The sequence below is a fragment of the Heterocephalus glaber genome, unplaced genomic scaffold (assembly GCF_053883595.1).
Source record: "Heterocephalus glaber isolate CG9 unplaced genomic scaffold, H.glaber_assembly_v1.0 deba00001446, whole genome shotgun sequence".
In the NCBI taxonomy this organism is placed as follows: domain Eukaryota; kingdom Metazoa; phylum Chordata; class Mammalia; order Rodentia; family Bathyergidae; genus Heterocephalus; species Heterocephalus glaber.
Window position 1 is genome coordinate 6400518 of NW_028258298.1, and position 123783 is coordinate 6524300.

Consider the following 123783-nt stretch of genomic DNA (forward strand, 5'->3'; position numbering starts at 1 on the left):
AAAAAAAAAAAAAAAAAAAGAAAAGGCTCAAATCCATGCAATTAAGAATGAAAAAGGTGAAGTCACAACAGACCCAGCAGAAATCCAGAGGATCATCAATACCTACTTTGATAACCTGTACTCTGATAAAATGGAAAGTACAGCAGAAATGGACAGATTCCTAGATAAATGCGAATTGCCAAAGTTAAATGAAGAAGATATAGAAATTCTAAACACTCCAATTTCAATGAGTGAAATTGAAAACATAATTAAAAATTTACCAACAAAGAAAAGCTCAGGTCCTGATGGCTTCACTGCTGAATTCTACAAAACATTTAGGGAAGAACTATTCTCACTACTCTTTAAACTTTTCAATGAAATTGAAAGGGAAGCAATACTTCCAAATTCATTCCTAGAAACAAGTGTTATTGTGATTCCAAAACCAGTGAAAGATCCAACTCAAAAAGAGAACTACATGCCAATCTCCCTAATAAACACAGATGCAAAAATCCTCAATAAGATGCTGGCAAACAGAATACAGAGGGTCATCAAGAAAATCATACACCCTGACCAAGTTAGATTTATCCCAGGGATTTAAGGATGGTTCAACCTACATAAGTCAATAAATGTAACACACTATGTTAACAGAGTCAAGGAAAAAAACCATATGATCATCTCAATAGATGAAGAGAAAGCATGTGATAAAGTTCAACACTCATTCATGATAAAAACTCTACAGAAAATTGGAATAGAGGATCTTTATCTGAACTTGATAAAGGCTATCTATAAAATACCAACAGCCAGCATCATACTAAATGGTCAAAAACTGAAAACCTTCACACTAAAATCAGGAACAAGACAAAGATGTCCACTATCACCATTCCTGTTCAATATAGTTTTGGAAATATTAGCCACAGCAAGTAGACAAGAGAAAGAAATAAAAGGAACAAAGACCGGAAAGGGAGAAGTTAAACTGTCATTATTTGCTGATGATATGATATTCTATATTGAAGATCCAAAAAACTCCACCAAAAGACTTCTAGACTTAATTGACAGATACAGTAGAGTAGCTGAATACAAGGTAAACACTCAAAGATCAATAGCCTTCTCATACACAAATAACAGTCTCACTGAGAGAGAAATTATGATTGAAGCAAAAGACCTCTACATTGAGAACTACAACACTCTGTAAAAAGAGATCAAAGAGAATATAAGAAAATGGAAAGACATCCCTTGCTCCTGGGTAGGAAGAACCAATATAGTGAAAATGGCCACCCCAGGCTCCTAGGGCCAAGAAGGTGAGCCAGTCCCAGCACCTGGAAGGAAGCTCTCAGCTTCCATCCCAGGCTCCTAGAGCCAAGAAGGGCAGAGAAGCTCAGCCAGTCCCAGCACCTGGAAGGAAGCTCCCCCGCCTCCATCCCAGGCTCCTAGGGCAGTGAAGCTCAGCCAGTCCCAGCACCCAGAAGGAAGCTCTCAGCTTCCATCCCAGGCTCCTAGAGCCAAGAAGGGCAGAGAAGCTCAGCCAGTCCCAGCACCTGGAAGGAAGCTCCCCCGCCTCCATCCCAGGCTCCTAGGGCAGTGAAGCTCAGCCAGTCCCAGCACCCGGAAGGAAGCTCCCCTGCTGCCATCCCAGGCTCCTAGGGCCAAGAAGGTGAGCCAGTCCCAGCACCTGGAAGGAAGCTCCCCGCCTCCATCCCAGGCTCCTGGGGCAGAGAAGCTCAGCCAGTCCCAGCACCTGGAAGGAAGCTCCCACACTGCCATCCCAAGCTCCTAGGGCAAAGAAGCTGAGCCGGTTCTAGAACCCAGAAGGAAGCTCCCCCACTGGCATCCCAAGCTCCTAGGGCAGAGAAGCTGAGCCTCGTGGGCGCCAGAAGCACCCCCCACCCTGTGGAAATGAGGAGACACATAAACAAGCCTCAAAAACAGACTTCCAGATCACCTACAGCAACCCCAAAGGGAAATGAGATGGAACAATCTGATACTCAACCACCTGGACTCCCTGAACTGTCAACAAAAGAAGATCTGGGAAAAATGAAATCAGAAAGAATTACTCAGATAACAGCAAAGATTTTGCTTATGGTGCAAGGCATGATTAATAAATCTAGAGAGAACACAGATAAAAAAATAGAGGATCTGAGGAACATGATGGAATCCCAACATAGGAAACAAATGGAATCCATAAAACAGATACAAACAGATTTCCAAGAGATTAAAAACGCCATCGAAAGTCTGCAGAGCAGAATGAATCAATGTGAGGATAGAATTTCACATATAGAAGATAAGATTGCAATTAGTGACCAGGAAAAGAAAAATTGCTTTAAAATTGTAAGGGAACATGAGAAATCAATCCAGCAGCTGCTAGATGATGCAAAGAATAACATAAGACTGATTGGAGTCAATGAAGAAAGAGGAGAGAGTGCAGATGACATAAAGAAACTCTTCACAGAAGTGATGGCAAAAAACTTCCTAAGCAGGGGAAAAGAACTTGACATACAGATAAGTGAGGCATATAGGACTCCAGCTAGCTTCAATCAAAAAAAAATCTACACATAGGCATATAATAGTTAGGATTCCAGAAATCCAACAGAGTAATAAAATTCTACAAGCAGTGAGAAAAAAGAAACAAATCACATACAAAGGAAAGCCCATCAGAATCACAGCAGACTTCCCAGTGCAAGCCCTCAAGACAAGAAGAGCTTGGAGTGGTGTATTTCAAGCCCTAAAGGAAAACAGCCTCCAACCCAGATTGATGTACCCTGCAAAACTGTCTTTCAAAATTGATGGAGAAATAAGATACTTTCATGATAAAGAGCACCTCAGGAACTTCATGAATACCAAACCAGCACTCCAAAAAATTTTAGACAATACCCTAGGAAAAGACAATGAGGATCACAGCCCCAGGAAACCCAGAAGAATGACTCCATTGAGCGTGACAAATTAAGTGCAAAGGGGGAGAATCCAACAAAAAGAAAAAGTCATGACAAGGCTTTTAAAACTTTTAACTTCATCTCCCTAATGAGTGTATAATTCAATCTTATTATTGTACTGAGTAGTATTTTTCTGATTCTAGAATTGCACACCATTCCTTGTGCTATACTGGCTATTTAGAATCTTCTTTTGTCTACGTTTTAATTGGGTTGTCTATTAATGAGCTCTAAGAATTCTTTATATATTCTGGTCATAGGTTATATGTATTGTAAATATGGTCTGTTTAAGGACAACTTTTCATTTTAATGATGTCATTTAAAGTTCTAAATTTTGATGGAATCTCATTTATCAATTTTTTTCTTTTAGACATCATGTTTTTTGTATCCTAGTTAGTTCTTGTCTACCCTGAATTCCAAAAATATTTTCCCTTATAATTTCTTCTTAAAGTTTTATACTTTTAGGCTTTCTTATTTAGGTTCATAGATCCCTTCAAGTTATTTTAATGTATGGAAAAAAAGGGTTGGGGTTACATTTTTATATACGGATACCAGGTATTCTAGTGCTGTTTGCTGAAAACACTATCTCTTCCTCGGCTCTTGAATAGAGTTTATATTCTATAAAATGCTAATGTTAAATAATCTTTCAAAACTCAGTGGACCATATATGTGTGGTTCTATTTCTAGATTCTGTTTTATTCCAATGATCTATATGTCTTTCCTTACACCAACACTGCCTTGATTACTGTAGCTTTAGAAGAAGTCTTGTGCTAAATGTCTTCCAACACTGCTTTTGTTTTTGTTTTTGGCTTTTCTAGGTCCTTTGTACTCCTACATAACTTTTAAAGTTCAATATTCAGTTCTTCATTTATAGCAAGTATACACAGACCTGAATTTTTATATATACCTTGTGTTTTCTAATTCTGCTAAATTGAAGTACAAGTTCTAGGGGCTCCTAGAGATTTCTTAGTATTTTCTCTGTAGATGATCATTTCACCTACATATAAAGATTTTGCTTCTGCTGTGGCAATCCTATCCTAGTTGTGTCATTTTATTGCCAGACTATTTTGGTTTAGACCTATGTTTCAAAGTCTAATGGATAGATGAAGAGTAGGCATATATGCCCTTGTTCCCCACTTTAGAGAGAAAGCATTGTTTCATCTCCATTCATAGAAGGAGTTTTTGTTGGAAGTATGGAGTACATGTCTTTGATCTGCTGAGAAGGTTCTGTTGTACTTCCAGTCTCCTGATAGCTTTTACCATGAACAGCTGTAGAATTTAGTCCAATACTCTTTCTCCAACTAGTGACAGCATCATATGGCTTTCTCCTTTCCTCTGTTAAAATGATTACTTTTGGGGGTGGATCTTCCAATGCTGAACCAACATTGCCATCCGTATAATAAAACCACTTCCTACATACTGCTAGATCTGACTTCTAAGAGTTTGTTTTGTTAAACAAATTTCTATCTATGTTCATACTTTTTTCCTTTTTTTTTTTTGGTACTGGGGATTAAACTCAGGACCTTGGGCTTTCGAGGCAGGTGCTGGAACCACTGAGCTAAATCCCCGGCCCTGTTCATATTTTTTTCTTCTATTATCTTTATCCAATTTTAGGATTAGCACAATGTTGATTTCCTAAAATGAAGGGAGAAGTGTTTCTTTTTTCTGCTTTAAATGTTTGATATAATTTATCAGTTAAAATGTTTATGAGCCTGCTGTTGTCCTATAGGTCGGTTTTCAAGCTAGGAATATACTTTCTTTAATAGGTGCTATTCAAATTTTATATTTCCTCCAGAGTTAATTTCATTAATTTGTCTTCCAAGTTATTTCTTAGAAGTTGTCAAATTTATTTCAAAAAAAGATTTTTGTAATATGCTTTCTACATCCTTTTAAATTCTGTAAAATCTGTGGTAATGTCTCCTAGATCTTAATATTGTAATTTTAAAAATGTATAACTGATACTGTGTAACAGGAAGAAAAGGTCTAAAAGAGCAGGGGAATTGGGAGGGGTAGGAGAAGGGAAAAAATGGGAAAGGGAAAAATATGAGAAGAGGAAAAAAATGGAAACAAGGTCTTTGCAAATAGGGAAGGGTGGAGGGGGTGAAGGGAGGTCAAGGGAAGGGGGAAAACATAACCAAGAGACTCATGTAATGGTACAAGATCCCAATGATGAATGTAACTGTGTTTTATACCTAAAATGTACCAATAAAGTTAATGGGGAAAAATAAAAATTAAAAAATAAATTAAAAAAAAAAAAGAAAATGGCCATACTTCCAAAGCTGCAATACAGATTCAACACAATCCTGATTGAAATCACAATAGTATATTTCACAGATCTAGAGAAAACAATCCAAAAATTCATTTGGAACAAGAAGAGACCTAGAATAACAAAAGCAATTCTAAGCAACAGAGACATGGCAGGGGGTATCACAATCCCCAACTTGAAACTATACTACAAAGCAACTGTGATGAAAACACCATGGTATTGGCAAAGAACAAACCTGAGGATCAGTGGAATAGACTAGAAGATACAGAAACAACTCGAGATATGCTCAGCTACCTCATCTTTAACAAGGTGCCAACCATCCTCACTGGAGGAAAGATGGCCTCTTTAATAAATGGTTTTGGAAAAACTGGATTTCCACTTGCCAAAGATTAAAACTAGACCCCTATCTTTCACCAGGCACTAAACTAAAATCCAAGTGGATTAAAGATCTAAATACTAAAACAGAAACACTAAACTTGCTGGATGATAAGTTAGGTAGAACTCTTGATGACATTGGCATAGGACAAAACTTTATGAACAAAACCTCAGTAGCACGGGAACTAGCACAAAGAATCAACAACTGGGATCTCATCTTATTAAAAAGCTTCTGCACTACAAGAGAAACCCAACAGAGCTGAGAGACAACCTACAATTTGGGAAAAAATTTTTACCAGCTATTCCTCAGACAAAGGTCTACTATCTAGAATATATAAAGAACTAAAAAAAATCAGACCCTCCAAATTCAAAGACCCAATTCAAAAATGGGCATCTGAAATGAAGACATTTCTTAGGCAATGAAATAAAAGCAGCAAATAAGCATTTGAAGAAATGTTCAACATTACTGGTCATTCGAGAGATGCAGATGAAAACAACACTGACATTCCATCTCACCCCAGTAAGAATGGCCGCTATCAAGAAATCATCCAATAACAAGTGCTGACAGGGTTGTAGGGAGAAAGGAACCCTTCTTCATTGTTGGTGGAAGTGCAGACTGGTGCAACCATTGTGGAAATCAATATGAAGATACCTCAAACAACTAGGATTAGAGGTCTCATTTGACCCAGCTATTCCTCTGCTAGGTATCTTCCCAAAAGAATTAAAAGAATCATACCACAGTAATATATTCTCACTCATGTTTATAGTGGCACATTTTGTAATAGCTGAAACTTGGAAACCACCCAAATGCCCATCAACTGAAGACTGGATAAAGAAGATGTGGTTTTTCTAAAAGATGGAGTACTACTCTGCCTTAAAGAATGAGAAACTAGAAACATTTATAGCTAAGTGGATGCACATTGAGGCCATACTCTTAAGTGAAATCAATAAGACAGACGCATAAATACCGAATAGTTTCTCTGGTTTGAAAAACTAAAAGTGTAAATAAGGATCAAAATGTATAATTGATATTGTGAAATAGGAAGAAAAGATCTAAAGTTGTAGGTGAAGTGGGAGGGGTAGGGAAAAGGAAAGAAGAGAAAAGAAAAAATATGAGAAAAGGAAAAAAATGGAAAGAAAGTCTTTCTAAATAGGGAAGGGAGGAGGGAGTGAAGGGAAGGCAAGGGAATGGGGAAAAAATAAGAACCAAGATACATCAGGTAAAGGTAAAATTTCCCAATGATGAATGTAACTGTACTGTATATCTAAAATGTACCAATAAACTTAATTTTATTAAAAAAACCACAACAACTATGTCTGAAAATTGGGTAAGAGGTTGTGATACCTTGTGTGTTTGTTCCTCAAAATGGGAGAGTTGATATTTAAATATTTGTGAGATGGATTTCTGCTTCTACCCAAGATAGAGTAAAACCTGACTTACTCTCCTGCCTGAAACAAAAATACCAACAATCAAATAAAATACATATAAGACCCTGACTTACGAACATTGGAGTTGTGAACTTTTACAGATTTGGTTTTTTATGCTTTACACTGTATATTTGTGTCAAAGTTGTATAGGACTCACTTTGTCAGATTTAGAAATGAATTCAACTTACAAATGTTCTCCCAGCAGAGAATTTCTTTGTAAGTCGAGGATTTACTGTGTTGAGTATCCTTTTTCTGCAGTACTTGAGACCAGAAGTGTTTCACATTTTGAAGAGGTTTGTTGTTTTTTGATTTCTGAGTATTTGCATGTACATAATAAGCTATATTGGAGATGGGATTCAAAGCCATTTCTGATCACATAATTGATATACATAACCTAAAGGTAATTTTATACAGTGTTTTTAGTGTGCCTGTGTTTTGACTGTGACCTGACACATGAGGTCAAGAATATAATTTTCCATTTGTAGTCTCATGTTGGTGTTCAAAATTTTATACATGGGAACATTTTAGATTTTGGATTTCACATAAGTGTTGCTCAAGTTGTATATGAAACAATGGTTTTCCACATATTGGACATCAGGTAACAAAAGACCGAGACCCCTGAGAGATAAGAAATAAATGTCATGAGTCATGGACTGCTCCAGTTTACTACCTTGAGAGGTTTCCAGACTGTGTAAGGTGGAGAATTCAGGCAATATATTGTAGATTTCCTAAATTAGAGAGGCAATGCCAAGAATCCAAGGAGACCAACAAAATAAAGTTTGCAGGACAGAGCACCAATAAGGACAAAGCCATCCAGAGGAAGAACCCCAGAAATCTGCAAAATTCCGCCCTCAATATTCAGCAGAACATTGATAATATCAGGACTATGAGATGCTTAGGGATAAACCTGGCAAAAGATATAAAATACCTGTACACTAAAAATTATATAACATTTCTGAAAGAAATTGCAGAAGACCTAAATTAATGGAAAGATATACATTGTTCTATAGATAGGGATAGTCAATATTAAAATGCCAGTTTTACTCAAATTGATCTGTATTAAATGCAATTTCAGTGATAATCTTAGCAGGTGTTTCTATAAAAATTGTCAAAGTGATTCTAAAATTCATATAGAAATGCAAGGAACCTAAAATAGCAAAATAAATTTTGCAAAAGTTAAAGGTGAATGCTATTTGATTTTAAGACATTATAAAGCTATAACAACTTAAATAATGTAGTATTGGCCCAATGCAAAATAAAAGGTCAGTGAAACAGTGAGTCAGAAATAGAGTCTAGACCTATATGGACAACTGACTTGTGACAAATATCAAAAAAGGCACTTCATGGAATGAGGATAAGGTTTTTACCAAATGCTTATGGAAGAATTGGTTATCAACATACAAACAGAAACTAAAGACATTTTTGATCCACTCCTTGTGTTCCCAGTCACCCTCGGGTTCTTTTCCTCAATTCAGATCAAAATCATGGATTGGCAAAGTTCAGCTCTGATATTGGTCCTGACGTCAAAAGATGACATTGGATAATGCTGGAGGCCAACAGTTGACACAGCCAGCTGCTGATCACTGCTGCTGCCAGCCACCTAGGTACTATAGGTCAACTCTGCCAGGTGCTGATTTCTGGTTTTTGTTTTTTTTTTTCATTGCCTGCTGACCTCTGGAGCTCTTCAGTGCTAACAGCCCCTAGTGTTTATTGCTCTTTCTTTTTAGCATAAAAATTCTAGATAGATTTACAGGACTTTTAGATCCTACACTACCTGAGAAATACATCACAAGCATGTTTACAGTGAGTCTTTATTTTAACAGGGTCTGTGCTGTAGCACAAAGGGATCAGAACTATGGAGAGAGCCTTCCTAAACTAACACGAGAAATAGGTGGGCAGTGCTGCTTATATAGCAGCTGCAGGCCTGTGATTGGTTCACCTACAAACCTATGATTGGTGCAGAGCTCTAGGACAGTCTCAGCTGTCCAGCTGAGGGCCCAGATCCCTCCCTCCCTGGTCTTAGCCAAAACAGGGCACCTCCTGACCTTCTTCAAAAAGGCAACAATAGCATCTGAAGTGGGGGATGTGGGGAGGGGTGCTGCACTGACAGTGGAGCTATAGTCTTGGTGGGGTGGAGTGGAGGAGAGTGGCTGCTTGATAGCTAGGGAGGACCCTGAAGCAAGTTGTCCCAGTCCATGGAGGAGGGGCAAAGAGAAGCAAGGGAAAGGGGCATGGCATCCACTGCCCAAGCCACATCCCTAGAAACCTGGGAAAACAAGACAGACACTTCCATGTCTCACTTCCACTTAAAAAAACTTCTAAAATAGATCAGAGACCAAACATGAAATCTAAAATTATAAAACATATAGAAGAAAACAGAAAATCAAACAATGCCATTCACAATAACATCAAAATTTAAGTGACTTGGAATTAACCTAATCAAGGAAGTGTAATAAAATCTTTACTCCTCTGAAAAAAAGTTTGAAGAGGATATTAGAAATTGGAAAGACATGCCCTGTTCTTGGATAAGCAGAACTAACATTAGCAAATGGGCCATATAACAAAAGATGATCTGTAGATTTAATGCTGATTTTAATCAGCTTTTATCACAGAACTAGAAAAAAAAATTCTAAAATTTAGTTGGAGCCAGAAAAGACCCAGAATACAAAAGCAATCCTGGGCAACAAGAGCAAAGCAAGAGCAATTATAATCCCAGAGTTCAAGTTATTCTGGAAAGACACACAAGTAAAAACAGCATGGTACCAGCTCAAAAACAGGCATGCAGATCAGTGTAATCCAACAGAGGATGCAGAAACAACCCTAAGCACCTTCAGCCATCTGACTTTTGACAAAGGGGCTGAAAACATGCTGTAGAAAAGATAGCCCCTTTAATAAATGGTGCTGGGAAAACTGGTTCTCCACATGCAGAAGCACAAAACCTGATGTGTATCTCTCACCTGTACTAAGTTAGAATAAAAGTGGATCAAAGACCTATAAAAATTGAAACACTGAATCTACTGGGAAAAAATAGTAAAACTCTTGAAGACTTAGGCACAGGCAAAGACTTCCTGAACAGAACCCCAGTGGCATAAGAAATAATACCAAAAATCAATAAATGGAATTATATCAAATTTTAAAACTTCTGCACAGCAAAGGAAACAAACAATAGAGTGAAGGATGGCAAAAAAAATTTTGCCATCCACTCCTCAGACAGAGGGCTAATATCTAGGATATATAAATACCTCAAAAAATTTAGATCCCCTAAAGCGAAAGACATAATCAAAAAATGGACAGCTGGAATGAATAAACACTTCACAGAAATAGAAATATAAATGTATATTGAATATATCTTTGGCCATTAGAGAAACGCAAATCAAAACAACATGAAATTTCACCTTACTCCAGTAAGAGTGGCCATTATCAAAAACCAACTCAAAAAACAAAAAATGCTGGCAGTGTTGTGGCACAAAAGAAATCCTTATACAATATTGATGGGAATGTAAACTAGTGCAACCACCTTGGAAATCAGTAGGAGCTTTCTAAAAAAAACTAAAGGTGGAAATTTCATTTGACAAGCGATACCTCTCCAGAGTATCTTCCTGAAAGAGCTAAAATTATCCTACTATAGTGACACATAGCAGCATGACTCACAATAGCTAAATCATGGAAGTGATCTATATATTTATCAATTAATGAATGGATGAAAGAAAATATGGTATACACAATGGAGTACTACTCAATCATTAAGAAGAATAAATTTGGGTTATATGTCGGAAAATGGATGGATCTTGAGACAATAATGTTAAGTAAAATAAGTCAGTCACTAAAGGTTAAATGTCACATGACCACTAATATGAGAGACCTGACATCTCCATTTGTAATGACACAAACTAAACAATCTCAATGTTCATTAACTGGTGAATGGATAAGTATATTTAGTTTTTACACACATTAAAATACTACTTAGCAATAAAAAATGAAATATTTATATGAAAAACATAAGTGAATCTCAAAATAAATACACAGTGAAAAAAGACGACAAAAACAGAACACATAGTTCATGACTCATTTATAAAAATCTTTAGAAAACAACTAATCTGAATAACAGAAGGCAGGTCAGTGGTTGCTAGGGAGTGAGGAGCAGAGGGAGGCTGGAGGAAAGGATTAGAAAAGGACATGAAGAGATCTTTGGGGGTGATGGAAATGTTCACTGTCTTGCTTATGGTGATGGTTTTTTAATGTACATACATAGGCCAAAGCTTGTCAAATTATACACCTTAAATATTTAAAGTCTTTTGTATGTCAATTATATCTCAATAAAGCTATTTAAAATAATACTTATGACATAAACACATAGATTAAAGAGGAGGAAATTAGAGGGTATAATGTATATGGTAAGTTTCTAAAAGTCAGGGAAGGGGCAGCCAAAACATAAGGTGAGAAGAAGTTTTGCACAGAGTTGAGAACAGCTCTTCAGTAGCAGGTGTACAGGTTCCTAGGTTTGATAGCAGGAAGGTCAGAGAGTCCTCATCTGTGGCTTCTTCTTTTTTTAATTGGAAGTTGGAAGCAAAAGCCTCTGCTGAGAGTGAGGTGGCAAAGGTTTGGGGTGATTCCTGCAGATGGAACGTTGTGGGTTTAGAAAGAGAAGAGTGGTTTCCAGTATGAACAGAGAATGGCACTCCTGGGCCTGCAGTGTGATTTCCTCCAGAGTAAGCAGAAGCTTTTTTATATATAATGGGAATTGAACCCAGGATGTTCCCACTAAGGTACATCCCCAGCCTTTTTTAAGTTTTAATTTTCAATTTTTAATTTTGAGACAGGATGTCACTAAGTCTCTAAATTGGCTAGGGTGGGCTCAAAATTGCAATCCCCCTACCTCAGCCTCCCAGAGTGCTAGGGTTACAGGCATGCACCACCACTCCAGGCTAAGTGGATGCCTTTTGCAGACACTTCGGAGTAGGCAGTTAGGTTCACCCAGGATTAGAGATGTTGCTATACTGTAATGACAAAAAGATTAAAAGGATTTAATTCCAGGGTACTAATGGAGTGTGAAATCTAAGGTGAATAACATAAAAAAAAAAAAAGAAAGCCAATATTTTGTGAGAAAATAAACTTTCAGAATGGAGGTTCTGGTCATATTTGTAGGGTAAATATATAAATTAAGAATGAGAAGAATTAAAGTTGGGATAAGAGAGTATGTTTGAGAAAGTAATTTTCAAGGTAAATAAGCTTCTCATATGGACAAGGTTCCAAGGGTGACTGCTAAAGCAGGAGCATTGCTATGCCTTTGACATGGCATAAATGTGTCCCAGGGGGATGCAGGTATTGGCAGCTTTGTCCCCAGTTTTGTGGTATGGAGGTGGTGAGGACATTTTAAGAGGTACCGGCTGGGTCAAGGATTTAGCTCAGTGATTCTGCTGCCTGCCTCACAAGTGTAAGGTCCCAAGTTTGACCCCTGGGACTAAAAAGAAAAAAACAAAAACAAACAAACAAAAAAGCGGTACCAGCTAGTGGGAGGTCCTTGGGTGAATCAGGGTCATTCCATGGAATGGATTATAGAAGCCTGGTTGCTCTCTGGTGATGTGAACCTCTTGTTTCTGCCACTGTAATCCTCCATAAGGTGACCCACCAAGAGAGACCCTTTCAGCATCCCAAACTGAATGGGATAAATCTCTTTTCTTCATAAGCAGCCCACCTCAAGTATTTTGTTATAGTGATAGAAAATGGACTAATATAGATATCAAACGTGTCTTTCCTTAAGAGAAGGGAGTTCAGATGACCCATGTATATGTGTCACTGGCAGATTGTTTGGAAAGTGCAGATTGTGTGTGTGCAGGGGGCATCATTTAGCATGTTCTCTGTTCCTTTATATCCTATAAATTAATATTTTGATCTAAAAATTTGATCAGGTTCTGTTTTTTGAGGGTTTTTTGGGGAAGATCTCTTCATGAGTAGTGTTGTGTACTTTTATTGGGACATATATAATGTCTGGTCTATCTGTCATGCTAACATATTGCCAGTCAGCATCCAGATTCACTAATTCAGTGAGGTTCTGCATGATGACATTCTAAATCAGTTAATTCTTCACTTATCTTCTTTAACAAGAAACTTTCCTCCATCAATTATTTAGTCAACTGGAAGCAAATTTCATGTGGGTAAATGCCTGATGGTTTCCCTTCAATGATTAGTTCCCAAAATCATGAATTGGCTTCCTACTATGCTTCCAAAGGATTTAAAATTCTGAGCACAGGGATTTATATATATTTGATGTGCTTCAACCCATTGCAAATTATCATCCTTACTGGTGCTTTCATTGTCCACTATTTTTTTTATTCATTAAGTTTATTGGTACATTTTAGGTATACAATATGATGACATTCATTCTTGGGAATTTGTACCTTTACATGACATATCTTGGTTCTTATTTTTTCCCTATTCCCCTGCCCTCCCTTCAACCCTTCCTATTTACAGAGACTTTGTTTTCATTTTTTCCTTTTCTCATAGTTATTCCTTTCCCTTCTTTTCTTTCCCCTGCCACACTGACTTTCCCTTCTCCTTTGGACCTTTACTTCCTATTTCATATTATCTATTATACATTTTGATCCTTATTTACACTTTCAGTTTCTCACACCAGAGAAACTATTCAGTATTTACACGTGTTTCCTTTTTATTTCACTTAAGAGTATCGCTACATGGAGGCACATTGAGGCATTTTCCACTCTTAGTCAGTGGAAGTCTATTCAAGCCAGCTTCTAGGTCCCAAACACCCTTCTGACATGGACTAGTAGTGTATTATAGGATCATCTTTTCTAGTGTGATAAGGCATTCTAAGCTAAACTTCTACAAATTATGCTTCAGACCTGGAATGAGCCATTTCTCCAAGACTTCTGGTTCCTTTTAGTGGGAATTAGATTTTCGGGGTTTTCATGTAGGTGCCAGCTTTCATTGATAATGAATTAACCAGTTTTTCTTGGGTACTTTCAAAAGGCAAATCTAGGAAACAAATATTAGTGACTTTAAGATGCATAAAAATAATGCATCCAATTTACAAATGAATTGCAAAGGGGAAAGAGCTGGAAGAGAAATTTACAGATAAAAAGAGACTCAAGGGTCATAGCAGCTCATAATCCCAGGCCAAGCCCTTGACTCAGGCCAAAAGCAACTGCACTTTCCTCGCCCATCTTCCAAGATTGAGATGGCCGCTTCTGAAAACCCAAAAGTCAATGAAAAAAATAAAAAGAATCAAAATATCTTTACCAGACTTACTAAATACCCCTTGTTAACTTTGGTATAGGGGCCGGGGATTTAGCTCAGTGGTTCCGCCGCCTGCCTCACAAACTCAAGGACTCGAGTTCAATCCCCGGTACCAAAAAAAGCCCCTAAAAAACCCGAAAAAAACCCCTCAAAAACTTTGGTATAAATATAATTCAGAAAATACTGAGAACACCAAGTATGACTAGTTTGAACAGCATCCAGGAGTTTAACTAGATGATGAGGCTACCACTACATCTGTCAAATGGGCTTTTTCATACAAGACTGAAGAGAAATGTAAATGTATCAAACATGGCCCAAGAAATAAGGACACCTGAAAACTCTCCTTGAAATAAAAAGAAATTGTTTCTTCTTGATCTAGAGTAAAAGAATAGGATATGGAACATTTAGTTTTCACTTTGGGTCATGAAATCTGTAAAGCTATAAAATTGTTACATAATATAAAAATCTTCCATATTTCTATGTATGTGTACAGTAGAAGGAACCTTCACGTTCAACTGGAAATCCATTGTGTATTGTTTCAGTAACTCTAATTTAGTGCTGATGGACTCTAAAGTTTCTATTGCCTAGCACTCACTGTCCTCTTAGAAACAAAATTATCTTTTCTTGTACTTAACATACTGTATTAATTGACATGTGCCAAGGCAAAAATGAATTGGAAACTACCCCAAATTCAAGGATAATCATTAAATATTGCTCATATGCTAAAAAAAATTTTTTTAAACTGGGTATTTCCATTCACACATTCCCATTCACCAGGGGGTCAGATTCTTTTAGCTATGGAAATACGACTGTCAAACAACTTTACTCCTTTTTATTTCAACATATGTAAAATACCTGTAAATTTGTAGAAGGTCCATTTTGAGCACACATTCACAAGTCTTGAAACAATTAAAAAATAAAGTATATGGAACACTGAAAATTTACTTGAACTGAATGCAAAAAGTTATGCTATTTCTTTTTAATTATTAGTGCATGTTTGCAACACATGCAGTTTATAGTCATCTTGGGGAGTAGGTATATGTACACAATACAGCTTGATTCTTTTTTAAATTAAATTTATTGGTACATTTTATGTATACAATATAATGACATTCATCATTGGAAATTTGTACCTTTACATGATATACCTTGATTCTTATTTTCCCCCATTCCCCTGCCCTCCCTTAAACCCCCCCAATTCTCTCTATTTATAAAGACTTTGTTTCTGTTTTTTCCTTTTCTCATATTTTTTCTTTCCCTTCTTTCCTTTCCCTGTTGCTATTGATTTTTGTGTGTTGATTTTATGTCCTGCTACATTGCTAAAGTTGGCTACTAATTCTCAAAGGTTTTTTGTGGAATTATTTGGATCTTTTATGTAGAGTGTCATGTCATCTGCAAAGAATAATAATTTGAGTTCTTCCTTTCCTATATGTATCCCTTTTATTTCTTTCTCTTGCCTGATTCCTCTGGCTAATGTTTCAAGTACTGTGTTGAATAAAAGTGAGAGTGGGCATCCTTGTCTTGTTCATTAAAGGAATGCTTTTAGTTTTTCCCATTTAATAGCATGTTGGCCATTTGTTTGTGATAAATAGTTTTTATCAAATTCAGGTGTGGTACTTCTATACCTATTTTCTTCAGGGTTCTTATCATGAAGGGGTGTTAGATTTTGTCAAAAGCCTTTTCTTCATTTATAGATATGATCAGGTGGTTTTTGACCTTGCTTCTGTTTATGTGATGTATTACATTTCTTGCTTTGCATAAATTGAACCATCCTTGCATCTCTGGGATGAAACTTACTTGATCATGATGTATGATCTTTTTGATGATGAGCTGCATTCTATTTGCTAATATCGTGTTGAGGATTTTTACATCTATATTCATTGAGAAGATTGGGCTGTAGTTTTCTTTTTTAGTTGGGTCTTTATCTAATTTTGGAATCAGAGTGATACTGGCTTCCATAAATGAATTTGGAAGCACTTTGTCCCTATTTCTTTAAAGAGATTGAGAAGTATAGATGATATAAGATCCTTAAAGGTTTTGTAGAGTTCAGTAGTGAATTCATCAGGTCCTGGGCTTTTTCTTAGTTGGTAAATTATTTTTCACTGTCAATTTCATTGCTTCTTATTGAGTTGTTCAGTATATTTATGTCTTCTTGGGTTAGCTTCGGAAATTTGTATGAGTCTAGAAATTTGTCCAATTCTTCAAAATTTTCCAATTTGTTAGGATATAATTTTTCATCATAGTTACTATCTTCTGGATTTTAGGGGTGTCTGGTGTCATTTTGTTTTTTTCACTTCTAGTTGGATTGATGTGAATTTTTTCTCCTTTCTCTTGGTAAGTTTGGCTAAGAGTTTATCTGTTATGTTTATTCTTTTTAAGAATCAGCTCTTAAATTCTTTGATTCTTTTTTTAGTCCCATTTTAATTGATTTCTGCTCTAATCTTTATGATTTCCTCCTTAATTTTGGTTTGAGCCCAGACTGGTGTTGTTTCTCAAGCATCTTAAAGTTCTTCATAAGGCTTTTTTTGTTTTTGTTTTTGTTTTCTTGGTACTGGGGATCATATAAGGTTGTTTATTTGTGTCCAGTGTGTTTTTCTAATGTGAGCATTGATTGCAATGAACTTCCTTCTTTGGATTGTTTTTACAGTGTCCCAGTGGCTCCCTTGAGTTGTATAAGCATTGTTGTTAACTTCTAGAAATTTTTAAATTTCCTTCTTGATTTCTTATTGTATCTGTTGGTTGTTTAGGACTGTGTTTATTTTCTAGGTGTTTCTATATTTTTCATGATTTTTTTTTCTGTTGTTGATTTCCATTTTCATTGCACAGTGGTCTGATAGTACACATGAGGTGATTTCAATTCTTTTATATTTATTTAAGCATGCTTTATGGACTAGTATATGATCTATTTTAGAAAAAGTAGTGCATGCTGCAGGAAAAAAAAAGCATGTATATTCTGTTGTGGTGAAGTGGAATACTCTGTAGATATCTATTAAGTCATATGTCCAAGTGTGTGGTTCAGCTCTGATATTTCTTTATTTTTTTTTTTGTTTAGTTGATCTATCTCTTTGTGAAAGTGGAGTGTTAAGATTCCCCACTATGATTATGTTAGCATTATTTGATATTTTATGTTTAGCAGCATTTGCTTTATGAAGATAGGTGCTCCAATATTAGGTGCACAAATATTTATGAGCTTTATCTCTTCTTATTGGACAGTTCTGTGGATTAGTATGTAGTGACCTTCTTTATCTTTTCCAATCAGTTTTATCTTGAAGTTAACCATGTCTGAGATGAAGATTGTTAGCCTGCTTGGTTTGGGGGCCCTGGTACATGAAATATTGTTTTATATCCTTTGATTTTTTAGTCTATGAATATATTTTTGCATTACATGCATTTCTTAAATGGAGCAGACTGTTGGATTCTGTTTTTTATCCATTCTGCCATCTGTCTTTTAATTGGAGAGTTGAGGCCATTAACACTGAGAGATATTTCTGAGGTATGTTGATTATTTACTATCATTGTACTCTTTTACTGTTGGTAATGCCTTTTTCTTTTTCTTTTCCCGTCTTTTTTGTTGTTTATCCATTGACCTTGCTTGGTGTTTTCATTTCAGCTGGTTTTTTTAGCATTACTGGTTTCATCATTTCTGTGTAGGATATTCTTGATTATGTAAGGAGTTCTGGTTTAGTATTCATATATCTGTTGAGATGGTCTTTTTCATGGAATGTTCTTGTTTCTCCATCTATTTTGAAGGAAAGTTTTGTTGGATATGTTAATCTGGTTGGAAGTTGTTTGTGCTTAGGGCTTGATATACTTCATTCCAAGCCTAAAAGTTTTGTGTTGAGAAGTGCTGTAATTCTAATGGGTTTACCTTTATATGTAAGTTTTTGTTTTTCTCTGGCTACTTTTAAGATTTGGTTTTTTGTTGGCTATCTGGCAAATTAATATGGATATGTCTTGGTGAACTTCCTTTTTCATTATAATTGGTGTACTGGAAGCCTTGCATCCTTATATGTTCATATTTGGGAAATTCTTTGCTATTATTTCTGTAAACATATTAATAATTTCATTTGTGTTATCTTCTAGCTTTTCTCTAATTTCAGTTAGCCTTAGGTTGGCCTTTTCAGTGTTGTCTCCTTTTTTGTGGCTTCTTTGAGTACTTCATAATTTACCATTTTGTCCTCAACTTCAGATACTCCATCTTCACTTTGGTCATTTCTATAATTTATGAGTTCTATACAATTTTATTTTAGTTATTTCTATCTGATATCTTTTCAAGGATTCTACATCTTTGGTGAATTTTTCATTCATGTTATAAATCATTTTGGTCAGCTCTTCCAATTTTTTACTTATTTAATTCTATGAAATTTTGGTTCATTTTCTCTTTGAACTCATCTAGTTTCTTAATCTCGTCTATAACCTTTTGTAGTTCTTCTACCTTGTACTTTATTTTCTCTCCATTTGTGCCCCCTTGATCTGCCTTAGAAGAGCTGGGAGAACTTGGGGGCCTTCTGTTGCCTTCCTTCCCCAGGATCCTGTGTGCATGTATATCTATTTTTTATTATTTATGACCCCCAGGCAATCCAGATATTGGCAGAGAGAAAACCAATTGTCAGGCACTACTATGTTACTTTGGCTATAGCAGCAAATTCAGTAACAACAATGGTATCAAATATCAATAGGATATTGACAAACCTTAGGAACCACTCATGAGCATCCCCTAACCAGAGCAAAGATGACTATGGTTTTAGTGAAGACAATTAGGTCACTCTTATATTGACCTATAGGTTTTCAGACCCCTTAATTTCTGCTAGATAGATGTGCCAGAGTAGGGAGCAGCAGTGCCAGAGCTCTAGATAAAAACATACCACTAGACTAAATTCTTTCTTTTTCATTGACAATTACACCCTCCGAACCTGGCCTCTCATGACAGAATACATGCCCTGTGATCTGAGTCTGATCCGGTGCTTTGCAGAGGGCCCCAGGAAATCTTTGTTTAGCTCTCATCCTTTCCAAGCCTGTCTCCCAAGGCTGTCTCTCACCTGGCCTCTGTGATAGGGTAACACTTCAGTCTGAAAGGGAAACTCTCCTTGTGGGTGGTGGTGTCTTCTTCGATCAAGTCAGTCTGTTGGTTGTCACTTCTATTGTCCTGTGCCGTGGAGACCTCGGAAGTGGGATAGCATCAGTTGGTGTCAGGATACATGGTTACAGGGTCCTCCTGGCTTTGCACAGGGCACCTTATTCACCATTTTAACTCTCCATTATGAATACAGCTAGCTACCTTTGAGCCTCTGTAAATGGTGTTTTAAATAATTAGAACCTGACACTAAGTCTATAGCTGGCTTTGTTCTGGAAAGTAAGTTTTTCACTGCTACCTTTGTGTGTAGAAGCTTTTTTTTTTTTTTTAGAAATATGCATTCACTGAAGTCTCCAATTCCTATGTCCACACATTGCTATGCCAGGATCCAGACAGGAACAGTAGCCTTGATAGCAAAAGCTAGTGTTTGCCATTCTTAGAAAGCAACACAGAACAACCAGCCCCAACATATCCCAAGCTTTGTATATGTCAATGAACACCCCTTCTCACTTTATACTTGCATGTGGAATATCTGTTTTGATTGAACATTGTGTTATGCAGTTGTGCTTTATTTGTAGAAAGTTTTTCATATTACAGACTTAATTTGCTTTGAACACAAAGTAAAACAAAGAGCAAAGAAAGTGAAATAAATAAATAAATAAATAAACAAATAAATAAAGAGGAACCTGGAGAGGAAGACTAGCTACAGGCCCAGTAAGAGGGAAGAAGCAAGGTGATGGGCCAGGATCAGGAGAGTAAGGCTGTTTAGACTCCAGAAATGACTCCAAAAAATTCTGAGAAGCAATAGCATCTGGGTCTGTGGCTAGAATGCAGCATTCCAGCAGGACAGCATCTACCAAGGTTCGACAGCTTCCCCTCGTGTTCCTCCCATCCTAATGTGGACAACCTCATACCCTGATCCAGGGGAGGATACCGCCCAATTACTGTGCTTCTGCATGAATCCCTCTGTCCATGTTCCTCCAGATGCTAACATCTTCTTATAAGGTCGTACATCACTCAAACACCCTCAAATATTCCAGAGCTTCTGGAAACGTATCAGAAGAGATAGGAGGGGACCTGGACTTGTTGCTGGTGCTGGTGGGTGGATGGGGGGCTTGATCATTTGCACTCAAGGGGAAGACTCTAAGCTCTAAGGGTGTGCTGAGAAGGATGGCTCAGCTGTGTGGAAGCAAAGGTAAAGGATCCCTGCCAGAGAGGGTGAAGGAAATGCATCTGCCTGCATTCATGCTTTGAAGTGAGATCAGGCTCTGTCAGCTCAGCCTCTTTGTAAGTAAGAAGAGGCCCAGTGAGGGGAAGAGATAGTAAATAGTGGTGCAAGCTACCAGAGACACCTCTGATATGGAAGTGGTCCTAACACTGACTTCATTGCTCTGCTAAGTGAATTAATGTGATGATGGAAAGAATCGCCTGGTGTATAGTCAGGATGCATTAAAAAGACACTGATCCTGTAAATTGCTACTTTCGGTTGAGCAGTTTGCATGTTTAAGGAACCAGGTGCTGGGAAGAAAAGGCCACCTGAAGAAGTGAAGCTCTGAAGAATTGGGATGGTTTGGATTTGGATCAAGGAAGTTCATTTTGAATCCCAAGGGGGCAAGGACTCGGCCTGACATGCCTTGAGGTTCTTGGCAACCGTTTTGAACAGGTGCACAGCAGCCACTCAGCCTGCCCCAAACTGTGTGTGCTCCAGCAGCTGAGACAAAGGAATGAACTCTAGACCCCAGATCCTGCAGGAGAGATGACACATGTCTTGATGAACAGGGTAAATCCAAGGCAACTCTGAGGGCCCTTGTTACATTCTTGAGCCTCGGGAGCGGCTGCCGCTTGGGTTTCAGTTGTTCTTGGCCTCCTCACTGACCTGGGGCACTGTTTCCTTCTCCTTGCCTCTTCTCTCCCCCATGCCTCCCCCACCTTCTTTTTCAAAAATGTTTAAAGGGTTTTGTCAGTGAATGATCTTATTCATGGAGCAGGCATGATGACAGTTCACAGAAATGAATGGGCACTTAACTGTGTGTCTAATAAATCCACAACAAAAATAAACAGAAAGGAAGAGGGCTTGGGAAAGAAAGGAGGCAGCCTGGTGAGCATGAAAGGAGCCTGACATGGTGATTTACACAGCCCCTCAGCAGGCAGTGTCCGCCTGGCCCCTCCTGGACATGGGTGACCTGCAGATGCAAGAAGAGGACATGACCATGCACAGCAGCCAGGTAGAGGCCAGCTCCAGGATGGGGTGCTTCTGGTGAGTAGAAAAGGAGTCAGGAAGGCCACTGAGTCTGCTGTCCATTGGTGAGGTAAGGGCAAAATGCAAGGAAGCAAAACCACACCGAGGCTGGGCTACCTTCCCTTCAGGATCCACACCCAGATTATAAATGGTATTACCAGGATCTTTCTGCCCACCTCTAACTACCCTCCACCCAGGAATTGGGAGACAATCTGGCATTAGAGGCATATTGAGTTGAATTTAACAAACACCTGTTGTTCCAGTGCTAATCACCTTTCCAGGTGCTCCAGGGGCTTACCTAAGACATTAACCTTCTCTTAGTGGGCCTGGCCTGGTGATTCCATGAATCACCTTCCATGCCCAGAAAGAATGCTATCTCATAGAGTCAGGGAAGATGCAAATATCACAAAAACCTGGCTGGAATCCCTGGTTCCACCTCCACACTCTCTAGATTATAAATTTCTCTAAAGAGATTTTAGCTTATTTGAGGGCTGAGAAATATTGCTTTGCTCCCTTCTTTCTCTCTCCCTCTACACTACCAGTATTAGCATAGGACCAGGCACAAAATAGATGTTGAGAAAATACTTGCTGACTTTACTGTGGCCAAGGCTGCTCATGGCTATCCAGGAAACTCCAAGCACTCTGGCTTCTGACCCTGGCAGGCCTGGGGGACCTGGAGGTTTCAAGTCACTAATCTCTTCCAGTTTCCCCTTCTGCAAAATGGAAAGGATGTCTCTGGCTGCTGCCCACCCCAGCTTGTAGATTTGGCTCTAGTCCTCAAAACTGAGCCTCAGGCTCATCTCAAACCTCTTGCCCTGGCCCTCCCAGCCATTCCACACCCTCCAGGAGGAACTCACCTTCCCTAAACCACTTCCTAGTATTACAGGTCAAACTGGCATCACCATCCATTACTGGATGCCCATATCACTTTGATCTAGACAAGACTTTTATTTTTGTTTTAGCCAAATCCCTCAGTAGATATTACCTTCCTACTGTCCTGTCTACTGCAACACTGCTCAAGACTTCCTTCAGGAAAAATCTTAGGAGGGTATTTTCTTCAGGGCCCTGTGAATGCCTTTTCTGAAAGGCGTTAGCAAATTGCCCCTTTCCCAGAGGGCTTTCCAGTGGGGACTCTCTAGTCATGCATCTTCCCTTGGGAAAACTGGCCCAGGATTATTTCCCCTGGACACTGAGAACATATTAGGAGACAGCAAAGCTGCTTTGGTCTGCCTTCCTTCTTGTCTCTGGTAAGAAGTGCTGGCTACCCCATGCCCTGAGGACAATGAATGCTGCTCTAGTGGTGTCCAAGAGTCAGGAGAGGTACTTTATGACTGGGGGTCCCAAGGCTCACGACAGTGGGCTGTACCCCCTCACACTGAAAAAAGCACAAAACCTCTGGCCGTTCAAGACATAAGTTGGCAAAAAACCAGGAGAATATATGGGCCTTTGGAGACCTCAGTAGAGAAAAAAGAACTGAGAACATATGAACTGAAAAACAGCCTCAAGGAATTTACACTCTTATCAGGAAACGAAAAGAATCTGTGTCCTCTTTGGAAAAATGGCAGAACCAGAATGGTAGTTACAAAAGGTGCATTAAGAGGAAGAGGTGAGAGAGGAGTGAATATGTTGGACTGGAGAAGAGATGAAGTTAATTATGGAAGAGGTGACTTCAGACTATAATGTTGAGAAGTGTGAAAAAGAGGAGAGGCAAAGTGGGTAGAGAAAAGGATTTTGTCTCTTGTTTACAGAGCACACCAGATTCAAAGGATCCAAAGAGGCAGAATAGATACTTCTAAGCATTTGAGAAGGGAGCAATGTGGGACCAGAAAGGAGATACTTACATAAAGTTGACACTCAGGGCTTCAGGCAACACAGGCACAAACTGCCTAGAAATCCTGAAAAGCAAGTTTTTGTGCAAAGCAGATTTCAGTTGGGATAACAATACTTAATGCTCATCCATGATTCCTTTCACATAGAATGGGGAGTAAGATTGAGCGAGCACCCTTAGAAAATTGCCAGAGGACAAGAAAATGGCCTAGCAATTGACATGGGCAGGGAAGAGAGTAGGGGAGAGCCCCAGGATAGTATTTAAGATAGCTGAAAGGGATGGAGCAATTGATACATCTTGTGCTGAGTGGACACCCCAGAGCAGCTGACAAAGAACTATTTCTGTTAAGGACAGAGCCCAGCCCCTCCATTTCAGTTCTAGGGGCATGGAACAAGGCTGAGTGGAAGGAAGTTGAAAGGTCATGAAGTGACAGTCAACTCTAAGTACTCTGTGAAGGGGAAGAAAGGCTTATGGTGCTCTCAGACCTCCACTTGAAGGCAGTTCTAGAAAAACTCAAAACTGGGCTGTTTAAGGTTGGCTTCTCATCTATTCAGATTAGTTTGAAAGCTCATGACTCATACCATAACCCTCATTTGGTTACTGAAGGCTGAGAATTGTGTCTTAGCAAACCCCTGTAGATGACATATAAGCAATCTGGACTGCACAGTGCCCCAAAACATAAACTCACGATTATATGGGTGAGCTGGGATGCTTATTGACAGTCTGGGACCTACATTAGGATTTTTTTTGCCCTCTAGCAGAACAGATGCATGGTGTGGGAGCTGAGCCAGGGAACCCCCTCAAAATTCCTATAATGAGATTAACTGTGGACCCATCACAAGGCATGAGAACATGCTAATGATGAGGACTGTAAGGAATAGTGAATAAGCCCCTGGGCTTGGTTCTCAGCATGAAAAAACATTAACCTCTCTTCGTTGCTGAATTTGTAGGGTTTCCTACTCAATATTATATACCAAATTTGCAGATCTTCTCATACTCAGTACCACATGCAAATAAGGAAACAGTTCTGGGAGTGGAGAGGACATTTTATTCAATGGTCAATGAATGCAGAAGAGGAGCTCTTGCTTTATAGACACTTTCTCCCCAAATAAGTATGTTGTCTGGGTTTTTACTAGGACTGGGTTATTAGGGGTGTTGTATGCATGGGAATAGGAGATTTCAAAGGATCAGAGTGTCACTTATTTTTTCCCTAATTTGGGCAAAGTCAGATGCAGCATGGCACCTGTGGTTGTGATTTTAATCATTATGAGAGTATAGTTAGCTCAAGGTCTTCTAGTATCATTATAGCATCAGAACCATATTGAGCTGGTCTGGACCAGCCTCAGTGACAGGGAATATGCAATGACTCTATGGTAGGCAACTGGGATAAGTGGTTATCAGTAACTAGGCTTTAACTTTTGCAAGCAAGCAGCATCTCTGTGACAGGATAACAGGCTATTGGTAATCTTAGGGTGCAGGTGGGTGGCATGACTAATGGATTCTTTAAAAAATGGAAAAAAACAACCTTCCAAGTTGCTGTACCATGGCCCATAGTGCCAAGGAGCAGAGTTGCCCCCAGCGCCAAGGAGGTGAGCTGCTCCAGTGCCAGCAGCACATATCCCCCCACCATTGAAGTGAGAAGACACTTAAACAAGTCTCAAAACCAGACTCCCAGATCACCTAAAGCAAACCCAAAGGGAAACGAGATGGAACAATGGCCTGGACTCCCTGAACTGGCAGCAAAAGAAGATCTGGAAAAAATGAAATCAGAAATAATTTTTCAGATAACAGCAGAGATCATGCCCATAGTGCAAGACAGGATTAATAGATCTAGGGAGAACACAGATTTAAAAAAAATAGAGAAGCTGAGGAACATAATGGAATCCCAACATAGGAAACAAATGGAATCCATAAAACAAATGCAAATGGATTTCCAGGAGATTAAAAACTCCACTGAAAGTCAACACAGCAGAATGAACCAATGTGAGGGCAGAATTTCAGATATAGAAGATAAGATTGCAATTAGTGACCAGGAAAAGAAAAATTGCTTTAAAATAGTAAGGGAGCATCAGAAATCAATCCCATAGTGGCTAGATGATGCAAAGAAGAATAACATGAAACTGATCAGAGTCAGTGAAGAAACAGGAGAGAGTGCAGACAAAATAAAAAAAGAAAAAACTGTTCACAGAAGTGATGGCAGAAAACTTCCAAGAAGGGGAAAAGAATTCGATATATAGATAAGGGAGACATATAGGACTCCAACTAGCCTTGATCAAAAAAAATCTACACATAGGCATATAATTGTTAAGATTCCAGAAACCCAACAGAAGAACAAAATTCTACAAGCATTTAGAGAAAAGAAACAAATCACATACAAAGGAAAGTCCATCAGACTCACAGCAGACTTCTCAATGCAAACCCTCAAGGCAAGAAGAGCTTGGAGTGACATATTCCAAGCCCTAAAGGAAAACAGCCTCCAACACAGATTGATTTAACCTGCAGAACTATCTTTCAAAATTGGTGGAGAAATAAGATACTTTTATGACAAAGAGCACCTTAGGAACTTCATGAATACCAAATCACCACTTCAAAAAATTTTAGACAATATCCTAGGAAAAGACAAGGATCACAACCCCAGGAAACACAGCAGAATGAATCCACTGGGCATGACAAGAAACTAAAACAAAGGGAGAGAATCCAACAAAAAGAAAAAGTCATGACAATGATAAATCAATGTGTATCAGTTATAACCATCAATGTTAATGGTCTCAATTCACCAATCAAAAGAAATAGATTGGCAGAATGGGTCAAGAAACAAGATCCAACAATATGCTGCATACAAGAAACACACTTAATTCAAAAAGAAACATGCAGACTGAAAGTGAAAGGGTGGAAAACAATACTCCAAGTGACAGGAACCCCCCCAAAAAGCAGAAGTAACTATCCTCTTTGCAGATCAAGTGGATTTCAAATTAACACTGATAAAGAAAGACAAAGAAGGACATTATGTTCTTGTAAAGGGAACAATCCAAGATGAACAGATGACAATCATAAATAGCTATGCACCAAACACTAATGCACCCAACTATATAAAAGAAATACTAATGGACATGAAAAATCAAATAAGCACTAATACAATAGTAGTGGGGGACCTCAATACCCCACAATCAAAAATAGATAGACCAACTAGACAAAAAATAAGCAAAGAAATGCTAGAACTCAATCAAACTCTTGAAAAAATGAATTTAACAGATGTTTACAGAGTGTTCTACCCCACAAAATCAGAATATACATTCTTTTCAGTTGCACATGGGTTGTTCTCCAAAATAGACCAGATACTCCCTCACAGAACAAGTTTAAGTAAGTACTAAGGAATTGAAGTTATCCCCTGTATATTATCAGACCATAGTGCGATGAAATTGGAGATCAGTAGCAAAAGAAACCACAAGAATTTCATAAGCACATGGAAATTGAGCAACACACTTCTGAATAACCAACAGGTCACAGAGGAAACTAAAGAAGAAATCAGACAGTTCCTACAATTAAATGACAATTACAATAAAACATATCAGAATCTATGGGACACAATGAAAGCAGTCTTACAAGGGAAATTCATAGCAGTGAACACTCATATTAGGAAAACAGAGGGAGCCCAATTAAACAACCTCATGCTGAACATCAAGCTTCTAGGAAAAGAAGACCAGGACAAACCCAATGCTCATATAAGAGAGGAAATTATAAAGATCAGAGCAGAAATCAATGTAATGGAGACTAAGAGAATGATACAAAAAATCAATGAAACCAAAAGTTGGTTTTTTGAAAGAATGAACAAAATTGACAAACCCTTAGCCAAACTTATCAGAAAAAGGAAAGAAAAGGCCCAAATCCATGCAACTAGGAATGAAAAGGATGAAACTACAGTGGACCCAGAAGGAATCCAGAGGATCATCAATACCTACTTTGAGAACCTATACGCCAATAAGATGGAAAACACAGATGAAATGGGCAGATTCCTAAATACATATGAATTACCAAAGTTGAATGAAGAAGACCTAAAAATTCTGAACAACCCAATATCAACCAATGAAATAGAAAACATAATTAAAAACTTACCAACTGGGAAAAGCCTGGGTCCTCATGGCTTCACCACTGAATTCTACAAGACATTTAGAGAGGAACTACTGCCATTACTGTTTAAACTCTTCAATGAGATTGAAAAGGAAGCAATACTCCCAAATACATTCCTGGAAGCAAGCATCACCTTGATCCCCAAAGCAGAGAAAGACCCAACTGAAAAAGAGAACTATAGGCCAGTCTCACTAATGAACATAGATGCAAAAATCCTCAGTGAGATACTGGCAAATAGAATGCAGAAGATCATCAAGAAGATCATACACCCTGACCAAGTGGGATTCATCCCAGACATGCAGGTGTGGTTCAACATACACAAATCAATAAATGTAATACACTATATCAATAGAGCCAAGGACAAAAATCTATGATCATCTCAATAGATGCAGAAAAAGTATTTGACAAAATCCAACTGCATTTATGATAAAAACCCTTCAAAAAATTGGAATAGACGGTCTCTACCTAAATCTGATAAAAGCTATCTATGAAGAACCGACAGCCGATATCATACTAACTGGTCAAAAAGTGAAATCCTTCACACTAAAATCAGGAACAAGACAAGGATGTCCACTATAACCACTCTTGTTCAATATAGTTTTGGAAACATTAGCCATGACAGTTAGACAAGAGAAAGAAATAAAAGGAGTAAGATAGGAAATGAAGAAGTCAAATTGTCATTATTTGCAGAGAACATGATACTCTATATAGAAGACCCCAAGAACACCACCAAAGGTCTTCTAGGCTTAATAACCACATTCAGTAAAGTTGCTGGATACCAGGTCAACACACAAAAATCAATAGCTTTCCTCTACAGGAACAACAGACTCGCTGAGAGAGAAATAGGGCAAACAATTCCTTTCACAATAGCATCTACAAAACTGAAATACCTAGGAATCAACCTAACAAAACAAATCAAAGACCTCTTCTCTGAAAAGTATAGCACTCTGAAAAGAGAGACTGAAGGCAATATCAGAAAATGGAAAGACATCCCTTGCTCCTGGATAGGAAGAACCAATATAGTGAAAAGAGCCATACTTCCAAAGCTGCTATACAGATTGAATGCAATCCCAGATTCAATGCAATCCCAATTGAAATCCCAACAGTGTATTTCAAGGATCTAGAGAAAACAATTCAAAAATTCATTTGGAACAGGAAGAGACCTAGAATAGCAAAAGCAATTTTAAGCAACAGAGACATGGCAGGGGGTATCACAACCCCCAACTTGAAACTATACTACAAAATGACTGTGATTAAAAACACCATGGTACTGGCAAAGAAACAGACTTGAGGACCAGTGGAACAGATTAGAAGATGCAGAAACAACTCCAGACACACTCAGCCATCTCATCTTTGACAAAGGAGCCAAACACCCTCACTGGAGGAAAGATAGCCTCTTTAATAAATGATGCTAGAAAAATTGGATTTCAGCTTGCCAAAGATTCAAACTAGACCTGTATCTCTCACCATGAACTGAACTAAAATCAAAATGGATGAAAGATCTAAAGATTAAAACAGAAACGCTGAACCAGCTGGAACAGAGGTTCGGTAGAACACCTGAAGACATTGGTGTAGGAAAAGATTTTATGAATACAACCTCAGTTGCCGGTGAACTAGCACAAACAATCAGCAAGTGGAATCTCTTCTTACTAAAAAGTTTCTGCATAGCAAGAGAAACCACCAAGAGAGTGAAGAGGCAACCCACAAAATGGGAAAAAAAATCTTCATCCGCTGTTCCTCAGACAAAGGTCTACTATCTAGAATCTATAAAGAACTTAAAAAAATCAGACCTCGCAAGTTTAAAGACTCATTTCAAAAGTGGGCATCTGAAATGAACACACATTTCTGAGACAAAGAAGTAGAAATAGCAAATGAACATATGAAAAACTGTTCAACATCACTGGTCATTCGAGAGATGCAAATAAAAACAATGCTGAGATTCCTCCTCACCTCAAGAAGAATGGCTGCTATCATGAAATCAACCAATAACAAATGCTGGCAGGGCTGTGGGGAAAGAGGAACCCTGCTCCATTGCTGGTGGGAGTGTAGACTTGTGCAACCACTGTGGAAATCACTATGGAGACACCTCAAAGAACTAGGACTGGAAGTCCCATTTGACCCAGCTATTCCTCTGCTGGGGATCTTCCCCAAAGAATTAAAAGAATCATACCACAGTGATATATGTACACCCATGTTCAGAGCAGCACAATTTGTAATAGCTAAAACTTGGAAGCAGCCCGAATGCCCATCACCTGGAGACTGGATAAAGAAAATGTAGTTTTTTAAATAAAATGGAGTACTACTCAGCCATAAAAAATGAGAAATTGGAGACATTTATAGCTCAATGGATGCACATTGGGGCGATACTCTTAAGTGAAATAAACAGTACACACATGTGTAAATACCACATAGTTTCTCTGGTGTGAGAAACTGAAAGTATAAATAAAGACTAAAAGGTATAATAGATAGCGTGAAATAGGAAGAAAAGGTACAAAGGGGAAGGGGAAGTGGGAGGGGTAGGGGAAAGAAAAGAAGGGAATGGAATTAATATAAGAAAATGAAAAAATGGAAACAAAATCTTTGTAAATAGGGAGGGACGGAGGGGTTGAAGAGAGGGCAGGGGATTGGGGAAAAATTAAGAACCAAGAGAGATTATGCAAAGGTGCAAATTTTCAGTGATGAATGTCATTATAGTGTATACCTAAAATGTACCAATGATATTAATTTTTAAAAAGTAGAAGAACCATATGTTTCGCAGCCTGAGGGCAAATTATGTGTACAGTGTTTTTTCTCCAAGTCTCCTAAAGCAGATACCTTCCGAAAGAGAGGAGGCCAAGGCTTCTATGCATCAGCTTCTTGAAATATAGATTCTAGAGGACTAGAATCAGTTGTCTCCCTTTCTCTAGAAAACTTCAAGAATCAGCCAGTGACCAGATCCTCAAAGTAAAACCCTTAACTCTCAGAGATCACTATCTGGCAACCCAGAGAAGGGACATAAGTCCTACAGAAGTAGGTGCCCACGGGAGAATGAAAGTCAAGTGGCCCCCAAGAAAGACAGTGAGGGAAAAGGGAGAGCTGTCCATGCAGGAGACCATTGGATACCCTATTGCCAATGCCATTGAGAACAACCTCCCAGTCACATGTCAGAAAAGCTTGTGAAGCTGGCTTCTAGACACAGATTATAGGTCTTGGGAACTAGAGACATATGGGAAAGATGGAGCTTAAGGGAAAGCCTGGCATGGTTTCCACAACCAGGCACAGCCAGCAATGAGCATACGTGCAGGAGGTCCAGCCCTTTCTTTAGAAAATTGAAAGCAGAACTTCTCATATGATCCAGCAATCCCACTACCAGGATATGTTCAGAGGAAATGAAATCAGTCTATCAAAAAGACATCAGCATTCCCTGTTCATTGAAGCATTATCCACAATAGCCAAGATATGGATTCAATCTAACTGTCCACAAATGATGCATAAGAAAATGTGCTACATAGACTCAATGGAATAGTGTTCAGCCATAGAAAAGAACAAAATCCTGTCATCTAACACCATGGATGAACCTGAAGGACATTACGTGGAATAAGATAGTCACAGAAAGACAAATACCATAAGTTCTGGCTCATGTGGAATCTAAAAGAGTAGACCGCCCAGAAGTAGAGTGCAGAATGTTGTTACCAGAGGCTGTGATGAGCCCAGCGGTGGGAGTGTATAGATTGCCAGACAAGGATAGAGATGTCAGTTGAAGGACACAAAATTTAGATTCGAAAGAGGAATATGCTCAAGAGATCAACAGGGGAAAGGAAAGAAGGGAAAGGAAAAATGATAAGAAATGGAAAAAATGGAAATAAAGTCTTTGTAAATAGGGAAGGGTGGAGGGGGTGAAGGGAGGGCTAGGAATGGGGGAAAAAATAAGAACCAAGATGCATTATGTAAAGGTACAATTCCCAATGAGAAATGTAATTGTGTTGTATACCTACAATGTACCGATAAAAGAATAATAAAAAAAAAGAGATCCATTGCACACAAGGGAATTATAGTTTAAAGATACATACATATATATAAAATATATATAATATATATATACTTAAAAATTGCTAAGAGTAGATTCTGAGTGTTCTTACCACAAAAAAATGGTTAAGTATATGATGCATAAGTTAATTTGTCTGATAAAGCCATTCCATTATGTATGCACATTTTAAGACATGTGAAGACATTTCAAGACACTATAAATATGTAAGATTTCTATTTGTCAGTTTAAAATATATATGCCTGAGGATGCAGCTCAGTGGTAGAGCTGTCACCTAGCTTGTGCAAGGTTCTGGGTTCACTCCAAGAACTGCCAAAAAAAATATTTTTTAAGACCCAACCTGGTCCCTCTTTGAGTCACTGGGCAAAGCCATGCAGCCTGAGGCTGGAGGATAAACTGAGGGCTTGTAAATAGAGGTAACCTTAGGCTGGACCTTACAAAACACAAGGAAAGATAATCCGAGGTCTTAAATTCACCAGTAAAGTAACTTCAACCCTTAGGGACAAGAAACAAACCCAAAGGGAGGGGCCACAGAATAAAAGCTGGATGTCAAGAACCTGGAACCCAGCACTCAGCTACACTAATAAGTGTGCATGTACACATGGGTCTGTTCAGTGACAGTCGCTTTCGGACACCACAGAAAAGGACAACATGAGAGCCCAGGGAAAAAGACCAACACTCATCATAGGAAGCCAGCATCCCAATAGAACGCCTCCTCTCTGGGGCAGCATGAACAGGAGAGCACGAGACTAACCTGGCACGCAGCCAACTGCTTACTCTGGCCATTGTGACACCACCTGGTAGGCGGCGGGCCATGAAATCGTACTTTGGGGTAGGCTGGAGGAGAGGGAGAGAGCTTTCTGCACAGTCAGAATAAACAACCTTGCACAGGCAGCTAGGTGTGGTCTGTGCAAACTGGTTCTCAGAGTCCAAGTTCTTAACTCCTTTGTCTATTCACAAGCATTCAGAGAAAGACTGCTTTCTCTTTGTTGGTCTCAATAGCAAAGGGGACAGAGGCACCGCCTGGGCAATGTCAAAACTCCAGTCCTTTTTTGATTGTCCACATTAATGAGAAGAAGTAGGCAGCCAGATGATTGAAAACATGCAGATATTTCCTGCTTAACTCTGAAATGAATTATATGATTGTTTCACAGAACTAGTAACAAGTTCTGGTTCTTAGTTGGGGCCCCTGTTAAAACTGGTTGGTATTCCCCATGCTTGCAACTTGGCAGAAGGACTGTATAATGAATGACTGGCCATCCACTAATTGGGCATTCTATCCTGCATAGCATCACAGAAACAACCTTAAAGGTGACCCCTGGGAAATCAGGCATCAGAGCAAATGCACAAAAAGGGAGGTAGGAAGGAGCTAGAGTTTTCCCTTTGGAAATTCTCATGCTTACATTTTTCCTGACGTTATTAAAAGTGGAATATTGTTTTACCCATTTTTTTCCTTTTCTTGTTCTTTTTGCAGTGCTCAAGATGGAACCCAGGGCCTCACATGTGCTAAGCACACACTCTAGCACTGAGCTACATTCCCAGTCTGGGACATTACTTTTAAATTTAAAATTACTGAGCAGATGTAGCCAAGTTGTTCTCAAATCTTCTTCTGTAGAAAGCACCAGAGCCCATCATCCATCCAAATGGATATTTCATAAAGAACTGGAAGGATGAATAAGGGACCAGTAAAAATGATTACCTGTAAGACATAGGGTGAGAAGGCAGTACAGAAGTATGACTTCTTTTCATGCAGTTTTGACTTTGAGAGCATATAAATATATTACCTCTTTGAAAAAGTATTTTTAGAGTTGGAAACTCAAAATGTAGAGCAGCTGCTGTGGTGGGTAGAGCCCAGCTGCACTGCTCCTTCCTCACCCTGGGGTCTCAACACTAAGTCTCAACACAGGGGACTCCAGTGAACTGTCCCAGTCTTTTGTTTTGCAGATGGGGAAAGGAAGTCCCAGGGAGCCTGGCTGTCTTTCTGGTTTCTTCCCATAGGACACATTCAAGAGGGTTGGATACATTCCCCAGAAAAAATGGAACACTCAAACCTTTTGAAAGATTTATTTTTAATTAAAAAATAAAAGTTATTTTAACATTTCTGCATTGGCAGCTTCAGGGAAGGCAACTTAAAGAAGAAAGAAAAACAAGGCTTATCAGTTCCTGGTCACCTGACCATCTGATAATGGATACAAAGGCACACATGTTTCCAAACAAACATGATCCAGAAACATTTCTAAGAACTCACAACTCCCTTCCTCCAACTCCACCCCCCAAAAAAAACCCCCAAAACATTAAGCCTACAGAAATAAGTACTGAGTCAGCAAGAAGCCTGGGTGGGCTGTCCAAGCGCCTCCATCTCTCTGCTTGATGACTGGCTGCCCAGGGGTAGGGAGCGGGTAGGCGGTAGGCGATACCCTCCATTGCAGGCTGGTGGGATGTGTCTACCCATCCCAACAGCCTTCACCCTCTCAGGGACAGGAGCTCAAAGGCACTGTCTCTCTCTCAATCAAGGGCATCTATGGCTTACACAGCCTTCCAGAAAGAGGAAGGCCTAAGACAAGCAAGTCTTCATCAGATGCTTGCGATGAAGGTGCAGAGAACTGTGGGAGGGAAGGAGGAAAGTGGATCTCTTCTCCCTCAGTTGGCCGGGCTGTTAGAAGTGTTTCTCTCCCTAGTCTCCCTGCCTTCACTTTTCCCTTCTTCCCTGTCTCCCCTTCCCCCCAAAGAGTTTTATTTTAGCTTAATGGCAGGGGTTTGGAAGAGGCTCCTGGCAGCTCCTGGGGCTGGCCTGGCGGCTCCGCCACCTCCAAGGGGAGGTCACATGCTTTTAGTTCCTGCGCATCTCCTGGCTCTTCCTGTCCCTGTGAGGGCTCCAGGCTCTCCTGGCTCTGGGCCTGGCTGTGCATCTTCTCTTCAGCTTCAATCTCTTCTGATGTAGGGATGGAGTTCTTCTTGGGACGACCTTTAGGTTTCGTGGGTGCTTCCTGTCCACCTTTAAGAACCTATGTGAGAAAAAAAATGTTAAGAATCTAAGAAGTAACTACTTACATCACTTTCCCACTCCCCAGTACAACTTCACACAGCATCCAAACCCTTCCCTCCCAGCAGCCAGGATAGAGAGTTTGGCAAAACATATCTTAAAGTCCTTCCCTCCTGTGGTCTATGAAGATGGCTCCATTCAGGCTTTATGCACTTTTAGTCAATATCCTAATTTTGGCATTTATTAACTTGATCAACACAGGAAAGATCAACTTCAGGGGGCTGGGGATGTAGCTCAGTGCTGGATTCCCAGCACCTCCCCCCAAATAATTAATTCAATAAGGAAAGAAATGAAAATTAAAAGGTTAATGCAAAACTATCGTGTTGGCAAATTAAAAGGACAATGTTTATGGCAAGCAGGAAAACAATTACACTCTAATGTGAAGGTGTAATTAATACAACCTTTTAAGGCAATCTGAGAATTTAAATCAAAAGTCTCAAACTATGCAACCTTTTTTTGACATGGAAATTCCTTAGCATAAATTCTAAAATGTCATCTTAGACTGAGACAAATGTTGATTTGTAAAATATTCATTACAATATTTGTTATAACAGCAAAAGTTAGGAGGGTGCCCTAAACATTTAGCCATGTAATCAGGTAGATAATAATTGTATATTCCAAAGGGAAAATATTTGATAATCATTACAACATTATACAGAACAGTGTCTAATGACATGAGAAATTTTACAAAGATAGTAGTACCTTGGTCCACAAACTTAATTCTTTCCATGATTCTGGTTGAAAACCAAATTGTTCGAGAACCGAATCACATTTCCCCATAAGGTCATCATTGAACTTAACGACTGAATTTGATCTGGTTTGATTGTATATTTTTGCAAAAAGCAGGCTATTAGCATAGTCCAATTTGGGCACTAGACAACTATACATCCTCTAGTTTGTAGTGTCTGGATCTTAGAAAATTTTTCATCTATTTGTATTCTTTATATATTTTGTAAATTTTCAACAAGGATTGTGTTTAAGTATTTCTTTTTATATATATAACTTTTTAAAAATTAATTTTATTGGTAGATTTTAGGTATACAATACAATGACATTCATCATTGGAAATTTGCACCTTTACGTAATCTCTCTTGGTTCTTATTTTTTCCCCATTCCCCTGCCCTCCCTTCAGTCTTTCTATCCCTCCTTATTTACAAAAACTTTGCTTCCATTTTTTCATTTTCTCATATTAATTCCATTCCCTTCTTTCCTTTCCCCTTCCCCTCTCACTTCCCTTTCCCCTTTGTCCCTTTTCTTCCTATTCACGTTATCTATTATATCTTTTAGTCCTTATTTACACTTTTAGTTTCTCATACTAGAGAACCTATTGGGTATTTACACAGTAAATACCTTGAGTATTGCCTCAAGGTGCATCCATTTAGCTATAAATGTCTCTAATGTCTCATTTTTTTGGCTGAGTAGTACTCCATTTTATAAAAAAAAAAAAAAAGAAACCCACATTTTCTTTATCCAGTCTCCAGTTGATGGGCAATTGGGATGCTTCTAAGTTTTAGCTGTACAAATTGTGCCACTATAAACATGGGTGCACACATATCACTGTGGTATGATTCTTTTAATTCTTTGGGGAAGATACCCAGCAGGGGAATAGCAGGGTCAAATGGGACATCCAGTCCTAGTTCTTTGAGGTATCTCCATACTGATTTCCACAGTGGTTGCACCAGTCTACACTCTCACCAGCAGTGGAGTAGGGTTTCTCTTTCCCCACAGCCCCACCAGCATTTGTTATTGGTTGATTTCATGATAGCAGCCATTCTTCTTGAGGTGAGGTGAAATCTCAGCATTGTTTTTATTTGCATCTCTCCAATGACCAGTGATGTTGAACATTTTTTCATATGTTCATTTGCTATTTCTACTTCTTTGTCTGAGAAATGTCTGTTCATTTCAGATGCCCAGTTTTAGATTGGGTCTTTAAATTTGGGAGGTCTGATTTTTTTAAGTTCTTTATAGATTCTAGATAGTAGACCTTTGAGGAACAGCAGGTGAAAATTTTTTCCCACATTGTGGGTGTCTCTTCACACTGTTGGTCATTTCTCTTCCTGTGCATGGTGCTGGCAAAGAAACAGACCTGACAACCAGTGGAACAGATTAGAAGATGCAGAAACAACTTCAGACACACTCAGCCACCTCATCTTTGACAAAGGAGCCAAACACCCTCCCTGGAGGAAAGATAGCCTCTTTAATAAATGATGCTGGAAAAATTGGGTTTCAACTTGCCAAAGATTAAAACTAGACCTATATCTCTCAGCATGCACTAAACTAAAATCAAAACGGATGAAAGATCTAAATATTAAAACAGAAACACTGAACCAGTGGGAACAGAGGTTAGGTAGAACTCTTGAAGACACTGGTGTAAGAAAAGATTTTATGAACAAAACCTCAGTTGCCTGTGAACTAGCACAAACAACCAACAAGTGGGATCTCGTCTTATTAAAAAGTGTATAAGTATTTCTATTATCAGGAAAAAAAATGTTATAAAAATATAGTTTTTTGTTGTTCGAAGAATAGGGTATAGTAGAAAGTGTCCTAGCTTTGAAAGTTAGAAAAGTAATTCCAACTCAGACCTTTATCATCTTTATCTGTGGGAAATCCCTTTAAAGAGGCCGAGCCTCAGTTTTCTGATCTACAAAATGGGGATAATAATTTCACAGGGTGAGTTGAGGGTAGCCGGCAGATAATATATGTGAGAGGGCCAGACATTTTCCTGAATGGCAGATTTCCTCATCTCAGAACATGCCTGACTTCTCCTGGAAGCCTGCCTTGCTTCAACTCAAATTCACTTTGCCATATGTCATTGGAGTTTTTCATAAAATGCTGTTCCTGCATGTGTATTTGCCTGCCTTTTCCCCTAAGTCCCTGCAAGCAGCAGCCATTTGACAACTGTGATGGAGTGAACTAACCCTTCTCAATAAACATTTCCAAAGAGTGGAAGAGGCACCTAAAGCAAGCAGAAGAATTGTGCCAGAAGTGGCCTTTGCTGATGTGAATGATCTTGCACATTTATTAACCCAATTTGTGTTCTACACGGGAATCCCATATGTAGAAAGGGACAATTTATTTCTCTTTATATTTTACTTTGGAATGTAACAGACAGTCCTTTTTCCATTGGCTTCAAAACCTAACCTGGTGTAGTTAATTTTCTAGGGAGCTAGTGAGAAGGGCTTTGGGAGGATTTGAATTAAACAGTGAATGAGGGGTATAAGCTGACTTACACTGTGTTAGTCAGCTTTACGTCTCTGTGACAAAATGTCTGAGATAAATCAACTTAGAAGGAGGAAAGGTTTATTCAGGGTCATAGTTTGGGAGGTTTCAGTCGGTGGACACTTGGTCTATTGATTTGGGGCGTGTGGGGAGTCAGTACATCATAGTAGCAAGAGCATGAAGTAGAGGGAGCTGCTTATCTCATGGTGACCAGAAAGCAAAGAGAGAGGTGGGGGAGGGAGATAGGAAAGGGCATATGCTCTTCAAGGCACACCCCCAGTGACCTAACTCCCTTCTACTAGGCTCCACCTCTTAAAGTCACATCACCTTCCAACAGCCTCAAGCTGAAGACCCAGGCTTTAAACATGGGTCTTTGAGCAATGTTCCAGATTCATACTACAGCATACACTAACTTAATGGTATTTTCCTTAGTTGCGCAGAAGTTCATTGAAAGCCAATTCTGTTTCGCTCCTAGGAAAGCCTAACTTCCAATAAACTTTCTATGTGGTCAGTGATATTTAGTGACAATGTCTCTTCTTCAAAAACAGCAGAGGTGCTGAACGAGTATAGCAACCCATCAAATCACAAATTGTTTTACAAAACAGCTTTGAGATGCAATTCACCTGTACAGTTTGACTATCTCAAGTGCACAATGGAGTAATTTTAATACAGTTAGAGTTGGGCACCTCTCATGACAATGGAATTCTAGAACATTTTCATCACTCCCAGTAGGAACTTCATACCTATCAGCAGTACTTTGCATTTTCCCCCAATTCTTGGAACTTAGCCCTAGGCAACCACCAATTCTGCCTTTTCTCTTTATAGATTTGCCCATTCTGGACATTTCATATTAATGGAATCATTTGGTATATAGACTCTTGTGACTGACTTCTTTCACTTGGCATAGCGTTCTCAAGGCTCATCCATGTTGCAGTGTGCATCATAAGAAAATAACCTTCTATTTTGTGCATATACTATGTTTTGTTTATTCATTCATCTGTTGATTGACACTTGGGTTACTTCCACATTTTGCCTATTGTGAATAATGCTAGTGTGAACATGGGTATGTAAATATCTGTTCAAGTTCCTGCTTTCACTTCTTTTGGGTATACACCCAGAAATGGAATTGCTGAAACATATGGCAACTTTATGATTAACATTATTAACATTTTTAGGACTATTCTTCCAGAGCAGCTGCATCATTTTTCATTCCAAACAGCAGTATGTATGGATTCCAATTCTCCACATCCTCACCAACACTTGTTATTATGAGTTCTTGATTATAGCCATCCAAGTGGGTGCAAAATGGTGGCTCATGGTGGTTTTGATTTGTATTTCCCTGATGACTAATGAAGTTTAGCATCTTTTTATGTGCTCATTGGACTGTTGTGTATCTTCTTTGGAGGAAGGTCTATTCAAATCCTTTACTACCCTTTCTAAACTTGGTTATCTCTTTCTTAGTGTGTGTTGTAAGAGTTATTTAAATATTATAAATGTCCCTTATTAGATATAAGGCTTGGAAATATTATCTCCTGTTCTATGAATCATCTTTCTTGATGATTTTCTTCACAGCAGAAGAGTTTATAATTTTTATGAAGTTCCATTTAATTTTTGTTGCTTATGTTATTCATATCATTTCTAAGGAAGTTTTGTCTAATCCCATATTGTAAATATTTACTATTATGTTTTCTTCTAAGATTTTTATAGTTTTAGCTTTTACATTTATGTCTATCATAAATTTTGAGCTAATTTTGGTGTAGAGGTATGAGGAAAACCATATGTTCTCAAAAAACGCCTCCTTTTAGCAGTGAATCTGCTCTATCTGTTTGAATCTACCTGAACAGTTAACACAGAGTTGTGAAGGGACCTTTAACAAGGTATGGATGTTGACGGAAAACATTTCTGGGGAGAAGGTGTCCCTGTACACCTTTTCAGGTGAGTCAGTATCTGATTTTGATTTCAGTCTGAGCACAGGCTTTTGAAAGTACCTGAATGTGCCAAGAAGGAATTTACCTGTTGAAAGCAGCTCCACTGGGTATGAAAGAGGTTATACAAAAGTAAGTTGCCCCATGTAGTAATCATGTTTTTAAAAGGGCAGGTCTAAGGAAGCCACCTAATTGGCAAAAAAAGTCCAGCCCAGCAATTAGAGAACACCACCCACACAGCTTGGATCGATCTCATCTGGCTGTTTTCCTACAGCATGAAAAAGAAATCAAAACAATCAGACCTTTTTAAAATGGAATAAAACATTCCAGTGCAAGCAATAATTAGGAGATAACTACCCTATTGGCTGCTTTCCATATCAACCTCTGGCCCCCTGCCTCCAAGCACACCTGAGACATGCAATTATCTCAGAACCTCCCTGCACCAGGAACTGCACTCCCATGCACCCTGCGGTCCTCTTCCCAGGAGCCCTTCTCCCAAGCTATTCCTAGAACTGATTTGTCCTCTTGGTCCAGCGATGCCAGACAATCTACTGTACCAGAGATCACATGCTTCTCTCTGCCTCTTGGAGAAATACGTAGCACACCATCTACTTTTTCAGCTCTGCTGCCTGCTGATAGTTTCCTTCCAAACTCCAGAGCAAGGCATTCAAATGCTCTGGCATTGAGGATGTGAAGATTGTCTTTTGCTTCCTTCTAGAGGTGCTTAGGTGGAGGGCAAGCAGTGTGGCTAGAGAGCACAGAATGCTAGTGCAGTGGGGAACCTTCTCCCTTTTTCCCTTCTGAGACAGGAAACACCTTAACTATTCAAATTCAACATTTTTACCAGGATTTTATTTTGCAGAATGTGTGGGGCACACATGAAATGCACTACTGATTTTTCTGTGTTTGGCATTTATCTGCAATTACCCAGTGTCCTTGCAGACTCCAGTCAGTAGCCTCTTGACCTGTGTGGCTTTTGTTCCTTTTTTGCTCTATCTGTAGCTTTTTAGAACTGTGCAGGCCATATGACTGATGGCAGTTTTCATGAAGCTGAGAAAAACGAGTTTGGATGCTCTGGCATAAATCTCCTCTGAGAACATTACTGCTAACATTAGCTGACTGTCCCAGCCTGAAGACAGGATGTTCTGTTATACCTCAAGTAGGGCCCCAAATGCCAAGAAGCCAGGAGTACCCTTAACCAGAAGAAAAGCTCACGGTTCCAGAAACCCATGGAATTTTCTTTCAGTTTATCTCTGTTAGCTTCCACAAGTTTGGATTCTTTGGAGACATGGATTTTGTGGATAGGTAAATAACAACAATAATAATGGCAGCTAACATCCCTTGGCTGTGTCCTACATGGGCTGCACTGCTCTTAATGTTGTCTAGAAATTAGCTCAGTTGATACAACTCTATAAGGTACACATAAGTCATTTTACTGATGAGGCACACACAGGTTAAGGAACCTGTCCAAGATTCCCTAGATAGTAACTGGTAATGATTTCACAGAATTCTTGACTATCTGGGGACTTTCAACGCAAAAGATAATGATGGTGGGTGGTGTGTGGCCCACACAAATTCTCCAAGTGGGAGAAGAATGTGGTATCCATTTGGATCATCTCACTGCATTTTAAAGCTGAAACAAGACCACTGAATAATAAAATGCTTTCAGCCTGTTACAAAACACTGTGGATCCTACTGGAGTTAATGCCAACAGAAATGGAATAGAGGGTGAGTGTCCCATCTAATGTGCAAGATTAAATTTACTCAACCCGCTATAGATTACAAATGCTGACCAGTCAAAACTAGTTGGAGATGATATCTTGGTTTTGGCAGGTAGTCCTTGGCAGCCATGTGAATACGTATGAGAAACAAGTGCTAATCTTTTTCCAGTTCCAATTAGGTTACTAGCCTTGAGACATCTTTATTACCCAATTATCTTTTTCTTTTCCTCTCAGTACCTAAAGAGATAGCCTTGAAAGAGTTTTACCAGGAAAACAGATGAAGCAATCCAAGTCTCAACAATGCCTTGCTGTTCCAAGGGAATCAGATTTCAGACTCCCAATAGAACACAGTCCCTCACAGGTAGCTCCCACCATTTTGAAATGCTTATGTGCACCCAAAGACTCTTGTCCCTTCTTCCTCTCTGAATTCCTTCCCACTTTCATGGGGCACATTTATTTTTATCCACTGAAACTTATTTAGGTGGTACCTCTTCCATGAAGTCTTTCATTCTCTGTTCTGATTCTGAATCCTGTAAATCCTCCTTCAGTTCCCCCAGTCTCTCTGTATAGTTTAGTTTTCAGGCCTGTCTCCCCCACTTGTATGACTACCTTTTTTATTTTATTTTTTAATGGACAGATTCATAGTTTGTCCCTGTATCTGCATTCCTTAATGAAACTAACTATAAATTATTGCTGATGTGAAATGAAAAGCTTGGCTCTTTGTTTCCTAAAGGGATCTGAATCTGGTTGGCCTAGAACAGTCTCTGAGGTTAATTCTGCTGAGATACTTCCATTTTGATTTATATGGCATCTATGACTATCAACAACCAGCCCACAAACGATGCCAGCACCACAGTGGCTGCCGAAAAACAAGTGACGTCAGAGGCAAGGGCACATGTGTTGTCCTACAGGTACTGGTGGTACAGGCAGAGAGCTGGCTGTCAGTCCCTTAGTCATCTGATTCATGAGCAGATTACTGATAACCAATTTGAACAATGCTCTGCTACTCAGGAGACACTGATTCCAATGATGATGACTGATGAGGCAGGAGGTAGGTGGTGGAGCTTGTAAGAGAGCACTGAAGGGACTTGCCCAGAACCAGCCAGGGAGAGGCAAGCATGGGAACATGGCCCAGCAGTTCTCACTCCCCAATCTGGTTCTTTCAGAGAACAACCCCCTAAATGGTTTCCACTGTAAGTTTCAGGTGCATAGTACTGTAGAGTTTTTGAAATGACTGGATGTTCAATCTCATTCACCTTTCAATTGCGACTTCTCTCTCAACCTTCCTCACTACCTCTCCTCTGCACTCATAAGAGCTTAATCAATCTATAATAAACAACTGGCTCTTAATCATAATGTCCTCTCTAGCTGCTTCCTGGGCCTTCTTTTTCTAACTAGGTCATAAATTCCATGAAGGCAAAGGTTATGTTTTATTTCATTACTTCCCACAGTGTCTAAGACAAGGCATGATTCACAAGAGACCCTGAATATACATTTTTTTAAATTTATACAATATATGGTTGTTTATACACACACCTAGTGTCTCTGCCTTAGTGAGCAGCTTCATGAGCCAAGTCACCTCCACTTGAAAACTCTGCCATCTCAAGTCAAGATCCCCAAAGGGGATTATGAGATCTGCCTGGGATTTCCTTTCTGGGAATATAATAACTGTTGCTTGTTGATTTTTTCCCATTAATATTCACTTGAATTCCCATTAATATTTATTCTTCCCCCTCAATGTTAGCAGACAATAGCACAAATGGCCCAAACTTACAAATGTGAAAAATGTGATTACTGTTGAAAGATAAATTTTCCAACCCTTGAAATGCCAGGAAATACGGCTGTGACCAGATATGTTAGCAAATTGGAATGTCCTCAGGAAGGCATGGTGTACCTGCCATATGGGGCAGAAAAGGCCAGTAAGAGTTAGTGAGGTTGGGAGCAAGGCCTATGTCAGAGGACATGGGGTACTGGTGTCTATCCCCACATCTCTTTTTTCTTCTCTGGGCCTTGATCTTGTCCCTTGTGGATTACAGAACTGGGAAATTAAGCAGTCAACCACTTTGGAAAATTTGAGTTTAACAGTGCCTTTCAAAAGAAAAGAAAGCTAGACAATAATGAAATCGAGTTCTTCTCAAAATATAGACAAAATGCAGAGATGTTTATTCACAGTGCATTTAAAGATCAAAGATGGGAGTATTCATCTAAAAGGCACTGGAGCCATAGTACAGAAACAGTGGTCATTAGGTCCTGCACTTCAGAATAACCTGGGTGCTTGTTGACATGCCTGTCACCAGCTCTGTCACAAGCTCCACAGTCAGCATCCTAGAATGGGGCCTAGATTCCTGCAGACTCCCCTGTACCCAGGTGACTTAGATGCCCCTCCAAGTGTAAGGGTCTCTCCGTTACAGGGAAGACATGTGCTCTCTATCACTATAAGGGTGGATACTGACTTCTGTTTTTAGTTATCGGTCGGACAGGAAGCAAGGCCTTCGAAAAGGTCAGCAGGTAGGGTTCAAGCTGGGAAGTTCGTGACCTTTCTTTGATTTCTAACTGAAAAAGAATAACCCTCTAGTTAAGAAATCCAGGTCAAGTTCAAATTGCCTCCTGCCCAGCCAGCATTTTAGGTGTTCCCATATCATGGCCAAACCACCAAAGGATCCTTCCTGCCTCCAACAGCTCTGTAGTAAGAGCTCTTCTCATCAGGATTGGCACACAGTTAGACCAACTCTTTCCTTTCTTACCATTTTCTTCCATTTCATCCTGCGATTCTGATACCAAGTCTTCACCTGCAGCTGAGTGAGTCCCAGAGACTGGGCCAAATCCAACCTAGAAGGCATGAAATACAAAGGAAGGATGAGGAAGATAGCAGAGGGCAAGAGAGATGAGGGCCTGCTGGCTAGCTCCAGCTCAGATCTAACCACCCCCCTTAAGCCAATTCTTCCCCAAAGAGCGTTTCTTTCCTTCCAAGAATCCTATGGAAAAAGGAAGCTAAGGAACAAATGGCCATACCCAAGGACACCTGGGGAAGTCCCCATTTCATAAACATTCCTGGTCTACTATGGATTTGCAAAGGATGTCTGAACCATCACTACAAAATCCTGCTGCAATCACTCAGATCCTCCATGAAATGGGTTCTTGGATCCAAAGTCCAAACTGGAAATGAAAGGTAAAGTTATTCATCTGTAGAATCCTACTCATAATTTCAGAACCAGTTCAAGTCCCATCTCTAGCAGGTAAGCCTCTTGGCTCCCGTGACCCCTCCCACAGGCCAGCAGCCAACCAGATAGTCCCATGTCTTCAACTGTCCTGAAGCTCTTCATGTGTGTTATTCCTGTCTCCTTAACTCAACAGCAATCTACTTCGTTTATATCCACAGGAATGCCTCTCATATGGCTAAGTTCAAAACCGGGGCTGAAAAATATTTTTGATGGATTGATTCATTTACTGTAGCTGCTCTGAACTATTACAACAATTAAAACGTTCAAAAAGATTAAATATTATAAACATCCCACATGAAACATTAAAGCTATAGCCCCTCCTGCTTTCCATGGTTATTGCTAATCATGATTCTTCATTTCTCTGTAGCTTTCTGAAAAGTTCTAAAATCCAAAGCTCTTCCTGAGGAGCATGCAACTGGGCTAATTCCAACAACACAGTGACACTATTTCTTGAGCATCATAGGCTACATACTAAGGACCTGCCACAAGCTATCTTATATTTTCCTTGCACCACAATGTGAAGTTGATTAGCATCTCCCAGCTGATCCCTGGAAGATGATTCTGGAGGAGTAAGAGGCGCAGGCAGGATTCAAATCCACTTGTATATAACTTGCACACCATCTCCTGTATCAAGGCACATCCCCACCCATGGTATTTTTGTACAAGACAGATCTATCAGAAGGAAATGCAGAGATACTACATCCTAGGGAGTAGCAAACAACCCAAGTGGAGAGTAGGGAAGTAGAAAGTAAGAGCAATTTGTAGCCAGGATCCGAACCTCACTCTCCTCTGTCCTATGTGGGTCAGACCTCAAGTCTACCTGACCACCACCTGGAAACCCATCTCCCTGAGCCAACATTAGCCACCTTCTGCAGTGCCAACATGCTCAGTGAAGCAGTGTGGACTTATAAGGCAGTTTGGTCAGTGACTACCACTCTGAAGGTCCCCAGGTTTCTGAGAGTAACCACTTGCAGATTTGTTGCCCTCTGTCTCATACAAACCCGCACAGACACAAACCTGAGCCATTAGGAGTGTTAAGTGCAAGTTCTCAGCTATAGCTTTCTCTGTCTGAGGACATCTATGGATTGCCAGGACCCATGGATACTGGTCCTGAAGGTTCCAAGTGTTGATACTTGGTACCCTCAGGTGCAGCTGCCTAGCCCCTCTACTCTGACTAGACACACACATCAAATATCTAATAAAGTGGAATGTGCCTCTGACAGATTTCAGAACCTGTCTTAATTCTGCATGCTCATCTACCTGGTCATCTCTGTAGAAAGGACACTTATAGTTGAAAGTTTTATTGAAAGTGATTAACAGAAAGAAATCAATAAATTCCCAGAGCCAAGAGGCTTAGTTTTTTCATTAATGAAGCACTGCATCCCAACAGTCATTCACTGAGGAGCAAGAACCAGGGTGCCATCCCACAGACTTCTGGTGTGCGGGGCCTCCCTGGGCTCCAGCAGTGCTGTCCCAAGCCCAGTTCACCTGAGGCCATCAGGTGCATTAGTCAATGGAAAGTTCACAGCTCTGCCACTGCATTAGCAAATGGTATTAGCTCACTTGGGAAAAATGCATCCTTGACTCACTCTGGCTAAAGAAACACACTTCACTGTCATCAACTTTCTCTCATTACCTGCCACAAATTACAAATTCTCACTTCCCTGCATATTCAGTTAAATGGAATCACCTAGGAAACCAGAGAAACAAATACAGAGGACGAGGGCAGGAGCTCTGGGAGGAGGGAGTGCTCATGGCCCTGGTCACGTAGGGAGTTGAGGAACATTTCAGAGGGCGGGTTCAGGCAGCAGCTTCAATGCCAGCCAGATGTGTCCTTCTCCCCAGGCAAGTGAATCAGGCCTGTGTAGGTCACCTGAGAGATGCCCAGGCAGGTATGGGGAAGCCGAAGAGGTTTACTGAGAGCTAACATTTCTGTAAAAAGTTCTCTGACTTCTGAAAAATAAAATGTTACCCCTGCAAGTTAAACCTTTTAGGCACACCACCATGCAACTCATGAGAAACCCATGGCCACCTAGGCCCACAAGGCTCTCAGTTACCTGCCAGAACATCAAAACAGCACTTAATATCTGGAGATCCCAGCTGAATCCCCAATTCACAAACTTATCTCCCTTGTCCACCTGAAGGTACCCTAAGTCCTTCAAGTCTTCAAAACAGAACTCACTCTTCCCCCACCAAACCCACCTGCCTCCTGCCTTCTTCCCACATCACTGAATGGCATCCTTATTTACTGGTGGCCCAAGCCAAGAGCGATAGAATTCTCAACTTTCTGCTCTCATCCTCCACTATTAATTCTGCCCATTCCATCTTCAAAATGTTTCCTCCATCTATTTTCTCCTCTCTGTTCCCACTGTCAATACCCTAGATTCTCTCCTAACTGGTTTCACTACTCTATCTTTTGTATCTTTTAACCAATCAGTTATGGTGCCACCAAAGCCTTGGCTCTAAAATTTAAACCCCATCATGTCATTTCCGGCTCTTAGAGGCTACTGACTACCTAAACAACAAAGCCCACATTCCTCAGCCAGGAATATGAGGCCCTTTCTCCATCCAGCCCCATCTCTCACAACCTCCCTATTCACACCATAAGCTGGTGATATCTCAGCCACTTGCACTTTCCTTAACATGTTCAACAAAACTTGCTTCTGTGACTTTTGTGTGCTATCCCCTCTGAATCAAAGCTCTTCTTCAATGTTACCTCCTCTGAAAAGGTGTCCCTAACCCACTTGCCACCCTCATTAATATCTTCAGGTTACTATGGCCCTAGCACCACAATGGTACTAGTACCTGGCTCATGGTGCTGGGTTCTATTGTGTCATTCCTCACAATAACCTCCTTTACAGAAGGGCTCTGTCTACTACTTTCTGAACTCATAACACATGCCACAGAGGTCTGTACTCAGGAAATCCTCAGCAAATAGCTAATGGTACCTGGTTATTGAACTCAGTAGACAAGTTCCCTTTTAGTGGATGTTTTGCAGACTCCTGTTTCACTTTTCATTTTTATCACAACACTACTAAATGCAGTAGCTTCGGAGCTCCTCTGAGTCTCCTTCTCATTATTTTGGTAGGACTAGTCAAGGCTGACAGGGACAAGGCCATGAGCAAAAGAAGAGAAAAATGACCTGGAAAATCCTCCCGATAAATAGGATCAAAGATTGGCTCAGTATCCCTGTGTGAGTTCAAGGAAGAAGAAAGACACATTCTTGCATATTTTGCCATTAAGACAGTAATTTAAGAGAGGAGATGACATTTTAAGGCCTTCAAGGAAAACAAGAACCAGTTTTCCCAGCCAGAACTCAAAGTGTGTTAAGAAGGGACACTGTTCTAGCTCCTCCTGGGCCTTGCCAAGTGTTTCTGACTTGACAGCCATCACATTCACTAAGGCAGGGTTAGTCTGGTCCTTCCCAAGCAAGGGCCAGGCCAGAAAACTGACTCAGCTCAGAGGTACAAGGGTGAGGACAAGACTGAGATCATGGATCCCAATTCCAGATCTAGTTCCATTGACCTGAGTCTAAGTATGGGTGGCCTTAAAAACCAAGCCTGTTTCCCAACTGAAAGCCTGCCATTTTTATCATTTTCCTTTGCTTGTTATAATGGAGTGGTCTAGTTAAACTGTGGAAGTATATGCTGAGTATACATTCAGCCACAGTCAGACTCTGGAGGCCAATGCACTGGATTCTTGCAGCTGGGTTCTGTTAACCCAAGGTTGAGATGACTTGAAGCAAAGAGTATGACTCCTCCCATAGTGTCATGCATCACTGAAACAGTCCTCCGTGGTGCCATGTCCCACAAAATCAAGTCTCCTCTTTTCAAGAGCATTCCCTGCAGAGAGTCCCCTCCCCACATCCTCACCTGTCTGGGGTGGACAAGTATTTCTGCTTCTGGAACTTCTTCTCCAGACCCATGAGCTGCAGCTCCGTAAAGATGGTGCGACTCCGCCGGGGCTTCTTCTGCCGGGGCGTGGGCTGCTCTGTCTCTGACTCACTGCTGGCTAGAGCCTCGCCACCCTGGGCCTCAGCAGATGCAGCCTCAGTGGCGACGTGGTGGGACAACACTGGGGCGATTCCTGGACTGTTGGGGACCAGGTGGGAGATGACCGTGGGCTGCCGGGTGATCACCGAGAGGAGAGGATATGCCCTCAGGGAAGGGGAGCCTGGAAGACAGACAGGGAGGCAGGTCACCACAAGGCACGGGGGTGGAAGGAGGTTGGGAGCCCAGAGAAGACCACGTGCTGAGACTTGTCTGATGACAGGGCCTCCTGCTCATAAGGAGGCTTACATGGAGGAAAGGAAGGAAGAAAAGGCACCTCCAGACTTACAACCTCAGGGTGGGCAGACAATGTAGAGATCCAATCCGCTAAGTGTATGAGAACGGTTATCTACACACACACACACGTGCACACACACACACACACACACACACACACACCCCAGCCAGGAAGAATCCTTAGGTTTTAAGTGAAATTTTCCTGTCTCTCCCCTTCGTGAGTCCCTAAATTCTGGTTTCAAGAATATAGGTCAATGGGACCATGCAGATGAAAACAAGTAATCAGAAAAGGCTAGAAATACATACTTCTGAATTCCAAAATAGACTTGTAATACACAAACTTCCCAAGAACCACCTGTGGTCTTTACTCAATTATCTGCTTGTAACTGAATTCACAGATTGAGAGGTCTATGTGCCTTGAATTGTAACATTTTTCGGAGCTAAAGGGGGGTGGTTAAGGATGATTGAATTCAACTCGTTGGTTTTAGAAATGAACAAATAGTCCCTGCAACATTAAATGACCTGTATGAAATAGTATAGCTAAGACCAAGGGAGAGCCAGGTTCTTCTGGCTTACAATCCAGTGCTCTTAGCACCACCCATGAATCACGTTGATAGAGCATTTAGAAGAAGGGGACAACAGGTTTCAATTCACATGAAAACTCAGAGTGACAATGACTGGCTGCCTAGTGCTGTGCTTAAGGAGGGTTTTCAGGCTGGGTCAGAAACTGGAGGCTGATTAACAATGCTGCCATGGCTGATGGGAGGTGGAGGTACAAGGACATACAGTATATACCTTACATGCCACATCTGCGTGACAGATTTCAAAGCAAGAGCATTTTTCTGTCCAACAAGCTAAGTCTTTGAAGTTTAAATAAAAGACCTCTTTCCCTTCACTGCTTAATAGCAGCAGGTTTAAAATGTCTTGATCATGATGTATGGGCATCATTTTGCCTCTCTGGGCCTCAATTTTGTCATCTGTATAGTAAGAGTAGCTAATTTCAATTGAACCATTCAAACTCTAATTGATGATGTCACAAAAGTACCTCCCTCTGATTTGGGAGCTGATGAAAACAGAGAAGATTCTGGTGGCCTCGGGGGCTCTGTGCAGCCCTGAAGATGGACTACAAGCAAGCAAAAGCCAACCAATATTCACACTAGGTCTGGCCTAGAACTGACTGCCATCATCAAAGCTGCCAGCTGCGGCTGGTGAACTGGCTCTCCACTCTGACTTGGCATTGCTCTTCTTATTCATCCCCATCTCCCTGTTCTGGAGGCCAGTCCTAGTCATTAAAACAGACAACTTCTCTTATTCTTGAGTGCACATCTAGCCAGGCCCAGGAGAAACCACAAAATTGTTAAATAACAATAAATCACCAAGTGCTACAACTTCCAAATACTCTCCAGCCAACTCTAACACTTGAGGTTTTGTGTTGTGGGTTCTTTTTAAGGAAAAAAATCATCTGGGGATGATATTTTAGAGCAAGAAAATTAGGATACTGGGCGTGTGGTTTCAGATCTCTAAGCACACCTCACGGGATGATATGGCATGCAGGACTCTGGAAGAGTCTTACCTAGGCAAGTGTTTCTCATCTCAACTTGCTTTACTTCTTTAATTTACTCCATTTATTTCACAAGGAATGTGGTTTCTTTCTTTATCAGGCTAATTTATAATCCAGAAACAGGAGTTTATCTGTCTAGAAAATTTTAATGCCTACCTATAATTCAAGTTATTGGTCATTTTTGCCTTTTGCAGTGCCAGGCACTGAACTCAGGGCCTTGCACATGCTAGGCAAGTGCTTTGCCACTGATCTTTACCCCAGGTTTTTTTTTACTAACGTGGAATATTTTGAAAGTGTAGTGATAATCTTGCATTGGCAAAGATGTGGAGAAACAGACACAATATATCGGTGCTGGTAGTGTAAAATAGTATAATCTATTAGGAAGATAAATTAAGTAGTACATAGCAAGTTCTTAACAAGCAGTTCTACAGTTTGAGTGTTCTATTTGCCCATGTGTACAAAGATTTATGTATAAGCATATTCACTGTAGCCTTGTTTATAATTGTGAAAAAGTGGACATAATGCACATATCTATTAACAAGAAAATGACTAAGTAAATTGTGGTAGTCTATACTGTGGACTATAAAGTAGCCATTTAAAAATAATTATCCAGCTGGGTGTGGTAGTGCACACCTGTGATCGAACTTGGGAGGCTGAGGCAGGAGGATCACTGCAAATTTGAGGTCAGGCTGGGCTATATAGTGAGTTCAAGAGCAGCCTGAACTACAAAATCCCTGTCTCAAAAACAAAAAGAATTATCTATTTAAACTCATATAAATAAATACATGAATAGGTAGATAAAGTACTAGGAGAAAATATCTAAAATATATTATTAAGAAAGAAAAGCTATGATGTAAAACAACTTTCATTATCATTAAAAAGCTGTCTGGCTGCCTTTATATTCACTTTTGGAAGTCCAGAGAGCTAGCTCCCAAACCATTACCAGTAATAACTTCTGCAAGGAGTGGGAGGGAAATAGGAGCAAAGGGATCTGCATGTATTAATCTTAGACTGTATTCAATCCTTCCAGAAATATTTACCAAGCTTCTATTATGGCCTCAACTCTGCTCTGGAAGGTGAGGTTTCAACACTGAGTAGTATGAAGTTCCACATTCATGGAGCTTCCATTTCAGCACAGGAGGCAGACAGCAAACAAACAAATAACATAAAGCCAGGTAGTGGCAAATTCTCTGAAGAAAAATACAGCAGAATGTGAAGGTGGCAAGGACGGCAGGTACCTGAAGGAAGAGTCAGGGAGACCTCTGTGGAAAGGGAAGCACCTGGAAGGTAAGTGTCTTCTGGCACACAAGAGCCTTGAGATCCCCAGTGAAAACCAGGGTCAGTGAGCTTGAGTTCAAACAACAGCAAACAGCAAAAATAAGCAAGGGCAGAAGTCACAGGATAGAAAAATTTGGAGAGATCTGCTGGAGCCAGGTCATGCAGGGTCTTATGGCTCAGGACAAATAATGTGGATCTGATTAAGATTGTGATTTTTTTTTTTTAAGTCACTGGTGAGATCTGTGCTGGAGAATGACAAGATGTGGTTTATGTCTTTAATGATCCTATGGCTACTGTGTGTAGATCAGTGTGCAGGATGGGTGTGGAGAACAAGAACAGAGTGAAGACATAAGGCCATGTCCAGACCAGAGGTGGCAGCTGCAGCAGTGGGAGGTGGTCACATGCAAGGGATTTTAACAGTTCGGGTTGAAAGATCTCATTAAAGGAATGAATATCAGGTCTGAAGGAGAGGGAGAGTCACCAGGTTTGCAGGGTTATCAACTGGAGGAATGGCGGCACACTTTCCTAAGATGGGAAAGATTAGACAAGACTAAGTGGGAAAACCAAGATCATCATGTCAGGCAAGTTGCTATTTGCCAACTTGGAAGCGTTGAAGAGGCAGCTGGACAAAGCCGGCTGGAGTTCAGGGAAGGAAGAACTGGACGCATGGAGCAGCCTTCAGATTGCATGATATCATCTGGGGAGGGAGTGGAAGAAAGCACTGAGATCTGAGCACTGAGCCCTGGGCACACCAACGTCTGGGTCATGAGGAGGAAGGGAAGCCAGTTGTGGAGACCAAGAAGGAGAGGACAGAGTAGTGGGAACACCAGTGTCCCCTGCTATCTCTATGCTCAGATGGTTCCTCTTTATTATTTATATTCTGTTACACAAATGTGTCATTTTTATAATATTTTTAAAAGAAACATGTTAAATGAGCTTTATATTTCATTCTCATTCTAAAATTTTAATATATATATTATATATGTCATATGTACATATATGTGTATATATATATGTCATAAAACAATAATCATTTCTTGATCCTTGGACCTCTGAATGGTTAAAACTTCTAAAGAGCTGAGCAAAGAGCCAGATGCAGTGACACATGCCTGTGAGCCCAGCATTCTGGGAGGCTGAGGCAGGAGGATCCCAAGTCTAGTCATGCGTGGGCAGTTCAGCAAGACCTTATCTCAAAAAAATTAAAAGGGCCTGGGGATGTAATTCAGTGATAGAGCAACCTTAGTTGTGATACCCAATGTCACACACACACACACATGCACGCACACGCACACACACACACAAGCTGAGCAAAGAAAGCAACCCAGAAATCCCAGAAATTAATATAAAATATATTTAGTTTTATGACACTGTTAATATGTTTATGACACTTGTTCTCTTGAGCAAAAGGAACTTTAGGACTCTCTTAATCACTTCTGAATCAAATGATCTCAGGGATTTCTTCCCTTTATGTTAGAAGATGTTTGAATTCTGTTACTAAGCAGAATCATATTTTTCTTTTAAAATAAACACTTTGATATAAAGGAATGATAGTCATTTCTACAACTGGTGCTCGAACAATTGGACATCCATAGGTATATACTTCATAAATTATTTTTAAAATTCACTCAAAATGAATGAGGGTATAATCTAAACAAAAATCTATAAAACTTTTAGAAGGAAACGTAGGAGAAAATCTTGTGACTTTGAGGTAGGCAGAAAATCTTAGCTATGACACCAAAAGCAAAATGCATACAAGAAAAAAAAGGCAAATAATTGATCTTCATCAAAATTAACCATCTTGGTGCGGGAATTTAGCTCAGTGGTTTTGTCGCCTGCTGCACAAGGACCTGAGTTCGATCTCTAGTACCAAAAAAAAAAAAAAAAACCAAAATTAACCATCTTTTGCCCTGCTGTTGATACTATTGAGAAAATTTTAAAAAGCTACACACTGGGGAAAAATATTTGCAAATATCACAACTGATAAATAATTTGTATCTAGGATATACAAAGAACACTTAAAGTTGGACAATTAAACAATAACCTCATTATTTATACACAATAAAGTACTACTGTACCATAAAGAAATATAAGCTTGAGGCATCCATAGGCAAATGGATGCTACTTGAGAACCTAATGTTAAATGAAATAAATCAGACCCACAAGCTTAAATATTGCATGGTTTCTCAGAGAGAGAGAGAGAGAGACAGAGAGAGACAGAGACAGAGACAGAGACAGAAGATAAATAGGAAGTAAGGAGAAGATCAAATACTTCCCCAAATTACCTATTCCATTGTTTCAAGAGTATTTTACTATATATGCTAACATGTTTCATATACACTACTAGTTTCTCTCAATTCATTGAAAAGAAAGTTTTGTGCTATTATCTGTTTCTTCTTTGTAAAAGAGGGCCTTTTTGTCTATGTCTTGTACTCTGAGTAGCTTCTTGTAAGATTATGATATACTGTATGTTAACTATTATTTGTCTCATTTTCTTATGAAATTTTTATTTTTTCATAGAAAAATTAAAAATTAAAAATAACCCTATAAAAATGAGCAAAATTTTTGAAAAGATACTTCACCAAAAAAGATATATGGATGCCAATAAATACATGCAGAGATGCTTAAAATGATTAGTTATTAGGGAAATGAAAAATAAAATCACAATGAAATACCACTATACATCTGCTAGAATGGACTAAATTTTTTTATAAACTGACACTATCAAGTGTTGATGAGGTTGGAAAGCAACTGGAACTCCCATGCACTGCTGGTAGGAGTGCAAAATGATATGGCCTCATTGGAAACAGTTGGGAGTTCCTTACAAAGATACACAAGCCAATGCCACATGACTGAGCAAAAGCAACTCCTAGGTATTGAGCCATGTGAAAACATAAAAACTTGTGTGCAAACATTCATAGCAGCATTATTAATAATTACCAAAAACTAGAAATAATCTAAATGTCCCTCAACTGGAGATGGATAAACAAACTACACTGTACATATGCAATGAAATACTACTTAGAAACAAAAAGGAATAAAACTATTGATAACACACAATATCATGGATAAATCTCAGGGGCATTATGCTAAGTGAAAGAAGCTAGATTCAAAGGCCTATGGTTCCATTTCTATGACATTCTGGAAAAGTTTCATTGTGGTTTTTTTTTTTTTTTGGTACCAGGCATTGAACTCAGGACCTTGCGTTTGTGAGGCAGAAAATGGAACCATTGATTCTATGACATTCTGGAAAAGGTATAACCAGGAATGGAGAACATAACCCCAAAGATGGAGGGTGGAAGATTGTTTGATGGCAATGGGGTAGCATAAGGGAATAGGAAGGGTGCTGAGACTGTTCTTGTCTTAATTATGTTAGTGCTTATACGACTTTCCACATTCATCAAAACTCCTATCCACACATTAAAATAGTAATTTTTACTTAATATAAATTAACAGAAATTTTAAAAGAAATGGAAAAAGACAGTTGAAGTTTTTTAGGAGACTTTTATTTCTAAATATCTCTATTCTCAGATGCTATAGCTTTGTATATAGGTTTGCCTTCTGTTTGTTTTCAATAGTGCTAGTGATGGAATCCAGGGCCTTGCTTATGCTATAGGCAAGTACTCTACCACTGAGCTATATCCCCAACCCTCAAGAAGTACTTTAACTATTTTGTTTTATTACCAAAATAACACAAAATTTTATAAAAGAAATTCAAAACATTCAGAAACATACAGAGTAGAAGACTCCCTTCATCGATTTCACCCAGATCTTAACAGATAAATTTTATGTTCCAAATCTAGTAATTATGTATGTTAATCTGCTGAGATATATAGTTACAAAAATGTTTGTTTTAGAAAATACAAGTATCACACTATTTTTCCCAAGTGGATAGACTAGTCCAGTGACTTGGAAAGCCAGGTTTAACATACAGGGAATTCTCAAAGAAATGAAGTTGAAAATTTTTGTTTATCAGAATTCTGGGAGTTGCTGGGCGATTTTCATCGTTAGGATTCTGAGAGTCTCTTGCTCTCTAGAAAAGAAGCCAAAGTGAAGAAAGAACTTTTCTTCCCCAGGGCAGCCCTCTACAGAGGTGACAGGAGAGGGAGCACAATGTGGAAGAAGAGGAAGGGAGAGCCAGGAAGCCAAGAGGAGGGAGTGGGGGACATATTGGATGCTGTCTTCAGTCTGCAACTTTGGGGAAAGCGAAGGCTGTTTAGAGAGGATTTCTGGAAAACACTGTAGGGGATATACTTGAAAATCTAAAGATCTTCATGCCTATGGCTTCTACTCACAAATTCCTACTATGTTTAATATAATTCTGTACATACATGGGGTTGGGTGGGGCCTAGAGGTAGCTGGTTACATTATATATACATGGTGGGCTTCTGGACTCTGTTTTACTGAACTACTATGTGGTCCTATTAAGAGATCAATCCACTCTAATTACTGGGAGTTCTTTAGGGAGTTTTGTTACCTGATAGAACAAGTCCACCTTCTTTATTCTTTTCATAAAATTTTCTTGGCTACTGTCATTCAGGGACTTTTCCAGGTGAACTTTGGAATAAAATTATTAGGCTTTGGGCTGGAGATTTAGCTCAGTGGTGTTGCAACCTGCCTCACAAGCATAAGGTCCTGAGTTTGATTTCCAATACCAAAAAAAAAAGTTGTTAGGTTTTTTAAAAAAGCAAATCCCATGAAAAACTTGGTAAGTTACAGTAACTTTATAGATTAATCTAGGGTAAGATCATTCTTTTAGTCACCCTGTTCTCTGGTAGGTAAAAAAGCAACTGCTGGTTATTTAGAAATGGCTTTTGAAGATTCATATAATTTAGTTCCATAAGATTAAACCTAATGGAAACTTTCTTTTTTAAAAAAATGAAACTTCTGATGAATTATGGTGATTTAAGGCCATATCTGAATCACCAAAGTCTGTACTGTGGTTTTAAGGATCTTAACCCAAGGTTCTAGTGCAAATTCATTGACAAATTTTCACTTTGCCCCACTGAGAGCACCTTCCTGAGGTCAGGGGCACAAAAAGCCATTGTGATGCTGAGAAAGCTCCAGGGCTTTAGGAGGCCCACCACTGTAAACAGATACAACTGCAGGAGGCAGGGTCAGGGTGCTTGGTATCCAATATGTGTTTCCAATGTTCAGAAGGAAGGAGCATGGCTGGAAACAAGACTCAGTAGGATATGAATGTGCAGCAAAGCAGAATCTCCGGAAAGGCAAACCCATGGGCACAGAAAAGTGAGACAAAATATACTTTAGACAGCTGTTTGCTGTCTTTTATTGTTTTAATATATGACCTGATTTTTAACGAAGTAGCTTTGGCCGGGAGCTTTAATTTCACAAAGCACTTTGTATAACCAACATTTCATATTCCCACCAAAGTCCTGAGATAGTCCAGCCACATATCTATATTTTGCCTAAAACAACAAATTTAGTTTTAGAAGTAGGGGAAAATGACAAATTAATGCTTAATTCCTGGAAATTATCACTATGTGACAATATTGACTGAAGACAGCTGCCCTGCTACTCTGGATCATTTACATATACTTGTGAAATCCAACCACATTATCTGCAACTTGAGAGGGAGTGATGACTATAATAAACCAGAGACACTGTTCAAACAAACACATTTTGAGTTGACAAAAGAAGTGTAAACATGACCACATTGAGAGAATTTTTTAATGTTGTTTTTTTCAGCCAATCCCCTTAACCAATGTTTTCCTATAGGATGAATATCTTATAACTGTGTATACCATGTACCCAGAAATACTTTCCTCCCAAGTGTTTGGCCTTTTTGAGAATCTGGTTTTAGATTAAAAACCCAAGTACCTTAAGGGGTGACTGATGCTGAAGAACATCCGGAGAATTTGGAGAGATGTGGGACATTTGGTGGGCTAACCAGAGTACAATCATAAGTGTAAATTTAATCAACATTGAATTGGAAATTTTTTTTAATTGCATCTGTATAGACTTTTCTCCTTCATTTTCCCCTTGACCTAGAATTTCCTTGTATTAGGTAATATAAGTAATTTAGAGATGATTTAAAGTATCTGGGAGGATGTGTGTAGGTTCTATGCAAAGATGCCATTTTATATGAAGGTCTTGAGCATGCACACATTTTGGTAACCACAGGGGAAGGTGTCCTGGATCCAATCCTGTGGCTACCAAAGGATGACTGTATTTTCAGATTCTGCAAACTGTATGTAAGCTCAGCCATGTGGATGTGCTTGGGCACACATCATCCCAGCATATCTCCTCAGTACAAGTCCTCCTTTGTGACAGAAGCCAGCCCCTCACCCTGAGCGATGGCTGAACTTGAATCTCAGAGCAGAGACCCCAAGTGCTCCTACATACCTCCTGTGGGCTTCTCTCCTGCTTCTCCAACACACCAGTCCCCACAATGACTCTGCACACCCACATGTTCAATTGACACCAGCAGGAGCCAAAGGTCTAAGTGGATAAGAATCTCTCAACTGCCTGCTTGACTGATTTACATTTTGGGAACATGTGACCTGTATCTGTGCAGAAAGCTTTAGAGGAATATAAGCAACACACAGACATAGATACAGAGGTATTCAGAGAGCCTGAAAAGACTCAGCAGGGTAGTGATAGCTGTTTCCTAGGGAAAAAACTATATAGTTAGCTATACCAAATCATTCCTTAGGCTTCCATCTCTGCAGCAGGCTGCTAATCCTGAGTACTAGGAAGAACAGGACCTTTACCACTGATTCTCAAAGTGACCTTGAGCAGGTCACCAAAACTTGCTTAGTTCAATGCCCTCATCTGTAAAGTCAAACCAATAGTATTTCTCTCTTCTATATTATTGTGAGGATCAAATGCATTAAAGTATGTGAAGTGCCCAGTGGGCATTTATTTGCTTTCACTTCCTTTTATTTTCCTTCCTTCACTTAGTTACTCGATGCTCTGTGATTAAAAAGGATTAATTTTCTTATCAAGAAAACCACCAAGACCTGCTTTTGAACTGCCTGTGGATCTCCTTATCCTCTGCTCCCTCACATGCAAACAAGATCAGCAGACCAGAATCTGCTTCTCTTTGTTCATCAGAAGTCTCTATTCTTGCAGCAACAAGAGAGCTAAGAAAAATCAGGGTGAAGGCTAATGTGGCTGGACAACCTCCTAAAACTGCCAAACTTCAGATGATAATAATAACAGAGTTGGAGGTGTAACTCAGTGGTAGAGTGCCTGCTTAGCATGCAAGACCCCCTGGGTTCAATCCCCAGCAACACACACACACACACACACACGATCACAGAATAGCCTCAGAGTCCTACAGGCATAGCCTTTGTGAAAGTTAATAACAGCCAAGGAAGTTGGGGCTTGGGAGGAGATACTGCACAAAACCAAAGTCAATTAGGGGTGGTTAACATTACTTTGCCCCATCTTATGCTGAGAGTAAGCTGAGAAAAGGCTGACCAGACAGTAAGCAGGAACTGGACATGCAAGTTCAATGTAACCACAGGCAAGAAGGAAATACAAAGAGGCTCTGAGTCTCCTTTTAAATTCTGATAACACTAACTTTCCACTTCCATTAGACTGAATGAAATACATACACTCTTGGCAAGTCATGGTTTTGTGCAGCTAAAGAAAAGAGAAAATGTTTTTAGAAGACAACTGAAAGGCTAACAAAGTGTCTTATTAGCCACTAACTACCTCATTTAGGGAGGGTACATTTTGATGACTTAAGAGTAAATAAATTAGACACATGGAATAAATTTATTCCAAAGTCCATGAGGTTGCCGTGATGTAGACTCCAGAATAACCATCTACCCTGAAAAAACAAACAAGTGAACAAATTTAAAAAGCTTTTGATGGGTTTAAAAATAAAGGGCAGATTGATGGAATGGGGAAGAAACATTGGGGAAGTTAGCAAAAAGGAAGAAAGCCTGGAAAATAAGCAGAGGACACCAGAGCAAAGCTGCAGGCTGATTGCATCATCTTCACAGATTCTTTATGTTGCAGAGACAAGCTGAGTCTTATCACATTCAACTTGCAATGTCATCAGAACTGTTGATGCCTACAAACTACTGGGCTCCGCTGGGAGCTGAGATCAGTGCAGCTAGCCAGGAAGATAGACTTCTGGATGTTCCCATGATGTCTACCACATTATGCCACCTCACACTCTCATCTACCCTGAGCCCCCTCCACTCCTCAGCTCCATCAGCCAAGGAACACATTGGAAATGCCTAGGTCTTTCTCTTCCTAGCCGTTCTGTTGCCTGTACACACCCTCACCTGATTTCATCCACACCCCCAAGCCCTCACTGTCGAAAGCTGCCCCGAGCAGCTGCTGTTTATTACAAAGACAGAATTAATCCCTCCCTACCTTTGTGCACGCACACTTTTTGTTTGTGTCCTTATCCACCCTTACTGAATTCAAACCATGAGTTACAAGTTAATTTGTTTACCATCTGTTTCTCACCAAATTGCAAACATTGTTAGGATTAGACAAAATCAAAAGTGTATCTTCCTAATGCTTCTCCCCATGCCTCAAATGAACAGATTGTACCTGGAATCAGAAGATTAAGGCAGAAGACATGGTTCTGACACCGTTGGCCCCTGTAGTTTTGGTCAAATCATACTTTAAAGCTTCTGTTTTTACCTCTGTAAAGGGCAATAATAACACTTCTCTACAAACTTGTTGGATTATAACATTGGAAAATAAATATGAAAGTCAATAAAGAGCTCCTTCAAAAGAGACACTAATTTTTTCAAACATCCAATTTAGCAGGCCCAAAAGTTTCATGTTTTGCAAATGTCTATTCACTAAGAAGTCATAACTCTGCTTTCATGTGTTAACCTAAGCCCTCTTTCCGCTTCATGCCTGTATGGAATGAACCAGGGTTCTGGTGTTCAATAGGGGGTAGAATCTGCAAAAGTTTATCAGAAGGAACCCTCTGTTTCACTGTCACCATCACGAGAGAAGTGGACTAAAAAGTTATTCAGCTCTGTCCCAACTGGTAGAAACAGGACACGAAGCAATTCCTGATCTTTGCCCTCAAGAAGCTAATTATCTGAGAAAATGAGACATTAAACTAAAAGGTAAATAAGAAAACAATGAAGCATGTGGGAAATGCTGAGCAGCACAGGAACTGTGGGAATTTAGGACAAGTAGCTGGATTTGGGACAATAGGGTGTCTAGCAAGAAGAAACTGAGTTATGAGTGGGGATGGAAGGAATGGATTCCCAAAGTACTATCAAGGAAAACCCAATAGGGTCTGGGAACTCACCTGATTTCGGTGGGGAAAAGGGCAGGCACACAGAAGGACTTGGAAGACTCAGTGCTCTAGTGGCGACTGCTAGACTTGAAGAACCAACCAATGGCCAATCTGAAGTCTTCCATGTGAAAATGTTTGGGGAGAAAAATTGAGGTTTGCAGTTTGAGGTGATAATCAGATATCTAAATCTCAGGGACAGTCACAAACTCGTGCTCCCCAAAACAAATGGATATATAGATTTGACACAATCCATTGATACAATAGAGTTGAAAGGTTAAAAGCAAGACTCACCTCTCAAAAAGAAAAGATCAAGCCTGGAGCAGTGGCCCACACCTGAAATCCCAGCACTTTGGGAGGCTGAGCAGAAGGGTTGCAAGTTTGAGCCCAGCCTGGGTAATTTACCAACTTAACGAGACCCTGTGTCAGAATTTTTTAAAAAAGGGCTGAGAATGTAGCTCAGTGTGAAGGCCCTAAGTTCACTTCCCAGTACTGAAAAAAGAAAGAAAGATGGGGGTAGGGGGAGAAGTAGAAAAAAAAGGAAAGGAAGGGAGGAAGGAAGGGGGGGGGAAGAAAGAGAAAGAAAGAAAGAAAGAAAGAAAGATAGATAGATTATAAAAGATTGGACTTTAGGATACATCTTCATCAATAGAGTTGCAAAAGGAAATAGAACCCATAAGAGAGAAAGGTGTTACTGCCTCTAGAGCAGGAGCACCAACAGGAAACAGAGTCAATGACAAGAGCCAAAAAGAATTTCAAGAATGATAAACTTTCAAGAAGGTTATTCATTAATGATTTTTTGATATAAACTCTAAAATGTTCTCTCCTTCTCTGACACTTTCAGACCTATGTTCAGGGTTTAGGAAATCTCCACCAGGCAGGCTGGAAAAGCATAACATTAGAACACAGGACAAAGTTTCCAGAAAAAGCCCCAGGTATAACTTTTCTGGACATGGCCCCTCCTGAGTACTTCAAGAGACCACTTCAGGGTAAAACTCAGAATATCCTATGGTAGAATGTAATTTTAGAAATCCAAGCTGGCTTCCTTCTGTTTCCTGACTTAGATATCTCTATGGTTTGCCTAAATTGCAAATAATTAGAAACAAAGTGGAATAAAGGAGAATAAAATTCAATCCAATTCAACAAATTATGGAATTCCAAGTGTTGATATTATGCCAAGATTGGGGATAAAACAATACATGAGCCAGACTGGGTCCTTGCCCAGTGTATGGTCTGGGCATATGACAGACGATTAAAAGAGTAGTTTGTGATGTTCTAGAGAGTATGTATATTCAGCAGGAGAATCCAACCAAATATAACCAGTCAGAATTCTCCTGGAAGAGAAGTATTTAACTGAGTTTTGAATGACAAGGTCGGCTGATATGTCAATCTAAGACAGTGAACAATAAGTAAGGAACAAATAAAAGTTTAAGATATGCTGACACAAAACCATATAAATTAGCTCCAAAATATCAAAACAAGAACCACAGAAGTAGAAAAAATAGAGGAAAGAGCATGTATGCCTTACTGAAGAATGCTTAAAGAACTTCTAATGTTGAAATTGGTTCTATGGAGGGAGGAAAAGTGGAAAGGACTCTGAAACACATTAGATCAGAGCAAAACTGTTGTCCAGCAAGGCTCCAGAAGGAGAGTCAATGATTTGAATGTCTCATGCTGCTGTGATGATTGGCTTCACAAGGGTATTTCCATTGTGATGTTTTGATTCCATTCAGTCATGTTATTTCTATGATTAAATCTCTTCTTCCTGGTTTCTCATTATTTCATGATAAAAGTGTACCCTTAAATGTTATGAAGCTGCTATGGTCCGGACACACAGTACTGTTACAAAAAGTCTCAAATATTGGAGAAATCTACCCTGATGAAATGAGGAGGAAAGAGAAACTCTGTGTTTGATGGAAGGATATTGTTGGATAGAATGAAAGAGTTCTCCTTTTCCCTATTATTCAAGCTGATAAGATTAAGTGGCAGCCAGTGTATGCCCACTTATGAAAAACTACATATCAGATATCAGTATTCACTCATATTCACTCATGTTCAAGTCTTGTTCTTGAAGGTATGTAGCATATATTAAGAGATAACAGCAGTAAGATTTTACAACACAATGAATGTCAACTATGCAGACCATGGTATCCAGCCAGCAAACCAGGACCAAAGAACCATTGCTCTCTACAGCAAAAGGTTCTTTTCTTTTCTTATTCTCTCTCTCTCTCTCTCTCTCTCTTCCCTCTCTCTCGACAGACTCTCCCTAAGTCAGTAAGTTTCTGGGCTCAAACATGTGGTCCTCCTGTGTCAGCCACCCAGAGTGCTGGGATTATAGGCACGAGCCACCACACTAGGCTCAAATACTGTCTGTTGAGAACCAACTGTACCCTCAACAACTCTGTTAAGCTTGTTCAACCTTCAGTCCACAATAAGGTTTCCTTTCTCTTCCATAAATGAGAGAATTAAATTATATTTAAGGTCCTTTTTTGGTACCCAAATGTAATGATTCTAAATAATACCGTACTAAAAACAATGTACCTCTTTTATATTTCCCAATTCAATTTGAAGTCTTTGCCTCATACTTTTTTCTATCCATTCTTGGATGTCAACTGAACAAAATACTAGATGAATTAAACAAGCATGTAAAGAACAAGAACATTAAAACATGTATACAAACTCCTCCAGCTTTACTAAATCTCCTTAGTTCACAGGAAGTGGGGTAATAAACTACTTATCTGATGCCCCTACAGGTGATCCAGATTAACTACTAAAGGCAAATGATTATATCTGCATAATTTCTACCTTGCACAATTAAGACTTGGAGGCTCTGTGATTTATTACTCATGACTGAAAACAGAACACAGACATTGTTTTTTCTAACCCAGCCTTTGATGGATGGGGCAGAGGATGTGAAACAAAGTCACAAAGAAAGTCATTGTCTAACCTGGGACCAGAGCTCACTCCTCCAGGAGAGGACAAATATTCTGTTCACATTGTTGTATAGCCTTTCTAGGCAAGGGACAGACACCAAATGTCAGATACTGTTTAGACATAGGCACTTATTTTTCTACTTTGTGTGATCTATTTGGGGGAAGTTTAGGTATGGCAGAGATTCATAGCCAATAACCTGATACAATTCCAGCCAATCCAAAAAACTTCTGCTTGGAAATTTCTCCTGAACTGGGTTAGTATGTATTTAGGAAGAGAAGAGGGAAGAAAGGGTAAACCTTTGATCACATGATAACCCGATGGCCCACAACACTGGCACTGATTTGTTCACTAAAAATAATGACAATAATAACACACCCTGTGATAAAGGACTAAAGAAGAGTCAAGCTCTCCAAAGCCATTAAATCCATCTCATATCTCTTAAATGCCACCCTTGATCTCACAGCAATAGATGTAGCTGAGCAGGGAAAGGAAATCTTACAAAGCATTCCCATACCTATCTCTTTGACTCCTCAAAATGATAGCACATGCATCTGGGACTTGAACTCTTTGATTCCTGGCCCTCCTCCTTTAATATCATGCATCTTACAAAATGGTAAAACAATAGGGGCTTTCATATCTGACACTTTCGTGTTCTGGACAGTATACACTCAGACACTGTTAAAACCTCCAACTTCTTCCAGGGTGTGCTAATGAACTGAACTCAGTGTCAGCTTAATTGCATAAAAATAGTTAATACTTATCTCAAGACCACTGTCATTTTCAGGCCATGGAACCCTATACCCAAAAGAAAGAAGCAAAGGAGGCATTTTCATTCTTCATAGTTTATAATTTTTTCACAATAGGAAACAATACGTTTTGATTTAGAAACTTTCCAGAAATACATACACAAAAAAGTTCCATGTATTCCACCCTACAGGAAAACAAGTAGTGTTCACAGATTTCTAAAAGATAGAAGAGGCCCTATTTAGGCTCTAATTTGCCTGGGAGAAAGACAGCACTTGGTGTCAGTCAGGTATGAAGAGGGCAAATAGCTCTGTTTCCTGAGGACCAGCTTGGGTTGAAACAACATGACATTCTGAAATCCACCTAACACAGAAATAGTAAGCCCATTACTGCGTCCAAAGAACTGAGCCAAGATACACACAGGGCAGTGAACTCAGATTTGCAGCTGACTGCTCAGGTGTTTTCTCATTTTCCATAAGCCTTTAATCCCACTGTCCATGTGAGAATCAGAAAAGGTATTTTTATAAAATTTACAACCATTATTCATATATACGTATCTCCTTTCTTCATTATATTGACCTCAGGATTGTAGGGTCAAAAACCATCATTCTCCCAAGAGAAAAAAATAAGGTAAGAAAAATTTACCCAGATTATTTCAAAGTATACATTTTCAAAATTTAAAATTTAAGGATCTCTTCTATTTACTGGGTAAATGGCTATCAGAACAAGTTTGGAAGGGGCAGGGGAGAGAAAGGGTATAACAAAAGGAATGAAGATTTGTTATGTACATATACCAATTCCCCACAAGGAATGTAAACATTATGTACTACAAACATGTACTGATGAGAATTAATTAACTAAAATGCAATATTATTAAAATGTCAATGTTATGATTGACATATTTAACTTTCGAGGCACTACTATAAACTGAAAAGGGCAACACCGATATAGACTATTGTTATTATCTGATAGGTGATTTGTAGATGAGCACAATCCTTCCCAGAATACTGAATCTCCTTTCTTGCTAGTAACAGAGAACTCAATTCTCACATGAAGAATAACTGCAGTATAGATTTGGTCTGTTTCTGCAACAGACCCACATCCCTCCAATAACTGCGAGGTGTATTCTTTTCTGCCATTCATGTGTGGTATAAGAGTTTTTGATGAAAACAATTCATAGGTCCCAAAAGAAAAGAATTTACCATGTATTTTTGCCTTGCTGGCATGTACGCCTTGACTTGAGCCATGGCTGTTTTCTAGGGGACCAGGCCCACAGGTGCTGCGTCCAGCTGCCCACCAGCCTTTCACAACAGATCCTGCTGTCCCTCTCTCACCGAACAGCTGACAGCAGGAGAGGAGACTCCCTCCAGAGATGTGTTCTCCTTGCCCTGGGCAAAAAAGAGGGAGTTGGGACAGAGCTGTGTCCCTCAGCCATTGGTTTTTGTCCATGTTACAGTATTATCCTGCACCTCAGCAAAAGACTAAGGACATAGACATATGGGATAGATGTACTCCTGGGACACTCTAAAAGTTCCCCAAAATAGCCTGGAGTAGCAACCAAACCATGCCAAACCAAAATTTCAGTAGAAAACAACAGAGGAGAGGAAAAACAAGTCAGTCTTTTACATTTTTAAGCCTATAGTGAAGTTAAAGCCAGGCTCAATTGTCACCTTTCTATGGTAGTGATTAAATATAAGCTAGTGTTGTCAAACTCTTAGCCTATTCACTTACTGATCAGAGCATCAGGCTGGTCAGAGATCAAAATGGAAATGATTGGCCCCTACATATCAACTCCAAGTGTTACTGATGGACTCCATGATTCCTAATACACCTAGTGAGGAGCTAGTCAGTCCTTAGTTTCAAATTCCTTGGGCATCTTGGCCAAACCACCGAGCCAAGTCATTTCTCCTGAGAAATTTCTGAGAAAGTTTCTGTAGGAAGAGGGTGTCTTGCCAAACTTCTCCAAACCCAATCATGTGTCCCTCCTACTTCTCAACCTTGAATATATGCTAGTCTTTCTTAGCCAACATTCCCACCCCCACCCCTAGCCACACCCTACTCTCTCCACAACAACCAGTGAGCATCACCCCTGGAAAAACAACCTGGAATCAGATGCCAGCCTAATTCCCAAACATTGCAAGATAAAATGGGAGATCTCAACTATCAGAGTGAAGATGGAGGGCATACATTTCAATTTAACACTAGATACCAGTCCCTGGCCATAAGTTCTCCTACAGACTGGATGCAGTACCAATGCCCACACGGAAAACAGCCAGCCCATCCAAGCTAATCCTTCCTAAAACAAAGATAAAACATGGGACAGGAGATTTCTAAAGAAATTCCCATTCCCGAAATTAGATGAGTTTTTCTGGGCATGGACTATGAAAAGCCGAAGAAGGGAAATAAAAGCCCAGGTCACCTCACAGGAAATAGCATCATTTGGAAGATATGGGGGAATTGGTGTTAACTTAAACCTCCAATTTACTTCAAAAACATCTAGGGTCATCTGTGGCTTCCAAGAAGACAACATGGCATGTTGTAGCTTTTTCTTCAGGATAAGGGACACAAAGAAAAAGTGGGGGAAAGGAGAGATGTTTATGAACCAAGTCTTTTTAAAAAATTTATTTTCAACTAATCATAAAATTGTCTGTATTTGTGGGGGAGTACCTGAAGTTTCAATACATGTTTCTATTGTGCAATGCTCAAACCATGCTAAACATATCTGTCTCCTCAAACACTTATCATTTCTTTATGGTGAGAACATTCAAAATCCTTTCTTCTAGCTTTGTGAAATATATGGTACACTTCTACTAATTACAGTCACCCTATTGTGCAACTCCACACCAGAATGTCTTACTCCTGTCTATGGTTTAGTATCCATTTATCAATCTCTCTCCATCCCTCCCCCTCCCTGCTACTCCCCCAGCCTCTAGTAATCACTATTCTATTCTCAACTTTTACCTGATTAACTTTTTAATATTCTACATATATCTGAAAGAAATGAAATCAGTATGTCAGAGAGACATCTGCATTTGAGTGTGGTGGTACACGCTTGTGATCCCAGCTACTAGGGAGGCTAAGGCAGGAGGATCACAAGTTTGAGGTCAGGCTGGGAAACTTAAAATAAACAGGCCTGGGGATGTAGCTCAGTGGTAGAGTACTTGCCTAGCATGTGTAAGGCTCTGGGTTCAATACCCTGTACTGAAAATAAAAAGACAAAGACATCTTTACTCCCATGTTCAGGGTGGCACTATTCACAGTAGCCAAGAAACAGAAACAACCTAAGTGCTCATCAGCTGATGAATAAATATGGACATGTAGTACATATATACAATGGAATGCTATCCAGCTAGAGAAAAGAATGAGGGACTAGGAAGATGTCACAGTAGTACAGCGTTTGTCTAGCACACCCAAGGGAATACCTTTAATCCCCAAAACCAAAAGAAAAAAAATTAATGAAATCCTATCATTTGCAACAACATAGATGTAAACCAAGTCTTGATAAATGTCTTATCTAAGTATATCATGTACTTTAAAGGATATGTTTATTCCTCAGTATACAACTTTTTGAACAATTCAGGCCTACAAAGAACCTACGTTTCCAGAAGCCAATGCTTTGTGATCTTGGAAATGGTATACAAGCTCCTGATTCTTCCTAGGGAGAAGGGGAAGATGCTGAAAGTAATGAGAAATGCATTTCATAGATACACAACAAGCAATGGACTGAGCAAAACAGCCATTATTGCTTATATGAAATCTCCAGAGAGGTATAGGAAAGCTAGCTTATTGCTGGGATGGTTCACACGGAATATGTCCAATGACATCCCGAAACCTTTGCTGGAAAAGTAACGTGAAAGCGTTTTCTGAGCTTTTAGACTAAAGAAGGTAAAGGACCTGTGAGCAAACAAATGGCTAGGCTGAACCCACATGCCAAAGTCAGAGAAAACATGACAATCTGTCTTATTGGGCAATCCAGCATACTTAAAACTAATCATTATCACCAATCACACATCAAACCATTTATTAACAGCCTAATTAAGCCAGGTGTGGTGGTGTCAGCCTGTAATTCCAGCACTCAGAATAGCTTAGGCAGGAAGATCACAAGTTCAAGCCCAGCCTGAACAACTAAGCAACCCAGTGAGACCCTGTCTCAAAATAAAAATGAAAAAGGCTGTGGGTGTAGCTCAGCACAAAAGCTCCAGATTCAATCCCTAGTATCAAGAGAGAAAGAAAGAAAGAAAGAAAGAAAGAAAGAAAGGAGAGAAAGAAAGAGAAAGAAAGAAAAGAAAGGAACTAATTAGGGGGCCTATCATATGGATTGAACAAAGGATGTTCCGAAAGACCTAAACCACTCTTGCTTATAAGGTTTCTAATGGGAGAATCATCTAATTTTTCAATTAAAAGATTTGAGGTTAAATAAAAAATTGAAAATTAAATAAATTGTAAATAACAGTATTAAATAAGATACAAATGAGCAATACTGCACTACTCACCAGGAAATCCTTCATGCCTAGAGCCAGAACGAACAGTGAGCCCATTCATCCATTAATTGCTATCTCATTATTTGGGAGTGCTGTTGACAGTGCTATTGTTCAGTTTAATTATTTTTGGCCTAAACTCTCTAGCCCTTATGAAAATCATTACTAAGAATGTATTTGAATTTCTCACACTTAGCTCAGGTAGTATCTCCACATACCTTTCACACTAGTAATCAAGGCCCAGGGTCTTTCCTGAGCTGACACATGACTACAATCACAACAAAGCTATAAACAGACTCTGATTCACTCCCTGCCTCTCCCCCTTTGCTGTCATTTGCATACCATGGTGACATATGATTTAAAGACACAGCTCAGGTGTATAAATACAGCAATACGGAAGCCTAGGGAAAGGATGTGTGGAAGTTTCTTATCCAAGAATCAGAGAATATGTCATTTGCCAGAGAAAGGCCACAAGTTGTTAAGGGAAGATCTACACTCAGCCTAATAGCTATAATGAACACAAAGGAAAAGAAAGCAAGGAAGCAAGGAAGCAAGAAATCACTTTATTGGCATGCTAAAAAGTATTGCCAGAGTCTGAGGTTAGAATCAAAGATCACAGTTAATTTACATAATTCCTTTATCTCAGAGCTGTTCAGATAAGTCACAGAAAACAAAATTCTATCCAGGACTGAACTGAATCACAGGTCATACAGTTCTTGTAAGTTCTAAAACTAATTTGGATAGAACTTAAACAATTTCATAAAAATCATCGTTGGCCTTTTCTAAAAGTCTTTGAAGATTATATATTCTGAAGTCAAAAACTGCCCTTCCTTACTGTAACATAAGGAAGTTCAAACTGATGCTGCTGCCCATTCGCACACACCTTTCAACCTCGGACTCAAAGAAGTCATTCTGCTCCAAAGGGCCCAGCAGCGTTTTCTGTCCTTTCCCATTTCACCCTCACCCACTCTGCTTGGGCCCCTCTACCTTTGCGCCTGTCTACTGAGGCATCCTTTTCACTGCTCTCCATGTCTCTAGGTTTTATTTTATGATTTTTCCAGAAAACACTTTCCATCTCTGCCCTGTCTCAAAAACCTTCAAGGACTCCCCCATGTCCACAAGACAGTAAAATTTAAATTTAAATTAAAAATTAATTCCATGAAGTATCTGTCAAAACCCTTGACAAATTGAACTTGGTTCCAACATTTCCAATCAAACCTGCCACTTACTCAGCATGTAAGCAATACACTGTCGCTGTGGCCTCTTTCCTGCGCTCACCCTCATCTTACAGGTGGTGACAAGCCCAGGCCTACTTGTGAGTTTAACTCCATCACATAATACCTGTGTGACCCTTGATAAACTTCTCTAACCTCCATAAGCCTACTAAGCATATTCACCTGCAAAAACAGAGATAATAATAACACTTATCTCATAGGGATACCATGAGAGTTAAATGAGATAATCTATTTGATACCTAGCACTGTGCCTGGAACATAGCACAAACTTATTGTTCACTTTTAAAATTACCAAATTAATTCTCCGCAGTTCTTTAAGGTAAAACTCAAATTGTATTTGAATCTAGAAATTTTTACCCAATATACCTAAGAATTCCTCTACAAACTCCTCTGATCTTACATTTCCAAACATAATTTCATCTATTCTTCCAGCTTGTTACTCTTGTTTTCCTCCACCTAAAACAGAAGTTTCTTCAGAATATGAACTGTGTATTATTCTCTCTGTATCCCCTTTAGAACATTATTTCTGGGCCAGACACATAACTGGCACTCAGTTTATAGTCTATCCTAAGTACAAAAATATCTTCCCATTCTAACCTCATCTACATTATTTTTTATAAACTACTTATTTGGCATTTATAAACACCTTATATTATCATTTAAATTTTGATAATGTTAAGCACCAATGGAGCAACTTCAAAAGATAGAAATCCTATTTTATATCTGACTTTCTTCCATAGATACTCCATTCTAACGAGTCTCAATCCTAGTTGGATATCAAAAGGACTTTGGAAGTACTTAAAAATATTTACGCTTATGCCTCACAACTAGGGGCTCTGATTTAATTGGCCTGTGGTGGGGCTTGGTGATTTTATTGTGTAGCCAGGGTCGGGAAGTAACATCACCAAGCGAAAATCACAATTCAACAAATTCCTGTTGATTTACTGATTGGCAAACTTGTGGATATAATGAAAACTCCCAGTTTTTCTGTCTCTGGGTTAACAAACCTTTCTTCTCTAAACTTATGTGAGCTTCATCCCAAATCTTACTGTTCTATTCTTTATTCCACCAGAACATTACTAGCCCACAATTCAATTACGGAATTGCCCTCCAAGCACAGCTCTCCAAAGATTTAAGCACTATTTGTTGGCCCTAACTTCATCACACCTGCATTGTCCTCAGCTATATCCACTCTCTGCTAGTCCTTAGGCACTCAGCTCCACATGGCATGTCACCAGACCCCCAAGAGACTGTGGAATCTGCGTGTTACAGACTTAATTCAAGCCTGTCCAAAGATGTACTTGGAAAGAATCCTGTTATAATCCAGCCTCATCTATAATGTGGCCACGCTGCTTATACTATGAAGAGAAGATGATTTCAACAGTCCAGGACCCGCAGGGACTTTGGGCTAGGCAAAGTGAGACAGAGCAGAGGAATTGAGTGGTCATCTGTGTGCAGAACCCTGAGGTCAGCCCGACTGCAGCTCAGCCCTCCCAATCCCAGATGCAGACACACCTGGCCCCACCAGCCAGCCAAAAACTGGAGGATTCTTCTCCACTGAAAGCAAGGGCCGCAGCAGAAGATCAAGTGGCACTGAAATCTATGGGTCCCCAACTAAATAGCATGCTCCTTGTCTAGACATCCATGGGGCAGTCCACCTGTTGAGGAGGTGTGCACCCATTCATTCTTGCACATGGCCCCTTCCTGCTCCAGAGGATAAAGTTCCATTTTTGTACATGAAGAGATTGCAAGTCTCTGAATTTGAGGAAAGCCTTGAACATGAAGGTCAGAAATCAAACAAAAGTAAAAGAGTATTGGTATAACTAGAAACAATCAGGAAGTAGAAGAAAAACTTATAAAGAAAACTATCATTAACACCCTTAGAAGAAATAAAATATTGTGCTCATTAAAATAGGATGCTGTTTTACAAAAGGAACAATTAGAGAACAAGAAATAACTTTTGAAAAGTAAAAATTTAATTTATTTCAAAACTGGAAGCAAAATTTGGACGGTGGAGTTGATTTAAAACTTTAAAAGCAGACTACAAGTACAAAGATTCAGAGTAGAATGTTTGTAGCAGTAAAGCAAAAAATGTAAATAATATTAACAATAGCTCAGGTACCATTCTAAACATTTCTTATTTATTTGTGAATGTACATATACTATAGTTTAGGTTGTGAATACCCCTCTTCTTTCTTTCTCTTTCCTGCCCAGCTGCCCCAAAGTAAGCAGTTTCCTCTGCCATGTGTTTCCACCATCATGAACTGTACCATTATAAGCCAACCAATCATGTGCTGATGCTGTGAGCCAAAATAAGCCTTTCCTCTTCATAAACTGTTTAACCTCAGGTATTTTGTCACAGTGATGACAAGTTAACACAGTGCATTTAACATTTTATTTGATCCTTGTAACAGTGTCCTATCAGTACCTACATATTATAGATGAACCTATGAAGCCCCAGGGAGGTTAGACAACTAGCACACATTAGGTTAAGAGCCAAAGTTTTGTGAAGAGAAAGATAAGTAAATTAGAGGATCAATCCAGTAATTGCAATATTCAACTAACAAAAGACCAAAAAAGAAAAAAAGGAAGGGAAAAAACAATAAATTAAGGAGTTATAATAAAATATTCCCAAACTGAAGAAGAATGGGACAGAAGTACCAGATGCCCTTAACAATGACAGAAAAAAGACTCATTACAGCGCACTATTATTCTAAAATGTCAAAAAACTGAGTAAAGAAATAAAGACCTACAAGTTTCCAAGGGTCCTGGGTGGAGAGACACAAACCAGGCCATATGCACTTTGGATATCATAATAAAGGCATCATAAAAAAACAATTACTGGTAAAAATTTCTCTAAGGCAGAATTTAACTTTTAATAGCTCTTCCAAAGTTGCCACTTTGACGAATGGATGGTAATTACTCCATCAAATATACTTCCTTGTTACTGTAGTTACTTGCAAAAAAGAAAAACATGTCTATTTTCTAGTCAGCTTGACAACCAAAGCCCTGGAGTATATATGTGGAAGTGGAGGTTCTAGAACAAAGTATTTAAGAGTTGTACTTGAGGCTTTTTAAAAAATTGAAGAATTCACTAAAAGCAAATACTTGGGTCCAGGTTTTAGTAGCATGCCTAGGCTAATCAATAGAATACATGAACTATCTCTCACGTTCTTAATTACACACAAGTCAGAGGAAGGTAAGCAGGAAAGAAAACATTATTCCCTCCCCCAGAGAGAGCATTAAATTCTGGAGTATGCTGTCTTTTGAGGCAAGGAAGTAATTCCACTATATTTTAATTTTTTAAAGGTAAATTATTAAAGGGAGAGACCGGTTGCTCAAAATATCTCTAAGAGCACTTGTGTCATCAGCCTGGTGTCTCCTGGCTTGTGCCTAAGTCACTCCACATTCTGGATGGTGAATCCAACACTCCCTTTATTAGCATGAGAGCAACAAAGGCCTGACATGATGGTGTGCTCCTGTAGGTAGTCCCTACTCGGGAGGCTGAGGTGGGAGGATCACTTGAGCCCAGAAGTCCTGGATTGCAGTACGCTATGCAGATCAAGGGTCCACACTAGGCTGGACATCAATATGGTGGCCTCCTGGGAACCATGCACCACCAGGTTGCCAAAGGAAGGGTGAACCGGCCCAGGTTGGAAATGTAGCAGGTCAAAACTCCTGTGCTGAGAGCAGCAAAGGTCACTGCACCAATCTCTTAGGGTTTCATGTTCAATATATGCTGAGTGTTTAAATGAAAACCCTTGTAATATACAGTCAAAAATGCTGAGTCTGGAACTCAGAATAGACATATGGTGTCTTAGGGAGCTTGCAGTCCATATATAGAGAAAGAAAAGAAATAATCCAATAAACACATATTTAAATAGAGATTCACAACTTGGGACATGCACCATAAAAGAGATTGCTGGTTTGGTTAATTGTCCCACAAAGGCCAGCATGTTAAAGGCTTGGGGCAGGTGGGCTATAGGGGGTTGGCAGAGCCTTGTCTTTTGGAGATTCTTAGGTCACTGTGGGAGTGGCCTTGAAAGGGACTGTGGGATCCCAGTCCCTTTCTCTTTCTCAATTTTACTTCCCAGCCACAAGGTGAGTGATTTCATTCTAAGCACATGCTCCCAACCTGATGTGCTGTCTCACCACAGAGCATCAATGGATCAACCCAGGAACTGCAGTGGGTTTCACCAGTTCTGGACTGAAACTTCAAAAATCGTGAGCCAAAATTAACACAACCAAACTCTAAGCCTTTTGTCTTTATAGGTTGATTATTTCAGGAATTGTGCAATAGTGAGAGAAAATTGACTAACAGAGATAAATAAGGTTGAGTGACAGAGATTGATTCTATACCTGATTGAGGTTTGAGGGGTTGGGAGGTGAAGATAGATCTTTGAAGGTTAAGGAGAAGCAGCTAGAGAAAAACTATTCCAGATAATACAACAGCATATGTAAAGGACCAGCAATACAGAAAGACCTGGTATATCCTAGGAAAAGCAAGGAGGATGTGATGAACACAAAAGGAGCTACGAGAGCCAGGCAGGGGTCTGGTCATGCAAGATCAGCCTGATGTTGCGAGCCCTACATGTTGCTTCCGTTACCCATACTCAGACTGGCTCAGTGCTATCTTCCAGAGCATGTTAGGGGCCTTGGTTCAAATTTCATTATTTCTTTCGAATATTTTTATCTAAAATTTATCTAGAAATAGAAAAACTATTCTTATCAAATCTTCTATGTCACACACAAAAGTATTATGCTTTATGACATAATCAAGACTTTCAAAGCTTGGAATGGGCTAAATCAACAGATCTAAATATATCTTCCAATGGCTTTGGGTTACAATGCAGTCTCTGGCATGGCCTCCAAAGTTCTGCCCACCTCTCCATCTTCTTCACTCATCATTGAACACACTCTTCTGGTCAAGCTTTCAGTCATCCAGATACCCCAGGCCTCCCCATACCCTGTGCACTTGCATGTGTTCTGTTTACCTGGTTCTCTTTCTTCACCTGGTTAGCTTTTCTTCCTGTCCCAAGTTTTAACCAGGACACCAAATCCTCCAGAAATATTTATCTGACCCACTTCTTACCCTCTTCCATCAAAATTAGGGGTAAATGCTCTCCTTTTGCTCATGCATTTCCATTATATCACTTTAGCAATTACTATTTTTGTGTATGTATCTTTCCTACTGAAATGAACTTGAATTTAAAAGCCCAAAGCAGTAACTATTTCCAAAGCTGCAACTTAGAAATACCATCTAGGGGCCGGGGATTTAGCTCAGTGGTTCTGGCGCCTGCCTCACAAGTGCAAGGTCCCGAGTTCGATCCCCGGTAACAACAACAACAAAAAAAACCACCTAGATGTGGGATGAGACTCAAGATTTTTACCAAATGAGTAAATCCATTAAATAAGTATATTACATAGATAACATTTAACAGTTGCTTGTAGAGTGGGAATAGGAATGGGTGGAAGGTAAGGCTGACTATTGTTCAAAAAGAGCTAACTCAAGTGGAGGCTTTGTTAACAGAAGGGCAAAACACAGACTGTACAAAGAGTGGTGGGTACAATTGTTGGAGCCAGGATTTTCACAAGATTTGACTCTAATGAAGAGGGTACTAAGACCAGAGTGAGTTTTAGATATGGTGTCATCTCAGATATTGCTATAGGAACTAGCTTTTAACTTTCCAGAGTGGAAAAGGCTGGTCTTATTCGCTAGTATTCCTAGTAAGTAGCATCATCCACAAAATGGATGCTTAGACAGATGCGGTGGCACATACCTATAATCACACCTATTTGGTAGACTGACACAGGAAGATCACTAGTTCAACACCAGCTTGGACAATTTAGCCAGACCCTGTGTCAAAATAAAATTTTAAAGAGTTAGGGATAGATCTCAAGGTCAGAACAGTTGCCTAGCATGTATGAACCCCTGAGTTTGATCTCCATTAGTGCAGAAAACAAAAACAAGAAACAGATGTTTGACTTAGGCTTACTGAATATGTTTGACTTAGGCTTACTGAATATGTTTGAAGAACATGTATGGAGTTTGGTCTAATATAAATGTGCAGGGGAGTGAGCTGTCCTGCCTTCAGCAAAGGCTGGCAAACACCATTACACTCTGTGAAGAAAGATCCTACAGCATGTGGGAGGTCAAACAAAGTGACTTTTCAGGTTTTATCCTGCAATCTCTGGTCATAGTCCACCATGAAAAGCAGGCTGCCCTAAAAACTGAAAGCTTTTCCTCTATAGTTAGAAACAAGACAAGAATGTCCATTCCCACCATTTCTGTACAATACTCAAAACTTTAACCAGAGCAAGAAGGCAAGAGAAATCAATAAAAGGGATACATATAGAAAAGGAAGAAGCCAAACTATCATTATTTGGAGATGACACGATCCTCTACAGACTCTTAGCACTAATAAATTCAACAATGTGATGGGACATAAAAGTCACACAAAAATCAATAGTGTACACCAATAATGAAGCTACCAAAAAAAAAAAAAAACCAGGAAAATAAAACCATACACAACACAATAGCCTTGAAAAAAATTAAATTCTTGGAAATTGACCTAACCAAGGAAGTGAAAGACCTCTATAATGAAAAGTACTGTAAGAAGATTGAAGGAGATCAAAGAGGACATTAGAAAATGGAAGGATGTCACCTGTTCCTGGATAGAAAGAACCAATATTGTCAAAATGGCCATACTTCTAAAACTGATACATGGATTTAGTACAAACCCAATCAAAATACCAATAACATTCCTCATAGACTACAGAAAACAATATTAAAATTCACATGGTACCCAAAGAGACCCAGAATAGCAAAAACAATCCTAGGCAATAAGAGCAAAGCAGGAGACTTAACAATCTCATATTTCAAGTTATAATACAAACCTACAGTGAGCTTTTTTAAAAAGCAGCATGGTACTACCACAAAAACGGACATGTGAAATAATGGAACAGATTAGTGGGATGCAGAAACAATCCCAGGCACATTCAGCCACTTGGTCTTTGACAAAGGGGCCAAAATATAATCTGGAGTAAAGATAGCCTCTTTAGCAAATGGTGCTGGGAAAACTGGCTATCCACATTCAGAAGATTGAATCTAGACACATATCTCTCACCATGTACTAAACTGAAATCAAAATGAATCAAAGATCAAATATTAAAATAGTAACACTTATACTGTTGGAAGATAAAATAAATAGACACTTCTTAGAAGAAGTACAAATGGCCAACAAATACATGGAAAATAATGTTCAACACCGGATAATTAGAGAAATGCAAATTAAAACAACATAGAGACTCCATCTTGCTCCAGAAAGAATGGCTACTATTAAGAAATCAAATAATAACAAATACTGGTGAGGATGCAGAGGAAAAGGTTCCCTTCTACATTGTTGGTGGGGATGTAAACTGGTACAACCATTATGGAAATCAGTGTGGAGATTCCTCAAAAAACTAAAATTAGAAATTCCATTCAACCCAGCTATTCTCCTTTGACAGAGTTTTAAAAAACATCATACTACAGTGATCCATACATACCCATGTTTATAGCAGCACAACTCATAATAGCTAAATCTTGGAAGGGACCTACATGTCCATCAACAAATGAATGGATAAAGAAAAGGATGGAATAAAGAATAAAGAAAACCATGGAATACTATTCTGCCATAGAAAAGGATAAACTTGAGTCACTTATAGGAAAATGGATGCATCTTGAGACTATAATGTTAAGTAAAACATATCACACACACAAGTTAAATACTGCATAACTTCTCTTACATGAGAAACCCAAAGTATAAATAATTTAAAGAGCAAGTGAAAATATAGACAATAAGAAACAAGGAGAGAGATCTTTTGTAAATGGGAAGAGGGACTAGAGATGGAGGGAGAAGGAGGAGAAAAGAAGGAGGAAAAAAAGGATGTGTTATATACATGTACCTACTCCCCACAATGAATGTAATCATTGTATACTACAAATGTACTGATAAAAAATAAAATCTTTAGCAAGTAGACTCCCTCCCTTGAGCTAAGACAGCAAGAGGGGAGAGTTAGAGATCAGTGCCTGCTGAGGCTAGTGAGCCCAACACAGAACGAAGCTGTGTGCACTTTTCCCAGTCCCTTCTGAGACACCGCTCACTGACTCTTGTGTGGTGCTCTGTATGGTCCTCTCTTCTGCATCCTCAAACCCTTCTGCAGCAGTCACTTCTGCTACAGAGGTGCATTACTGCAGTGCAGCTGTTACTCACTCACCTGTTGCACCCACGAGATGGAAGGAAGAGTCCTTGGAAGCAGGAAAGGTGTTTTATCACCTTGGATCTCCAGATATGGCACTGAAGACAGGACAGCCAGGAATAGGAACATGCATTTTGGAGTCAGAACAAAATTTGATTCCAGACTCTGCCACTAACACAGTGGATAACCCTAAAGAAATTAACCTACTTGAGCCCCTTTTTTCTAAACTGTGAAATGAAAACAAAAGTAAAAGCCATGCCATAGGATTACTATAAGAATTCATGAAATTGCCGGGGATGTAGCTCAGTGGCACTGTGCCTGCCTCAAAAGTGCAAGGTCCTATGCTCAATCTCTGGTAACAACAACAACAAAAAGAGTTAATGAGATTTATGTCACTCTTATTAATGAAGAGCTCCTTAAATTTTCCCCTAAAATTATGGCACAAAGGATATTAGATGCATGTGTAGTTACCATGGGTTAGGGCCATTCATTCATTTTTGTTAAGTATCTATTTATGGATTACCACACACAAAGCACTATGCTGTAGGTATAGTACGTAGGTAAAAAAATTTCTTAAACAAAAACCTCTTTGGAGGAGTTCATAATCTAGTAAATAAATTGATAAGTAATATACATAGGTACCTATGAAGTCAAGCAGTCAATTAAATGTGGAACAAAGAATACAGTATATGGGTTCTAGCTGGGAATGGTGGCACACACCTGTTATCCTAGATTCTGGGAGGCTGACCTGGAGGATCACAAGTTCAAGCCCAACCTAGGCAACTTAGCAACTTAGTGAAACCTTGTCTCAAATTTAAAAAAAAATATTAAAAGGGCTGAGATGTTGCTCAGTGTGAAGGCCTTGGGTCCAATCCCCAGGACACACACACATGCATGTGCACGCACACACACATGCACACAAATATAAGAGTCCCAGAAATTCAAAAGAGGGAGTAAAAATCTTTGTGTGGTGTGTTCCATGGAGAATATCTGAACTCAGAGTAACAGAGGGGGCTTTAACTGCCAGAAGGTAGGTAAGCATTGTAGGCAGTGGGAACATGACATATGCTTACACACAAGGAAAGAAAAGTCATGGAAGATAAGCAGAGATTAACGTTAAGATGAAAAACCAAATTTCTTTTCATTTCTTTTGGCTTTTGAAAGTCATCAGCTTCTTCTACATTCTTCTGAGAACCTAAGAAATATGCCTGAGTTTTTCATTCTATCAAATATACTCACTGAATAGTCAAATTTTATCTATCATTGTTCAATTTAAAGTTATATTTGTCTATTAGGAAAGTATTATGCTAGTCCTGGTAATGATGGCCTGAACTAAAAATACTACAGTGAAGAGACAGAAAAAGGAAAAGCTACATGGCTTATGAACATTGATCAGAGGTGCGAATAAAGGGGGCAAATAAAGGATGCTCCAGAGCCCCACACCTGTGCAAGGAGGCAAATGATTATCCCGCTAAATAAACAATGGATGTCCAAAGACAGAGCTCTTTCAGAAGAGGGGTAGAGGAGAGAAGATGAGTCTGGTGTCAGACTTTCAAGTTCTATCATACAAATGTAAACTCACCTCTACCAGAAAATCAACTCAGGATACCTACCTCTATGTGTGGGTGGCTACTCCTGGCATTTAACAAGGGCTGTGTCATTATACTATACAGATGGCTCTTGACTTACAGTGGGGTTATATCCTGATAAAACTATCATAAGTTAAATATATTATAAATTTAAAATGCACTTAACATACACAGCCTACCAAACATCACACCTTTGCCTAACACACTTTAAATGTGCTCAGAACACCTGTATTAGCCTAAAGGTGAGAAAAATCATCTAACTCAAAGCTTATTTTATAGTAATATGTTCAAGATCACACATTATTTATCAGATACTTCACTGAAAGTTAGAACCAAAGTGGTTGAGTGGGTATACTTCCACACAACTACAACTACAGCATCTTAAGTTGAACTATCAAAAGTAAGGGACCTTCTAAAGTTATAATGTCTCAGAACTGACCCATGTCCAGGGAAAGAAATGCTTCTGCCCAAATGCTGTGAGTCTGAGGCCTTAAACCACTCAGAGCATTAAAAGAGATAGAATTTAGCTGCATTAGATGGAAATCTCTCTCAGATCGAGCAATGACCACAGGATGCAAAAGATGGATCAAGAGGATCCATGTATGAATGTATATATAACCCACATATTCTTTGCATACTTCCAAATTGCATTGTTTATGCAGCTGCTCACAAACTCAGCTTCTCTGTTTATTTTCGTCCTTAGAGGAAACAGAGAAGAGAGCTCTGCCTATTAGGCACAGTGAGATCAAAGAGTCCCCTAGCAGCCTGAGAGTGTGCCACTCAGACTTTCCATCTGAGCAGAGATCAAAATGAGGCTGCTGCCTCGGAATGGGTCCCCGACCAGAGCACCTGCAATGGCACCTGTCGGGCTCCTCCTTCCGGTGCTCACACCAAATGCACAGGCTTTGCGTTCCCCTGGGAGTGAAACATGAAATGACACTGAAGCTCTCAAAACAAAAAAGGCATTCCCCACCAGGCTGATTAAGTTAACACTGCTATCAGAGAGTAGGTAGCATCCCTGTTGATCTACCAACCAAGAGGAGAAGGTGGGACTCCAAAACAAAACAAAACAAAATCTCAGAAAGGTCAGCTGACAAACTGATGGTTATCCAGCAATCTGTAAGTGGACTTGGGAAGTAGGCAGATGGCCAACACTTGCTCTCACTCTTGGGCCAAGAGGAAAAAATTTACACCCTCTGTGTTTTCTTTCCCCATCTCTGCTATGTCACCCTCTTAATTGGCTCTAATGACCTGAAGCATGACTCTAGAGTGACATTTATTTCCAGCACCATTTTGGTTGGCACAGGAAACAGGCCTGCCCTTGTAAGCTATCAAATAGTGCATTGTTCATCTCAGTAGCCTGAGGCTTCCCTTGCTGCCCTCTCCAAGCTGAGTGGGCTTTGCTTCAAGATGTGCCAATAGCAATTGGAACTGTAACGAAAAAGGCTGTGTGGTGGCAAGTGCAGCTTTGGGTCCCAGTAGTTCTCCCTTTGGGAAATTTCAGGGTGAAATGGATACTGGATCATCTCTCATGGAATCTTTCATTGAATCTTTATGTAGAGTGAGTTCCCAATCCAGAACCCTAATCCATGTTTGGGGGCTGTGCTTATATCCATTGACTGTCTGCATCCACAGAAAAGGACACATTGCCATTCGATCCAAATTCCAGTTGAAATTAAAGTGACCAAGGCCTGTCTGTCTCAGCAAGAAAGAGGGTGAGGGCTAAGCCTCTGCTTTCCCACCCAGGCACTGTCTGCTCCACTTAAAATCTACAGCAGGAAATGCCAGCCTTTTGTTTGGTAAACATCAAATGGATAGTGAGCTGGGGAAGGTGGTACCATCACCACTGGTGAGGAAGTACGCTGAGTGAAGACTGTGGTCAAAGAGTGTAGAACACCTTGAAAAATGGGGGACTGAGGGTGAAGGCTGAGAAACCAGGAACGGCCTCAAGGAGGAGCTGGAAATAACATTCAGAGAAAGATCCAGACTTCATATAAGCCTATAAAGGTGATCCAATGCAGGGGATCACCCAATGCCTGTGATTAAAATTAAATTTCCAATACTGCCTTCCTATATCCACTTCCATTTCATCCACCACCTTGTCTCTGTAGGCAAGAAGTCAGGGAAAGGAACAGACAATGTCTAATAGATGACTAACAGTGACTATTCTTCCAAACTGCCAACTCCTGACAAAGAAGCTTGAAGGAGTGTGGAAAAGCCATTGAAGCTGGGAGCTGTGGACAGCAATCAAGCTGCAGGAGAAGCAGGGGCCTGTGAGAGTTCCCATAGTTCCATCATACAGCCACTTCTCCAAACATGCATTTGCACAGAGAAAAGATTTGTAAGTAGCAGTTTACTTACTACTACTACTTGGCTCTTTGCTGGGTCTACTCACTTTCTTCCCGGAACATCTTAAGTGTTGATAGACCTTAAGCTCCTTGAGGACAAGGACTCGACTCACGGGCTTTTTGTGGTTCTGTTTGTTTTGGATCTCATGGGGGTTGTGTGGTAGTTGTTTCGGATCTCCTTCAGTGTCTACAATGGTATCCCACACACTTCAGGCATTCAGTTAGCAGTTGTCCACTGACTCTCGAGCTCTCCTGTTGAGAGCTTATTGGGACCTTCAGACAAACGGTTAACCCTCTGACCACTGGTAGCTCCTCAGTATTTACAAATATAGTGAAATGATTTCACAAATAGCTCATTTCTCTCTTTACAAAATCCTATAAATAAAAGGACACTATTATTAGCCTTTTTTATAGATGGGGAAATTGTGACATTCCAATATGAAATAGCTGCCTAGTTGTGCCTGAACTTTTACATTCACTCACTTATTCATCCAGACAGCTGTTGGATGTGTAAATATACTAATATGTGACACCTGGTAGTCTACATACATATTTGCTCCTTTAGCCACCATAACAATCCTGTGTAGCGGGCATTCATATGCCTTTTTTAGAGATGGGAAAACAAGCATTCAGAAACTAAGTAATGTGCCCAAGTTAACACACTAAGATTCAAACACACTAGTATTCAAAACAGGTCAGTGTCTCCAAAGCTATTATTAATAATATATTAATATATAATCTATAATAAGCTATTATTAATAATATACAGCAATGCCTCTCAAGGAGACCGTGAGACAGAGCCAGGCTGAAAAGCCAAACTTCACAGCGCCACAGAGAGTTATTTCATTTCATCTCACAGTGCAGCGATCTGTACTTGTTTACACACTTCTTCATAAAGCTATCTATGGCTCCTGCATATTTGTTTTTTACTTTCAAAAAGTATTGTCAACCACCTATGCTAGAAATTTTAGTTTATTTCTTTAAATGCTCACTCTTCCCATTACAGGCACATTTTGGTTAAATGGGCCAAATGTGTATTAACCGCTCTGCATAAGCTGCAGGCTAGAGTCAGTTACTTTTTTTTTACTTTTATTGGTACATGTTTGCAGTACATAATGATTACATTCACTGTAGGGAATTGGATATGTACACAGTTACTCTTTCTTAACTCTACATATCATATGTCAATCTATAATCAATAGTCTCTAACCACAAACATGCATGATCAAATTATTGACACCTGAAATATTTTGTAATCATTTAAAGAAATGAATCCACTTCATTTCAAGCTGGATTTCAACACCTCTGGTCTTCCCTAGGACCCTTATCATCCATTATCCAACTTCTTCAAGACCTCAATCTCTCTACTTTCCTTTAAGCCTAAAGCCAGGTGTTCACCATTCTGCCATACTAAAAATGTGTATGGTTGACCTATCCATCTCCAATAAATTCTCTCTTTCCTACTCTAGCCAAGTTTCTTGCAAGACAGTATTATCTCTTTCTTATTCACCATTAACTCCTAAATGGATGCCAATGTTAATTTGTCCCAACCATTCCAATGAAAATGATATGCCAAGTAACAACCATTTCCAGATCCAGGCAATGCATCTAAGTGTGGATCATGACTGTGCATTCCTCACAAGCTCCTAGATGCTGCTGGCACTGCAGGATGTGCCCATGGACCACACTTTGAGTAGCACTGCTTTGAACACTTTCAGTCTTTGTTCACCTGGGTCCCTCTGTTTCAATTAATATCACTAATGCTTATTTCTTCAAAATTTTCTTCACACTCTTATCTGATTTTTCTTTTATCTTTCTGGCTGGTATCTTGCTTAGGTTTCTAGAATCTCTCCTTCTTGTCAAATGTTGGGATTCCTAGGGCTCCACTGGTGGCCCAATGTGGGCCCACTGTTGGCCCTAGTTCATCACCTCTTGCCTGGGTAATGGCAAAAGCCTCCTATGGGATTCTCCTGCTGTCAGTCTTGTCTTTTTCAGTCATCCTCCACAATGACTTTCCCCGAATCCAATTATGCTATTCCCTTGCTTAAGCCCAATTCTGTTATTCCCTTGCTTAAACCCATTTGGGTTATTCTACAGGTTCTCTAGCACCCATGGAATAAAACCTTCATGGCAGGGCCCCTTCTTTTCCAATCTCACTTCTCAAAACTTTCTCTTTAGACTTTACATTTTATTAACATTGACCTGCCCATAGTTCCCAAACATATGCAATACTGTTTCAAGCCACTTTATCTTTGGTCATATTGTTCCCTCTTTTCAGAATGTCCCTAGCCTCACCCCAGGAGTCTCATTCTCCTAGCTAATTCTTATTTGTCCTTAAAGATTCCACTCAGGTTTTCTCATCCAAAAAACATTCCCTAGCCACTTCCTGCTCCCTCTGGCACAGAGTGGGTTAAATCCCTTCCTTGTGCTCCCACAGTGCTCTATGCTTATTACCTCTTTTACAACATGCTCCAGCATATTTCAATGGATTTCTAATACATTTGTGTCCCTTTACTAGTCAGCAGTCTCTTTGAGGGAATAATTCATCTTGATAGCTGCTCCTTCAACCTGGTAACCTTGAGTCTAGTGCTCCCTCAACACTAGACCCAATGAATGTATTCAGAGCTGACCTAAGCCTCTATCTCTCCTCTCCCAATTGCAGGTACTTATAAGATGAATCAGAAGTATCCTGGGAAAGGGGATGGGGACGAGGCTCAGTAGCACTGCACCTGCCTGGCAAATGCAAGGTACTGAGTTCAATCCCCGGTCCTGGAAAAAAAAAAAATCCTGTATTCTTAAGGTCTGTGGTTCTAATCAAACAATCAGCATTTTACACTTAAAAGCAGAAGCAGCTGGCTTATACTCAAATTTGTCCTGTTGATTCTCCACACCACTTGTTATCCCATTTGCCCTCTTTCGTCAGTATGCAAGTCTTCCTAGGAGGACAGTAATTCAGATAGGATGCCTAATTAACTGTGCTCCTGGACAGCCTATAGAGCTGGGGCACCATATGTTACTAATGCAATACTGCCCAATACTAATCTGGGCAGACATGAACTGATCCAAGGGACCACCATCTACCCAGTCTGTCATGATGTTCCTTGAAGCTACTAAGAAGAACGGCTACAGTCTGCCTCTTTCTGAAAATATTCCTAGTAGTTTAAGGAAGTAAAGTAGTCCATCCAGCATGGTTTCTCTGAGTCACAGCATTACAGAGGAACAAGTTACCCCAGCCTTTCAAGAACAGGCAAATTCATCTCTACACAGACTCCTTCTCTCATATCTCAACTCAGCCAGATGGTTCATTGCTGTGCAAACATGCTACAGGGTACTTATACAAGCTAAGATGCTACAGTGTCACTAGGAAATATCATCCTATGGGACCACCATTGTATATACAGTCTATTGTTGACAGAAATATCATTATGCAGCCCATGCCGGTATGGGAACTGAACTCAAACTCAGCTTTTACCAATGGTGCTGACCTGAGTTCTGTGCAGAGGGAATTTTTGCATTTCCTGACCTCTTACGCATAATTCGGAAGAATTTAGCTAGTCAAATGATGCATGAGCCAGAATAAAAACGATGAATATTTGCCTGTTCTAAGCAGATGCTTAATAGTTATTTGCTGAAGTCAATTTAATTGAGAGCTTACACATTCTCAGTTCATGGCAAACCACTGAAATCTAGTTGCAATAAGTGAATTCAAAGGTGTATCATTGTTATTCCTCTTGGATTTTAGACCTTCAGGTTTGAGTTTTGTTTGTTTGGTTTTTGTTTTTGCAGTACTAGAATTGAACCCAGGGAACACTGAGCTATATCCTCGTTCTTTTTTATTTTTTTTATTTTGAGACAAGATCTCTCATTAGGTTGCCTAGCCTGACCTTGAACTTTTGATCCTCCTGCTCAGCCTCCCGAGTAGCTGGGAATACAAGCTACACCACTGCACCCAGCTTCATTTCAGTCTAGGGGCTCATTACAAAATTAAACTCAGTAGATCAAATGAGCTTCTCTTCCTGGTAAAACACAAAGCCCAAATCTCATCAAGAGATGTGGATAACATCCTGACGCTCCAAGGCAGTAATGACAAAAAAAAAACAAACAAGAAATATGAATTTATGAGGGATCCGTAGCAGGATGCAAAAGCTACAAAAACACACGCAATTCACCATAAGTCTGCACCGTGTGTCTACTATACATACAAGTATTAGGTTGAGTTTGTGTAGGTTTAAAAACACAACTTGGGCCAATGCAAGGCCCAAGGTTCAATCCTCACCAATAATAATAATAATAATAATAAATGAAAACTACTATTAGCATATACAGATATTTGAAACTATATTATCATTAACAGTTTACTACATCTTATAAAAAGACATTTATGACACTATATATACATATATATGCTAGTGATAAAAAATAATTACTCTTAAGGTAAAGAGAGCCTCAACCACCAAGAAATGTTCACTTATATTCATTACACTTGTTCATTTTAGCCTCTGCTGGGTCATTCTTTCTGTCCTGTTTCCCAGGGTCCAGGCTGCCTTCTCTAACTGTTCCAATTGCAGTAGGATTAGGTGCCCTCAGCAAACCCATCTTCCCCATCAAGATATCTGTCACAGAAAGTTGTACCGGTAACTATATATTCACCAATTTGTATCTCCCAGGAAAAGGAGGCCAGGGACTTGGACACTCAGGTCACTGTCATATCCCTATCTAAGCATACCACATGGTGTTGGGGGCGGGGTAAGTGTGAAATAAGAAAAACTCAAAAGAGACTCTAATTGAAACATAAGGGCTTTTAGCGTTTCTTTGTTGTAATCAGAAAGTTCAGTGTGGATCATTCCATCATTTAAGGTTTAAATGCAGATACAGGTTGAGTATCCTTATCTGTAATACCTGAGACCAGAGTGTGCAGGTTTCAAAGTTTTTCAAATTCTGGAATATTTTCATTGACTTCATTGACTGGGTATCCCTAATCCAAAAATCCAAAATCTCAAAAATTTGAAACCGTTTGAGCTTCATGTCAGTGCTCAGATTTTATATTTCAGGGTGCTTTGGATTTCAGATTTTTCTGAGGAAAAATGTTCAACTTATACTATGTTTTTGATAAACATGTTTAAAATCTGACTTTGTATAAAATTCCCCCAAAATCACAACCACCTATACAATTTCCTGTGCACCAAAAGAGGCAAGTGAGCTCATTAATAATTTTATTTCTAACTAGGTCAGCACCCTTAATGCTCTAAACATTTTTAGGCCATTTTTCAGTATTGGCTAGCATTGGCTAGATTCTTTCATAAAAGAATGCTTAATAATAGTTATCCACATTAGGTGATTAATTCTCTTAGCTTCTTGTCACTTTTCATTTGTGAAAGCTTTAAAAAGTTTTGCAGTTCTTATGAGCAACGTTATGGGATACTAAAGTGGCCAGAACTGTGCTGTCTCTACTTTATGGATGTTTAACTTAAAAAGAAAGGAATGGATGGTGTGCAGAGACAAGGTAAAAAGTTCCAGGGGCTGGATGGACCCTGCTGCCAATTCCACCAGCCTCTCTTCTAGGGCATCATGGTGTTAGGGGTTCAAGAGTTCCTGTCTTAGGAGACACAGTCATTGTCTACAACTGCAAGTTCAAATCCCATGTCCTGTAGCTCTTAGTGTCCCCATTAAATTCCAGCATATTCTATTACTGCAACTTCTTTTTCATGTTTAAGCTGTTGTGAAAAGTTGTTGCTATGCACTAACAGCTGCCTGCAACCCCTATCCTCCCACCCAAATAGGTTACACTTTAGTCTTGTAGATTAACTTGAAATGAACCATTATCCCTCATGAAGAAGTATAATCAAAATGAATTTAGAGAATATTTTTACACCAGCAGACAGTTTACTATCTATAAATAAGGCCTTAAATGTTAAGAATCCTCCAGCTAGAGCAGATCATTCTAGATAATATGTAGTCTATGAACTAAGTGTGACCAGCTGCATATTATAAATATTTGACCAAAAAAAGTTGAGGGCAGGCAGAGCAGTAATATCTGAAAACTGCAGTGTCTGGGGATCTCTAGACAGGAGAAAGTCAAATTTTGCTCAGCAAGCAGGGAGAGTTCCAACAAGAGAAAAAAGAAATCACCTACAGTAACAAAAGTACTGTAAAGGAACAGACAATTCTCAGCAGTTTATAAAGTTCAAAACTACACTGTTATGGACAGTGAATAGCAAAGTGGTAGAATGATTGGAAGCTCTTCATTTCAATCTCATTCAGCCTCAGTACTAAAACACAATGATAGGACAACAACAGCACCCCCTCCAAAAAAACCCAGCTCTTAGCACCTAAGTGCCAAAATACACACTAGGTGCTAGAAACACAAAGGTGAAGAAGGTATAATCCTTCCCTGAAGGAAGATCAAAGATCCCCTAGAAAAGGCAATCATATAAAAAATGTCAAAATGGTATATTAAATAAGCTGGTGCTACCAGAGCACAGGGTAAAGCAAGCAGCTGATACACAGATATAGCAATCACTATTACCTCCACCCTGTGCACACTGGATTCTCCGGCTTTCTGATAAAGAACTGTGTAAACATCTTTAAAATATATTTCAAAGGTGCATTGTTTTGTCCATAGAAGATTCAAGAGAGTTAGCTCATTCAGCGTCTTCAGCAAACCCAGGAATGTAACTGGTGTTAAACCTACTTTACAGTTGAGGAAGAAAAAGCAGTTTGACAAAGCTTTTGAGCAGCTCACCCACAGTCACCAAGTGAGTGGCAGAGCTGGAGCCCCCGGTCAACGCCATGAGACTCCAGGTCCAGCTGCATTCCTATCACATCCTTGGAACAGATTTTAAGCTTCAGGGATTTCTCCTTAAAGAGAAAAAGAAAGTCAGATCCCACCCCTTGGCAAATGCAGCGCTCACCAGCTCCCCAGGGATTAGAGGAGTGAATTTCTTCCATGCTGAACCATGGCTATTTCAGGATGGGGGCACAGGGACAGGGAGGGATGTGGCCCTGGAAGGGTGTGACAGGGAGGGCCAGGGAAGATTCCAAGAACATGAAAAGCCTCACACCCACCTCTAAATGGGACTTCACTGCCCATTAACCTAGTCTAATCTAAATGACCTGGTTAAGATCTCTCTTGCAAAGCTGCTGCTTCCTTAAGAGCGAAAGCCCCAGGATGGAGTACAGACTAGCAGTGCCAAGACTTGTTGACACCACAGCAGGATCCTTCAAGCTTAGTACTTGTCTTGAACACCACTGGTGGCAGGCAAGTTGTAAGACAATAGAACATTGTCAATGCTAGAAACCAGGACATGGGAACTAACCAAGATTTCTCTAGGCTGGACACAGTCAACAGGGTGGAGAAAAGTGATTTCAAAAATCAGACCTCAAATTGTCATTAGAGATTGCATCAATGATTTTAGTTTTTATATGATATTAAATATTATTTATATGATATTAAATATTAAATTTAAATTAAGATGCACTGAAGCAAAAAATTATGATGAAAACAAGCTTGTGGCTTTCTAATTTAGAAGTGAAATGACAGATTTCTATAGTTATTTTAGAGAAGTTATATTTAAAGGGCATGGGAGGACCATGATTTAGGTTAAGTGATTTCATTGCTCTGGGTATTGGTTTTCTTTACAGCTAAAAAAAATAAACTACAGATTGTTGCCTTCCCTAAATGTTTATGCCTTTGTATAACCCTATAAATCACTCCAAAATGCTTTTAAGGTCTATCTTAAGATGAAAATTATTAAAAATAATAATTTCTTTACCAGTCTCTAAGTAAACATGAATGGGTCAGAGAGCATCTTACCTATTAATGCAATATTTTTTGTTTGCTGCTCTGAGAAAGTTTATTTAATGTTTCATTTAGAGAAGAAAGTATGTATTCCACATTCTAACTAAAATTATTTAACATCTCTAAAGTTATATTGTTAAAATATTTAGAAAAATCTTCACTGTTTAAAGACCTATTTTCCAGTGATTTTTACCATTAATGCCTTGATTTACTTTAGAGAATAAATAATTGTTCAATTCTGGAGAAAAAAATTAATGAATCCAGCAACTAAAAGTAAACTCATTCAAATAAAAACTGTGACTATTTTTACAAGGAATAAACATTATAATTTTCATTAAAATGTTGGAAAAAAAATTCATTTATATGAGTCTTAGTTCAAAAAGAATGTAACAAGAATATTCAAAGTAGTGATATCTATAATAATAATAATAATAACTGGAATCAACTGCAGAAGTCATAAAATGAGTGTGATACACTCACTCATGGTGCACTAAGGCAGCAATGAAAATGTGTGACTCATACAGCCACACACAAAAGCAAAAGGATTCCTGGAGACACAATGTTATGTAAAAAAGCAAGTCACATACAATTCATACCTGCATGTGATTGCACTGACATGACATTCAAGCACAAGCAAAGCTAAACAATGCATGATTTAGGGAATCAATGGACGAAACTGCAGAGAAAAGCAGCACTGGAACAGGGAGCTGAGATACTGGTGACCTCTAATGGGGATGGCATCAGGAAGGATACTCAGAACTTCAGAAGAAATCTTCTCTTTTTCCTATCTTTATTTTATCAAATATATATAGATACAGTGAAGATTGAATCCAGGGCCTTGTGCAGGGTAAGCACATGTTCTCTGCCACTGCGCTATACCCCCAGCTGCAATATTTAATTTTAAAAAAGATTGTCAGTAACATAAAATTTATTTAAACCCTATCCATCCATACTGGACTAGTACCTAAGGCAGTGAAACATAATGGATAAGATGTTGAACTGCGTTCCTATCATTAACTTGCTTTGCAAATATGGACACCAATACATTCCCCTAGGATTTAATTCAGCTATTTGAGAACATTACAACGCTAAGAAAAAAATGTCCTAATCATTCTAGGGATAATTTGACATAGCCCAGAAATTTTTTAAAAAGTAGGTAAGTAGCTGGGGATTTAGCTCAGTGGTTCCACCGCCTGCCTCGAAAGCACAAGGTCCTGAGTTTGATCCCAGGTACCAAAAAACAAAAACAAAAACAAAAAGTAGGTAAGCAAAATCAAATCAGCAATAACTAAAGAAAATCAGAATTTAAAAATATATGTATTGCTAAATACCTACTCTGTGCCCAGCACCTTTTCTTTCTTTCTTTTTTTTTTAATAAATGCTTCAGGAGGCCAAGATCCAAATTAGGCAGCAGGGTTCCCCAAGTATAACAAGGTATAAATTTGTCTTCTGCTACGTTACCCATGTGTTTGAGTAGTGAGATTTTTTTTCCATATTAGCATTGGAGAAACCAGAGACTATATCTCAATGTAGTTATCTCTATACAACCCATCTCCTCTTCTGTACTATCTATCCCTCTCCAGGAGAAGTGAATCGCTCTGCCCCACTAAATCTGCTTTCTTCTCTATCAAAGGAGAAGAATTACCCTATCTCCTCTCTGATTGTACCAGGAATTAAATTAATTAATTCAGATGAAGCATTCAAAACAGTGTCTGGCATAGAGTATCATACAATTCCTTGGTGTGGTATGTGCTTATTATTGCTCTTATAATTGTTTTGTGAACTTGATCTGAGATTTGGAGTAAGATCTTCTGGGGTATCATGAGTCACACATCTCTCTGAAGTAGAATTTTACAAACCAACATTAATACTTTCTTCCTCTGAAATTGATCAACTTGCCGCTTATGTACACCCCTCTCCCTCTTTTTTTCTTTTAGTGGTAAGGGATACAAGCTGGGAAACTAACAGGGCATAGGAGGTTGCAGCCAAATCAGATTAATTTTACTTCTTCCCCTCTCCAAGGGATTGGCTGGCTCAGGGGCTCTGCTGACACAAAGCCTCATCCTGGCCCTAAATGCCTAAATGTAAAAAGAAAACAACAGAGGCACCTAGAAAATCACACTTCATCCTTACTGAAATGCTTGGGAGCTCCTGACCTTGGGTAGTTGAAAAATCTGTAGGCAGAGAGACATGGGTTTCCACAGTAAAATGGATGGCCACAACTAAGTGCTTTATCCAGCTCTGCAAAGGCTTTCCAGGTAGGGCTATGGTAAAATGACTGCATAACCTTTATTCCTATTATTATTATTTCTAGGGATGGGTGACAGGTTAAAGTCAATTAAAAAGCATTTCAACCAAAACTCAAACTGAAAACATCAGTAATGTGCATATTCCTGTCTCTCCTCAGTTGTCATCCTCAAATTCCCTCTACAAAAACCTGTGTGGATTGGGACAGCAAAGTGAAAGTCCCAAAACCCCTTTACTGAATTCCAACCACTTCATTGTGGTAGAATCCCATTCACTGTGTTGTAAATATTTCTGACCCCTCTGTCACTGTAGAAAAGCTTTAAGTTATTTCTAGAAAGGTTCAGAAACTTATCCTTAGAGCCAAGAGCCTAATCTCAATTTAAGAGTCCTTGCAAAATTCTCCCCTAAATTCAACTTTCAAGCTGTTCACACATCACAGGATGATGTAAGAACCCTAGTCTGTGACGGGTCATAGGAGATATTTTTGTGGTGTGGGATGATATCATGTGTTGTGCTGTTTTACAAATGAGGAACCTGCTTCCAATAGCTTCGCTCAAGTGTCGTCAAACTTCCTGGAAAGGGCCAGAGAGTAAATATTTTAGGCTTTGTGAGCCCTGCTGTCTGTCACAACCACTCACCTTTGCCCTTATGGCTCAAAATTTGCCATAGAACAATACATAAACCAGCACATACGGCTGTGTTCCAATAAAATTTCTACATGGTCTTTGAATTTCATATAATTTTCACAGGTCATGAAATACTATTCTTCCGATCTCTTTGCAACAATTTTCAAATAGTTAACAACAATTCCTAGCTCACAGCAGCAGAAAAATAGAAGTTAAGCCAGATTTGGCCAGTGCCTTCATCCAGTTGTCTACAAAGCACAGTAATGTACACAATTCCCAGAGACTGCTTAGCTTCCCTCCCACTCAGGCTTTGCATACTTATCATATTTTTATCTTTACAAAGCAATAAATTGAAACTTCTTAATCAGTTATAAATGCTCCAATACCCTCAGAAGGTAAATCTCATTTTATCAGTAGCAAAAACAGGCATTGAAACATCAGTCAGGAAAGGCCAAAGAAGAAAAGGATTTTACTTGATTTTGTTTTGTTTTGTTTTGTTTGCAGTGCTAGGAAATGAATCCAGGCCTTGAGCATGCTAGGTAAGCATTCTACCACCGAACCACACCTCCAGCCCAAGAAGAAAGGTTTTTGACAGGATTTCCACTTGAACTATGGAGTACACACAATTCCCTGTGTGGCATGACTGCAGTGTAATACAATCATAATGATCTTTTGTATGCCAGGATGATGACATGCTTTAGTGCATCATTAATATACATGATAATTAGGGTATATGTGTGGTTGGGTAGGCCATTTCCCAAATAGAAGTCACTGACTGTTGTCAGTTATGAGGAATGCCTCTGAAAAGAAGCATGTACTCACAGGGCCACTTCCAAATACAATCTTCCATTCTTGTTTTCAAATTTATTCTCCTGGGGACAACAAATACTGAGCAAGCATCTAAGACTGTACATTTCAGTAGACTAACTTGTTTCCTTGTCCCTGACGGTTCCCTATTTGCCGACATTCCTTTTCACCTTCCACCCCATTCCTGCCTACTCCCCTCCTATGGGAACACAAACATAAGCACATTGTTTTCTTTGAACCCATAAGTTTAACAGAATATCCTTAACAAGTTGCCAAAGATCCATATCTTCAACTAAGTCCTATTTCAGCAACTCAGACCATGGTTCTGAGGACTTTAAGGAACTAAGTCTTTGTGCTCTCTGCAAATAAAGGCCATCCTACTACTGTCTAGCCATGGTGATGCCTCCATGTGTCTCATCCCACCTGCTCCCTTCCACCTGGCCCCACCGACCACTGAACCTGGATGAGGTCACAGGGCATGGCTGTACAGATCACCATTACAAAACATTGGCCAGAGGTACTGCCCTGTTCACCTGGGCTTCCCTTCTGAGTAGAACTACTCATCAGGAGAATTGTTCTCACATGGTGGAGGGAATTCACCAATCAAAATATTTCATCAGCAGATACTAGGCTTCATAAGATACTAATGATCTGCTGAGAAACAACAGTTCCAGAAAAAGTGGAAAGACAGGGGCTTCATTGACACTCTGAACCACAGACTCAAAAATATACCAGGAAGCAATTAGCCCTCAGACTGCTACTTTTTTCCATACTGCTTAATTAGAAAAAGAAAAGTCTCTAGGGAGTGAATTCTCTCTGTCCATGCTCTGAAACAAGACAATACAAAAACTCTTATTTTCCTGTAAGAGAAAAGACCATTCCTGACTCTACTCTTCAAGTGAGGAAAGAAATCAAACTTCTTGTTGAAAAATTCTAGTTTTTCTCAGACAGTCCCTGAGATTCTGCGATCCTTGAAGCTGCATGATCCAATGTTTCCTAAGAGCAATTAATCCTGAACAACTCATAAAAAACACAGCAACAAAGAGTGTTTTGTGATGCTGTCACATTGACCTGTTTTTGCCACTCGTATATGAATTTACAAAATTCTGAATTTCCACTATTAGACAGAAAGGTGGAAGGAATGAAACATACCTAGTCCAGAAGACTTGAACTCTTACAGGCCACCCAGGCTGCCCCAAAAGATACTAGATAACATGACCCAGAAGGAAGCCCTAAAATATACTTAATTTTGCTTGAATTTAATTCACCAATAGAAGTCATCTTTCCCTAAAGTACTGTGCTTCAGTCAACTAAGATGAAGTTATTATTATAATTATTTTTAATAGACACTATCAATTACTGAGCACTGTGTCACCAGGAACTATGCTAAGAGCTTTATGACAGTATCTTATTTAGCCTACAAACTAACCCGATTATGTAGTCATTATTATCTTCATTTTATAGATGAGGAAACCGAGTGTCAGGGAGGTGAAGTGACTCGCCTAATGTCACACAGACAATAAAATACAAACCCAGGACTGTCTGACTCAAAACCCACATACCAGGATCCCTGCCCTCAATAGTTTCACACACTGAGTCATCCTTCTGCTGTTATCTACACTGTAGTTGTTCCCAAACTGACTTTTCTTTCCAATTTTAGCATATGTGCTGCTGAAGCAAGCACCCAAACTGACTTTTCATTGCAATCACAGAGGAAGCTTTTTAAAAACAGAGATTCACATCAGTTTTTAAAAGACAAAATCTGCCATTTGCAGCAAAATGGATGGAACTGGAGGACATTATGTTAAGTGAAATACTTGAAGCACAGAAAGACAAATACTGTGTGTTCTCACTCCTAAGTAGAAGCTAAAGATGTTGGTCAATAAGAGGCTAAGAAGGAGAGGGGATAGGAGGTAGTTGTATAGTGGACATGGAAATACAGTTAGGGAGAAGAAAGTCTAGTGTTCAGCAACCTGTTATATATTTTATGAAAACTAGAAGAGAGGAGTTCAAAGACCAAAAACACAGAGAAACGATAAAATGGAGAAAAAATGATACTTATGTGATTTGATCTTCACACACTGTTTAATGTACTAAATTATCACACTATACACCACATATATGTGCAATTGTGTATCAATTAAAAAAGAAAAAAGTAGATTCCCAGAACCCACAGCCAGATGTAATGTTAAAAAAATTAGTTGCTTATTCTTACATTTCAGCAATGCCAAGTGAATGGCTAGACTTATTTTCTTTCACTTAACTAAATAACAAGTATTCCATGAAAAATATTAGCCAGGCATAGTGACATATACCTGTAATCCTAGTAATCTGGGAGTCTGAGGCAAGAGGATCACAAGTTTGAGTTCCCCCTGGGTCACTTAGTGACTTCGTGAGACCCCATCTCAACATTAAAAAAAATTTTTTTAAAGGGTTGAGGATATAGCTCAATAAGAAGCCTATGGATTTGATATCCAGTACTACAAGAAATGAAAACAAGGGAGGAGGGAGAGAAGAGGGGAGGGAAGGGGAAGGGAGGGGAAGGGAGGGGAGGAGAATATTCCAAGGCATTTGGTTGATTTGGTTGTGAAGCATTTTTTCTCCATAATAAAAAAGGAATGAATAAATGGGAATACCACCTTGAATCTCTTTTAAAAAAGGCTTTATTCAATGAATCACAGCTCATGGAAGTGGTGACCAAAAGGTCTTTGTGAATGTCACACAGATAAGAACACTGGTGTCCAGAAGCAGGGAGATGAGAGTCACGCAATCAGATGGCATGGGGACTACACTCTCCTGACTATCCCAAAACCTGCTTTCTTCAGGTGTTTTCTAGAGTCATTCAGAAACACAAATTATCACAGGCAATGAAAGATGACTATGAACATTAAATGATTATAAATATGTATAAAGAGGTTAACAGGCTCAAAATACATTCCTAAGGAGGTGGCACATTATGGGAGGGGCATTACAAAATAGAGCCTATTTGTAAAGGGACAGACAGTTTTGAGTTCTGATTGACATGATTTCATATAATCACAGATAGAGTGGTAGTTAACTCATTGTATCAATTTGAGTAAGAAATGCCCCACTAAGACCAAGAATAGCAAAAGAAATTCTAGGCAACAGGGTCATGGCAGAGGGTAACACAATTCCCAACTTGAAACTGTACTACAAGGCCACTATGATAAAAACACTATGGTACTGGCAAAGAAACAGACCCGAGGATCAGTGAAATAGATTAGAAGATACAGAAACAACTCCAGACATACTCAGCTTTCCTCCTCACTGAAGGAAAGATAGCCTCTTTAATAAATGGTGTTGGAAAAACTGGATTTCAACTGCCAAAGATTAAAACTAGACCCCTATCTTTCACCATGCACTAAACTAAGATCAAAGTCGATTAAAGATCTAAATATTAAAACAGAAACACTAAACTTGCTGGAAGATAAGTTAGGTAGAACTCTTGAAGACATTGGCATAGGAAAGGACTTTATGAACAAATCCTCAATAGCATGGTAACTAGCACAAAGAATCAACAACTGGAATCTCAAATTGTTAAAAAGCTTCTGCACTGCAAGAGAAACCACCAACAGAGCTAAGAGACAACCTGCAATATGGGAAAAAATTTTTACCAGCTGTTCCTCAGACAAAGGTCTACTATCTAGAATATATAAAGAACTAAAAAACATCAGACCCCCCCAAATATAAAGATGCAATTCAAAACTAGGCATCTGAAATGAAGAGACATTTCTCAGGCAAAGAAGTAAAAGCAGCAAATAAACATATGAAAAAATGTTCAACATCACTGGTCATTTGATAAATGCATATGAAAACAATGCTGAGATTCCACCTCACCCCAGAAAGAATGGCTGCTATCATGAAATCAACCAATAACAAATGCTGGTGGGGTTGTGGGGAGAAAGGAACACTTCTTCATTGCTGGTGGGAGTGCACACTGATGCAAACACTGTGGAAATCAATATGGAGATGCCTCAAACAACTAGGATTGGAAGGGCCATTTGACCCAGCTATTCCTCTACTGAGTATCTCCCCAAAGCAATTAAAAGGATCATACCACAGTGATATATGTGCACCCATGATTATGGCAGCACAGTATGTAATAGCTAAAACTTGGAAACAGCCCAATTGCCCATCAACTGGAGATTGGACAAAGATGTGGTTTTTTTAATAAAATGGAGTACTACTCAACCATAAACAATAAGAAAATGGAGCCATGCAGGCCACCATAGCACCACTCTCAGCACAGAGGAAGAGACTTCTGGGCCGAAGTACCACCAATCCAAGCACCAAGGAGGTGAGGTGCACACACCCTCCCCCCATTGAAATGAGAACACACATAAACAAGCCTCAAAACCAGGCTTCCAGATCACCTACAGCAACCCCAAAGGGAAATGAGATGAAACACTCTGATACTCAACAACCTGGACTCCCTGAACTGGCAACAAAAGAGGATCTGAAAAAAATGAAATCAGAAATAATGTCTCACATAACAGCAGAGATTGTGCCCATAGTGCAAGACATGATTAATAAATCTAGAGAGGACACAGATAAAAAAAATAGAGCAGCTGAGAAACATGATGGAATCCCAACATAGAAAACAAATGGAATCCATAAAACAGATGCCAACAGATTTCCAGGAGATTAAAAACTCCACTGAAAGTCTATGCAGAAGAATGAGCAAATGTGAGGAAAGAATTTCAGATATAGAAGATAAGATTGCAATTAGTGAAAGGAAAAGAAAAATTGCTTTAAAATTGTAAGAGACCATGAGAAATCAATCCAGCAGCTGCTAGACAATGGAAAGAATAATATAACACTGATCAAAGTCAGTGAAGAAACAGGAGAGAGTGCAGACGACATAAAAAAAATTGTTCACAGAAATGATGGCAGAAAACTTCCCAAGCAAGGAAAAAGAAATTGACATACAGATAAGTGAGGCATAAAGGACTCCAAATAGGCTTGATCAAAAAAACCCCAAAAACTACACATAGGGATATAATTGTTAAGAGTCCAGAAACCCAACAAAAAACCAAAATTCCACAAGCAGTTAGAGAAAAAAAACAAGTCACATAAAAATGAAAGCCCATCAAAATCACAGCAGACTTCTCAACACAAACACTCAAGGAGAGCTTGGGGTGACACATTTCAAGCCCTAAAGGAAAACAGCCTCCAACCCAGATTGATGTACCCTGCAAAACTATCTTGCAAAATTAGTGGAGAAATAAGACACCTTCATAACAAAGAGCACCTTAGGAACTTCATGAATACCAAAGCAGCACTCCAAAAAATTTTAGACAATACCCTAGGAAAAGACAATGAGGATCACAACCCCAGGAAGCCCAGCAGAATGAATCCATTGGGCATGACAAGAACTTAAACACAAAGGGGGAGAATCCAACAAAAAGAAAAAATCATGACAATGATAAGTCAATATTCATCAGTTATAACCATCAATGTTAATGGTCTCAATTCACCAATCAAAAGAAATAGATTGGCAGAATGGGTCAAGAAGCAAGATCCAACAATATGCTGAATACAAGAAACACATTTAATTCAAAAAGAAACTCATAGACTGAAAGTTAAAGGGTAGAAAACAATACTCCATGCAACAGGAACCCAAAAAAAAGCAGGAGTAGCTAACCTCATTGAAGAACAAGTGTATTTCAAGCCAACACTGATTAAGAGAGACAAAGAAGGAAACTACATCCTTGTAAAGGGAACAATCCAAGAGGAAGGGATAATAATCATAAACATATATGCACCAAACACTAGTGGACCCAACTATATAAAACAAATACTATCAGATATGAAAAATCCAATAAGCACTAATACAGTAGTAGTGGAGGACCACAGTACCCCACTGTCACAAATAGATAGATCAGGGCTGGGGATTTAGTTCAGTGGTTCTGCTGACTACATCACAAGCATAAGGTCCTGAGTTTGATCCACAATACCAAATACAAAAGAAAAAAACCCTGATAGATCAACTACACAAAAAAGTAAGCAATGAAATACTAGAACTCAATCAAACTCTTCAACAAATGAACTTCACAGGTGTTTAGAGTGTGTTCCACCCCCACAAAATCAGAATACACCTTCTTTTCAGCTGCACAAGGGTCATTCTCCAAAATAGACCACATACTCTCTCACAAAACATGTTTAAGTAAGTGCAAAGGAATTGAAATTATCCCCTGTATATTATCAGACCATAGTGTGATGAAATTGGAGATCAATAGCAAAAGAAACCACAAGAATTTCATAAGCACATGGAAACTGAAGAACACACTTCTGAATAACCAATGGGTCACAGAGGAAATTAAAGAAAAAAATCAGACAGTTCCTACAATTAACTGACAGTGACAATAGAGCATATCAGAATCTATGGGACACAATGAAAGCAGTCATATGAGGGAAATTCATAGCAGTGAATACGCATATTAGGAAAACAGAATGAGCCCAATTAAACAACCTGATGCTGAACCTCAAGCTTCTAGAAAAAGGAGAGCAGGACAAACCCAAAGCTAATACAAGAGAGAAAATTATAAAGATCAGAGCAGAAATCAATCCAATGAAGACTAAGAGAACAATACAAAAAAATCAATGAAGCCAAGAGTTGGTTCTTTGAAAGAATGAACAAAATTGACAAACCCTAAGCCAACCTTATCAGAAAAAGGAAAGAAAAGGCCGAAATCCACCCAATTAGGAATGGAAAGGGTGAAATTACAATGGACCTAGCAGAAATCCAGAGGATCATCAATACCTACTTCCAGAACCTATATGCCAATAAGATGCAAAACACAGAAGAAATGGACAGATTCCCAGATATGTATGAATTACCAAAGTCGAACGAAGAAGACCTAAATGTCTAAACAACCCAATATGTATGAAATTGAAAACATAATTAAAAACTTAGCAACTATGAAAAGCACGGGTCCTGATGGCTTCACTAATCAATTCTACAAGACATTTAGAGAGGAACTACTGCCACTACTGTTTAAACTCTTCAATGAAATTGAAAGGGAAGCAATACTCCCAAATTCATTCCTGGAAGCAAGCATCACCTTGATCCTCAAAGCAGACAAAGACCCAACCAAAAAATAGAACTACAGGCCAACCTCACTAGTAAACATAGATGCAAAACTCCTCAATGAGATACTGGCAAATAGAATGCAGAAAGATCATCAAGAAGATCATACACCGTGACCAAGTGGGATTCATTCCAGAAATGCAGGGATGGTTCAACATATACAAATCAATACATGTAATACACTATATCGATACAGCCAAGGACAAAAAACCATGATCATCTCAATAGATGCAGAAAAAGCATATGACAAAATACAGCACGCATTTATGATAAAACCCAACAAAATATTGGAATAGATGGTCTCTACCTCAATCTGATAAAAGCCATCTATGAAAAAGCAACAGTCAATATCATACTAAATGGTCAAAAAGTGAAATCCTTCACACTAAAATCAGGAACAAGACAAGGATATCCACTATCACCACTCCTGTTCAATATAGTCTTGGAAACATTAGCCACACAGCAATTCGACAAGAGAAAGTCATAAAAGGAATAAAGGTAGGAAATGAAGAAGCTAAATTGTCATTATTTGAAGATGACATGGTACTCTATATAGAAGACTCCAAGAACTCCACCAAAAGTCTTCTAGACTTAATAACCAAATTCAGTAAAGTAGCTGGATACAAGATCAACACACAAAAATCAATAGTTTTCCTCTACATGAACAATAGACTCACTGAGAGAGAAATAGGGTAAACAATTCCTTTCACAATAGCATCTACAAAACTGAAATACCTAGGAATCAATCTAACAAAACAAATCAAAGACCTCTTCTCTGAAAAGTATAGCACTCTGAAAAGAGAGATTGAAGATGATATCAGAAAATGGAAAGACATCCCTTGCTCCTGGGTAAGAAGAACCAATATAGTGAAAATAGCCATACTTCCAAAGTTGCTATACAGATTCAATGCAATCCCAATTGAAATCCCAACAGTATATTTCATGGATCTAGCGAAAACGATCCAAAAATTCATTTGGAAAAGGAAGAGACCTAGAATAGCAAAAGCAATTATAGGCAACAGAAACATGGCACAGGGTATCACAACCCCCAACTTGAAGCTATACTACAAAGCTACTGTGATAAAAACAGCATGGTACTGGCAAAGAAACAGACCTGAGGACCAGTGGAACGGATTAGAAGATGCAGAAACAACTCCAGACACACTCAGCCACCTCATCTTCGACAAAGGAGCCAAACACCTTCACTGGAGGAAAGATAGCCTCTTTAATAAATGGTGCTAGAAAAATTGGGTTTCACCTTGCCAAAAATTAAAACTACACCTGTATCTTTCACTGAGAACTAAACTAAAATCGAAATGAATTAAAGATCTGAATATTAAAACAGAAACGCTGAACTAGCTGGAACAGAGGTTAGGTAGACCTTCTGAAGACATTGGTGTAGGAAAAGATTTTATGAACAAAATCTCAGTTGCCTGTGAACTAGCACAATCAACAAGTGGGATCTCTTCTTTAAAAAGCTTCTGCACAGCAAGAGAAACCACCAAGAGAGTGAAGAGACAACGCACAATGTGGGAAAAATTTTTCACCTGCTGATCCTCAAACAAAGGTCTACTATCTAGAATCTATAAAGAACTTAAAAGACTCAGACCTCTCAAATTTAAAGACCCAGTCCAAAAATGGGCATCTGAAATGAACAGACATTTCTCAGACAAAGAAGAAGAAATAGCAAATAAACATATGAAAAAATGTTCAACATCATTGGTCATTCAAGAGATGCAAATGAAAACAATGCTGAGATTCCACCTCACCCCAGAAAGAATGGCTGTTATCATGAAATCAACCAATAACAAATGCTGGAAGGACTGTGGGGAAAGAGGAACCCTGCTCCACTGCTGGTGGGAGTGTAGACTGGTGCAACCACTGTGGAAATCAGTATGGAGATATCTCAAAGAACTAGGACTTGGAAGTCCCATTTGATCCAGCTAGTCCCCTGCTGGATATCTTCCCCAAAGAATTAAATCAATCATACCACAGTGATATATGTACACTCATGTTCATAGCCGCACAGCTTGTAATAGCTAAAATTTGGAAACAGCCCAAATGTCCATCAACTGGAGACTGGATAAAGAAAATGTGGGGTTTTTAAAAATATAATGGAGTATTACTCAGTCATAAAAAGAGAAATTAGAGATATTTTTAGCTAAATGGATGCAATACTCTTGAGTGAAATAAATAAATGGAGGCAATACTCTTAAGTGAAATAAATAGGATACACATGTGTAAATACCAAATAGTTTCTCTAGTGTGAGAAACTGAAAGTGTAAATAAGGACTAAAAGGTATAATAGATAATGTGAAATAGGAGGGAAAAAGGGAAAAGGGGAAGGAGAAGTGGAGGGGTAGGGGAAAGGAAAGAAGGGAATGGAATTAATATGAAAAAATGGAAACAATGTCTTTGTAAATAGGGAGGAATGGAGGGAGTGAAGGGAGGGAAGGAGAATGAGAGGAAAAAATAGGAACCAAGAAACATCATGTAAAGGTACAAGATCCCAATGATGAATGTAACTGTATTGTATACCTAAAATGTACCAATAAACTAAATGGGGAAAAAAAAGAAATGCCCAACTAAATAGGATCAGCAAAAAAATTATATATATATATGTGTATATATATACATATATATATACACATATATATATACATGTGTATATATATATATATATAAAATAAATTGGATCAGCATAGTTGTGAAACTTTTCTCTTGAAAGAGACTTGATTTCCAAACTCAACTTTGGCTCTCACTCATGTGACCTTGTTACCATTTCTGACCTCCCTGAGTTTTACTTTTCTCTCCTGAAAAGCAGGGTTTTTAATTGTGGGTTTAGAGCACAGGTAGAATAAAGGAACATCCTGTCAGAGGACTAGCTCTTTGTTATTTTACTGGGAGATCAAGCCTTTGGTCCTGAGAATAAGTAGCTGATTAAAAAAGTGTTTTGCCATTAGGATGCTTCAAATAGAAGTAATAATAAATAATACATGGACACTGAACTAAATGCTTGTATACGTGCATTTACACTAAATAGAAACCCTGTCTAAAATAGTTATTATTACCACTACCCTTCAGATAAAATTAACATCACTCTCCTCAAAAATACATACTCTGCGGTAGGGGATGTAGCTCAGTGGCACTGCGCCTGCCTCGCAAGTGCAAGGTCCTGAGTTTGATTGCCGGTACTACAAAAAAATAAAAGAAAAGAAAAAGAAAAAATGAACTCTGGGGCACCAATTATTTCAGTAAAATTTCTTTAGTCATGAAAAGGAGAGGACTTAGATTAGAGCCATAAAAAAACCCTCCTCTCTCTCTCTCTTAGAGAACCTTGCTTAAAGTTTACCTAAATATCCCAAATATTCATTCATCTTTTCCCAAGTATTTCAAAGGAACGATTCAAAAGTGATTTGTTCCCAGTGAGCAGATTTTCTTACTTTCATAGTTTGAATAGAACAATTGTAACAATATATTATAAGTTATGTGAACATGGCCTCTCTCAAAATATCTTATTTCGCTGTCCTCACCCTTCTTGTCCTTGTGATGGTGTGACATGATATATTATCTACATGCTGAGATTAAATGATGTGACAAAGCTGGCACTGCTATGTGATATTAGGCCACTGTTGCCTACGATTTGCTTTGGGAAACTCCAGATCGTGGAGCCACAACAGTGTCATATGCGTAGTTCATACCACAGGGATACAGTGAACAAAGGAGGGATTTGTGTCCTAAAGTGGGTAGAGCACAAGATTTCATCACACAACTCAGAACAACGTATAGTTTTAAACTCATGAATTATTTCTTGACTTTTCATTCAATATTTTCAGATTTCAGTTGATTCAGGTAACTGAATCCACAGAAAGTGAAATTTAAGACAAGGAGGAACTGCTCTTTCTTCATGTTTCCTTCATTCACAGCCCCCAGGCTGGCTAGTCCATTTTTTAAGGAATAATGTTTCACTGGAGAAATCCAGAAAATTCACAGAGCAAGCCACAAGCAAAAGGTTTAATCCACTGAATTGAGCCCAGCTATCATGTGTGACTATCTAGGTAAGGTAAATGCAGAAGCGCCTTCTCCCTGAACCCACTAAAGTCTACAGCCTGGTGACACTCTGATAGACCCTCATATTGTACTTTTAGTCATGGACAATTTGGCCACAATCCTCTAGACATGGTCACTCATCCCTGCTGACCATGGCTGCACAGCCAAGCCTCAGAGTAAGTGAAGCAACCCAAGCTGCCGGTCTGGGTGGGATGAGGGCCTAGAGTGCTTTAGTTTACTTGTCCCTTTGCTTATGTATTTATTTGGACATTACCTTAGGGAAAGGGTAATGCTTTGGCAAACTCACTGTACCACCTGTTTCCTCCACACCAGGGAGGACTTCCTTCTGGAGGACAGAAAGAGCTCCCAAAGGGCCACATTTTGGACAAAATGTCCAAAAGCAACATTTCTAAATTGGGACTATTTTGCATAGGAAAAAAATGTCTGAGATGCTAAGATAGGCTGAATAAAGCATCTGCCACAACAGTTGTCATTACGGAGTAATGTGGTCTAGATTAGCTCCTCCAAACAACAAGATGACCATTTATTACTAGCAACAGACATCTCTCTGTGAGATCACCATGGTAACACTCATCCCTCCCAGCAATCCCTGACACCACACAGTGAACAAAGTTTTAAAATCAAATCATGGTTACAGAAATAAAGAGCAGACTGATAATATGCTAATAGCAGTATTATTCTTGGCTGAGACTAAGCTGCATTTTAACATTAGATTCTTTGGTATTTAATCATAGTCAAGCCTAGATAATTTTTGGAAATTTAATTGCAAATACCAATGGAGCACTTGTCAAAAGTCAAGGATAGACTATCACTACATCAGCAAATACTTATGATTATTGATTACTGGGGGGATAGGGGAGGTGTCAAACACTTCACCAATAATACCTTCAAGAGTGGCCACTCATAGCCTGGCACTTGGGAAGTTGAGGCAAGGAGATCACAAGTTTGAGGGAAACCTGGGGTACATTCAAGTTCAATTATGTTTGGACTATCTACCAAGCCCATATCTCAAAAAAACAAAACAAAACAAGAAGAGCTATTAATCATGCCAGAGCACTAGCAGGGGGACAGCAGTTATCTCAGTGACAAACAATGCCTTTAACAAGGAAAGGTTAATACGATCCAAAAACCAATTCAGAAGCCACATTGGTTGTTTCTGTGTGAGCTGCACATGTGTCTAAGCACTAAGTGTCCTCGTGACCCCACTACAAGATGTACACAACAAGCTCTGTATCTAAAATCTTCTACTTTGGGATAAAAAAGCTATTAAGAAAACCATCAAATGTTCTACAAGATTAAGAGTTTCATGGATATGTGTGGTCCCTGGTCCTATCACTTTTCAATGTTTTGTTGTGAAAAGTTTTGAATATACAGAAAAGTACCAAAAAAAAGAATACCATGAACATCTGTGTGCATATGACCAAATTTTGTCACATCACAAAGCTGAGCTGTTTTTGCATTAGGCCATTTTCTCCTATTAAATAATTACAAAATAAAATAAAAACATGTAGCTAGGACATGTTTTCTATGCTCCGCCTCCCCTCCCTAACCACTATGCAGTGTTAGTTTAAATATTTTCAACCATTATATAAATGTATATATGAGGTATAACTTGGTTTTTTCAGCATTCATATTTCTAAAATGTATCGATGTTAGTGGAAGCAGGTTTCATTCCTTTATTTTAATAACTAGAGTTTTACTTCATGAATATAGCACAGATTATTTTCTCCTTTTTCCTTCTGAAAGTGCAGTTATGTTGTTTTCAACTTTCTCCTAATCTAAACAACACGGAAATGAACACTCTTATATGTGTGTCCTTTTGCATACCTGTAAAGACTCTTGAGGCACAGACACAGAAGTAGAACTGACAAGTTGTGAGTATGAGCACCTGCAACTTTACCAGGTATTGGTACCATTATTTCAAATAACACCACCAGGACCATTTGATGATGTTTATTGCTGTATATCCTTGTCATAAACTGAGATCATCAGAGTCTGTCACTTTTTCTTATCATCTGATGGTTGTGAAATGGTTTCTCATTTGAATTTAGGTTTTCATGATCAGTGCAAGGCTGAACATCCTTTGATTTTATTGGCCGTCTGAAACTTCATTTCTACGAATGGTTTGATTGTATGTAGCTTTTGCCCATTTTTCTGCTTGCCTATTTTGTTATTGCTTTGTAAGAGATTTCTATATATTCTTTGACTTTAGTGAAGTTATTTAACTTCTTGGGTTCCCTACTAGTGAAGTACAGATTATAATATCCATCTCTTAGGGATGTTTTGAAACTGATCCAAAAGCACTTGGTCTGGTGCTTTGAGTCGTGTTAGGTGATCAAAAAATAAATAAATAGTTATGATCAATGTTACTATTAAGCATATGAATAAGGGTCAGAGTAAAAAGTATTTCTGTTATTCCTCCAAAGTTTATAGCTACCTTTGGATACAGCAAGATTCAGAAAGAGGAGTCTCAGAAACTCCCCTTTCCTAGGCTATTTCCTCAAAATAAGAAGACATACCATCAGAACTCTGCTGCTTATAGGTTTCCAGTAGAAAAATATACGAAGTTGTAAACCTAAGATGTTATATAGACTAAACATCAAAGTCACTCTCCTGAGTCCTGGCAATGGTTAAGTCACAGAGTGAAGGAACCTCTGGGACAGAGGTAGGCAGGCAGTCTAGGCTGGCGAGGACCTGACATTCCCAGGCTTTCCTGAGATGGAAACACAGCCAGGCTTTCATGAAATCCCACCAGGCCCAAGATGTGATCAGTGATCCTTGAATATGAAGAGCAAAAGGACAATCATATCATTTATCAAAGATCTAAATTTCATGATGTTAAAATCATGATCAGAATTACGCAGACATGAGCAAGGTGGCAGCCAACCCTACTCAGTGCACACTATGAAAACACTTATCTGTCCCCCATATCTAGAAGAACATGTTCCCAAGAACATGTCAGTAAGCTGGACTTATGTAATAAAAAGAATCCTGTGACTGCCTGCTTAGACTTTTGTTTGCTGTTGACAGCCTCCCAGACAGGCCTCTCTTCAGTCGCCTCCTGACCTTTGCTTGAAGGAAACCTGTGCTCATCGGTACCACCTCTACCAGGGAGTCAGAAAGCACATATAGCTGTGCTCCAGGCCTATCAAGTATTACTGATATCAGCTTCCACTGGTGGCCAGCAGTGGCCCCTTTCAGAAAGATGCACCTGTACAACATCTAAAGTTTAATTCCAATTGACACCACAGAAACCAGAGCAGTTTCTTCGTGACTAGGGGACAGATGCCCTCTCTCCTTCATGGCAACTGCATGCAAGACTCAACTCCATCCCAATATAATTAGACCATCTTCTCAATCTGTCTAAGTGTGCAGCTTTCTTCCTTATGTGTGTGCCAAGTTTCCACTTTCAAGAAGTTAAATTGCCATATAAAAATGCCCTGGTGATGATGAGTAATTAGACACTGTCACAGAAAATTAACTTTTTATTTAGAGTATTTATTTTAACAAGAGTTATTTTCTGTTATTAAGCTGCAATAAAAATAAATTAAATACAGGGGACTTGTAAAAGTTTTCTAGTTGTTTTTTTTTTTTAAAAAAGGAACAAACCAACACTGCCCTATCTTCCTAGAGAGCACTGAGTTTGTACACAGTCCTGGTCTGAACACCACTATTGATAAATCCTAATGCTGATCTGAACTCTGTGGCTGTGCGCTATAAGGAGAAAACATACCATTCCTAGTTTCAAGCAGTTAAACCCAAGGCCAGCATAAACAACAAGGCCTGCCTGGCCTCCCACATATGGATTCTTCTTGGTAATTCCCTCAATCCTACTGTGTTCTCCTTGCCATGCTGCCTCCAGGAGAAACCAGCTCCTGCAGCAGAGCAGTCTGTGACAGGTCTGTGAACACCTTGGGCTCTAACAAGTTCCTGGGCAGAAGGGGGCTGGTGAGTACAGCTATGTGTGTATCTCTAGAGCCGCACCAGCTGCATGAGACTAGACAGTCAAGCAGTATCCCCCAGAAGAGGACACTGAAGTCCACACATCCCATCCAAACCCCTGCAGTTCTCTAACCATGTTTTAGTGAAGAGCTGTGGTCAATGGGCTTAGCCATAGGACCCACAAACTTCACTCCAAGGCAGGACGAGTACCAAGTATGGCAGGGTGGCTACACAACACCCACAAAGGTCACAAACCTTAGACACACAAGGAATCTGCCACCACCTGCCTCACTGTTCATCTCTAGTCCTCCTCACACCCTGTCTCCAAACAAACTGCAAATAACACCTCCAAATGCTTTTGGTTTAACATTAGTCAGTGCTCCACTGTGAATGCAAAATACTTATGTTCTGCAGCACCCAGGCACTGGGTGTTTCCCAAACCAGGGCCCCAGCATATGTCTAAGTAGAACTGATGTTAAGCCATTCACTGTCTGTGAGCAGACAGAAGATTATCAAAAGCCACTCCTGTGTGCCTGTGTGGCCATTCTGAGGGACACTGTGCCACAAGGCTCAATCTGAGTAGTCTCAAGAATTTCAAAAGAGCCAAGCATGGTGGTGCACACCCGTAATCCCAGCAATGCAGGAGACAGAGCCAGGAGGATCACAAATTCACATCCAGCCCAGGAAACCTGGTGACTTGGCAAGACCCTCTCTCAAAGTAAAAAATAAAAAATGGGTTCAGGATATAGCTCAGGGCAATGGCCCTGAGTTTAATCCTCAGCACTGCCAAATACAAAAAAGAATTTCAAAGAAATCCACCTCTCCTCTCTTTTTCCTTATTCCTTTCTGTAAAAAAAATGTTTAATCTCTCTTTACAATTTAAACAACCCTTTACAATCCTTACTGTTTCTCTCATAGATGGCTGGGATATATTTAAGTCTTAGTTTCCAATTCCTGAGATATGCTAAAACTATGAACTGTATACTGTCCAGGCTTACATCATAAATTCAACATCTCATCCAGAAGTAAAACTAGCATATCTAAAGAAATAAGCTTTATCAATGAGTCTCTCTCTCTGTATGTATGTGTATATATATATATATATATATATATGTATAAAATTTTATTTGAGTTGTGTTTAATGAGGATAATTTGACAACTTTACTGCAGCTAATGCCCTATAGGTGGAGTTCGAAGTAAAAACTCTTGGAAAAATAAAAGTATTAGATCGTCATTATGTTCCCCACCCCAGTTCCAAACTGTCCCTCACATTCCCTAGAGAACAACAAAGGCAGTCTCCAGGCAGTTTAGAGGGATTTTTAAAGCACCTCAACTACTTGTCAAGATTTATGGGGATAGGAGTGTGGCTCAGTAGTAAATTGCTTACTTTATTTGTACAAGGTCCTGGGTTAAATCCCCAGCACCACAAAAATAAATAAATAAATTTAGAATAAGTTTTAAAATAATGGGCTCAATCACAATGCCCTTACTAAGCAAGCATAAGTATTTGTTGAATTAAATGATACTGACAATTACAGACATTCGGAGAGTCATTTCAACTTATGAACAAAATTTTTAATCACTTTCTCATTTGCTATTAGAAAAATCGGGGCCAGTGGTGACACTGCCCATGAGCAATTCACAAGTTAAAAACAAACTCCTAAGGAACTCTTCAGCATCTCAACTTTAAAAAGGAGTTTAAAATTTAAAGAGGTAATGAGATAACAGCTCAGCTCCAAATATATTCTGACCTTGAATGATTCCTGGATCCTGTATATCTCTCAACTTATTTACCCTTTGAATGGGAATAGAAGAAGCAGTTCTAAGTAATTGCTAATAAAAGCGTATTTGCTTCTGGTAGAAATACAAATTCAAATTGATAATGATCATTTTCCCAGACCCCGATTTACATTCACATCCCAGTGCCAAACTCTCAGGTTCCCAAGATCCTGTGGGTTTCCGTTCCTGACTGAAAGACCAAAGCCACAGCCAAAACTTGGGGGAGTCACTTCATGAAGCAGTAGCCCTAGCCAGCTCCCTAACTCCCAAAAAAGTCATTACACATGTCGGCACCTCATTTAATTTTTCACTAGGGTGACACAGTCTTTGTGATACAAATGCACCCAAGGACAACACCCCAAAGAACTTGTTTCTCTTGGACCCACCAAAGGATAAAATGTTCTCAATGATAATCACCCTTCTCCAAATGTCCCTTTTAATTGGCTGATTGACTGTCTCCTGGGCGTGACTGTACACATTTATCTCGGTGAGTAACCAAAATGGAAAAGTCTCCCTGATTTCTGAGAAGCCTGACAAGGACAGCAGTGTAAAAAGAGCACCTACACTAGGGTGATGTAAGGATGTGAACCTGGGCCTCTGCAAAAAGCAATCTTTCACTTCGGGAGATTGACCTCCGTGACCTCTTCCAGCTCAAAAGCCCATTGCCAGCTCCACAGGCGTGACAGCTGGGGACATGGAGAGATTCAACAGAATTGTTCTGCCAGAGAAGGAGAAAAGAGACTACAGGTTTAGTGCTGGAAAAATATCCCAGGTTGCAAAATGATGAAAAATCTACACTCATGTGCATGTGTAAATGTAGTGTAATTCTGGGTTCTACACATAAATAACTACAATCAGTTATAAGTAACTAGTATCCTAGGCCTGCTTGTCAGTGTCTTCACCTGAAAACTGTTAGAGGAAATTATTATTACATCCTTGTTTCTGTGAAGCAAGTTACCCATTTTTTTCCAAATTTAGAAAATCTGTTTCTAAAGATTAAACTTAAAGCCAGAGCCTTCAAAAATGACTGTGCGGCTACCTCTGCAATCTGTTCCATCCTGAAAAGCCAGCTTCATTCAAGTAATTTTCCCACCATGAAACATTAATCATAACCAGAAAAAGTCAAAAATAAACCCTAAAATCAAATAGTATTTATGATATCATATAAAGGTACCTCAATTTTGGCCCTTTGAATCATGTCACCATTATGTTTATGAGAGACAATTACTGATTTCTAAATGGCAATATATTTCCATTCTGAATGGGGATTACTGTAACGAAATTTTAAAATAAGATCAACATGTCATATACTAAATTAATTCTAAATATTTCCAATATTTGTAGTGGGTTAAATAAGAAACTTTCTTAAAGGCTGAAGAAAGGAGGCTTTCTTCAGGCTCTTTTACATTTTTTTTTAAATTTAATGATAAACTTTCCTTTAGTTTGACTTAGAAGGACAGGATTCCCTTTCTAAATGCCTACTAAGGTGATTTAAGAGATCTATTGAGAAACTTAGAGACAGTTTTCTAGGACCAAAATTACTGTGTTTATACTAAGGGTCTGTTAAACAATAATTTTTGAAAGGTAAGTATTCCATCAAGGCTAAAGTGTTTAATAATAAATTACTATCGGGTAATTATCTGCCTAACCAAAAATACTTCCATTTCTCTGTTTACTTGAATACAATAAAGACTCTTCTGCCTGAGGAAATTTAGTAACACAAATTGACATTTGGATTACTAAATCTAAACAGAAACTGCTTAATTATGTAGAGGTTTTCTAAATGCAGTAATTTCCCTTCCATCTCAAATGTATTCACTGTTGTACACACTGGTAAATCTTTTAATTGAGGAATTTTTTTATCTTTTAAAAATTCTTTACTTCCCTTTACCTAACAAAGATGACTTCTTTTGCAGTTATTTAAACCTTAAGCCAGCAAACAAAAGAGTAAGAAAGTTCAGTAACTTTAGTTCTAATTTATGCATTTCACTTGATTTGAACTTTTTAAGCTCTGGTTGTACCAAAAGTGCTATACATTTATCTCTATTCAGAAAAGAAAATTTAGTTTTGTTATGGATGTCAGCAAATTATTGTCATTAGTTTTATAACTTTTTAAAAGATTACATTCATCTAACCTAAGATTTTTGATCCCGAATTTAACTGTTAAAAGTAACAAAAGTACTTTGAAAGTCTGGAATTTGCAAAACCCCTGAGAAGTCACTAATAGGATTCCCATGATCTAATACATGTAAGGCTTTAACTGTAATCGTAAACCCATTGAAGGCTTATGATCTGAAAGTATGAACTATTGTAGCCAGTTTTTATGAGTTTAATTCCACTAGCAAATCCCAGTTTCTATATTTTAAGTCTCAACTAGAGTAAAATCACCATACATTTTGAAAGGAACCATCTAAAAGGAGAAAGCACTGGGAAAACAGGGCAAGAAAACCATTGCCAAAAACAACCTTCTGACACAAGCCATCAATGAACTTCTAGAAGCACAAGACTTCACAAAACTTTAATCTATGACATATGTTAATTTGCTTTAGTAAGCACCATGCTACCTGTGAATCTCTGTATTTTCCACTGATTGCCCACACAAAATTGAATACACCAGAACTTAGCCTCAAACGATTGGATGATTATTTTCTGAGGCCCCTTACTGCTCTTTTTCTGGCAGGTTTTCTTCTATGACTCAATTCTGTGACTCCAATAAACCAAGAAAAGCTGCCTCCAAGTTAATACAAAGTCACTGAAAATTCTCCCAACACCAGGACATACATAGGTGCTTCGGAGCTGTGTTTCATCCCAGGAACCTCAGCAGTATGCAATGATTAGGAAAGATGCATTGAGATTTGTGATTGAAACAAATCATCTCTTTTTTTCCTCAAAGAGATTTTAGTTATTGTAGCAAAAAGTGGTTCTCAAAAACAAAAATTAGCCTACTTCTCCTAGTCAATATCTGTACAGACTATTTGTCCAACGTTTCACAAATAAACACACAAATGTAAAAAATATCAATATTAAGGATATTGTGTTTCTAAAAATCCTGTTTCTTGTTTCATATATTTCTTAGTTTGTAAAATTCAGCATTACAAGGCTTGTTATGAGAAATCAGGCCCAATTCTACCTTGCAGACAAACTATACTTCAGAATATTAAAGTATTCATTTTATAACCAAACACATGGGAATAACTTGATTTTAAAAGGACTTCACTATATACATTCATTGTCCATTTACTGATTGTCCTATAAGGATTGTCAACGAAACCAAGAAAAAATATGCGATTCCAAGCATGGTGTACCAGAAGCTCTTAGCCTGAATAGTCCAAAAAGTCTTTCAAAACCACTGCTGGCTTGTCACTTCATTTTTTCAGTGTAAGTATAATTTAATTTATTTCATGCCAACTATACAACAAACATAACCTCAAAAGCTCCTTTGGTTTAGAAGTACCAAATGCTTACCTTTAGTGGAAAGCACAGTTAACAACTTCTTTGAGAAAATTTGCTTCAAAAATATTTTTTTGCTACATTCACGATTTCATAGCCTAAATCCTAACGATGCCAAGGCACTTTGAAATTTAGCTCTTCTCAATGCAAAGTTCTTTTTAAATGCCTGTGGATTAATTTTCTATACAAACCTACAACTTTTTCAATATATGTAGTAAGTTATCTTTCTTTTCTATTGGTCTCAGCTCTCATGGAGAGAGGAAACCAGATCCACGTTATGTGTTATGTTTTTATTATTGTTGTTAGTTTTAGTCACTTAAAACAAACGGGGCTTGATGCCCTGAGCATATGCCACAAAGGCAGCAGACTCCAAACTTCCCTGGAAGCAGGACATTTTAAGTAAATTTCAGGGAATCTAGTGAGGTTCAGGGACCTCAGAACACTGCCTTACTTGTCAGATTCCCAGGAGAGGCAGTGGGAGGTTGCACAAGCTAATTCTAGGTGAGAGGCCCCGCCAGAAAGCCCGAATGGAAACCCACAGCCCCACTTCCTGAAACAAAGATTTAGGCGCTGAATCAGGTCAAGTATTTGAACTTTCTGACTGGAAAGCACAGCTGTGGGAAGGAAGAAGCGCTCTCCTCCGGGCACCACCGCCTGGATCTCAGGATTGCTGGAGTGAGCGACCGCTCTTATGTCCGCCCTGCCTTTACGCGATTTCCGTCGCGGCTTCCAGACCTTGCCTGGCCTTTCCCCGCCAGGTTGCCGACGCCTTTACCATGCCCACGGCTGGCCAGTCTAGTGTCCGTGCAGGGACGCAGAAAAAGAACCCCTGCGCCTCTTCCACTCTCCCTCGAGTCCGAAAGCAGAGGTGACAGACACAGGCGCAAAAGCTAGCGGCTCACCCCACTCACCCCCCCAGCGGGGCGTCTTACCCGTACAGGAATGCAGGGGCTTGGGTCGCACGACCAGCGACGGGCACACAGAGTAGAGGGAAAGTTTCTCGAAGTAGTCGCAGGTCTCCTTGGACAGGATCTCATCGATCATGAAAGTCTTGTAGCGCCGCCTGGCTGCTTTGAGCTGGCCGGGCGAGCTGAGCCTCAGTTCGGCGTGGCAGTGCATGGTGAGCTGCGGCGAGCGCCCGCCGACCTGAGAGCGACTGCGAGGTCCCGGCCGGCGGGGACCGCTGGGGCTGGCGCGGGGCGGGGGCCTCAGCCCCGCTTGTCCGCAGCCAGAAGGACGGCCGGGCTCGGGAGGCACGAGGAGGGGAGCGGGTCCGGGCGCGCCTACTGCGCGTCTACACCCACCCTCAGATCAGCATCTTTGGAGAGCCTTTTTGGGACAACGCAGCTGTCAATCAGCGCGCACTTCCCGCAGGGCCAGGTGCGGAGTGCCAGGCGAGGGGCGTCGGCGCCCACCCCCGCCCCTGCCCGCCCGTGGGACCAGGGAGCTGACCTGACCGCCTAGTGCCCCGCAGCTCCCGCCTCCTCCCCTCTAGCGCTCCTCTGCCTGGCCCTCTATTTTAAGACACTTGCTTTGGCTCTGCTCCTCCACCACCACTCCCCCTCCTCCCGGGACGAGCTCCAGGTGTGTGCGCAGGGGTGCGCGCGCGAGAGTGTGCGCGCAGTGCAGGCAGCGCGCGCCGGCCGCTCTCGCGGACACAGTCTCGGCCGGCTTCTGGCTTCTTTTCCAGCCAGTGTCCCTGGAGCTCACCTTAGGGACAGTCCTGCACCCACAGGCCGGGCTGGCGTCCTGACTCCAGTAATCTGAGAGAGAGTACCTCTAGCACTACCGCCAGAAAGAAGTAGAATCCTCGCCGAGGCTACGGACCACAGCGCAACAGACCCACAGCGCAACAGACCCCCACCGCAAGACAACTAAGTCTCCTTCCCCGCGTGGACCGTTTCCCGCGAACCGCGGCTTCGCGTCCCTCCACTTGCAACCCCGAAACCTGCAGAGAGCTCGCGCGCTCTGGGCATGGGGCATTTGCGCCGAAGCTGTAAACTTGACTGCTCCAGGACCTAATCTCAAGCTATAAATGAACATGGCTCAGTCCGTTAACCAATAATAAGCTGCAAAAAAAAAGTACTAAAAGCATCCATTCTTGTTATGTTTAAGCCTTATTTATAAAATATTTTGCCTCCCCGGGAAGGATCGGTACAGCGCGATTCTAGGCTACGGCAGTGCCACTCGGCTTCCAAGTAGTCAGCCCAAATCGGGCTTCCAGAGAGCGAACCTCCCCGCGGCTTTCCATTCCCGAGTCCGGAGACTCCGTAAGGTTGGGTAGCCGAAAAGACCTGTTTTTTGGGTGGTTTCCCTTCTTCTCCATGGGCCCTAGCTTCTGAGTCTGCCCCAATTCATATCTGTAAGAACTTTTGTTTTCAATGGATAATTGTTGGGTCGCGGACCCCCAACCGAGAGTCCGCGCCCCGCGTGGATCCCACCCTGTGCCTGTGCCGAGTAGGGCGGGTGGCAGGAACCGTCGCATTCGCGCCCGGTTCCACGATTTTGTCTCGAATTGGTGCGCAGGTCTGTAAAGAAAATGCACGATAGGAAACAGGGATACGGAATTACGGACAGCCGGTGAGACTGCCGTGCCGCTCTCAATCTGGAAGCGGCCATGAGTCTCAGCGGGCTCTGCGGAGTTGCCGGCCCGGCCCCGGGGAGCTGAGCAATCAAGTCTACGCGCGCACACCTGAGCCGGTGATTATACTCAGAGGAAGGGACACACTTGGAGAGATAGTAATCAGGCGCTTAGAGGGAATGGTATTAATAGATCGAGCCATCAACTACGTAGCATTAGACGTGGCCCGCAACCCGCAATTGGAGACCGTCCCAAGTGTCAGAAAGTGCCTTGGCTCCCATCTCCTGTCCATTTACAATTGATTTTCTTCTCCAAGCAGAGGTGGGGTGAGGGCCTTCTAGAACTGCCACCAGGTGTCCCGGCGGCGGCGGCGGCGGCGCGCATCTCGCCTCAGGGGCCCAGGCTTGCCACTAGGAGCCCTCCGCGCCCCCTGGTTTTGCCCCGGACCCCGAGACCTGTGGACTGAGCTCGTGTCCTCTGGCCTCTCCCCACTCTGGCCCCGCGCAGACCCAGAGCCAGGACCGAAAGGAGCAGGAACCCGCTGCACAGAGTGCTAGGGCTGGGTCCCAAGGACACAGCGCTCTCCCTGAGACCAATCCTGGCAGCGAGCGAGCTGTAATTTCCCCCAGGAAAGTGCGGGGCTGCAGGCTGCAGGCCACCTCAAAAACAAAAAACAAAAAACCAAAACCCTGTTCATGCTTGGGGAGCAGGCGCCCAGCACCTGAGCGACAGTGCAGCAGCCTGATGCCTGGCTGCCTGACTAGGGGCTGAGTTCAGCCTTTAGGCTGTTTCAGGCCTGGGGTGTACTCCTGGGAGGCGCGCTCTGGGTCACCCTTCGGGGGCCTGTCTTAGTCCTGCCCTCCTGCCCTCAAACTTTGCTCTTCCCTCTGGCTCTTCCCATTTCTCCCACCTCCACTAACTCTTTTCCTCCCATTTCTTTCCCCTCATGGTTCCCCAATTTTGGCCTCCTCTCCTCGGTCGAATTTCTTTCTTCTCTTTTCTCCCTACTTTCTAAACCCCATCCCTTTTATTCCCTCCCTTGTCTTCTTCATCCTCTCGTCCTCCACTCTCCCCTGAGTTGGAAGTCTGCATCTTGGCCCAGCCACATGCAGGGCTGCTCACGCTGGGACTTCGGGAACAGCAGCAGCACCGGCCAGCCTGACAGGAATCCATCCATCCGCTTGCCCCTCCTCGGCCTCTGCCCTCAGACGCCTCTGCTCCGCGGGCCTGGCCATCTCCCAGCCCTCTCTCCTCCCCACTTCAACTCAACAGCAGACACAAAATTTGAAGATTTGATCTAGAATATTTGGTGTTTTAATAACTTGGGAAGTAAAACATTCCTATCAGCTCCCTGGATTTCCCATCTTTTCTATTTTCCACTACAGAGGGAAGAAATCTTTGGGGGGGGTGTGCCCGAAGTTGGTGAGAGATTGCAAATCTCCCAGTCAGGAGCCTCGGCATCTTTGCTGCTTCTAACCCAGGCTGAGGCTTGGGTTTTTTCTTTATAAATGGTAGTCATCATTCCCACTTCTCAATACTTACTTTCATAATCCATGCCTTTATGCAAGCTTGGTCCTTTTCATTGGAATGCCCTCCACAGCCCATTCCCTCCCTCTTACACAAAAAACTAGTTTGAGATCCATCTCAAATGTCATCTCTCCCATGAAAGTGCTCCCACTCCCCCAAGGCTGTCTTTGCTATTTCTATCTCTATCCTAGCATTTCCTTTATTGTATTGTCTTTTGCACGTTTATTTCACCCACTGGACATTGAACTCCAGCAAGCCAATGCCCAGTCCAACATTATCCATCTTGTGTCACAACACCTATATAGTACCTGGCACGTGGTGGTCAGTTCTCAGTAAGTGTGTCATGAATAAATGCATGAAAGCTGGGGAAACTAAATTATATAATGTGTTTGATGGGACATCAAAGCTTAATTAGTTGTACTAAATTTGTCTTTCTGTTTAAATGAGTCTCTCCACTTTCCTTGATAATTTTGGCTTTTCAGCAATGGCATCTAGCCTAGTTCCCTCTTTGCTCTGATCTCCCTCTTTTCACTCCCTCTCTGTGGCTCTCACACTGTAAAGCACTTCTGTGAGAGGAAGCACACCCCAGCTGTCAATCACAAAGTGGAACTTGGGTCAGAATAGTCAGGGGTTTTGTTTCCAACATTAATGAAGTGGCTGGAACAGCAAACATCTGCCAAAGGGGCTCAAACTTTTTCCAGCTGCTGGAGACCCACAGACACTTCCTAGCCTCCTGTGACTGTACCCAAGCAGTGTCTGGCCCTGCACTCACAGAGGAACACACACAGAGAGGAACAGACTGTCTGCACTGTTCACATCCTCCAGGAAATCAACCCCCACTCTTCAATCTGGCTCCTGATTCCTGAGGAGATCGCTGGTGGAAGAGAAGAGGACAGGACACCTTTGCAAAGTTGGGGCTGAGGCTCTGACACCCAAAACCTAAAGAATCCCTCCTTCCTATTTTGTCACACACCTATATCTCCACTCATCTAGAACTTTTTTTAGTTTTTAAATTTTCATTACTATATTTTCAGTACATAATGATCACATTTATCTTGGGGAGTTAGTACACATGCATAACACATCTTAATTCTTTTTACTTACCTTACTCTCCCTTCTCTCCCCTTCCTTCTATGCCTGGTTCAACTTCACATTTGCAAAAAATCTAACACCCTGCTTCCTATCTCTATCTTTTATTTTGCTCCATAAATCATTTATACTTTGCATTTCTCATATAAGTCAAAGAACACTTAAAGTTTAATAAAACAAAATAGACTCTTTAAATCCTAGGATGACACTTAATTTGTGCCTAGTATCTAACTCTGGTTTAACTATTCTTTTATAATCTTGAGCTAGTGCTGATGTAAATGCTCAGAAGCAGCCAAAACATATCTTATGAGTATTTCCCAACCACCTTTTCTCTGAATGGGGCGGGGTGGGGGGACTTCTTACATTCTAGTCGAGTGTATTTAATAACTTGCATTTCAGCCTCTAAGTTTTGAAATAGTTTCAGACATGTAAAAGCAAAATAGGGAAAGCTTTGTAAGTTAATATTCCCCTGGGCCCCAGGGCCATGCCAAAACTGCTTGCTGTCTTTGCAGCCCAGCACGGCAGCCACAAATAACAAGTTAAAGGAGGTGTACAAGGAGTCCAACTTATTTTTAATGATGATATTAATTTACAAAAACTGCTCTCATACACTGGAAGGCACATTTTTAAGAGAAGGCAAAAATGTAATCCACTTGACAAATGAGCTTGGAAAGAACTGACTAGAGCCTTGTACTTTTTCTCAAAAGCTCTGTTTAAATTGAGGGAAATAAGACAATGAATGTATCTACAGAGCACTGAACGTTTACATGAAGAGGGGAAAATTCAGAAAATCATCCAGATGTTTCTGAATTTTGAAAAGCTTGGCATACAGTTTCAGATGTGAGTATTATTGCTTTTTAAAAATTATGCTCTCTTGACATCCTTCAGCCATGTTTCCATCAATATACTGTGTGCCACAAGTATCCCAGTTGATGTAGGCAGGAAACAAAAATTTAGCTCTCCTAATTCTATCATAATATTGTGAAAATAGATATGCACCTAAGTAGAATCATTGGTTTTGACTTTTTCCCCTCACTTGATTCCCTTTCACTAATGAGAAAGCTGCAGGAAGAGAGAAGCAGCAGTTTAAACCTGATGGAATAGTGTCATGGCTGTCTGGGGTTAGGGAAATGAACTTCTGAGTGTGGCAAACTGGGTCCCAGTTCTGGACCAGTCACTGAATAGTTTCCCTGATGCCCGGCCTCAATCAGAAACTGTAGGTAAGGAGATCCAACTCTGATTTACAGGAAAATTCCACCAGAGATGGTGTACACAACACTAAATCATGAAATGCCAGTCTCCCCACCAGCTTTACTTTTCCTATAAAATGAAAAATTTGCTAACAAAATTTATTACAAATTTAGAAAGCACCAGAGCCTACCTCTGCCGTTTTCATGTGTTTGTTGTTTGCTTAGTGTTCAAAACCCAGAATCAACATTAAATTAAGAGTGGGAGGGCAGAAGTAGGAGGACAGTCATTAACTAAAGGAAATGGCCCTGGCCACCCAGAGTCCCTAAGTGGTACTAAACATCTGGCCCTAGAACCACAGACTCCCTACATCTGCAGGTGTCAATCAGTCTAAACAGCACTTCACAGGAGACTGGGTCATTTATGGTTCTCACTTTTCTTTTTGTCTGCAAAAAAAAAAAAAAAAAATGCTATGATCCTATACCCACTGAGTGACATCTCATACAAAACATCTCATAAAATATCTTTACTTTCTCCCTGGCCCCAAGGAGCCCTCAGTTAGCTTCTTTGTGACTCTCTGGAGTCATCCCCAAGGCAGGGCAAGGGCAACCCAGTGAGGCAGGATTTCAGAGCATAGGAGCAGTAGGTCAGTCATTAGCCTTGGCTGTTACCAAGGACAGGAAGGCTCCTGTGGCAGCCAGCACCAGGAAAGACTTGTGGAGCTAGTCTGCCTTCTGAACACAAGAAGGAAAACACAACACTGCAGAGAGCTGCAGGTGATTAAGGAAATATACTGGCATGATCTTTACTATGCTAATACAAAATAATATTTACAAGGATACTGGGTGCACTATGCCAATCAGACAATGTAATGGTCTCTGCACTCCAGGTACTTCAGAGAGAGGAAATGTGTACAAACTCCTGGACACAGGTGTTACCCACCTACTTAGGTCTAAGTGCAGAGGGTGTGTGTGTGTGTGTGTGTGTGTGTGTGTGTGTCTGTGTCTGTGTAGGCACACGTATGTGTTTATGTTCATGTTTCTGTGTGCCCATATGTGCATGTCTGTGGTCACATTATAAACTTTTCCTTTTTTTTTCTTTTAGAATGAAGAGAGGAGAAAAGAGAATGGGGAAAAAAAAGAGAGATTTGAAAAATCTTACTTATTGAGCAAATTCAAGAGGAATCCTCAATCTTATGGGAGGAAAAAAAGAAAAGCTGAGCAAGCTGCCCAACCCCAAATTTCACATGTACAGTGTCACTCTGTCTATGCTCAGCCCACGTTAGGGGCTGTGCATGCAAAAAAAACCCCATACTGTTCCCTTTTCTAAGCAGTAGTCCAGAATTTGAAATAGTTCTTATAGTCATAGGCTTTTAAGAAAAAGTTGGCATCTACGAGCTATTTATAAGGAATATTTTCATCTCCAATAGATTACAACACAGCCAGTGTGCTCAAGGCAAAGTAGAGAATTAAAAAATACATATGTGGCAAGCACAAAGTCCCAAGTTCAATCCCCAGTACCAATATATATATTTGGAAAGTTCTGATATTAAACATTCATTTTTATATGCTCCAAAATTTAAGAAAATGCTAAAGTACTCTTTCTGGATAATCTGGGTCAATTGAATTTTTGCTTAAATTTTTTCATCTGAAGTATTTTGCAGATAAATAATTTATATCACTCTGAGCAGATAGCTTCCAGGACAATTTTTATAGGTCTTAATGGTGGAGCTTTTTCTTCATTACTTTTAGGAGTGTGAGGAGTCTCTCAAATTTAAACAGGCTACAATACCAAAGCAAATGAACTAGATGGAGCCCATCTCCATGCATGTCAATGACATAAGCAGCCTGCCTTTTTAAAATGGAATTTGAAGTCATAGTGCAATAGAGAATCCCCAATTCCATTGCCAGTCCACATCCTGATACGTTTACTTAAGTCAATTATTGAGTTTCTTAGATTATGTCTGTAGAAGCTGCCAAAACATCTGGCCATTTCAATCAGTTCAATAAAAGATTCTGCCAAGTCAGGGAGGAAATTAGTCAAATCACTCATTTGTATAGGCAGAACAATAGGTTGTTTTCTTCGGATAGGCTCTAAGTGGATATAGCTCTAAAGGTTTTGGTTTACTTTTCTGAAACCAGAATACAGGCTATAATTTCTGAAGGAGGTAGTGATTTTTTATCAGCTAATGTTTTGGGAGGTGTTCTGACAGATCTTCAGTCCAAAATGTAATGGGTATGAAGATGACTTATGCACGTCTCTGAGACAGTTCTGTGCTCAGTTGAATTCTATTTCTGAAGGCCGGAACCAAGCCAGAATTACACAGGACTAGTGTTTGCTAAGTATTGAAAAATAAAAGTAGCAGTACTAGAACTAACAGAAATAGCACTTCTTCCCCCCAGAACCTATTGGCATTTCTGTGCATGCGTGTCCTCTCTTTAACAAAATCTGACACATGATTTTAATTACTAAAACCAGATGAATACATGGCTTTTCACTGGAGCCTCCATGCACAAACTGCTGTTCTATAAAATCAAACTAATACTGTACAATCCTTTGATTTCTTCAGTCTCTTACATGGTCTCTTCCACAGACATTTGGAATTTCAAATGACAGCCACAGCCCCAAAGAGAAACAAATGCTCGGGGAAGGAGAGAGAGAGATACAGGAACGCAACATTCTGAATGTTTTACCCCATTTTTCTTTTCACATTTATATAATCACTCGTAGACTAAAAAGTCTCTGATCCAAAACACTTTATAAAATGATTTGGTTCAGAAATTTGCATTAGAATACAAGATCTCCCTTGAATAAACACATTTAGAAGAAAATATTTCCATGTTTATTTGGGGCCAAGGTAAGTACACAAAACCTATCTATGTCTAATTTATTATGACTATTTTTCTCTATGTGTAGTTTTTAAGCTTTAAAAAATTTGGAGATAAGTAGAAACAATTACTGTCATAACTGAATAATATAAACTT

The 123783-nt window shown here is 39.7% G+C and overlaps 1 protein-coding gene and 1 non-coding gene across 3 annotated transcripts; one reads left to right on the plus strand and one right to left on the minus strand.

Moving 5' to 3' along the window:
- Nucleotides 1-33567: 33567 nt before the first annotated feature.
- Nucleotides 33568-115907, minus strand: Barx2 (BARX homeobox 2). Of its 2 annotated transcripts, XM_087214285.1 has the most exons (5): nucleotides 115347-115720; nucleotides 104292-104366; nucleotides 48521-48821; nucleotides 44172-44256; nucleotides 33568-34524 (listed from the first exon to the last, which is right to left on the minus strand). In XM_087214285.1, exons 1-5 carry the CDS (start codon nucleotides 115531-115533, stop codon nucleotides 34258-34260), a joined length of 915 nt encoding a protein of 304 aa, XP_087070411.1. In that variant the 5' UTR covers nucleotides 115534-115720; the 3' UTR covers nucleotides 33568-34257. The 2 variants fall into 2 exon arrangements, with proteins under 2 accessions (XP_087070411.1, XP_004862680.1); XM_004862623.3 differs by lacking the exon at nucleotides 104292-104366 and having other exon boundaries at nucleotides 115347-115907.
- On the plus strand, nucleotides 73864-74168 carry LOC147827420 (signal recognition particle RNA). The gene has a single exon (XR_015452420.1).
- Nucleotides 115908-123783: the final 7876 nt, after the last annotated feature.

Coding starts and splice junctions, on each gene's coding strand:
- Barx2 (XM_087214285.1), bottom strand. CDS start 115,533: ATGCACTGCCACGCCGAACTGAGGCTCAGCTCGCCCGGCCAGCTCAAA. Junction 104,367..115,346: donor GCCCCTGCATTCCTGTACGG/GTAAGACGCCCC, acceptor ATTTTTTTGTAG/TACCGGCAATCAAACTCAGG. Junction 48,822..104,291: donor GCTACATCCCCTACCGCAGA/GTATGTATTTTT, acceptor TCTGTCTTCCAG/GCTCCCCTTCCCTGAGGGCA.